General features: G+C 38.7%; 5 protein-coding genes across 8 annotated transcripts; 2 read left to right on the top strand and 3 right to left on the bottom strand.

Annotated features, from left to right (window-relative positions):
• Positions 1 to 15,203: 15,203 nt before the first annotated feature.
• LOC133654157 (ataxin-7-like protein 2) lies at positions 15,204 to 72,456 on the bottom strand. 4 transcript variants are annotated; one of them, XR_009826840.1, is made up of 12 exons: positions 72,320 to 72,456; positions 69,264 to 69,323; positions 59,634 to 59,943; positions 59,291 to 59,514; positions 58,565 to 58,644; positions 58,001 to 58,170; positions 57,604 to 57,784; positions 57,322 to 57,443; positions 54,354 to 54,835; positions 54,211 to 54,269; positions 44,151 to 44,238; positions 15,204 to 15,433 (listed from the first exon to the last, which is right to left on the bottom strand). XR_009826840.1 is itself a non-coding variant. In XM_062054244.1 (11 exons), the coding sequence occupies exons 1-11, from the start codon at positions 72,453 to 72,455 to the stop codon at positions 53,941 to 53,943; spliced, it is 1,842 nt and encodes a 613-aa protein (XP_061910228.1). In that variant the 5' UTR covers position 72,456; the 3' UTR covers positions 53,714 to 53,940. The 4 variants fall into 4 exon arrangements, 2 of the variants coding, with proteins under 2 accessions (XP_061910228.1, XP_061910227.1); XR_009826839.1 differs by having other exon boundaries at positions 54,211 to 54,835; XM_062054244.1 differs by lacking the exons at positions 15,204 to 15,433; positions 44,151 to 44,238 and adding an exon at positions 53,714 to 53,958.
• amigo1 (adhesion molecule with Ig-like domain 1) lies at positions 43,307 to 56,659 on the top strand. The gene is made up of 2 exons (XM_062054245.1): positions 43,307 to 43,662; positions 47,565 to 56,659. Exon 2 carries the CDS (start codon positions 47,652 to 47,654, stop codon positions 49,188 to 49,190), a length of 1,539 nt encoding a protein of 512 aa, XP_061910229.1. The 5' UTR covers positions 43,307 to 43,662; positions 47,565 to 47,651; the 3' UTR covers positions 49,191 to 56,659.
• Positions 72,457 to 72,932: 476 nt separating the features above from the next.
• Positions 72,933 to 92,221, bottom strand: sypl2b (synaptophysin-like 2b). The gene is made up of 6 exons (XM_062054241.1): positions 92,024 to 92,221; positions 91,845 to 91,922; positions 77,132 to 77,250; positions 76,844 to 77,048; positions 74,166 to 74,357; positions 72,933 to 74,093 (listed from the first exon to the last, which is right to left on the bottom strand). Exons 1-6 carry the CDS (start codon positions 92,039 to 92,041, stop codon positions 73,977 to 73,979), a joined length of 729 nt encoding a protein of 242 aa, XP_061910225.1. The 5' UTR covers positions 92,042 to 92,221; the 3' UTR covers positions 72,933 to 73,976.
• An 11,287-nt stretch (positions 92,222 to 103,508) lies between these two features.
• On the top strand, positions 103,509 to 123,068 carry LOC133654154 (sortilin-like). The gene is made up of 20 exons (XM_062054239.1): positions 103,509 to 104,330; positions 106,117 to 106,176; positions 106,259 to 106,332; positions 106,395 to 106,497; positions 106,587 to 106,748; positions 107,964 to 108,037; positions 108,739 to 108,788; positions 108,942 to 109,069; positions 109,221 to 109,365; positions 110,899 to 111,054; positions 111,398 to 111,504; positions 111,604 to 111,706; positions 111,785 to 111,956; positions 113,110 to 113,300; positions 113,401 to 113,590; positions 116,197 to 116,313; positions 116,637 to 116,745; positions 116,818 to 116,930; positions 119,682 to 119,811; positions 121,270 to 123,068. The coding sequence occupies exons 1-20, from the start codon at positions 104,067 to 104,069 to the stop codon at positions 121,282 to 121,284; spliced, it is 2,463 nt and encodes an 820-aa protein (XP_061910223.1). The 5' UTR covers positions 103,509 to 104,066; the 3' UTR covers positions 121,285 to 123,068.
• Positions 123,069 to 123,885: 817 nt separating this feature from the next.
• ngrn (neugrin, neurite outgrowth associated) lies at positions 123,886 to 129,671 on the bottom strand. The gene is made up of 3 exons (XM_062054240.1): positions 129,279 to 129,671; positions 124,870 to 124,980; positions 123,886 to 124,798 (listed from the first exon to the last, which is right to left on the bottom strand). The coding sequence occupies exons 1-3, from the start codon at positions 129,506 to 129,508 to the stop codon at positions 124,219 to 124,221; spliced, it is 921 nt and encodes a 306-aa protein (XP_061910224.1). The 5' UTR covers positions 129,509 to 129,671; the 3' UTR covers positions 123,886 to 124,218.
• Positions 129,672 to 131,440: the final 1,769 nt, after the last annotated feature.

Genomic DNA, 131,440 nt, shown 5'->3' with positions numbered 1-131,440 from the left:
TATTTCATCCCCTAGGATTTCTAGTGCCTCATAATGATTCTATATTCTCTGCTTGAGTTTTAAATGAGATCTCAAATATAGCCAGCAGGGGGAGCCCTCACATTTGTGTTCAGTTTTTAGCTATCGGGGAAACACAAAACACAAAATGTACTGTTTGTAAAATCACATATAATTACATTTATGGATCTGGTGAAATCAAAAACTGCACGAATACATTTTAAAGTTTGAAATAATCTACTATCACCATCAGAGATAAAGATGGAAAATATAATTTGGGAGGTACCCGTAAATCAAATCTCAAGCAACTTCTAATACGACTATTAAAAGTCTGCGCATGTCAGCTTGCGGGGTGGAATCAATTAGACGAGGACATCAAACAATGCAATGACAACATTCAGTTTAAAAAGAACTATAAAACATGTGTTTGATGGGTACAACAAAAGCAGCAAAACATAATATCTACAAGGTGTAATGTATTTAGACAAATTACATTTGATGAAATTATGAGTTGGTTTATTATTTTGAGCCTACTGTATATTATGTAATGATATAATATATATGCATCTTGTAACAATATACTAAGTGATTATGTTGATCTTTTATGCAGCTGTGCTTTTTCCTGCTCCTTTTTGGACTCACATGTTCTTTTGTTTTTTTCAAAATTACTATTGTAATTTACAAATTAATACTGTATTGTAGGTTGTATTTTTTTTTCTTTGAATTGCGAAGTTGAGGTTTCTTTTTTTTAGTTTTGTCCAAAAAAAAAAAAAAATATATATATATATATATATATATATATATATATATATATATATATATATATATATATATATATATATATATATATATATATATATATATATATATATATATATATATATATATATATATATATTATACATAAATAAAAAAGAACTCTCAGTTGCTCTATTTGTATGTTTTGTGTGAGACCTGATATGCATATACACAATATTGCCAAAAGTATTTGGCCACCTGCCTTGACTCACATATGAACTTGAAGTGCCATCCCATTCCTAACCCATAGGGTTCAATATGATGTCGGTCCACCTTTTGCAGCTATTACAGCTTCAACTCTTCTGGGAAGGCTGTCCACAAGGTTGCGGAGTGTATCCTGGTTACTGGGGTTCAATCCCCACCTTCTACCATCCTAGTCACGTCCGTTGTGTCCTTGGGCAAGACACTTCACCCTTGCTCCTGATGGGTGCTGGTAGCGCCTTGCATGGCAGCTCCCTCCGTCAGTGTGTGAATGTGTGTGTGAATGGGTGAATGTGGTAATACTGTCAAAGCGCTTTGAGTACCTTGAAGGTAAAAAAGCGCTATACAAGTATAACCCATTTATCATTTATCATTATTTATAGGAATTTTCGACCATTCTTCCAAAAGCGCATTGGTGAGGTCACACACTGATGTTGGTTGAGAAGGCCTGGCTCTCAGTCTCCGTTCTAATTCATCCCAAGGGTGTTCTATCGGGTTCAGGTCAGGACTCTGTGCAGGTCAGTCAAGTTCATCCACACCAGACTCTGTCATCCATGTCTTTATGGACCTTACTTTGTGCACAATCATGTTGGAAGAGGAAGGGGCCTGCTCCAAACTGTTCCCACAAGGTTGGGAGCATGGAATTGTCCAAAATGTGTTGGTATCCTGGATCATTCAAAGTTCCTTTCACTGGAACTAAGGGGCCAAGCCCAACTCCTGAAAAACAACCCCACACCATAATTCCTCCTCCATCAAATTTCACACTCGGCACAATGCAGTCCGAAATGTGCCGTTCTTCTGGCAACCTCCAAACCCAGACTCGTCCATCATATTGCCAGATGGAAAAGCGTGATTCATCACTCCAGAGAAGGCGTCTCCACTGCTCTAGAGTCCAGAGGCGACATGCTTTACACCACTGAATCCGACGCTTTGCATTGGACTTGGTGATGCATTACTTAGATGCAGCTGCTCGGCCAGTGGAAGCCATTCCATGAAGCTCTCTGCGTACTGTGCGTGGGCTAATTGGAAGGTCACATTAAGTTTGCACTATGCGCTTCAGCATCCGCTGACCTCTCTCTGTCAGTTTGCGTGGCCTACCACTTCGTGGCCGAGTTGCTGTTGTTCCCAAACTCTTCCATTTTCTTATAATAAATCCGACAGTTGACTTTGGAATATTTAGGAGCGAGGAAATGTATTCTTTCACAAATGTTTGTAGAAACAGTCTCCATGCCTAAGTGCTTGATGTATACACCTGTGGCTGGGCCAAGTGATTAGGACACCTAATTCTGATCATTTGGATGGGTGGCCAAATACTTTTGGCAATACAGTGTACATTAGTAGAGCATTTCACACACTTGTGTATTTGCATTTGTGTGACCTTTTCATCAGGAACCACTAAGTTACTGACTGAATATACAAAATGATTTTCACATTGTTTATTTCCTGCATGTTGCATTACCCTCTTTGTAGAGTTGCAGTCGATACCTTTCTCAAACATGTGGGTAGCCGATATCTGACAGAGTTGTATCACATTTGCTGCACTTTTATCCACCCACACCCTTCCCCCACCTCAGGTGCACGATGATGGTGCTGAGGTAGAAGGTTGTGCTTTGTTACAATTCAATGGCACCAATGGTAAATGCATTTGTATTACAATAGTGGAGCAACACATGTCCAAAAAAAGAGCTCTGTGGCTCCTCCCACTTGTGTGTCATTTTCGTTTAAAGGTCACTAAAGTACATACATGTTCAGCAGCAGATGGTGACAAGTTAAGTAATAAAATAAAACATTCTGAGCAACATTCCCTGTAAATCTTCCTGTTAGTAATCATAATTATTTAATGTTTGCTTTGTTTGATCACCTTCGTACAAAGTGTTGCCATGGTAATGACATTATTCTCCGTGTTACTTGTAATTGTAAAGGTCAGATCATACATTTTATTGTCATTCGACAACATGTCAAACCAACTCTGGAAGTGGGTATAAGAATATATATAATATATAAGCGTCTTAAGATCACGGAACCTGATGAGTCTTTCAGTGTCACACCTTGTTAAAGGTGTGAGAATAACATGACTCCTCGTCCAGTTTTGGCCCTTTATCCACGTTCACCACTGTGAGTAATTCTGTTTGCCTCCTAAAACCATCTGCAGTAACTTTAGTATAGTCACATTTCCATTTCCAAGCTGAATATTGGGATTCCTAACGCTCAGGGGTATTTTCTTCAACCCTGAAATGATTGTTGTTTCTGCCCTGACAATCCAAAGGTGGAATCAGGCGTAAATATACAGTGATGGATAATGAAACACGTTGAAAATGTCATTGAGTTTTTAGTCACAAACTTAAAAAAAAAGGCTGCAAGAGAAAAACGGTATTTTGTGTTATTCAGCTCAGAACAATAAATAAATTAGACAGATGGGATTACTGTCACTACGCACATGCTGGTGCTGTGTGTGATGATCATTATTCATCGTTTTTTTCATTTGTTTTTAAGTTAATATTCCTGTGAGTAGAACTACAAAACAATTATTTAAAATAGCTTTTAGGAGACATAATTAGGGTTTTTTGAGAGGTGTGTTTGGGGGTGGGGGATGTCTACCGGGTGGGGTTGTACGGTATACCGGTATAAGTATAGTACCGTGATACTAATTAATCATATTTGGTACTATACCGACTCTGAAAAGTACCGGTCTCCCATGCCCCCGCGCCCCCGTCGTCGCCACGTCGTGACATTGCTGGTTTACGAGCAGAGGAGCATGTTCGATAGCGCACAACAGGCATGTGCACACATAGGGCCCTATGGGTGCTTGAGCCCCTGCCCTTTTTTGCCTCGTCTTAAAAAGTGCCCTCTGCCTGTGTGTGTGTGTTTTGTTTTGTTTTTTTTTGTTGTTTTTTTTAAACAACATTAATAAATTCCTGTCAGGGATGTAAAAAAAAAACAAACAAAAAAAACAGCGGTACAAAAACTTCACGTTTTCTTGTAATACCGGGTTGTTTGAGCCTGCCGCTTCCGCCAGAGAGAGAGAGAGAGGGCGAGTGAGTGAGTAAGTAAGAGGCCAGAGGAGAGAGAGCCAACTGCGCCTCTGAGGAGACGTGACAGTGGAGCAACTTGAACCTGTGAGTTATGGTCTAGTCGCCGTCCACTTATTCAGCATCTAATATGGGTAATATTTCAGAAAAACGCTGTATTATTCTATTATTCAATGTGTAAGCTTCTGTTTTTGCCGGACGTCGGAGCACGGCGCATCAATTGAGCACGGCACATCAATTCCGCACAGAGTAGAGCGGATCGTGCGGGACAGGAAGTAGTGTACAAAATACAAAATAAAACACCGGGTTAATTTTCAAAATAAAATGCACTGTGTTTACAGCGGACCACATTTCTCTCACAGTAGAGGTTTAGATATAAAGTTTATTGTGACTTTGCTATTACTGTGTGGGTTGACAAAATAATAATAATAATAATGATAATAATTATAATAATAACAATAATAATAAGAATAATAATGATAATAATAATAATAATAATAATAATAATTCAGTTGTTTAGTCTGAGCATTAAGTGAGAAAGAACATAAGTTACAACTTGATGGTGTTTTCATCTAGTTAAGGGAAGAAGGACAGATTTTCACATTGAAGTTTTTTCCATTTAGGTATTGATTGATTGATTGATTAATTTTTTTATTTTTTTTCAAAGTTCATGTTGCACTGTTCAATGTTCAATATTAAAGTGATTATCTTTAACAATAAATAGCCTAATAATAAACCAGTGTTTTGTTGCTTTTCATGTCTTCCAAGCCTTTGATAATGTGAATTAACTCATTATGATAATCATTTGTTGACACAAAAAGAAATGGCAATCACTTTCACCTACAAAGGACACACAGCTAAGTAGTTAGCTTCCTATTAGCAAATTAAATTTTACATTAATTTCCATATTGTGTAAAGGACCAAAAAAAATGTCCTGCCCTTTTCTGACTTTGAGCCCCTGCCCCTCTATAATCATGTGCACGTCCCTGGCGCACAATCACGGAGTACTTACAAACAGACACAGTGTGTAGACAGAAAAGACACAAAAATTGAATGTATTCCATTTTTTGAATAAACGTGGAAAAAGTGAAGCGCTGTGAATACCTTCCGGATGCCCTGTATATCCCTAATTATATATATATAATTATACTAAATAGACAATGGTGTCAGCTAAACAAAGGAAGTACACTTTTCAGTGACAAAACATAAACAAACGTGTCAGCATGCTGGTGAATGACTGATTAATAAAATACATGAATGGAGAAATCGTATGATTAAATATATAATCTGCTTCTTTCTTCCCTTTTTTGGACATGTTGAACTGTGCTAGTGTAATAAACATGTGATGTTGCTCATTGTAACATGTTTATTATGTCTAAAATAAATAACCTCTGACCATCTTGTCATCTCTTACTTAAAGTTACTCATCTCAAAAATACAAATGCACTTTAAACTACAATTTACATCAAATGTTGCTATATATTTCTTCAGTGACCATTTGTCTAAAACAATTGTCTTTTTTACCAAATGTATGGCGATAATGAAGGTGATGATCATTATTTTAGTCTTTTGGAAAACGGATGACTTAGAGCAGGGGTGTCAAACGTAAGGCCCGCGGGCCGCATCAGGCCCACAAACATGTTTTGTCCGGCCCGCGGGATGAGTTCGCTAAGTAAAGAAATGAGCCGAAATTTTTGAATAAAAGAAACTGCCGTTCTAAATGTGTGCACAAGATGTCGCAATAGCAATTATTTTTATATTTGTAGATTATGCTAAATATGTAAAAAAAAAAAAAAAAAAACACATGTTAGTGCACCAGTTGAGGAAAATGAGCAAACTACATAAATGACAACCTGTAATTTGATTTTGATGTTATTTTTTTATCTTGATATATTGAAAATTAACACCAATGAGTTGACTGATAAACATTGTCACATAATTTATTCTGAAAGTATAAATAACGACAAATAAAGATATAATACTATTAACCGCATCATGTAAGTGTAAAAAACAACAACATTAATTTTCAAACAAAGAAAACAATCTGAAGTTGTCTTTATTTTTAAGTTATCGTGCCGTGATTTTACCAGTCCGGCCCACTTGGGAGTAGATTTCTCTCCATGTGGCCACCGATTTAAAATTAGTTTGACACCCGTGACTTAGAGTCACTTGACTATGCGGGCATGTTTTTCAAATGTCCTCAAAAGAGTTTATCAAATTTAGGCAACGTGCAAATTAATACTTTGTGGTTTACTTCTGAGAAATCTGTGAGACTGCTTTTGTGTAATTTTCTCATCAATTTACTGTCAACAATTTTTTTAGCATTTGTTTTGAAGAGAATAACATGGGGGAAAGTTCTGATGGCCATGAATCCAGGAAGTGAGTGGCATGGAAAAAAAGAGTTGCTAAGTAACACCATGAGTAAGCATTATTCGCATAAACTGTCACAAACAGAACACAGCGTGACAGAAATTGTCAGGGCATGCATATTAATGAAGATAAAAAATGGCAGCGGTCTGACAAAGTCGAATGTGTCAAAACAACTGTCCAATAATTTGTTTGCACACTCCACACACAAGTCAGAGAAGAGTGCTGTTGTTCAACAATATAGAGTCATTTACTATATCAGATCAGAAAGACTTTATTTATCCCCGGGGGGAAATTCAGGAACATATACAGTAGATCTCAGCTATTTGCGGGGGTTATGTTTTGTGATACACACAAGTAATTGAGATGCCCATAAAAATGTCTATTTTTGATTTTCAATCAAGTCTGGACGACAATGCATCCGGAAAGTATTCACAGCACTTTTCTTTTTTCCAAATTTTGTCATGTTACATCCATCCATCCATCCATCTTCAACCGCTTATCTGGAATCGGGTCGCGGGGACAACAGCTCCAGCAGAGACCCCCAGACTTCCCTCTCCAGAGCAACATTAGCGACTTCCTCCTGGGGAATCCCGAAGCGTTCCCAGGCCAGAGAGGAGATGTAATCCCCCCATCTGGTCCTTGGCCTGCCGCGGGGTCTCCTCCCAGTGGGACGTGCAACGAGGACCTCCCTAGGGAGACGCTCGTGAGGCATCCGCACGAGATGCCCGAACCACCTAAGCTGGCTCCTTTCCAAGCGAAGGAGCAGCGGCTCTACTCCGAGTCTCTCTCGGGTGACTGAACTTCTCACCCTATCTCTAAGGGAGATGCCAGCCACCCTTCTGAGGAAACTCATTTCGGCCGCTTGTATCCGCGATCTTATTCTTTCGGTCATTACCCACACTTCATGACCATAGGTGAGAGTAGGAATGTAGATAGCTCGGTAGACCGAGAGCTTTGCCTTCTGGCTCAGCTCTTGTTTCGTCACAACAGTGCGGCAGAGAGACTGCAATACTGCCCCAGCTGCTCCGATTCTCCGGCTGATTTCCTTCTCCATCTTTCCCTCACTCGTGAACAAGACCCCAAGATACTTAAACTCCTCCACCTGGGACAGAGTCTCGTCTTCTACCTGGACTGTACAATCCATCCTCATTCCAGCCGCTGAACACTCGGCTGCGAACCGATCCAGTGAGAGCTGCCATGTTACAGCCTTATTTCAAAATGGAATACATACATTTTTGTCGTCAAACTTCTGCACACAATACACCATAATGGCAATATGGGCTTTGTGGCTTTACTGCAGAAGTCGCTGGACAGAAAGTTGCTGACTTTTCACTGCGTCCTGCACCAAGAGGCACTGTGTGCTCAAACATTTCCTCCGGAATGCACAGGCGTAATGAATGTTGTCCTTCAGATTGTCAATAAAATAATGGCAAAAGGTTTAAATCACTGTCAGTTTCGTTCGTTACTGGATGAGCTGGAAAGGACATATTCTGATCTCCTGTTGCACAACAAAGTCTGGTGGCTGTCCAGAGGCGAGGTGCTGAAACGCTTTGCAGCGTGTCTGGAAGAGGTGAAAACCTTTCTGGGCAGCAAAGGGCTCACATATCCTGTGTTGGAACAGCCAGAGTGGCTGGAAAAGCTACACTTCATGGTAGACATGACAGCGCACCTGAACACGCTAAACACAGCTCTTCAGGGGAAAGGACACACAGCCCTGCACAAGTTGGAGGAGGTTTTGGCATTTGAGCGCAAGTTGACAGTGCTTTCCAGAGATTTACAGAAAGGTACACTGTCACACTTCCCCAGTTTGAGTGAGTTAAAAAAAAGCTCACATTGTGAATTTAGAGTATTTACATTCTGCAGTCATTGCAATGCAAACATCGTTTGGGAAACGATTCAGTGAGTTCAGAGAGGAAAAAAACACATTATCCTTCCCTGTCACTCACCTCAGCCTCGATCCATCCCTGTTGAATATGACAGCATTTCCAGGTGTGAGTCCACCTGATCTTGAGATGGAACTGGCTGACATAGCCGACAAGGACATGTGGGTGTCCAAGTTAAAGCGCCTGACAGCGGACCTTGAAGATGTTTCACGCCAGAAGGCCATTCTTGCTCAGAATCACAAATGGCGTGATATTGAAAACCTCCTCAAACCCGACAAACTTGTGTTCAAAACTTGGAACGCTATCCCCGACTTTTATGTGAACATGAAAAAGTATGCACTTGGGAGTCCTGTCGATCTTTGGATCCACATATGTATGTGAGCAGGTATTCTCCAACATGAACTTTATTAAAAACAAACATCGCACACGCCTCACAGATGAGAGCTTACAATCCTGTGTGAAGATAAAGGTGACGTCATACAGCCCTGACGTGGAGACGCTGTGCGCTGCAGTTCAGGAGCAGAAATCACATTGACCAAGTATGATAAATATTTTAATTTCCTATAATTTTGCATATATTCACATTTTTTAATTGTTCAGTGAAATAGACATTTTATTATTCCGGTTGGCAGCTGACTGCACGGCGCCAGTAAAAGGATGACAGCACAGAGAGAGGACGACATTTTTGGTTAATTTAAGTTTGGTGTTTTGTTTTTTCATTACTACAAGGAGGATTTAAATAGACATTAAGTATTTTACTTAAGCTTCAACCCGACGTATTTTTCGGAGATAAAAACGTTTTGTTGCATGCAGAAATGTTATTTCATTTTCTCTGCAGTCGTTCATTGATAATAGTTTGTTTATAAATAGCACAAAGCAAAAAAAACTTTATATGCAGTGTGGGGGGGACTTTGGGTTGTATGTAGAGATGTCCGATAATATCGGCCTGCCGATATTATCGGCCGATATATGCGTTAAAATGTAATATCGGAAATTATCGGTATCGGTTTTTTTTATTATCGGTATCGTTTTTTTGGGGTTTTTTTGTTTGTTTGTTTTTTTTGTTTTTAATTAAATCAACATAAAAAACACAAGATACACTTACAATTAGTGCACCAACCCAAAAAACCTCCCTCCCCCATTTACACTCATTCACACAAAAGGGTTGTTTCTTTCTGTTATTAATATTCTGGTTCCTACATTATATATCAATATATATCAATACAGTCTGCAAGGGATACAGTCCGTAAGCACACATGATTGTGCGTGCTGCTGGTCCACTAATAGTACTAACCTTTAACAGTTAATTTTACTAATTTTCATTCATTACTAGTTTCTATGTAACTGTTTTTATATTGTTGTACTTTCTTTTTTATTCAAGAAAATGTTTTTAATTTATTTATCTTATTTTACTAATTTTTTTAAAAAGTACCTTATCTTCACCATACCTGGTTGTCCAAATTAGGCATAATAATGTGTTAATTCCACGACTGCATATATCGGTTGATATCGGTATCGGTTGATATCGGTATCGGTAATTAAAGAGTTGGACAATATCGGATATCTGCAAAAAGCCATTATCGGACATCCCTAGTTGTATGGTATTTATTGTATTTTTTATTTTTTTTTGTCATAAAAAAATACAATCATGCATGCTTACGGACTGTATCCCTGCAGAATGTATTGATCTATATTGATATATAATGTAGGAACCAGAAATATTAATAACAGAAAGAAACAACCCTTTTGTGCGAATGAGTGTGAATGAGTGTAATGGGGGAGGGAGTTTTTTTGGGTTGGTGCACTAATTGTAAGTATCTTGTGTTTTTTATGTTGATTTAATAAAAAATAAAAATAAAAATTAAATTTCTTGTGCGGTATCAATCGATCCACGGACTGGTACCGGGCCGCGGCCCGGTGGTTGGGGACCACTGCTGTACATCATCGTCCAAGTTACCCTATATCAGGGGTCACCAACCTTTTTGAAACCAAGGGCTACTTCTTGGGTACTGATTACTGCGAAGGGCTACCAGTTAGATACACACTTAAATAAATTGCCAGAAGTAGCCAATTTACTCAATTTACCTTTAACTCTGTTATTATTAATAATTCATGATATTTATCTTTGTGGAAACACTGATCATCTTAATGATTTCTCACAATAAATATATATAGAAACAGATAAATATCAATATGCAACACTTTATTTTTATATTTTCTCTAAGTGCACATTTTTCAAATTGAACATTTTCAAATGATCACTTCTAAGACAGTCTTGTGAAATCACAATATCCCATTTTAACTAGCTAGCCACTAACATTTTTTAACAAATCATGAATTACTTTGCGCCATGTTTGTACAAATAATAACTCATGTAAAATACAAAAGTAAACTCTCCAATTTTTAAATCATGTCACACTTTGAACTGGACACCAAATCTGTTATCTGTTTCTTTGTCAGTTAGTGGGAAGCCTGGCATTGCATGCTGTTAACTAGTGTGTTGTACTCTGGTGTGTAACTTGACACTGCAACTCTGAGTGAGTCTCGCAGATGTGCATCAGTGAGGCGTGTTCTGTGTTTGAAAGGTTTTGTACAAAGAGTATGAATATGGGGGCCTGAAACTTCTCAACCTTGAAGCTATGTGTCTGTCTTTAAAAGCATCAATTGTTCCAAAGATGTATTTAAACATTGAGTGGTACACAAATGTCCTGTTGGACAAAAAACATGTACTGTATCAAAAGAAATTGTATCCTTTTTTACAAGTGATCCCCTCCCAGAGAGTCTGCTGGGAAACATGGCGGGGTTCATAAAGGAAACAATCCACTCATAGTGGTGTTTTCAATTTTATGTGCCAGAAAAAAGAGATGATATTTTGCAGCAGTTAATATGGATGAACTCTAATATTGTAATAGATGGAAAGCCTTTCTTTTGGAAAAATATGTTTGAAAGAGGAATCATTTTTGTCAATGATATTATCAATGAGAATGGTAAAATTAGGAAGTATGATGAATTTAGAGCTATGTATGGTGATGCTTGCTCAAGCTTTTCATTTTTTCAACTAACTGGAGTAATTGGGAAAAGATGGAAACAAATAATTAAATATGGAACTACTAAATTATTAGTTTGTGAACCTCTAATAAGAAATTCTAGTTGGCAAAAAGGAACTAAAATAAATAGAAAAATATATAATTTTTATTTAATAAAGAAATCTTTGAAGGCTGCCTCATACAACACAAATGGAAAATGGGAGGACTTTTTTGACTGCCCGTTGCCATGGGATGCCATATTCAAACTAATCTATAAAACCACTATCGATGTGCAAAATTGTTATTTTCAAATTAAAATTATTTATAACTTCTTACCCACAGGGAAAATGTTAAAATTATGGAATATGACAGAGTCAGATGATTGCCGATTTTGTTGTCAGGAGCCTGAATCCACCCTGCATTTGTTTTGGTATTGTCATATTGTGTCTTTGTTTTGGGTGGAAGTTGAAAAAATGTGTTTAAGGATTGGTTTGTTTATGAAGCTTAATGTGGTTTCTGTTATTTTAGGAGAGTTCATTGACAATCATGATTTAGTCAATTTAATTATAGTACTCTGTAAAATGTTTATTGTTAAGGCCAAAAACAGATATTCACTTAGTATTACTTTCTTTAAAACATTTATTCAGTATTTTCTAACTTTAGAAAGTTACATGGTTGAAAACGATAATGATGCCAAAAAACATTTACAAAAAGATGAGAAGTCCTCAAAGGCTTATTTTGAAAGTATAATTATGTTTATAGATTATATGATATCTGTTGTTGTGTTTCCTAATTTGAGTGACCTGGACATAATCTGGACTGTACATAAATGCTTATTTTGAAAATGTAATTTTGTTTATAAATTATATGCAATCTGTTGTGTTCCCTAATTTTTTTCTGTGTACATGAATGAAGGTGTGTGTTGCTGAGTCCGACTTGGACATTATCTGGACTGGGCCTGGTTTAAAAAACCCTTTAAACAAATCTAATTTCATTGACAACCTGGTCTGTTGAAGATAAGGCCCTTTTTTAAAAAATAAAATAAAATAAGAAATAAATAAAAAACATTTTCTTGGATAAAAAAGAAAGTAAAACAATATATAAATAATTACATAAAAAATAGTAATTAATGAAAATGTTAGTGGACCAGCAGCCTATACAATCATGTGTGCTTCAGGGACTGTGTCCCTTGCAGATGTGTTGTCTATGTTGTGGGAACCAGAATATTGGTAGCAGAAAGAAATAACCCCTTTTGTGTGAGTGGATGAGTGTGCATGGGGGAGGTTGTTTGGGTTGATGCACTGATTGAAAGTGTATCTTGTGTTTTTTCTATGTAGATTTAATTTTTTAAAAAAATTATATTTTTATTTTTTTATTTTTTATTTTTTTAGAACAGGCCCGCGGGCGACTCATCTGGTCCTTACGGGCGACCTGGTGCCCGCGGGCACCGCGTTGGTGACCCCTGCCCTATATTGTCCTCTTAATGCTATTTCCTCAAAGTGACAGAAAAACATAATATAACCTGCCCTATCATGTGATTCTACAATGTTGGCAAAATACAAACACACAATACATATCAATATCCATCCATCCATTTTCTACCGCTTGTCCCTTATGGGGATGCTGGAGCCTATCCCAGCTGCACATGGGCGGAAGGCGGGGTACACCCTGGACAAGTCGCACCTCATCACAGGGCCAACACAGACAGACAGACAACATTCACACTCACATTCACACACTAGGGCCAATTTAGTGTTGCCAATCAACCTATCCCCAGGTGCATGTTTTTGGAGGTGGGAGGAAGCCGGAGGAACCCACACAGTCGCGAGCCCATGACCTTCATATTGTGAGGCAGACGTACTAACCCCTGTATCAGCTTGCTGCACATAACACATAAAAGTATTTTGTCACACAGTTGTTGTAATTCATTGTCATTTCCAAGAGCCACAACAGACGCAGCAATTCAGTGCATCCGTGTTTGTAATTATACATTTGGCCAGCAGGTGGTGTTTTGAGCCGAAGCATGCATTGAAGCTTCGAGAAATTCTCGAACCAATTGGCTCAAGTGGTTCACCTTGCCTGTGAATGTGGGTGTAAATGTTGTCTGTTTATGTGTGTTAGCCCTGTGATGAGATGGCGACTTGTCCAGGGTGTACCCCGCCTTCCGCCCGTGTGCAGCTGAGATAGGCTCGGGCATCCCCCGTGACCCCGTAAGGGACAAGCGGTAGAAAATGGATCGATGGATGGGTTCACCTTGCAGGGAAGTTTTGAGGGCGGATTGTGATCAAGTTGACTGTAGAGCAGGGGTCACCAACCTTTTTGAAACAAAGAGCTACTTCTTGGGTACTGATTAATGCGAAGCGCTACCAGTTTGATACACACTTAAATAAATTGCCAGAAATAGCCAATTTGCTCAATTTACCTTTAACTCTATGTTATTATTAATAATTATTGATATTTACACTTAATTGAACGGTTTAAAAGAGGAGAAAACACAAAAAAAATGACAATTACATTTTGAAACATAGTTTATCTTCAATTTCGACTCTTTAAAATTCAAAATTCAACCGAAAAAAAGAAGAGAAAAACTAGCTAATTTGAATCTTTTTGAAAAAATTAAAAAAATAATTTATGGAACATCATTAGTAATTTTTCCTGATTACGATTGATTTTAGAATTTTGATGACATGTTTTAAATAGGTTAAAATCCAATCTGCACTTTGTTAGAATATATAACAAATTGGACCAAGCTATATTTCTAACAAAGACAAATCATTATTTTTTCTAGATTTTCCAGAACAAAAATTTTAAAAGAAATTCAAAACACTTTGAAATAAGATTTTAATTTTATTCTACAGATTTTCTAAATTTGCCAGAATAATTTTTTTGAATTTTAATCATAATAAGTTTGAATAAATATTTCACAAATATTCTTCGTCGAAAAAACTGAAGCTAAAACGAATAATTAAATTACAATTTATTTATTATTCTTTACAATAAAAAAAATAAATTTACTTGAAAATTGATTTAAATTGTCAGGAAAGAAGAGGAAGGAATTTAAAAGGTAAAAAGGTATATGTGTTTAAAACTCCTAAAATCATTTTTAAGGTTGTATTTTTTCTCTAAAATTGTCTTTCTGAAAGTTATAAAAAGCAAAGTAAAAAAATTAATGAATTTATTTAAACAAGTGAAGACCAAGTCTTTAAAATATTTTCTTGGATTTTCAAATTCTATTTGAGTTTTGTCTCTCTTAGAATTAAAAATGTCGAGCAAAGTGAGACCAGCTTGCTAGTAAATAAATACAATTTAAAAAATAGAGGCAGCGCACTGGAAAGTGCTGCTATTTGAGCTATTTTTAGAACAGGCCAGCGGGCTACTCATCTGGTCCTTACGGGCTACCTGGTGCCCGCGGGCACCACGTTGGTGACCCCTGCTGTAGAGGGTATTACTAAAGTAGCACCAAAGGGTGCCGCCATCTTGCACTGACGTCACGTTGTTAGGTCGTACTATTACGCTTGGCATTTTTGGCTTTATTGTCACATATTTATAAATTAATGGTATGGGGAACATATTTTAAGTAACAAACACTTAATTTAGAGTTATTTGGACACTAGGGGAACATATTGTAAGTAACAAAGACTTAAGGGTTAGGGTTAGGGTTATCGTAGTTTTGTGTTTTGTTATGTAAGAACAGACCATATTCATTAAGTGGTATTAAAGGGAACATGCCGAATAGGGCATTAATAAGTACTTAATAATGAGTAATTAAGAGCCAATATGTTACTAATTTGCATGTCAATCAGCAACTTATTAATGGTGAATATGTTCCCCATACTAAAGTGTTACCAAAATAATTACTGGCGTAGGGTAAATGACCAAAAATATTTTATTTTGGGAGAAAAAGTTTTAAAAATACGCCAAAAAATTTGCGGGGACACGAAAGCTGAATCGTGATTTATATGCAGGAATCCACTGTAACTGAACACACATCCACTCCAACCTTGCACGCATCTTCTCTGCTGAGCACAGCCATCATGCCGAGCTGCAGGCAGGCAGCACAGAGGAGGGGCTGATGTTGTCAAGTCCAAACAGATGCTGCATGCTCAATGATGCACGCCAGCTGTCAGCGCTATGCAAAGTGAGAACATCAAGGTGAGACTGACAGCCTTCATGCTAGACTTAAAACAAAACACAGCAACAGAGAGCGAACTAATATTGCATGCTTCCACAGGGGGTGGAGGTTAAATAGTGCCTAGGGAGGTATAAGTAAATCTACAAGATGCTGTCGTACAGATGGGGGGGACTCATGTGTGGACAAATGCTACAATGCTACAATTGCTGGTACTTTTGTGGGGTTTCTCTTCTTCAGTTCGATATATATTGTAGATTGTTTGATCGCTGTATCGCAGGGCTGGGCAATTATTTTGACTCAGGGGGGCCAAATTTAAAGAAAAAAATGTGTCTGGGGGCCGGTATATCTATTTTTAGGAACACTAATACAAAACCTCACTATAATGTCTGATCGAATGCTAAAAACGTTATGATAAAAACGGAATGAAATTTTTAATTTTTTTACTGAATGAGACACCCAGAATGTACATGAAAATAAAGAATGTGGGATTTACAATATTAACTATGAACGATAAAACACTGAATATTGATAACATATGAACGTCACAGCCCCTCTTGATCTACATAATTTACAAACAAGCGAAACGCAACAAAAATGCAACAAACAGTGAAATATGAACGCGAAGAGTAAAAAAGAAACCCACTACAATCTGATATATCACTAAGCTTTAGAACTTTGTTGTAAAAATCTCCTTCCGCATCTGTCTCTGACACCCGTATTTCAGGCTGGCCGCTCTGGAAACACTCTGTGGAAACGCTCCCCGCCCACACTGCTTGGTGCCTCGTCTGTGCTGCTGTGACTTGGATTACCATAGTAACTTGTATATCAATCAATCAATGTTTATTTATATAGCCCTAAATCACAAGTGTCTCAAAGGGCTGTATCATGCAAAAGCGCAGAGTCCAATCATTGAAATACTTTGTATATTTCAAGACTTACGGTAATTTGAAAACATCACTGCACATCATAATGGCAGCGACAGTTTCCATCTTAAAGATCTAAAAAAATTATTTGGGAATGTCCGGCGGGCCCGATTGAAAAGCCTAGCGGGTCGCATGCGGCCCCCATGCCTTAATTTGCCCAGGTCTGTTGTATCGTCACATTATTGTTGGCAAAATAATCACGAGTTACTGTGAACCAAACATTAGGACAACATTGAGAGATTGAATTAGGTCCTGACGTTGAGCAACTGAAACTTAATGTTTTCCAAGACATTTAATCAATGTCGGGTTTTGACGTTGATTTGACCATTTAATTTTGGTCATTTTTCAACCAATATCTTACAACACAAATACAACGTTGAAACAACATACTTTTTAACAACGTTTATTCAATGTCAGGTTGTGACGTTGATTCGATCATTGAAATTTGGTCATTTCCCAACCAACACTTTGTTCATACGTTAGACACCAACGTTGTCTCAATTTACAAATACTATTTTTTTCCAACGTTGTTTAGAAGTCAGTTTTAAAAGACATTTGCGTATAATCAATGTTGTATCAATGTCTTGTGCCTGCTGGGAATCCCCTCATTGTACAGCAGTATGCACCATAACAATTGCTCATCAAAAAAGCAGGCTCTTATTCAAGGCCACCCCTAGGAAAATCGGGACCCTAAGCGGAACTTTATTTGGAGACACTCAGTCCTCTTTTACCCTCAATCACAACGTTTTAATTTGTCGGAAATTATTTTTATACTATTAGACTCCACATGGATTTTATTTAATACACATGTTTGGCAAAATAAATTGTTCAACAGTGTCTTTTTAGTCCAAAACAACAAATTAAACATAATTAAAACATAAATAGCAATTCTTCCTTCTCGGTTGGTACAGTGGCCGTGCCAGCAACTCGAGGGTTCCAGGTTTGATTCCCGCTTCCGCCATCCTAGTCACTGCCGTTGTGTCCTTGGGCAAGCTACTTTAACCACCTGCTCCCAGTGCCACCCACACTGGTTTAAATGTAACTAAGATAATGGGTTTCACTATGTAAAGCGCTTTGAGTCACTAGAGAAAAGCGCTATATAAATATAATTCTGATTGATTGATTGATTGATTGAGACTTTTATTAGTAGGTTGCACAGTGAAGTACATATTCCGTACAATTGACCACCAAATGGTAACACCCGAATAAGTTTTTCAACTTGTTTAAGTCGGGGTCCACTTAAATTGATTCATGATACAGATATATACTATCATATATACTATCATCATAATACAGTCATCACACAAGATAATCACAATGAATTATTTACATTATTTACAATCAGGGGTGTGGAGGGGGGGGGGGGTTAGGATATGGACATCAAGTAGTGGACATAGAGAGAGAGAGAGAGAGAGAGAGAGAGAGAGAGAGAGAGAGAGAGAGAGAGAGAGAGAGAGAGACCAGAAGGCATAAGAAAAAGTATCTGCATTTGATTGTTTACATTTGATTGTTAGCAATCCGGGAGGGTGTTAGTTTAGGGTTGTAGCTGCCTGGAGGTGAACTTTTATTGCGGTTTTGAAGGAGGATAGAGATGCCCTTTCTTTTATACCTGTTGGGAGCGCATTCCACATTGATGTGGCATAGAAAGAGAATGAGTTAAGACCTTTGTTAGTTCGGAATTTGGGTTTAACGTGGTTAGTGGAGCTCCCCGTGGTGTTGTGGTTATGGCGGTCATTTACGTTAAGGAAGTAGTTTGACATGTACTTCGGTATCAGGGAGGTGTAGCGGATTTTATAGACTAGGCTCAGTGCTAGTTGTTTAACTCTGTCCTCCACCTTGAGCCAGCCCACTTTAGAGAAGTGGGTAGGAGTGAGGTGGGATCTGGGGTGGAGGTCTAGCAGTAACCTGACTAGCTTGTTCTGAGATGTTTGGAGTTTAGATTTGAGGGTTTTGGAGGTGCTAGGGTACCAGGAGGTGCATGCGTAATCGAAAAAGGGTTGAACGAGAGTTCCCGCCAGAATCCTCAAGGTGCTTTTGTTGACCAGAGAGGAGATTCTGTAGAGAAATCTCGTTCGTTGGTTAACCTTTTTGATTACCTTGGTTGCCATTTTATCACAGGAAAGGTTAGCCTCTAGAATGGAACCTAGGTAGGTGACCTCATCTTTCCTGGTGATAACAATGTCACCCACTTTTATGGTGAAGTCATTGACTTTCTTGAGGTTGATGTGGGACCCAAACAGGATGGATTCTGTTTTACCCAAGTGTATGGATAGCTTGTTGTCAGCGAGCCAGGTGCAAGTTCTACAGAGCTCAGCACTGAGGATTTTCTCCACCTGTGACTTGTCCTTGCCGGATACCAGCAAGGCAGAGTCATCCGCAAACAAAAACAATTCACAGTCGCATGCCGATGACATGTCGTTAATGTATATTAGGAACAGTAAAGGTCCCAATATACTGCCTTGAGGGACTCCACAGCTCACCGAGAGTTGGGGGGGACACGGTGCCGTTCACCTCTACCACCTGCTCCCTCCCCTCCAAGTAAGATTGCATCCAGCTCCATGAGTTTTTGTTAAATCCGATTGCTCTGAGCTTATCCAACAGTATAGTGTGGTTAACGGTGTCAAAGGCCTTCACTATACTGTACAGAAAATAGATGGGATGGATGGATTTTTCTATTATTTTCTTAACACGGGGCAGGAAGGGACTAGGAATAGGTTTGCTTTTAAATTTCATATGAAACACCCTGTTATTCATTAATGGACATTTTGCATGCGCTTTGTCATGCGACCGAGCCCCAAACGAATCGCGGGGCTCTAGGCACAGCATGTGATCTGTTTATATTGTCTCTGTAAATGCGAAGATGTGAGCATAAAAAAAAGAAAGTGAGACATTCACATGTGAAATAACCAAAAATATCAAAGGAACAGGGGACATTCTGATCTAAATATACACAGGAACTAATTATGTATCCACAATGAAACACAAAAAACACTGAAGAGGAGAAAAAACACCCAAGAGAATACTTTGTACTGCAACATAACAGAGCCACTGTTGCTAGAATTGTGCCAGTACTTTTCCCACAATGGCAAGTCCAAAATAAAACGGCTTGTGTAGCTAAATGTCATACCGTGTGCAGGACTTTAGAGGCGTTTGCACGGTACCGTACAACGCCCGAGGAGCTCTTTCACCTCGGATCCTTGAATCTGCGTACCTGCTGTTGACGCCCTCATGGGAGGGCACCCAGTACAAAGTTACACTTGAATAATTGATACATCTTCCAGCAACTAAAGTAACTGACTCATTCATTTCCCTCAACATATCGCCATGGGCAACAGCAGCCGTTATATAACAGCTGCAAAGCAAAGGACAGTTCTAGCTAAACATACGGCTTCGTCAGTGTGCTAACTTTTGAAAAAAACAAAAAATATATATATACATCCCTTGAGTGTATCATGGAACGGAATAAAGCACATTCTTCTGGGGACAAAGCCAAGAACGGGATTGATTGAATAGGATAATGTCCCAAATCTGCCTGGAAAATCCACTCACTCGTATTGCAGTGAGCTCATGACTGCAGTCTGGTGCAATCCAGCCTGTCGGGTCATGTTTTGGCTGACTGTAAAGGTCAAAGTTTAAAAGGATGAAGAGCTACCCATGGGGATGAACTCATCCTCGTATCTGATTATAGTGTCTGAGGGCTTTTAGAGCAATGACCGCGCTGCAGAACTCTTTGACTGAGCCATAATCAAAAACCTCTACATGGGGGATCACAAAAACATTTACTGTATTGCCACACACATCACCTGAACCAAAAACATTGACCCTCACTGCCTCATCTCGGAAATTCAAATGTAGAAACACAATGTTTTTGAATTGATACCGCTCTTAAAGTGTCAGATTGAGAATTATCGACTTATGTAAAAGTACCATTTTCTAAATACAAGAAACCTCCCCAGTCTGGTCGCTATTATCTAAGGTTGCTTGCTCCTAGGTTGAATAATAATTTAAAAAAAGAGGCACACAGCGAGTCCAGTGATGAAAAGAACCCAAGGACATTCAGTCCACCCTCCCTTGCCTTTCAGCAGTGCTTCTCCTCTTCTTTGCCTTTCCCCGTTGCGGCCTTCATCGCCAGTCTTTTGCTTTATGATGCTGAGAAATCATCATCGTTCAGCATTTTACATTAAAGGAGCAGCAGATTTATGTTTTCAAGGTCCTCAATCTCATCTGCTTTATGGCTATGGACAGTCATCCTATAAATGACTCCACAACCTGATTCCATATTCGTCTTGAACATTTCTGAAAAATACACACTGTAGAATATAGGTAGACTATTATCATTCATCAATGTACATGCAGTGAGAGTTCTGTAAGTTATCTAAGAACATGAATTCCAGATTTGAAGACATTTTCCAGGAAACGCCTAAAACCTACCCATGTTCTCTATTCCAATTCTTTGGACAGATGAAACCAAGATTAGCTTTGAATGACAGTAAGAGAATGGAGAAGGCTCCAAACATTTTATTTTATGGACAAATAGAATTATGGTACATTCTGTGACTAGTTTGAAAATGTACAATAAATGCTACATTTTTGGACATTAGTTGTATTTTGCCTGTATCCTGTCAGGGTGTGTAGGTGACGAACCCCAAGATGCAGAGATGGCGGCAGGCATTGAGCGGGAAAACATGATTTAATGTTCAATATAAAGCAAAAAACACAAACCAGGAACTAGGAGGACAAACTGGAAACAGGAAACAGGGATCCAGCAAACAGAGACTAGAGGAACAAAAAAACAGTAAGCTACAAACAGCTACAGAATATAGCTTACCACTACCGCATACAGCTACACTGACATCGACACGACAGGTAGGTACGACAATAATCCAACACTGACTGGAGGGGAAGGCAGGTTCAAATAGCATCTGGCTGATTGACACCAGGTGTGGCCCGGTACCAATCAGCCACAGCTGAGGGGGAAAAGCACTCAGGGGATACAAGCAGGAAATGAAGACAAAATAAAAGCACTGACAGGAAACCAAGACAAACGCAAACAAACTGTCAGGGGCAACCCTGACAATATTCAGCCTTATGTATTATCCCTTCTTCTGCATGACTAGTGAATGAGGTGCACTTTCATAATTGTTTCCCCATATCTCGAAACAATAATTCTGATAATGTTAACACCAGCAAACAATACAGAGTATGGAGTGATTTTTGAGTCTACATTTATTTTGCCTTATTTGATATTGATATGTTTCTTGCCATTTTATGTTGTATGTGCTAAATATGTGGTTTCCAGCTCATTCTATTATCTATTATTGTTCAGTCAAATTCAACATATTTGGAAAAAGTAAACATCACAATGATTCTTACAATGAAAGACGCTATGGATACATCTATCATGACAATGAAACCAATATGAGGAAAATAATAATGACTGTACTTGATAAAGCGTCTTCTACGATCTTCTCTGTCTCTTCAAGTGCAAACTGACAAAAGTCCTAAATAACTTATGATTTATGATAAAGGGCCAACTCAAAGACTTACTTTCCCACCTAAATTTCCTTGTACCGTGTCAATATCTACACCATTTATTAGTATTTGTGTTTATCTACTTTTGTATTTCCAAATGAAATTGTTTAGTTTTTTTCTTAAATTCTAGGATAATCTGTTTTTATCAAACCATCTTTTTTAGTTTATTCATGGTTTTCATTACTTCCTATTAGATTTTCTCTGAGCAGAAACCCGTGGTGTTTCAGGTGCTTTGGCGGCTTTACAAATGTCATTGATAAATAAATTGAATGATTTTTGGCCCTCGAGCTGACCCCTGGAGTACACCACAAGACGAATCTATAAGCACTCGGATGTGTGATCTCCTGGTCTCACATTTGCTTTCAGCTTTTCACCCAGTTCAAAATCACTCTCTTAATTTGCCAAATTGTTTTCCCAAATAGGGATATTGTGACTGATTGCATCAAATGCTTTTGATAGCTCCATAGTGGCCATGTATGAACTCTGACCTTATCTAAATTCATGTTTATTTTTATTTTTTTTATTTTCTACATTTTTTTATTTTCTAAATTCATGTGGACCTACATAACTGTACACTATTGAGACAAAGGCCAAACCTCTTAATCATTTACTTAATAAACCAAGAGATGAGCTAAACCAGCTATTTTTAAAGCGTAAATCAGAAGACTTATTTTTTTTACTTTAAATAAAAAAACAAATGATTGAAGTCATCCAAAAACACATTCATAGTAACACATTTCAATTGACAAATATTGATATTGATTTCATGCTGCTTTCATCGCCAAGTGCTTGCTCTTGTAGGGTTAAGTGGGTTCTGTTTAAAATTTGAAGAGCCTGGTGTATACCTGCTCCATACGTGTGTAAAGTGCCTTGAGATAACTTTTGTTGTGAATTGGCACTGTATAAATAAAATTGTCTTGATGTGTAGTTTGTATTCCAGCATCCAATTATATACACTAAATTGCCAAAAGTATTTGACCACCTGCCTTGAGTTGAGTTTGAGTTTGAGTTTGAGTTTATTTCGAACATGCAAGCATACAACATGATACATCACAATTTCCAGTTTCTCTTTTCAACATGTTCGAAAAGGAGTAGGAAGAAGCAGAGCTTATTTAATCCTACCCCTTTTCTTTACATAACAGTTGCAAAACTTTTTGTTCACTTCCTGTTCACAATTTATTCACAATAAACTCCATAAGTAATCACAATAAAAATAAATAAATAAATAAATAATAGTAAGAATTTAATAATAATAATTGGTGAAGTAAGTCATATTTCATATGATGAGATAAGTAAGATTACTTTAGGAATGAATGAATGGATGGATGAAATAAATTGAGAATGTTTGTCATGGTTCTTCTTCTTTGTACTTTGTAAACACTTTAAGTTTGAAGAGTTTCTTGAAGTGTATCATATTAGTACATTGTTTGATTGCTTTGCTTAATCCATTCCATAATTTAATTCCACATACTGATATACTGAAGGTCTTAAGTGTTGTACGTGCAAACAAATGTTTTAAATTATGTTTTTCTCTAAGATTATATTTCTCCTCTTTTTTTGAGAAGAATTGTTGTATATTCTTGGGTAGCAGGTTATAGTTTGCTTTGTGCATAATTTTAGCTGTTTGCAAATTCACTATGTCGTGGAATTTCAGTATTTTTGATTCAATAAATAAAGGGTTTGCATGTTCTCTATATCCAACATTATGTATTATTCTAACTGATCTTTTTTGTAACACCGTTAATGAATGAAGTGTACTTTTGTAATTATTTCCCCATATTTCTACACAGTAGCTCAGATATGGTAACACTAGTGAGCAGTAGAGAATATGAAGGGATTTTTGGTCTAGAACATGTTTTGCTTTATTCATTATTGACGTGTTTCTTGCAACTTTATGTTGTATATTTTTTATGTAAGATTTCCAGTTCAATTTATCATCAATCATTATACCTAGAAATTTGGTTTCATTTACTCTTTCAATTTCTATTCCGTCTATTTGTATTTGTGTTTGACTTTCTCTTCTACTGTTACCAAATAGCATTATTTTAGTTTTACTGAGATTCAACGATAATCTGTTTTTGTCAAACCATCTTTTTAATTTGTTAATTTCTTCTGTTATTATTTGTATTATCTCCTGTGTGTTCTCTCCTGAACAAAACGCTGTTGTATCATCCGCAAATAATACTAACTTTAAATCTTCTGTAACTTTACAAATGTAATTTATATAGAGATTGAATAATTTAGGTCCTAATATTGATCCCTGAGGTACACCACAGGATATATTTAGCGTTGTAGACGTGTGTTCGCCTAGCTTCACGTATTGTTTCCTGTTCGTTAGATAACTTCTTATCCAGTTTAAGACTAACCCTCTGATGCCGTATCGTTCTAGTTTTTTGATTAAAATATTGTGATTAATTGTGTCAAATACTTTAGTTAGATCCATAAAAACCGCTGCCGCACATTTTTTACTGTCTATTGCATTGGTAATTTCTTCTGTAATTTCAATTAAAGCCATTGAAGTTGAAACATTAGCTCTGTATCCATATTGGTTCTCCTTGAGTATTCTAATTTTATTTATGAAACTTTCTAATCTGTTATTGAACAGTTTTTCAATGATTTTAGAAAATTGTGGAAGTAGAGAAACAGGTCTATAATTTGTAAATTGATGTTTGTCTCCAGTCTTATAAATTGGTGCAACTTTAGCTATTTTCATTTTGTTTGGAAATATATCTGTTTGAAATGATAGGTTACTAATATACATTAATGGTCCTGAGATCTATAAATAAATAAATGGGTTGTACTTGTATAGCGCTTTTCTACCTTCAAGGTACTCAAAGCGCTTTGACAGTATTTCCACATTTACCCATTCACACACACATTCACACACTGATGGCGGGAGCTGCCATCTTCAATAACCTTTTTTATCGTTTCCATATCAATTCCGTTACAATCAGTTAAAGTCTTAGATTTACATTTTTTCGCGATTGTAAGTATTTTCTCCTGTGTCACATTACTGAGGAACATGGAGTTGGGATTTCGCTCTATGGTATCATTATAGTCCTCAATTGGAACTGGGTCTGGTATCCTTTCTTCCAATTTTGGTCCAATATTTACAAAATAATTATTGAAGCTTTCAACTACTTCCTTTATGTTGAAGTGAAGTGAAGTGAATTACATTTATATAGCGCTTTTTCTCAAGTGACTCAAAGCGCTTTACATAGTGAAACCCAATATCTAAGTTACATTCAAACCAGCGTGGGTGGCACTGGGAGCAGGTGTGTAAAGTGTCTTGCCCAAGGACACAACGGCAGTGACTAGGATGGCGGAAGCGGGGATCGAACCTGCAACCCTCAAGTTGCTGGCACGGCCGCTCTACCAACCGAGCTATACCGCCCCACTGTTGTCATTTTTTTTATTTCCGTCTAAGAAGTATTGAGGGTAATCCCTCTTAGTTCCATTTTTAATAATGCTATTGAGGATGCCCCATGTTGCTCTCATATTATTTTTGTTCCTGTCCAATAATTCACTGTAATATTCTTTTCTACATGATCGTAGTATGTCTGTTAACTTGTTTTTATACTTTTTGTACTTAATTTCTGCCTCTATAGTTCTTTGTGCTATAAATTCTCTATATAGTATATTCTTCTTCTTACAAGCATTTTTTAATCCTTTTGTCATCCATGGTTGATTATTCTTTCTCTGCTTGTTACTGAGTTGTATCCATGGACAATGTTTGTCATAAAGTATTATGAACTTGTTTAAGAAATGTTCATATGCTTCATCAACCTCTTTTTCATTATACACATTGTCCCAATCTTGCTTTTGTAGCTCAATTTTGAAGGCAATCATCCTCTTCTCTGTGCATAGTTTTCGAAATGTCCTTTTGTCTTCCATGTTCTTCTTGTAGTTTCCATCATATATTGCAAAAACTGGCAGATGATCACTAACGTCGGTTATAAGTAGACCACTTGTAGTGTTATTATCAAAATCATTGGTAAAAATATTATCAATAAGCGTGGCACAGTGTCCTGTGATTCTGCTTGGCTTTGTGATTTTAGGATATAGACTGATGCTGTACATTGTATCAATGAAGTCATCAATAGACTTTTGCTTGTTGGGGTTCAATAAGTCAATATTAAAGTCACCACATAAGATCATTATTCTTTGACCATTGTCCATGTAAGTTGCCTTAATCCATTCTTCAAATGTTTCTATACTTGACTTAGGTGATCTATATATACAACTGATGAAAATGTTTTTGCTTTTTTCCTGACATATTTCAATGGTTATACATTCTAAGATATTATCTATAGCAAATGACATGTTTTTTACCACTTTGTAGTTCAGGTTCTTCATCACGTACACAGCTACTCCTTCTCCATTTTTGTTGGTTCTGTTGATGTAGTTTAGTTCATATCCCTCCAGATCAAAATCTATTCCTTTTTTATCATCAATCCATGTTTCTGTGACAGCAATCACTTTGAAGGGTTTGTTGATGTGTTCCAAAAAGTTCTTAATGTTGTTGTAATTTGCATACAAGCTTCTACTATTAAAATGAATAATTGACAATTTGTTATCACATTCAATGTTGCTATTATATTGATCATCTGTATAATAAAAACAACTATTACTGATGTGGGAGAAAACATTTGTATCTGGATCTATATCATTTTCCAAATCCTGGTTTTTGTGATGTTTGTTGCAGAAATGTTTTAGTTCCATATTTTCTTGTTCAACAATCTTTGATGTTGTTTCAATAATCTCTATAAGTGTAGGTGGATGCAATCCTGAATGTAGGTCCTCTTGTTTAGTCGTCCCTTGGAACATAGTAGTGTCGATGCTGAATTTAGGTGCTTGTTTTCTGTCAGAGTCCATTATCATCGTTGTTTTGGTAGCTGTGTAAACTTTAAAAAATTGTCCAGGTCCTTGATGTCATTGACAACAATTACTCTTGCTTCTGGACTTCCATTCAGCTTGATGTAGATTTTACAGTTGGCACTCCAAGTTCCCTGGATTTTTCCCTGCTTTCTCAAGTCGCATGCTTTCTTGGCGATTCCAGCATTACGTTTTGTGAGATGCTCATTCATGTACACATTTGTTCCCTTCAGCTTCTTTCCCTGTCTCAGCAATGCCATTTTAGATTTTCTGTTTACGAGTTTCATGAGCACGACTGGAGTGGCGTTGTTGTTTCTTCCGTTCAGTGGGATGCATGTTTCGATGGTATTAATGTCAATTTCAATTTCTTTTGATTGCAGATCGCTTATTGATAATATTTTTACCAATGATTTTGATAATAACACTACAAGTGGTCTACTTATAAGCGACATTAGTGATCATCTGCCAGTTTTTACAATATATGATGGAAACTACAAGAAGAACATGGAAGACAAAAGGACATTTCGAAGACTGTGCACAGAGAAGAGGATGATTGCCTTCAAAATTGAGCTACAAAAGCAAGATTGGGACAATGTGTATAATGAAAAAGAGGTTGATGAAGCATATGAACATTTTTTAAACAAGTTCATAATACTTTATGACAAACATTGTCCATGGATACAACTCAGTAACAAGCAGAGAAAGAATAATCAACCATGGATGACAAAAGGATTAAAAAATGCTTGTAAGAAGAAGAATACACTATATAGAAAATGTATAGCACAAAGAACTATAGAGGCAGAAATTAAGTACAAAAAGTATAAAAACAAGTTAACAGACATACTACGATCATGTAGAAAAGAATATTACAGTGAATTATTGGACAGGAACAAAAATAATATGAGAGCAACATGGGGCATCCTCAATAGCATTATTAAAAATGGAACTAAGAGGGACTACCCTCAATACTTCTTAGATGAAAATTTAAAAAATTACAACATAAAGGAAGTAGTTGAAAGCTTCAATAATTATTTTGTAAATATTGGACCAAAATTGGAAGAAAGGATTCCAGACCCAGTTCCAATTGAGGACTATAATGATACCATAGAGCGAAATCCCAACTCCATGTTCCTCAGTAATGTGACACAGGAGGAAATAGTTACAATTGCAAAAAAATGTAAATCTAAGACTTCAACTGATTGTAATGGAATTGATATGGAAACGATAAAAAAGGTTATTGAAGAGATCTCAGGACCATTAATGTATATTAGTAACCTATCATTTCAAACAGGTACATTTCCAAACAAAATGAAAATAGCTAAAGTTGCACCAATTTATAAGACTGGAGACAAACATCAATTTAAAAATTATAGACCTGTTTCTCTACTTCCACAATTTTCTAAAATCATTGAAAACTGTTCAATAACAGATTAGAAAGTTTCATAAATAAAAATAGAATACTCGAAGAGAACCAATATATATTAAAATATTGTGATTAATTGTGTCAAATGCTTTATTTAGATCCATAAAAACCGCTGCCGCACATTTTTTACTATCTATTGCATTGGTAATTTCTTCTGTAATTTCAATTAAAGCCACTTCAATGGCTTTAATTGAAATTACAGAAGAAATTACCAATGCAATAGATAGTAAAAAATGTGCGGCAGCGGTTTTTATGGATCTAAATAAAGCATTTGACACAATTAATCACAATATTTTAATCAAAAAACTACAACGATATGGCATCAGAGGGTTAGTCTTAAACTGGATAAGAAGTTATCTAACGAACAGGAAACAATACGTGAAGCTAGGCGAACACACGTCTACAACGCTAAATAGATCCTGTGGTGTACCTCAGGGATCAATACTAGGACCTAAATTATTCAATCTCTATATAAATGACATTTGTAAAGTTACAAAAGATTTAAAGTTAGTAGTATTTGCGGATGATACAAAAGCGTTTTGTTTAGGAGAGAACACACAGGAGATAATACAAATAATAACAGAAGAAATTAACAAATTAAAAAGATGGTTTGACAAAAACAGACTATCGTTGAATCTTAGTAAAACTAAAATAATGCTATTTGGTAACAGTAGAAGAGAAAGTAAAACACAAATAAAAATAGATGGAATAGAAATTGAAAGAGTAAATGAAACCAAATTTCTAGGTATAATGATTGATGATAAATTGAACTGGAAATCTCACGTAAAAAATATACAACATAAAGTTGCAAGAAACACGTCAATAATGAATAAAGCAAAACATGTTCTAGACCAAAAATCCCTTCATATTCTCTACTGCTCACTAGTGTTACCATATCTGAGCTACTGTGTAGAAATATGGGGAAATAATTACAAAAGTACACTTCATTCATTAACGGTGTTACAAAAAAGATGTTAGAATAATACATAATGTTGGATATAAAGAACATACAAACCCTTTATTTATTGAATCAAAAATACTGAAATTCCACGACATAGTGAATTTGCAAACAGCTAAAATTATGCACAAAGCAAACTATAACCTGCTACCCAAGAATATACAACAATTCTTCTCAAAAAAAGAGGAAAAATATAATCTTAGAGAAAAACGTAATTTAAAACATTTGTTTGCACGTACAACACTTAAGACCTTCAGTATATCAGTATGTGGAATTAAATTATGGAATGGATTAAGCAAAGCAATCAAACAATGTACTAATATGATACACTTCAAGAAACTCTTCAAACTTAGTGTTTACAAAGTACAAAGAAGAAGAACCATGACAAACATTCTCAATTTATTTCATCCATCCATTCATTCATTCTTAAAGTAATCTTACTTATCTCATCAAATGAAATATGACTTACTTCACCAATTATTATTATTAAATTCTTACTATTATTTATTTATTTATTTTAGTTGTGATTACTTATGGAGTTTATTGTGAAAAAATTGTGAAGAGGAAGTGAACAAAAAGTTTTGCAACTGTTATGTAAAGAAAAGGGGTAGGATTAAATAAGCTCTGCTTCTTCCTACTCCTTTTTGAACATGTTGAAAAGAGAAACTGGAAATTGTGATGTATCATGTTGTATGCTTGCATGTTCGAAATAAACTCAAACTCAAACTCAAACTCAAACTCAAAGTTGACCACTTGCTGTTCTGCTGAGACCATATCCATTTCATCTGGTTCACCTTCATTATTCACAGCTTTCGCATAGGATCTTGGTTTAATTCGGTGCCCTGTCACGATGATATCATTCATTCGTTTATCCTGATCCATTTCATCTATGATGTTCCTCAGCATGTTGTTGTCTTCTTGAAGGGTCTTCATTTGTTTGCTCATTTCAGTGGCTTCTTTATTTCTGGAGTTGTTCTCTTTTTTCATTTCTTTCATTTCTTTCATATCTTCTTTCCATCCATCCATCATTTCTTCCCATTTTTCTATCATTTCTTCTTTAAATTCCTGGAATTGTTTTTGTAGTATCCCTTCTTGATTCCCATCATGTCCTGTGCCCAGCTTCAAATCAGCCTTTCCAGTCAATCCTTTAACTTTTGGCATCGCGGCAGTCACTGACGTCAGTGCCTCTTATGTCTTAAGGGCAGTTACTTCTTTAGCGACTTGCGGCACTTTTAACTTGTTTTTTCAACAATTTCGTACCTTGCGCCGTTCAGAGATCAATTTGAGGTGTCAGCCTGTCAACTTATATCACTCTGCGACGTCGGGATCACTTTAAAACAGCTGTTAATTTCGCCGTAGCTTATGGTTGCTAGGCAACCGCTTTGAACTGCGGCAGGCGCCTTTGGCTTGAGGCTAACGGCTCTTCCAACTCGCCTTATTTCAGCGTATCAGTGCCTCTCAACTGACCAAAATCAGATCGAAGATGCCAGGTGACTCTCCTGTGGCTGTGATCGCAAATCAGTGGTCAAAATCTTCAGATTAAACAAAAACTCCGGTAGCAGGAGCGGAGCCTTTTTTCTTTGCGTCCTTTCTCATTGACAGGAAGTGAGTCACATATGAACTTGAAGTGCCATCCCATTCCTAACCCATAGGGTTCAATATGATGTCGGTCCACCATTTGCAGCTATTACAGCTTCAACTCTTATGGGAAGGCTGTCCACAAGGTTGCGGAGTGTGTTTATAGGAATTTTCGACCCTTCTTCCAAAAGCGCACTGGTGAGGTCACACACTGATGTTGGTCGAGAAGGCCTGGCTCCCAGTCTACGTTCTAATTCATCCCAAGGGTGTTCTATCGGGTTCAGGTCAGGACTCTGTGCAGGCCAGTCAAGTTCATCCACACCAGACTCTGTCATCCATGTCTTTATGGACCTTGCTTTGTGCACTGGTGCACAGTCATGTTGGAAGAGGAAGGGCTCGCTCCAAACTGTTCCCACAAGGTTGGGAGCATTGAATTGTCCAAAATGTTTTGGTATCCTGGAGCATTCAAAGTTCCTTTCACTGGAACTAAGGGGCCAAGCCCAACTCCTGAAAAATAACCCCACACCATAGTTCCTCCTCCACCAAATTTCACACTCGGCACAATGCAGTCCGAAATGTACCGTTCTCCCGGCAACCTCCAGACCCAGACTCGTCCGTCAGATTGCCAGATGGAAAAGCGTGATTCATCACCCCAGAGAACGTGTCTCCGCTGCTCTAGAGTCCAGTGGCGACGTGCTTTACACCACTGCATCAGACGCTTTGCATTGGACTTGGTGATGTATGGCTTGGATGCAGCTGCTCGGCCATGGAAACCCATTCTATGAAGCTCTCTGCGTACTGTACGTGGGCTAATTGGAAGGTCACATGAAGTTTGGAGCTCTGTAGCAACTGACTGTGCAGAAAGTCGGCGACCTCTTTGCACTATGCGCTTCAGCACCGCTGACCGCTCTGTCAGTTTACGTGGCCTACCACTTCGTGGCTGAGTTGCTGTTGTTCCCAAGCTTTTCCATTTTCTTATAATAAAGCCAACAGTTGACTTTGGAATATTTAGGAGCGAGGACATTTCACAATTGGATTTGTTGCACAAGTGGCATCCTATGACAGTTCCACACTGGAAATCACTGAGCTCCTGAGAGCGGCCCATTCTTTCACAAATCTTTGTAAAAACAGTCTCCATGCCTAAGTGCTTGATTTTATACACCTGTGGCGAGACCAAGTGATTAGGACACCTGATTCTGATCATTTGGATGGGTGGCCAAATTCTTTTGGCAATATAGTGTATGCAAGTGTATCATAATCCATTCCATTCTACTATTATATAGCTCAGTGCAAAATATAATAAATATCCTGCTTCTGGCTTTAAACATAGATATGTATTGGAAGGGCAATGCAGTTCATCCTTTCACTACAATTGTGTGCATGCTTTTCTCTCTGCCTCATTACAAGCACTCCACTACAAAAATCCAAACAATTTTATGTCTCCTCTGGAGCACAATCATTGCCGTTTGAATAGAGAGCTGCTATAGTGAGGACCTCTTCATCCATTGCTTGATGTGCTATAATGGTCACGAAAGCAACGTCAGAGGACTGAAAAGTGAGCTGGAAAGGCCAAGTACTCGGTAAAGAAGGACCGTGGCTGCGGGTCAGGATTTCAACTCATTCACTCTGAAATGATGTGCTTTTCGCAAAGACAACAAATGGTCTTTTGTGCCGTTTCAGCCATAAAGATATTACATGCTATGTTTTGCTTTCTGCAAGCCAATACATTGTTAAAAAACAAAAAAGCTTGATTTAATAGTTTCTAGATTGAAACCAGATGACTTTCCTGTCTTCATAAAACCACATCAAATTGGTGGTTGCTGCGATTCATATTGCTAAAACCGAGATGATCCTTATTTTCCTACATCGCTCATTAAAAGCGAATCATCCGTTTCCTCTGGGAGATGCCAGTATGCATAAATTACTTTATATTTGCCTTCAGGAATGGATTATCATGAGCCATGGCTTGTCTATCACACATGTATATTAGAACCTCTTCAGACTTTGAATTGCAGGTGTGCATGTCCTGACTGACAGGTAGGAAAAAATCTGATGTGTATACCACACCTGTCACCCCAATGTCAGCTTCATATTTCCTAACATGTGATCGGGTCCTTAGCGGGACAGCGTCTCCTGACAGAGTTAATTATGGCGCAGCAAATCTTGGCACTGCATTTCTGACAGTGTTAATTAGAGAGCGATAGAAATATGCTGCCCAGCCTCCTCAATGCCATTAATAAACCCTGCATTTTACTCCAGCCTTGTCCCCATTATTTTGCATTGCTAAATGTTTTCTTTAAATATTATTATGGATTATGGTTTGAGTTTATTTCGAACATGCATACAATTACAACATCATACATCCCAATTTCTAGGTTTTTTTTTCAACATGTTCGAAAAGAAGTAGGAAGAAGCAGATCAGGCACACATTTTACATGAATGGTAAATGGGCTTTCACGTTTCTACCATCAAGGTAGGCTACTCAAAGCTCTTTGATAATGTCAGCTCCTTCATCTACTTTTGACGCAGCATCAGGAGCCACACAGGATTCAGTATCTTGCTGAAGGATACTTTGACATGGCCATGAAGATTTTATTTCATGTAGTTTTTTTACTGCACAGTGTCCTGTGTTACTCCAAGGCATATGTATTTTTATTATAGGATCGAAGAACTAATCTTGGGAGAAGAACGCTACCACTTGAACTTTGAAGACTACTGATACATTATTATTCCAAATTGAGCAGATTTTCAATACAACTATTATAATGGACACACATATGTACAAAAAAGAGACAGTGGTACCTTAACCAAGTTAAAGTTAAAGTTAAAAGTTAAAGTACCAATGATTGTCACACACACACTAGGATGTGGTGAAATTTGTCCTCTGCATTTGACCCATCCCCTTGTTTACCCCCTGGGAGGTGAGGGGAGCAGTGAGCAGCAGCGGTGGCCACACTCGGGAATAATTTTGATGATTTAACCCCCAATTCCAACCCTTGATGCTGAGTGCCAAGCAGGGAGGTAATGGGTCCCATTTTTATATTCTTTGGTATGACTCGGCCAGGGTTTGAACTCACGACTTACCGATCTCAGGGCGGACACTGAGCAGGTGGTCACCAAAGGTGACCTATTACGCAAAACCAACTTTTCTTACATATTGGTACCTGCTTTTGTGTATTTGAGATCTGCATAAATCCCAGAAATTTGAAATCAGTAATGCAGAAATATTTATAAAATAATCTTGCCTTCCTTTATACTTCCTTAAAAACAAGCTGTTTGGAATTTGCTCTGTCCTGTGACGTTGGCGGACCTGTGACGTCTAGGGATATCTTCATAAGGTAGAAATTTGCATCCCCGGGCAAAAATTAGATAAAGGCAGGGGGAGCGTACGAGCTGGGTTACACATGCATCCTCCGCAGTAGGATGCATGTGTAGCATATAGTTCAAACTTAAGTCTATAGATTTATTTACACAACTCCCGCTGTCTCAACAGAGCAAAAAGCATCACCAAGGACAGCACACACCCTGGCTTCCACCTGTTCGACCTGCTACCATCGGCCAGGCACTACAGGTGCATCAAAGCCAGAACAAACAGACTCAGAGACAGCTTCTTTCCCAGAGCTGTCACCATCTTGAACGCTAACTTATAATAATAATTCACCCCTATACAATATCCTACCCTAATACCCTACAGTGCAATATTACCCTTCGAGTGCAATACGTCCGACACTGATTGCTATTTATTACTCCGGTACTCTTGTCCTGTTCTGTATATTGTACAGTATTTTGTATTTCTACAGTGTTTTGTATATTGTACAGGATTGCTTATTATTTGTATCGGATAGTAGTCTGTTTATTTCAATTGTTAGTTTTTTCTTTATTACCTGTTGTGTAATTTATTTTTACCCCATATTTGTTCCCACTACCGCACCTTAATCTCGTTATATGCAAATATAATGACAATAAAGTCCATTCTATTCTATTCTTCTTCTATCAGTAGATTTGGTATGTAAGAGCTCAAAACTACAACAGGGAGAAGATGCAGTCAAAGTGGAGGCACGTTATTAACGCCACAAAACGGCGCATCCTGAAGAGACGGTCAGAAAGCGGCTTGAAGGTGGTCTGTAAAACGTAATTGATTTTAAATTTTGACCAAAGAACCACCATTACATGTGTTGTAGACCGCAAGGAAGTGTTATAAATGTAGATTTAAAAAAATCATAATATGACCCTTTTAAGAGTGCCCCAGCTTAATAATGTTTTGAAGAGCGGTCTCTAAGCAAATTAATATGCTTTGAGTTACAAGCAGAAACTAGAGTTACAAGCATTCTCGCCATTAGTTAGCATAGCAAATGTCACATTAACCCCCCAAACATCTGGTCTTACACGCTAGTGTTGGCTTATAGTTGAAGATGTACATAACTTTGTTTTCCAACCTTGGGAAGGAAGAAAGTTAGTGTGAAAGACAGTGCTGAGAAGAAGCGGATGATATTCATTGAAATAAAGTAAGGAATTATCAAAACAAAGACAGGCGTGTCACAAACTTTGCAAAGCAATTGGTGCGTATGACTGCTAGTTTGCGCCATACTGAAGCAGAATGAGACTAACGTCAGCCAAGAATTTTAAAATAATACGACGGACATTTATCCATGAAAATATGGAAATGGTGGGCTTGACGGAGAAGCAGCTGCAAGGAGATACCGTACAAGTCCAATCTCCAAGGTAAATACTGTGATGTACATTATTATTTCATTACTTCATAAAACTAATGTAGTTGTTAGTACTAAATGTTATTGTATTTTTTTAAAATAAAAAATATATCTAAAAGTTAGTTTTTTGTTTTTTTTAAGGAATGTCAAATTGCGCCTTCAGCCCGATTGTAGCTGAGATAGGCTCCAGCACCCCCGCGACCCCGAAGGGAATAAGCGGTAGAAAATGGATGAATTGTAATTGTGCTGTTTTGGGGGTGTGGGGGGTGGGGGGGGGGCAAACACCAATGCAATGATTTCAATGGGAGACGTTAATTTGAGATACAAGTGTCTCTCATAGGGATTGTAAACGATAAGCAAATTTCCCCCAAAAAGTGCAGTTCCCTTTTAAGATTATAGACTTTCGATAGTAAATACGATTATGCTAGGTTGTGAAACAGCAGCAGATGTGTACAGTGTGTATCGAGATGGAGTTTACGCAGCCATGCATGTTGTTTAAAGTAGCCAGCTGGGGACAAATGTTTACTTTGTCACCGGAGCAGCCAGCTGGAGCACAGAAAGAAATGCTGAACGAATTCAGCCTGATTCTGACCGAATGCAGTCATCATGTCAATAGCAAATTTTATAGCACATTCTGTCTCAATTCCATGTGACATCATTGGTAAAATACGATTCTATTGGGTAAACAGCTCTTTAAGTGTTTATGAGCTATAGTCACTTAAGGCTGCTACTTCCACCTGATGATTATTTAGCGCCCAGGGATTGGACTGACACCATTGTGGAGAAAGACCGACGTTTTGCCCCATTTTCCGGTGACAAATAATAGAGCACTGCCTCTGTGCTAGAATCCCGTTTGAGCAGTTGTGCTGGCGCCTGGCAGCAAGGAGCGACAGCAAGGCCACCTCAGATTTGCCACAGAGCCAAAACAGCCCATGAAAGGCCACAGGCAGTTGCCTGGCAACACTATTGCCATCACAGCAGGAAGTAGAGTCAAACACAGCATTAATCACTCTCAGCTCCATCTCACACGAAGCACACAGCTACAATGATTTGCGGCACCAGGTCTCAATACAGCACTGAGACACCTAAATGTTCTTCTGTCATCAGGGAAAAATACATCTTTAATTGACCTTGGTTCTATTTTCAGCCTTATCACCATGTACAGTTACACATTAGATGACTGCCAAAGCAAAGAAGTTTGGTGAATGTTTTGAATCTAAATAAGCAAATCATCTTCCACTTTGGTTGAGCGTCAGTCTGCTGGGCAACTCCCATCTTATTAAGGTACGTTCTGTCGAACACCTACTCACATGAATTTCAACTATTAAACATGAATGGACTCCTATTCCAGTACAGTAATCCCTTGTTTATCGCTTTTAAATGGTTCTGGACATAAGTAAGTCTAATATTTTCGTAGGTGTTTACTACCTTCTAGATGGAGAAAACTCTACTGCTAAAATCACAGCACAATAATTTAAAAATAAAGACAACTTCAGATTGTTTTCTTTGTTTAAAAATAGAACAAGCACATGCTGGAAATTTAAAAATCATATTGTTGTTGGGTTTTTGTTACACTTACATGTTGTGGTTAATAGTATTCTATCTTTATTTGTCATTATTTATACTTTATGAATAAATTATGTGAACAGTCAACTCATTGGTGTTAATTTTCAATCTATCATGAAAAAAAATAATATCAAAATCAAATTATAGGATGTTATTTATGTAGTTTGGTCATTTTCCTCGACTGGTGCACTAACATCATGTGTTTTTGTTGTTGTTTTTTTTACATATGTAGCATAATCTACAAAGATACAAAGAATTGCTATTGCGACATCCAGTGGACACATTTAGAACAGCGGTTTCTTTCATTAAAAAATTTCGGCCTATTTTTATACTTAGAAAACTCATCCCGCGGGCCTGAACAGGTTTTATCCGGCCCGCCCGTACATTTGATACCCTTGTTCTAGGCACTGTATTTTCTGGACTAAAAGCCACTACTTTTCCCCCGAGCTTTGAACCCTGCTGTTTTTACAAAGTTGCGGTTAATCTTTGGATTTTTCTTTACTAACGGCTAAATTATGACTGGATTAAGCAAAGAAATCGAACACTGTAGTAAAATGATCAACTTTAAGAAACCGTTCAAACTTAGTGTTTACAAAGTACAAGGAAGAAGAAACATCTGCTAAACATCTTGAGCCTTATTAAAAAAAAGGAGACAATCTTATTCATCTAATAAAAGATGAACAAAGACATTGACTTTTCTGTTTTGTTTGATCAGCCGTTTTACTATACTGCCGTGTTACAGGCATCATTTGGAAACAATTAAGGTATGTAAATAAACATTTTACACATCTTTCTATGTAAATATCTCATTTCACAACATATCGGTAAATATCTGCGGCTAATATATGTAGAAAAATATATTTCTTCTCAAATATAGAGGGTGCAATTTATATACCGGTTCGGCTTATAGTCTGGAAAATACAGTAAATTTTGTAACATGATGAGATCCCTCTAAAAATTAAATAACACCATTTATTGACATTTGCACCCTTTCAATCCAATGTACTAATTCTGCCTTGAGGCTGAGCCAATCAGTGGCAACAATACCAAACACAGTGATCTGACTGGTCTGGTCTCATCTCGTGGCCAGTACTATTGTAGTGTTGTAGTATTCATTTAATCATGTTATTCTTGAAATACTCAATTTAGGGCAAAAATGTTGTAGAATATGTTTAAAAAAAAAAAAAAAAAAATAGGGGTGATGACTGTATTGAGGTCACATTTTGCATAATAACCCACATTTTGCATAATAACCATCGCTAGTGGCAAGAACTTACAGTGGGCGTTGCACCTCATATCACATCGAGCACTGTAATTAACAGTCCTGCAGGAGCTTTTTCTGACACACCTTAGAATTTATTTGCATTTGTTGACAATGGGTTAAAGTATGTGCAAATTAATATTTAAGCACAGTGTGTTAACAGTATGTCTCGAAATGAACACAACTAATGTCTGATGAAAAAAATATTAAATAGACTTGTTAAATAAAACCCCTGCCCTGTTTTTAATGAATACTTCGGGCTATTACGCTACTGTATTTTTAATGTTGGTCGGGGGTGGTACTTGGAGAGCCAAGTTTTTTTCTGAGGTGGTACTTGGTGAAAAAAGTTTAAGAACCACTGTTCTAATCAACCAATTTACAAACTAGAGTCCACTAAAGTAGACAAGGTATGAAAGAGACACCTGTCTCCTTGTTACAAATGGTAAATGGTAAATGGGTTGTACTTGTATAGCGCTGTTCTACCTTTTTTAAGGAACTCAAAGCGCTTTGACACTATTTCCCCATTCACCCATTCACACACACACATTCACACACTGATGGCGGGAGCTGCCAGCTAACCAGGCCCATCAGGAGCAAGGGTGAAGTGTCTTGCTCAAGGACACAACGGACGTGCTGGCACGGCCACTCTCCGAACTTTGCCACGCCGTCCCCAAGACTGTATTACACCCGCTAGTTTAGAGTTAAATTACTACATGATTTCCTATGCAATCCCTGAGTAGGTGGCTGCATGGATGCATCAGCTTCATGGCAAACAGTCCCTGCTCTGCCAAATGTAGCATATCTGTGAATTAAAGAATATCTCCAAAAGAAGAAGGTGGGTGGATTCCATTGAGTAATAATGGGGGTTTCCCTCACTTTAGCTGGCACTTAATCACATCACTAAATCTACAGTTATAAACACTTGATAACATTTTTGGGAAGCTTGACAAATTGATGCTAGATAAATTATAGATAGATTTCCATTGATATTCAAATTAATTGAGATTAACCTGCAGATAGATCGAGATGGTTAAATGTTAAATTGCTCCAATATGAAAGATAAGGGGTTTTCAAAGTGTGACACAGTGAGATTATATACCATCAGAGAACATAATACAGTTGGGGCATCCTCTACTCCAGGGGTCCCCAAACTTTTTGACTCGGAGGCCGCATTGGGTTAAAACAATTTGGCCAGGGGCCGGGCTGTATATATATATATATATATATATATATATATATATATATATATATATATATATATATATATATATATATATATATATATATACAGTATATATATATATATATATATATATATATATATATATATATATATATATATATATATATATATATATATATATATATAGCGCACTTTCCGAGCGCGCGATGATGTCACGTTATCGATGAGAAAATGCATTTTTAGACAATATGATTTGCCTGAGCGGCTAAGAGACACCGTGAGTAGCAAGCGGTACAAAGTAGATAAGAAAAAAAATAATAATAAAAAATAAATAAATAAATAAATACATTTTTATTTTTTTATTTTTTTAATACTTGGGACTTCCCGCGGGCCTGATTTAGGACGCTGGCGGGCCGGATACGGTTGTAGTTTGGGGACCCCTGCTCTACTCCATGAAAAACTGATTTTCTGGAGCATTAGGTATAACATCCTATCTATCTATCTATCTAAAAAAACATTAATTTTGCCTTTGACATAACTGAAATAAACCTTGAACTTGGACACAGCTATCAACAAAAGCACACAATAATAGCAGCCACTGATCAAATGATGAGCCAATTGGGATAGTTATATGTGCATCAAGCTATAGTCAATCTCAGCATCCTGTGTGCAAATATGGTTGCCAACTCCCTGAAAAATAAATAAGCCTGACATCTTGTTGGCAGAGCTGGCTATTCAATGGTCTTCACACAACTAGTGTGTTGGTTTTTTTTGTGAAATATTTTTAATACTATTCGATGCAAAGCTGATTTGTTTGGATTACTTATACAAACACACGATGAACAAATTGTTCAAATATATTTATTGTGTAAAACTAACAAAATGAACAATGAAGTAAAATGACTGTGTGCTTAACCCCACTTGTTTTTTTATCTGACTTTAAAAACAGGCATTACTCATTTTTAAAAAGACGGGAAACTTAACTCCGAGGAGATGCACTAATAATAGTATAATCATAATAATAATGATGTATTGTAGGGATGTAATAATGCTAACTGTGGTAAAACTCCCGAAGGTTAGTATTACTGTTTTAAATTAAAATTAGCAAAAAAACGTGTTTGATAACTGTACTTGATCAAATTGCAGACTGGCCGCCGCCACCTCGCTATCTTAACATGAAAACAAGACGTCTTTCCCCAATAAGAAGCGATACACCCCAATCTAAACTCCATGTCTGAGCAACTAAGCTATTCAATTGTGCACACTGAACCTACCAGTTGTGCTTTAAGCCCAGAATGATTATTTATTACTCAGAAGAATTCTAAACGTAAGTGTTTTTACGGTGTGTTCAAGGACCACTAAGCAGAATAGGATGCCACAACGTCTGCCAGGAATAATAAATAAAAATAATATATTTATTTGTAATTAATTTTTCATTAAAATAAATATTGAAGGGCTACAGTGCAAACCAATATCTAAATAATAAAAGCTTAGGCATTAAAAGATATGATACTTAGACTAAAACAATATCAGTGAAGCATAAGAAATGCAATAGTGGGTTTTCTAACAGTGTGTCTATTTTATTAATTTAAAAACTAACTTAGTCAACAGATTGCAATGTGTTTATAAGTACTCTTTGAGTACATTCAACAATAATGATAACTTTTATGTCAAATTTTCATATTTTTAATAACTTAATGTATTATGATACACTACCGTTCAAAAGTTTGGGATCACCCAAACAATTTTGTGGAATAGCCTTCATTTCTAAGAACAAGAATAGACTGTCAAGTTTTAGATGAAAGTTCTCTTTTTCTGGCCATTGTGAGCGTTTAATTGACCCCACAAATGTGATGCTCCAGAAACTCAATCTGCTCAAAGGAAGGTCAGTTTTGTAGCTTCAGTAACGAGCTAAACTGTTTTCAGATGTGTGAACATGATTGCACAAGGGTTTTCTAATCATCAATTAGCCTTCTGAGCCAATGAGCAAACACATTCTACCATTAGAACACTGGAGTGATAGTTGCTGGGAATGGGCCTCTATACACCTATGTAGATATTGCACCAAAAACCAGACATTTGCAGCTAGAATAGTCATTTACCACATTAGCAATGTATAGAGTGTATTTCTTTAAAGTTAAGACTAGTTTAAAGTTATCCTTATTGAAAAGTACAGTGCTTTTCCTTCAAAAATAAGGACATTTCAATGTGACCCCAAACTTTTGAACGGTAGTGTACATATTGTCCACTGATAATAATCCTGTGTGTGGACCAGTAAATCTCTATGTAACACTCTATGTACAGGAACATTTGACAGATGTATAATTATTTTCAAGCAAATTACGACAGGTTATATTAGCGTTTAAATTCATATTTTGGCCATTTGTATTCAATTTGTTGGCTTTTTTTTGGTAAAAAATAAATAAATAAAAAAACAACTAACTTCTTTTAAAAACAAAACCAAATTGTCTTGGGGGGTTTATTGAAATATATTATAGATATGTTAATCCAATTTTATAAAGTCAAAACCCTCATTAAGGTTTTTAGGCGTGTTTTAAAAAGCTGGTTTCAACCAATCCCATGCAACAATTAGTTTTTTAGTGTATGTAAACATACCAAGTGTGTGTGTGTGTGTGTGTGTGTGTGTATGGCGCGGCAACATTGAGTTTAGGGTAGGGTTGGGGGCCCATTAGAAATCTTGTTAATGGGGCCCCCGAATTTGGTGCTACTTCCATGGCCGCCTTAATGCACGGGCTTACCTGGGAAAAAGTCGAGCGAGGCGCAAACCCAAGTCACCGGTGTGAGAGGCCAGCGTCCTGACTACTGAGCTAAAACCACAGGCAATCTCCCAGACTACCAGCACTATCCTTGAAGTTGACAGGCCTCTGATACACTCGCACAGACGTAAATGGGCCCGTTGCAAAATTATTTTTTTAAATTGGATGGTATTTTTGCATTGTTGCTGTTCTGTTGAGTAAAATTTCAAACTGTGTTTTCAGCACGGGAGGGGGGTCATTGAGGTTTGGTGAAGTGGGGCGGCCAAAACCCCCTCAGCCCCGGGGTCCCCCCTTAAGTTAAGGCGGCCCTGGTTGCGCCACTTCGCTAACTTTCTTTCATAGTCAATACATAGTCATCATTTACTTTAAAGATTTTTAGACAAAATTCCTTAAATTGTGTCTGAGCCCATTCACCGATCCATTTTCTACCGCTTGTCCCTTTTGGGATCGTGGGGGGTGCTGGAGCCTATCGCAGCTGCATTCGGGCGGTAGGCGGAGGACACCCTGGACAAGTCGGCACCTCATCACAGGGCCAACACAGATAGACAGACACCATTCACACTCACATTCACACACGAGGACCAATTTAGTGTTGCCAATCAACCTATCCCCAGGTGCATGTCTTTGGAGGTGGGAGGAAGCCGGAGTCACGGGGAGAACATGCAAACTCCACACAGAAAGACCCCGAGCCCGGTGATCGAACCCATGACCTTCGTATTGTGAGGCACATGTCCAAACCCCTTCACCACCGTGCTGCCCGAGCCAATGCTGGCAATTCAGCCTGTGGAGTGGGCGTGGCTAGCACGGGACGTTTTTTCATTGGACATTGGCAGTTAGTGATGATTCAGTCCTTGACTCCTTGTTGTGAACTCTGCCTAGCAACAAGTGACCGAGTAAACATGTGACGTCGGTTTTTAAAATTGTCTAATTGTAAAATATATTTTTTTAACATGTCTCTATATCGAAATTGTAATTTATGCCAACGTCAGTTTGCAATGAAAACCTCTCCCGGCTAGTTTACACAACGTCGTCTAGACTGCGCATCCTCCGTGCGGCCACTGGCGGTACCAACAGCGCTTTGTGGCGCTGAGCGTACTTCCTTTGGCGCAAGCACGGCAGCCGCAGAATAGCAGCAGGCTGGAGAGGAGGAGGCTTGTCACATTTCCCTCCACCGCTGCTCAAGATACTCACAGGAGGCAGGAAAATGCACCGTGCGTGCAAAGTTGTGTGTTTAAAACGGCGGATGACAACACGTCATCGCTTCAAGGAGCCTTTCCTTGCGTAATTTCGCATCGGGTTTATTCGTGCGCCGATATCCCCGTTTTGCATCTTGTGTCCTCCTCGTCATCCCATCATCATCATCATCATTAGAGAGAAAGGGGGAACATCTGCATGCTGCAGGAGTGAGAACATTTGCTTCTATGCTACATCTCGGGTGAAGGTAAGTGTTTCACTCGGACCTCAATCTTTCGCCTCATGTTTTTCCCATGAATGCGCTCATGTTTTCTTTGCATAAGGATATATATATATATATATATATATATATATATATATATATATATATATATATATATATATATATATATATATATATATATATATATATATATTTTAGTATAAATGCATTGTGCTTCTCAGAGGTAGAGCAACATAATGAATGCATGCCTGTAAGAATGTTCACAACGTAATGCTGCAAGGACAGACAAGTGCATGTTTGTCAATGGGTTTTAAAGGGAACGAATGGGAGCAAGTGCGTGCATATTGTGTGTCAATGTCAAATGAGAACTGTATGTTTTATCAATGCACAGGCGAACTTTTACTTGCAAAACAAACAAGACAATACCAGATTATATGTATTACTGAGAGATTGAGTATTTGACAGAATGCTCTTTTATATTTAGAACAAGTTAACATGTTATCCTCTCTTACCTCAGATTATTTAACCTTTCATCTTCTAGCATTGATGCACAAGTGTAGTCCAAAACCCTCCAAGGCGATGTGTGTTTGGTTACTTTAGCTGTAAGAAAACACATATTTACATTAGGGACAAACGTGTTGTGACGCACCTCATTTTCAGTCAGTTCTTTTTTACTGCTTATCTTGGTCAGGGTCCTGGGAGAGCTGGAGCCTATCCCAGCTCACTTTTGGGTCAGAGGCGGGGTTAATCATCAAGAGAATCACAAGACTCTATGGACAATTGAATCTAACATACACTACCGTTCAAAAGTTTGGGGTCACCCAAACAATATTGTGGAATAGCCTTCATTTCTAAGAACAAGAATAGACTGTCAAGTTTCAGATGAAAGTTCTCTTTTTCTGGCCATTTTGAGCGTTTAATTGACCCCACAAATGTGATGCTCCAGAAACTCAATCTGCTCAAAGGAAGGTCAGTTTTGTAGCTTCTGTAACGAAACGAAACTCACAAGCTAGTGAGAACATGCTAACGCGACACGAAAAGTTTCAAGCCGGATTTGAACCAAAGCCTACCTGGCTGTGAGGCAGACGTGACCACATCTTCACTGTTTTGCCAAAATTAAATTATTCAGGCATTTAATAGCAAAACAAAAGTACACAGAAGGAAAGGAGCAGCCCGTGACCCAAAGCGTACCACATATGTAATTTATGATAAAGGAAGTGACATGAGATGTACGGCGTGGCGAAGTTGGTAGAGTGGCTGTGCCAGCAATCGGAGTGTTGCTGGTTACTGGGGTTCAATTCCCACCTTCTACCTTCCTAGTCACGTCCGTTGTGTCCTTGGGCAAGACACTTCACCCTTTGCCTCTGATGGCTGCTGGTTAGCGCCTTGCATGGCAGCTCCCGCCATCAGTGTGTGAATGGGTAAATGTGGAAATACTGTCAAAGCGCTTTGAGTACCTTGAAGGTAGAAAAGCGCTATACAAGTATAACCCATTTATTTATTTATCATTTATGTAGAAAAATCATGTCCAAATACTTCTTATTTCGGACCTAACAGTACACGACTTGGCAGTCCCATCTAAGTCAATTAACTAGATAACTAGATAATTAATGTTTGGGTCAGACCCCTTACTTTCCCCTGAATCTTAATTCTTCATTTTACCAACTGTATCATTCCAACTTTATGGGAGCAATTTGAGGAAGAGCCTTTTCTGTTCCAAGCTTCATAAAAACTTGAAAGCACTGACCTCAACCCCATTATAAATATTTGAGATTTACAAGAGCAGGTCCAACTTATGATGTCATAAATCAGGGCTATTCAACTAATTTCAACTAACATTTACAGAACGCTAAGGACCGGGGAGCTGGACTTCCGCCTTCAATATTATTCTTGTTTTGAGACCACATACTGTATCTTCTACAGTGCATGGAGTTTTGTTTGGTTTTTGGTTTATTTCTTTTTATCATTATATTTTTTTTAGAGATGTCCGATAATATCGGCCTGCTTTAAAATGTAATATCGGAAATTATCAGTATCGGTTTCAAAAAGTAAAATTAATTACTTTTTAAAACGCCGCTGTACGGAGCGGTACATATTCGGTAAAACACGGACGTAAGGAGAAGTACAGAGCAGTTGCGTCTCCCAGTCAGCAGCCCCTCTCCCCTCTCCTCTCCCTTTTCTCCTCTCCCCTCTTCCACACACAACACAGGAGTTGACAACTGCAGCATGAGAGGTTTACTGGTGACGCTTGATGACCTCATCAAACCGCCCCAAGCGGAGCATAACAACAACAAGAGTGTGTTGTTGCCGGTGCTGTAGCCGTGGCTAACAAGCCAGCGAGCTCGATGACCGACTAACGACAGCATGTCTATGGTTTGGGATTATTTTAAAGTATGTCTGACGGATAAAAAACTGTCAATTTGCAATGACTGCAAAAAGTTGGTTATGCGAGGAGGAACCAAAACGTCTTCCTTTAACAAGAGCAATTTGATCTCCCACCTCTTCAAGAATCATAAGGAGATACACGATGAATACAAGCGGAAGATGGGTGAAAAGCAAACAGCGAAAAAAAGTAGTACCACACCGTTGCCGCTTAAAGACTCCGCCGAGAAAAAACAAAAATACAACAAAAACCACCCCAAGGCGAAAGCCCACGCAATATGGCAAAAGCTACGGTGGAGTTTGGTGTGGCTAGTCTGCCCTGCATGGCGCACACTTTGCAGCTTGCAGTGAGCAGAGCTGCCCTGTCTCAACGCAGCATTTCAGAAGCTCTGACTGACTGGTAGGCCACTTCAAGCACTCACCACTCGCTTGCAGCACATTTTTGTTACTCATACGAATGCGTTAGAGCAGGGAAGATTGGGCACAGTTTATAATTTCCTGTTTTACAGTATACCAGGCAGTCTTGCACTAAAGGAGGACTATGTTATTGTGTACTTTATTACTCTAGTATACTCTGGACTGAAGCTGTATGCCTTCATTGTTTTTGTAGCTGTTGTTTTGAGGCATGTTTAAAAAAAATAATAATAATGCTCTTTGTGAAAGTCAAAGTATAGTATTTCCCATAGTTGTAGTGGGTATCAGGATTATCTCAGGGAGAGCATGTCCCAAATTCCAAGCTGCTGTTTTGAGGCATGTTAAAAAAAATAAAAAACACTTTGTGACTTCAATAATAATAAATATGGCAATAATAAATATGGCAGTGGCATGATGGGACTTTTTCCATAACTTGAGTTGAAGTTGTACTCTTATTTTGGTAAACCTTGTTACATTTTTTAATGCATCCAGCAGGGCATCACAACAAAATTAGGCATAATAATGTGTTAATTCCACGACTATATATATCGGTATCGGTAATTAAGTAAGAGTTGGACAATATCGGAATATCGGATATCGGCAAAAAAGCCATTATCGGACATCTCAAATTGTTTTCTTCTATCAGTGACATATCCCAGAAGAAAATTGACCCTTTATGCAAAATACAAGTGTTCGCTGTAGTGGACGCTGGCGTTTAGGAGTTTGAAATGTCAATGCAAGGATCTTCCAATGTGGTTCCACTCGTTCAAGTTCATCTATACAACAGGAGCACTATAGTGTTTTAGGAAATTGCTGCATAAGGTTTGTCTCACAAGCTTTGAACTGAACTCGGAGGACGCTATATGGTGTCATTTACAAGCTGCTAGTTGAATAGACCTGTCATAAATGCTCTTTTGGAGGAATCGACAAAATTCCAACAGACACACGTCAACATGTAGAAAGTCTTTACAGAAAAACTTTCCACAAGTCCCAATACTTTTGTCCATATTTGTGTCAGTAGCTGGTGCACTTTCACTCTAAAGATCTATTTAAAGCACAAATCTTCAACAGTGTATGAATGTTTTCCATGTGTCCATAAGATTTGTTAACTGTGCTCTCTACATTTTCAGCCACCACAAAGCAATGCCCTGGACTTCTTCACCTCCTGGGAATTGAGCTCACGGTACAGTTCTCTGGGATATAGATAGACTGCCAGCATGTTGCAGCCCTCCAGAAGAGCAGGTGGCAGCCTGTTAAAAACATCACCTCCTTGGAGTAAGGGTTTGGAATGGGCCCTCTTCCTCGCCCTGTGCATAGGTCTCCACTGGCCTCCGGGGACATCAGGGTCAGCGCTAGACTGTCACAAGACTTGTATCTGCGCCTCCAACATCATAAGCTGCTCTAAAATGAACCTGACCAACATTCCGACGGGGCTGCCGCTCTACGCCACCGTTCTGGATCTCAGCTACAATGAGATCACAAAGTTGAGGTCAGAGTGGACTCCAGTGAAGCTCCCAAAGCTTCGCAACCTGCTGCTCAGTCACAATGGCCTCCTCTTCCTGTCATTAGAGGCATTCATTAATGTGAAATACCTGCGCTACCTGGACCTGTCCTCCAACAGCTTGCAGGAGCTAGATGAGTTTGTCTTTGAGCCTTTGGTCAACATAGAGGTTCTCTTGTTGTACAATAACAAAATTTACCAGATTGACCGCTCAGCTTTTATCACCATGATCAATCTCCAGAAGCTCTACCTGAGCCAAAACCAAATTTCCCGATTCCCCGTGGAGCTTGTCAAGGAAAAATCCCGTCTAGAAAAACTTAGCTTGCTGGATGTGTCATCAAACAAGATTAAAATGTTGCCCATTGATGAGCTTCAAGTCCTGCCATCCTGGATTAAAAACGGCCTCTATTTCCACAACAACCCTCTGCTCTGTCACTGTGACCTCTACACACTTCTTGCACACTGGTACATCCGAAAGCTCAACTCAGCCCTGGACTTCAAAGATGACTTCACATGTGTTCTGCCGGGCCCACAGAAGACCCAGGTGAATGCTTTCGATTTGAGCGGCGACAGCATGAACTGCAGTACTTTCAAGGAGGCAGAACAAGAAGCTTTTCTTGAGCAGTCGTTGCTCCTCGGTTGCGACACCAAACACAGGAATGTGTTAAAGACTTGGACACTTCCTGGTAATGTGGCTGTGATACCAACAAGCAACCAGACTGCTAAAGTCTTGCCAGGTGGCAGTCTTCAAGTTAGTCCAGTGAGATTGGACGACTCTGGAACCTACACCTGTTTTGCCACCAGCGCGACCTTCAATGAAACCATCTATGTGGTACTGAAGGTCCACAACTTTACCATGCATGGCAATGGAGAGACCCTGAACACCGCGTACACCACATTAGTCGGCTGCCTGGCCAGCGTGGTTCTGGTAATCATATACCTTTACCTGACACCGTGCCGCTGCTTCTGCTGTCCCAATAGGGGTAAAAATCGGGGGGACGACAGCATCCACTCATCCATGTTGAGCGTGACGCCGACACACGGGGACCCAGTGCTCAAGGCGGAGCTCAACAGGCATGTGGCTTTCATAGACTCTAAGGAGGCACAGGGACAAAATGGCAAGCTGAACCCTAACGGGGATGAGGACAATGATGACATAGACGTTGAGGCCAGTTCACTTATGAAGGGAAAGAGGAAGAAGTCAGTAGCAGACTCCATTAGCTCGGTCTTCTCAGACACTCCTATGATGGTTTGAGAAGAAAGCTGACAGGATAGCAGCAGCTTTTTTCAAAGGGAATTGGGAGAAAACAAGTTGAAATAAGAGCCTTTACGAAAGTGAACTGTCTTGTTCTCAACAATTAGCCGGACTTTTCCAGCATTCTAATGTGTAGCACTTAATTTAATGCATTTACTGTGAAGGAAGTGGGATGTGGAGAACGGAAACTACTGACGTCTTGAGCATTCACCCTGTGATAGATGATATTGCGCTAATGTGGGGGGAAAAAATGGGGGGCGGGATTCTCATATCATGATAAGTGTTACAAATACTAGAATAAATTGCTTCTTATCAAGAACATATAGTAGCATAGGAGACAGATGGGCATCAGCAGAACATGAATGCATCTGCCATCAACCTTGAGTCATCCATAGGGGAAGCAGGATGCTATGATGCTGCATTATATTAGATAAAGTTAGCTTCATCAGACATTTTCCAAGAAAATGTAGCATAAACATGTGCTCAGAAGTACTTCATTGAACTATTTGTATGCGTAGAGGTATAAGTATATTTTCCATTGCTGTATCGTGGAACATGTCATACTACTGCATTTAATAGAAAATAACCAGGTAGACGCAAGTAATTCCACATGTGTATCAGAATAATTGCCTCACATCTACTTGAACTTATGAAGCCTTACGTGATAAAACAAAACAAAACACTGGTAACCTCCAGCAAACAAATATTCAGTGGCAGGACACAGTCTTGATATTAACCATATTGTTACAAGTAATCCACACATATAGTTCAACTTGCTTTCACCTCAATATAAGGTGGATGACTTTGAATCTGTCACACACTTGTATACGTACAGCATTCTAAATGTTATCAACATCTACGTAAGTGAGCTTGGATCCCCTTTCCTGGAAATTAAACACTAATCCACCACTAAATAACATTTGATCCAAACTCTATAAATGCAGGTATTTACTTTTCAGCCTGATTGGCAGGAAATTAACCATTGTTAAGTAAACATACAGGTATGGTCGTATACCTGCATTATCTGGAAATGTGCACTAGTGAGCGCACACGAAAATCATTTGATGGTGTTAACTTTTAAAAGCTGCAACTGAATTTAGTCATTTAATGGGATAGGATGTTTAATTTGTTTCGGATACGCTTAATAAATTATTCAGGAACGATCATCTAATGACTACAATTAGACAGTGTCTAAAAAGAAGTAGGAAGAAGCAGAGTTTATTTAATCATACCCATTTTTCAAAACTTTATAAACAACGGTTTATATTTTACAGGTTGACACTTACAATATAGCATTCGTTTACATTTTGTCATTTATAATTTGTTCATTTCCTGTGTTTATGTGGCACCATTTTCTAATTAAAGTGACACCAAGAGAGAATGGGTTGGATAGACATCTTATAAAGGAAATAATAAGGAAAAGACAACACGGTACTAATAAGCAAATATGAGTATACGAATTAAAAAACTGACTGCATACATCTTGTGCTACGAAAAAGAAAGAATTTAAGACGTTAACAAAAAGATTTAAAAAATGGAAATGTAATACACGTAAAAGAAAATAATTACTGCTGTCAAATGATTACTTATTTTAATCAGATTAATCACACTTTTTTATTTGGATTAATCGCAGGTTATTACTAACTTGCATATCTTAAAGCAACTAAAGTTGCTTTAAACAGAAATGCAATTTTTACTGTCAGAATGTCATACAGGAACATTTAAAACGTTTTACTTGGATGCTCGACATTTATTTGCCCATGACATGGCAACAGTTTCATTTTAAAGTCACGTCAGTATTTATTTTGAACACACCAGTCATAGTCTTCTCGCTCATTTTCGCACTGGCGTATGCATTGACCTAATAATCACTGACTGTAAAAACCAGTGCTGCCTTTTAAGTAACCATCCATTAGGCTGAAGGAGCATGTTCAGTGAAAATAAATTGCATGATTAATCTGCTTATATACATGAGTACCGTAATGTATTTATTTTATTTATTATTTGTATTAATTTATTTTTTTGTATAAGGTGGCGACTTGTCCAGGGTGTACCCCGCCTTCCGCCCGAATGCAGCTGAGATAGGCTCCAGCACCCCCCGCGATCCCAAAAGGGACAAGCGGTAAAAAATGGATGGATGGATGGTATTAATCACATGAGTTAACTCATTATTTGACAGCCCTAAAAATAACAAAGTTAATGAATATAACATTTCACAAGTTAGAATAAGCAAATATATCAAGCGTTTACTGGAGTAAAAATATTGACAAAAAAAATATCTAAATAAATGGCCAATATAGACTGAGCAGTCATGAAAGGGAGTATACTGTAGGTAAATAAATAATGCTGAAAAACACGTTCTCGACATGAATAGGGGCACAATGTAATCAAACCGTGGCATATGTGAGTGATAATACAAGGCTAAGATGAACGGTTCTCAGATGGGTTTCATTCCCCCTCTGCTGTGTATGCCTTTGTGTCTCATGAGTCACACAACACAAAAGCTATTGTCTCAGGCTCAATTCAGTTCTTAGTATGTGTGTGTTTGTGTGTGTGCAGCCCTCAAACAGCAATCAGTCATCCAGGAAATTAATGTGATGCCCTTTTGGGAGTATGTGATATGCCCACAGCGTTTATTGAATGTTTGTTCTTTAAATGAATATTAATTGCGGGGAAGAATATGGTAATGTCAAAATGAATGACACACATGTTGAACTGAAATCAGTGTAGCCCTTTAAAAGGTGCTTTGGGGGAAATGGATGAAATGTTCTCAGCATTTCCAATGTGCGTGTGAAGAGGAAGTCACACTTGTCAGAGAGGTGGTGCGTGCATCATGCCTTCCTACATATTGCCATATAGTATATGTATTACCACTATCTGTGTTCAGTATTGATTAGTTGTACAGCTATGTTGTACCAGTGTACTGACTGTATTGTTGTATAATCTTACCTTATTGCTCATTTGGTCTGCTGCTGTGCTACTTGTCTTGATTTACACGTTTATTTTTCAAATGGGTTGGGGTTCAGTTTTCTATGGAAAGATGGTGTATTTTACATTTGTTGAATCAGAAAAAACATTTGGACATTTATGAAAAAGGCCTGACATCCTGACAGGCAGTGAGTATGTAGCCGCAAGTTATTTTTAGCAGACAAGGTCAAAGAGAACGTACCGTGCTCTGGCAGTGATCAGGCCATGTCTGATGAGCCGTGAATAATATAATTTGGCCCTTTAGAATCACATCTTTTGTAGATAACACTATTTTTGTCAAAAAAGCAGCACACATTATTTACTACAATGATTTTGGATGGATCTAAAATAAGAAAGAAGGCGATACAAAAACGGCTGCATCCATTCATGAAAATATTTGGCAATAATCACGGATAAGTGGCATTAGTGTGGTCTCTGACATTCAATATCTATATTTTTCAAACTTTAAAGTAGCAAGTATGCAAACATTCCTGAAGTGATGTGGTTGAAAGCCTTTCCCCCACATTCGCCAGTCCTCCATATAAATATTTTAAAAGCAGCAGAGTTAATTGACCACCATCGCAAAGATAAGTTGGCTGGCCAAATGTAGAATGGCTTTGCATGGTATGCTTTACAGCAAGGGTCTCCAACAAGTAGGAACGTTAAATATATCAAACTTTCATTTGCTACAATTTTGATGATCATGGTTTACAGTTTTTGCAAACCCAAAATGTTCAATTGGTTTTCAAAAGCTGTAAGCCACAGTCACCAAAATTATATCAAAAGAAGTCTTGAAATATCTTTAGTTGCATGTTGTGAGCCTAAGTCATTATTTTCACCTTGGAAATTTAATTGTTAGAATAACTGAACTTTTTTAAGTTACCACTGTAAAACACTTAAATAAAAACAATACAATTTAAACGTTGCTTGGCATAAACATATCCTCTTTTTTTGCCAAAGTAGCTCTAAGAGGGATGAAAGTTGGAGACCCCTGTTTTAGCACTTCTTTGGCTGCAGGCATTAGAGGTATTACTTGATGAAATAAACGACTGACCTTGACACACTGTGCTGCCTCTATATTTTACTGCTTGTAATAAATAAATGATAAATGGGTTATACTTGTATAGCGCTTTTCTACCTTCAAGGTACTCAAAGCGCTTTGACAGTATTTCCACATTCACCCATTCACACATTCACACACTGATGGCGGGAGCTGCCATGCAAGGCGCTAACCAGCACCCATCAGGAGCAAGGGTGAAGTGTCTTGCCCAAGGACACAACGGACATGACTAGGATGGTAGAAGGTGGGGATTGAACCCCAGTAACCAGCAACCCTCCGATTGCTGGCACGGCCACTCTACCAACTTCGCCACGCCGTCCCCACGTCTTGTGTGGGAACCTTTACCATTTAGATTAAGCTGACTCAACATTCACCTGACATAGTAAATGTAGTTTAGTGCAGTAGTTGTTTTCATTTAACAAATGGTAAAATTGTATGATAAGTAAATTCTAAGACTGGACGCCACCTAGTGGTAGAATGATATCAGTCACCAGAGTTGTGAATTGTTTTGCCATAAAATGTTGTTTACTTTCAGCAGCTTTTAAATATTGAGGTATTCTTTCACGGTAATACACATGAAGACATGAAGAAAAGCAAACATTTCATAACAATAGGCTGGCATAGTAATGTGCTGGGGAAACTCACTCACTCCATACTTCAGACATAGTAACTACACATTCATGCCACCACAGACAACGTTGGCAGCAGCTGCAGGCGTCTTCTTCAAGATGTCTTTTTCTCCTGAATAAAGAACACATTGTCACTGCATATTTATATTTTGATTGTAAGGGAGGCATACTCTACTGTTATTCACGCCTGAGCATGACACACAGCATGCATATGCAGGAAGAAAGTATTCATTAGGATGGACGATGCAGTCCTGATCCGAATTAAGTATGTGCTTGTGTATATACTAATGAAGTGTCTCATGGGTACACAATAATTTGTGGCATTTAAAAAATCAGTCACATGCAAGCACACAGGTATACTTACTATTTGGGATGCTGGTCTTTTCTCAGGGCTTCTTGACTGCACTTCCCCAATGCTCTCTCCTTTCCAAGAGATGGGGCAGTTTAGGGAGGACAAACGCTGACACTTGAGAGGCTGGGATTCACTGCAACTTTTTCTCTTTTTACCTAGAGGTCTTTGGTTAGAGCCTGATATTTTGTGCTTAACATGCGGTGTCGCCGCTTTATCAGGGGACAATAAAGCAGACTGCCGCACTAAAGCTGACACAGGTCTCTTTGAGGGCTGTAAAGGAAGAGGATGGCATGTCTTTTTTCCATGTGAGAGGTGACCATTAACTGGTCCTTGGGAGGATGTCACCTGAGGTTGGCGCTTGTCTGTGCTACATCTTGAGGCTGTTTCCTCACTACTGCACGACAGCTCATTTTGCGATAAATTGGAGCCGGGTAACCCGATAGGGTTTCGTAGTCTGGCGGGTCGTTTTGCAGAGGTATTGGATGGTAGTTTAGTGCTCCGTGACTTTTTTTCAAGTTGTCCCAGTGAGGCACAGGCAAGGCTGAGGGTGCCAGCGGTATGGGAACGTCCAGACACATTCTTGGCAGACTCTGTGACGTGATGAGACCTGAGACCTGATGATGCTTGAGGTATTTTCCTGCAAATTAAAGGGTCAACATGATTAGGCTGCCATTTGTAACTCATGTAAATGAAAGCAAAACTTAACCTCCGATCCAACAACTGAATTTAACTGAAGAACTGGTTTCACTGACACGTACAATCTAAAGTGTCTAGAATTGAAGTTAAAGCTGAAGAACTATGAATTTGCTGGCGGTTCAATTCTCAGCAACGTCAGTTTCCGAATGAGTTTATCACTGTAAGCATTAAGTTTAATAAGGTAACATATGCTGTAGTTATTCTCTATTAAACGGCCACCAGAAAACAATAGCTGTGTGATAGAGTTGTCAAAAAAAAGAGAATTCCTTAAAAGTAGAAATAAAAAAATGAACTAAATCTCTGATCTGTTACATTGTTTTGTCATCTTCCTCTTTAAGCTGAAATGCCATTTCCCTAAGGTGACAGAAAAATATACAACCTGCCATATCATAAATACTAGCATGTTGGCAAAACACAAACACACAATACAATAAAACACATTATACATGTGTAAATTTAACTAGCAAAACTGGTCAAACATTTATTATGATTGTTATTTCCAAGAGCCATACCAGATGCAAGAATTGCTGTTTGTAATTATACATTTGGCCAGCAGGTGGTTTCTTGTGCCGAAGCATGCCATCCATCCATCCATTATCTAAAGCAGTGGTTCTCAACCTTTTTTCAGTGATGTACCCCGTGTGAATTTTTTTTTAATTCAAGTACCCCCTAATCAGAGCAAAGCATTTTTGGTTGAAAAAAAGAGATAAAGAAGTAAAATACAGCACTATGTCATCAGTTTCTGATTTATTCAATTGTATAACCGTGCAAAATATTGCTCATTTGTTGTGGTCTTTCTTGAACTATTTGGAAAAAAAGATATAAAAATAACTAAAAACTTGTTGAAAAATAAACAAGTGATTCAATTATAAATAAAGATTTCTACACATAGAAGTAATCATCAACTTGGGGATTGTAATAGAGATCCATCTGGATTCATGAACTTAATTCAAACATTTATTCACAAAAAAAGAAATCTTTAACATCAATATTTATGGAACATGTCCACAAAAAATCTAGCTGTCAACACTGAATATTGCATTGTTGCATTTCTTTTCACAGTTCTTTTTGACAGACATTTTTAAAAAATGTCACGTACCCCTTGGCATACCTTCAAGTACCCCCAGGGGTACGCGTACCCCCATTTGAGAACCACTGATCTAAAGCATGCATGAAGCTTAAAACATTCTCAAACTAACTGCTTCAATGCCTCATAAGGCTTCATCTGACCATTACTAAATATTGATAACAAGTGCAAAAATTTGATTTTAGCTTGTGTACCTACTGTCCCCGTGGAGACACTCATTTCCCTCCACATTTATGGCATCATATGGCCCAACCTTTGGCGTTTCATTATGTTGTTGACGCGCAGAACACAAATATTAGATATATAGACATTTTCTAGGCTATATTGAAGCGCGGCCCAGACAATAAAATCTACTTTATGGAGGTTGGAGGTGCGCTCTGACAGGCGCTGTGGTGTTGCGATGGTGCATTTGGAATCATCCAGACATTAAAAAAAGGCATATTGCAGGAAGTTCTTTCATACAGGAAAATACACGGTGACACCCCTCATTGTACGAACATTTCGATTTACGAACAACAGACCAAATAAAAATATGCTTTAAGTCTTGTGTACAAGTGTTTTATCCACCCATTTGTGTGCCTGCAGCGCAGCAATTTTGTGCCCGGCAGCACATTCATTGTGGGCAGCCTGATCGATCTCCGGTGCTCACGGCTTATCCAGTCAGCAAAGTGCTGCTGTTAGATATTGTCCTTCCTTGTGTGCTTTTAAAGTGTTTTTAACCTTTTCACAACTTGTTCCTAGTTTTGCTAGTTCAATATGAGTCTAAAGAAAGCAATGGACAAGCAATGTGTGGCTTGAAACATTCAGGAAGTAACCACAGTGTTGTCGACACTGCCTCCCCACCTTCCACTGCACACAAAGAAGATTAACAGCGGCCGCAGAACAGTGTCAATCTTGATAAATCAGATTGCGAGTGCTAACTAAATGCCTCTATTTGCATCTCCCCCTCCCTGTATTGTGGGTGTTCTGATAATCCGCATATATTCTGCATATTCATGAAGACAAGACACACTAAATGGATTACACTCTCTATTTTGCTCATTTAAAAGCAAATCTATGCACGAGTTTAGTAGATCATCTTTAAATGTGCTATCAAGTTTGCACGTTTTTAATACACACACACATTTAGTTGATAAGGCCCATACTGCGTTATGGAGCTGTCTGATGTACTGCCAATAGCTGAACACCTGCAGTGGAAACCAACCTAATCAAGCATTTAATATTACTTTTATTTGTTTATGGTAATTGGATAACAAACTTAGTGACTGATTGAGGCTCATCAGAGTGGAAGCCACTATTCAAGGACAAACGTTAGATAATGTTGTTACAGTACTACTCACTTCCAGCGGTGGGTGCTAACATGATGCTCCAACATGGCAGTGAGGGCAAACCGCAGGTGGTGCAGGCGCCTGTCAAAGGTGAAGATGTTGCATGCCAGAGAGCGACATCCAAAAGTGCAAAGCTATGGAAACAATGAAAAAAGTGGATGTTCTTATTCCGGATGGAAATAACTTTAAACTAAAATAGGACTCAAAGCAAACCTTCATGCCTTCTCCTTGTTATAAAACAAGCCGCATTCGGCCTTTCACTAAATGGAAAGTGTTTGTTTTTGTGGCACTCACACCAAGAGGTTTGGGGTGCCAAGATGTGGCAGGCAGATCAGTAGCTTCCTCTTGCTCATCATCGTCACTCTCCTCGCCGGAGAGCAGGTGCTGATTGAAGGGGTACGGAGTTTGGACCTCCACTTTCACGGTGCCGTCAGCCTCCTCTTCTGGAAAGCTCTGCGATGCAGTTCTAGACCGACTTGCCGCACACAAATGAGAACAATATGAGATAAACAAAAAAAATTACATTTGGGTTAGCTTTAGTGTATGTTTCTGATGACAAATAATATGTCACAATAATGCTGCTGGAATGTGTGAAACACATTTAGAAGACAAATTATCAGCACTACAAAGAACGACTGCTTTATTGCTTAGCCTTCACAAATCGCAGTCAAAAATGTGAAACAATTCATACCTGAGAATGTGACAATTGCTGCTCCGGCTGTTTTTCAGGTTTGTTATTTTCTTATTTAAAGCTTCTAAATGCTGCTCTTTAGGTTCGTCAGGAAGCGGCTCCATATTACGACATGCTTCGCTCTGCTTCGCCAACACCTGCGACCTCTGCTGCTGGAGGATGCCTTCAGCCTGTGCGACAATAGAGATCTTCACATCAGTTTCCCACTGGAACTTATTAAAAAAAAAAGATATTCTTGTAATTATGTAAATTCTAACTATGTAAATTCTAACTATTTATTACTATGACGATTGTTGTATTTTGAATTCATTTATGTAAATTGTATTAAAAATTCAGAACATGAAGTGAACCAATGTGTTTGTTTCTCTGAAGTGGAAAGGGACTAGGATTAAATAAGCTTTGCTTCTTCCAACTCCTTTACAGACATGTTGTTAAGACAAATGAAAAATATGTTAAATATGTGATGTATCATGTTGAAATGGTGTACATGTTGGAAATAAACTTCAACCAATGATAAAAAATAATTACAATGACAAAAGTGTAGGGCTATAATTTTGTACTCACATTGCATATTAGCTTGCAAGGTGGCTTCTGTTTTGCTTGATCCATCTCACTGCTTTGTTTCTTCAGGTCACATTTTTGCTCTATGAAAAACAGTTTGCATTACAGAAGGACTACCACTGGTTCCTGGACATTTTGAACAAGACCTGCTAACAAGCAACCCACAATTTACCTGCAATATTGTCACATACACATTACGCAAACTCTAGTCTATTTATAGGCTATATAAAGTAGGAAAGTCAGTATTACACCATGTCACTACAGAGTAGTTTTAATACAATATTCTTTTTACTTTTACTTTAGTATTTTCGTGAAGAAGAAACGCAACTTTTACTCCGTTATATTGAGATTAATTCCGTTCGCCACATTTATTTACATTAACACTATATTTATTTATAATCTATTGATTATTTTTTGCAAAGACATGTTTATTTAGCCCGTTAGAGAGACTTCTACCAGCGGGCGCTGTCGCATGACTCTGTTTCACCACTCCTGTAGTAACGTTTGACTCCATTTCATCAAATGGAGCCTGGCAGTCACATGACCTAACTCATACTACACAATGACATGATGCCAGACAAGGCAGCACAACTCTTTAATGTTTACCTTACAAATTAGGAAAAGAACAGCTATGTAAATGCACTGTCATCTGTGTCAGTAGAAATGTTCACATTTTAGCCTACAAGAATTGATTTTGTTTTAATAAGACTAGGATAACTACAAACTTACTGTGAGCTTTTGTGCAAATCCTGGAAGATTCTTTTCCCCGTAGATGAGTGGGAGACTCACTGATATGTTTAGATGTTGGCATCGGGGGTCTCTTTGAGGGAGAGGTAGACGATGAGGAAGAGCAGAGGCCCGAAGGCAGCACACTTGGTTGAAACTGAGAAACATAAGTTCTGCGTGTGGCAGCAGCATTGTGAGGAAGATGAGGGTTCTCCACTGAAGATAAACTGCAAAAATGGAGTTTACAAGTTAAAAATCAAGTTATGAGATTTATGCAATACAATTTTATTGTAAGTTAAAGCAAAATCATTTGTCGGTATCTCTTAAATAGCACCATTTACTTTACCTCACACCTTCCTTTCGAGCCTTCGTGGGCCTATTATGGTGGCCAGGTGATTCTGCTGTCGTTATGCTCGCTTCGAGACATCTGCTGTCTTTCTGCCTCTCTCTGGAGAGGGAAAGGTTGACAGAGCGGCCGGGGCGAGGTCTTTGCTGCGGCGCTAACGTAGATGACTGTCCGCACATCTTCAGAACGAGATCGTGTCGCCTCTCGCAGTGTTTCTCAAAGGCTTGCGGCTTCACCACCAGGCCACAGTGGCTGCACACCACCAGGTAGAAGTCATCGTGGGAAGGACACTCACCAAATATGTGCTTATCTGTAGGGGAGAATGTTCAACAATAAATATAAGTCCACCAGAATTTAAGCATTGTCAGTGTTTTCTTATGCATTCCATATCAAATACGTGCTTATATGTAGGGGAGAATATACAACTATAAGTACAGGTCCACCACAATGTAAACATTGGCAGTGTTTTCTCATGCACTCCATTATAAAAAGAAAATCCGATATAGCCACTAAATTGGAATTGAGAAATAAGACCTGCTGTCCAAATTCAGCCTCATACTGTATGTCAGGGTTGTCTTTTTCCACTGAGGGCCACGTACTGAAAAAATTAAAGCATCCAGGGGCCATTCTAATATTTTTCTTTTTCGAAACCAATACAATACATAGATTTGGTTTCGACCTTTAGGGCTCCTCTCAAGTTTGGTACTGGGGACACAGAAGGTAAAAATCAGGCATATATATTTATATTATTTTATATAATGTAATGTTAAAGGGGCTGTTTGCAACATTTACACAGATACCTAGAGGGCACCAACTTTCCAATGTATTTTACACAGTATATCCCGCACTCTCACAGCTTTTCGTACGTAATTACTGTATGTACGTACATACGTAACATATGCTGTGCATTAGCTTTATGCAGTGGTGTGCCGTCAGGGCCAGCAAGGCCTTCTCTGCTGGCCTAACACAACCAGAAATCATAATCATAATTAAAAATAAAAATATTTTTTTATTTACTTTCCCTAAATATCTCAAAGTATTCATACTCTCTTCATGTCGTATTGTGCTCCTTCCAGCGCTGTTGTTTAAGGTTATATAGTTTTTATCCAATCAGAATTTAGCTAGCTTATGTTGCCATGCTGTTTGAAATCTGCCGGAGGCCTTCAGATTCAGCAATGCAGGCGTCCGTGCGCTGTAAGCGAACTGGGACATACAGTGATAGACAGTTGCGATAGCCAATCAGATCACGGGTTGTTGTCAGTAAGGCCTTCTAGATGGCCTAAGGCAGATATATAGTGATGTTATGAGCTAGGTAACATAAGAACCTCCTCTCTGAGATGCCACCTTACCGTGGTAGAGGAGTTTGCGTGTCTCAATGATCCTAGGAGCTATGTTGTCCGGGGGCTTCCATGCCCCCTGGTAGGGTCTCCCAAGACAAACAGGTCCTAGGTGAGGGATCAGACAAAGAGCAGCTCGAAGACGTCTATGGAAATACAAGAACCGAGACTCAGATTTCCCTCGCCCGGACGCGGGTCACCGGGGCCCCCCTCTGGAGCCAGGCCCAGAGTTGGGGCACGACGGCGAGCGCCTGGTGGCCGGGCCTGTCCCCATGGGGCCCGGCCGGGCACAGCCCGAAGAGGCAACGTGGGTCCCCCCTCCAATGGGCTCACCACCCATAGCAGGGGCCATAGAAGTCGGGTGCAATGTGAGCTGGGCGGCAGCCGAAGGCAGGGCACTTGGCGGTCCGATCCTCGGCTACAGAAGCTAGCTCTTGGGACGTGGAACGTCACCTCGCTGGGGGGGAAGGAGCCTGAGCTAGTGCGCGAGGTGGAGAAGTTCCGGCTAGACATAGTCGGACTCACTTCGACGCACAGCAAGGGCTCTGGAACCAGTTCTCTCGAGAGGGGATGGACTCTCTTCCACTCTGGCGTTGCCGGCAGTGAGAGGCGACGGGCTGGGGTGGCAATTCTTGTTGCCCCCCGGCTCAGAACCTGCATGTTGGAGTTCAACCCGGTGGATGAGAGGGTAGCTTCCCTCCGCCTTCGGGTGGGGGGACGGGTCCTGACTGTTGTTTGCGCTTACGCGCCAAGCAGCAGCTCAGGGTACCCACCCTTTTTGGATTCACTCGAGGGAGTACTTGAGGGTGCTCCCCCGGGTGATTCCCTCGTTCTACTGGGGGACTTCAACGCTCATATTGGCAACGACAGTGAAACCTGGAGAGGCGTGATTGGTAAGAATGGCCGCCCGGATCTGAACCCGAGTGGTGTGTTGTTATTGGACTTTTGTGCCCGTCACGGATTGTCCCTAACGAACACCATGTTCAAGCATAAGGGTGTCCATATGTGCACTTGGCACCAGGACACCCTGGGCCGCAGTTCCATGATCGACTTTGTAGTTGTGTCATCGGATTTGCGGCCTCATGTTTTGGACACTCGGGTGAAGAGAGGGGCGGAGCTTTCTACCGATCACCACCTGGTGGTGAGTTGGCTGCGATGGTGGGGGAGGATGCCGGACAGACCTGGCAGGCCCAAACGCATTTTGAGGGTTTGCTGGGAACGTCTGGCAGAGTCTCCTGTCAGAGAGAGTTTCAATTCCCACCTCCGGAAGAACTTTGAACATGTCGCGAGGGAGGTGCTGGACATTGAGTCCGAGTGGACCATGTTCCGCACCTCTATTGTCGAGGCGGCTGATTGGAGCTGTGGCCGCAAAGTAGTTGGTGCCTGTCGTGGCGGTAATCCTAGAACCCGTTGGTGGACACCGGCGGTGAGGGATGCCGTCAAGCTGAAGAAGGAGTCCTATCGGGTTCTTTTGGCTCATAGGACTCCTGAGGCAGCGGACAGGTACCGACAGGCCAAGCGGTGTGCGGCTTCAGCGGTCGCGGAGGCAAAAACTCGGACATGGGAGGAGTTCGGGGAAGCCATGGAAAACGACTTCCGGACGGCTTCGAAGCGATTCTGGACCACCATCCGCCGCCTCAGGAAGGGGAAGCAGTGCACTATCAACACCGTGTATAGTGAGGATGGTGTTCTGCTGACCTCGACTGCGGATGTTGTGGATCGGTGGGGGGAATACTTCGAAGACCTCCTCAATCCCACCAACACGTCTTCCTATGAGGAAGCAGTGCCTGGGGAATCTGTGGTGGGCTCTCCTATTTCTGGGGCTGAGGTTGCTGAGGTAGTTAAAAAGCTCCTCTGTGGCAGGGCCCCGGGGGTGGATGAGATCCGCCCGGAGTTCCTTAAGGCTCTGGATGCTGTGGGGCTGTCTTGGTTGACAAGACTCTGCAGCATCGCGTGGACATCAGGGGCGGTACCTCTGGATTGGCAGACCGGGGTGGTGGTTCCTCTCTTTAAAAAGGGGAACCGGAGGGTGTGTTCTAACTATCGGGGGATCACACTCCTCAGCCTTCCCGGTAAGGTCTATTCAGGTGTACTGGAGAGGAGGCTACGCCGGATAGTCGAACCTCGGATTCAGGAGGAACAGTGTGGTTTTCGTCCTGGTCGTGGAACTGTGGACCAGCTCTATACTCTCGGCAGGGTCCTTGAGGGTGCATGGGAGTTTGCCCAACCAGTCTACATGTGCTTTGTGGACTTGGAAAAGGCATTCGACCGTGTCCCTCGGGAAGTCCTGTGGGGAGTGCTCAGAGAGTATGGGGTATCGGACTGTCTGATTGTGGCGGTCCGCTCCCTGTATGATCAGTGTCAGAGCTTGGTCCGCATTGCCGGCAGTAAGTCGGACACGTTTCCAGTGAGGGTTGGACTCCGCCAAGGCTGCCCTTTGTCACCGATTCTGTTCATAACTTTTATGGACAGAATTTCTAGGCGCAGTCAAGGCGTTGAGGGGATCCGGTTTGGTGGCTGCGGGATTAGGTCTCTGCTTTTTGCAGGTGATGTGGTCCTGATGGCTTCATCTGGCCAGGATCTTCAGCTCTCACTGGATCGGTTCGCAGCTGAGTGTGAAGCGACTGGGATGAGAATCAGCACCTCCAAGTCCGAGTCCATGGTTCTCGCCCGGAAAAGGGTGGAGTGCCATCTCCGGGTTGGGGAGGAGATCTTGCCCCAAGTGGAGGAGTTCAAGTACCTCGGAGTCTTGTTCACGAGTGAGGGAAGAGTGGTTCGTGAGATCGACAGGCGGATCGGTGCGGCGTCTTCAGTAATGCGGGCACTGTATCGGTCCGTTGTGGTGAAGAAGGAGCTGAGCCGCAAGGCAAAGCTCTCAATTTACCGGTCGATCTACGTTCCCATCCTCACCTATGGTCATGAGCTTTGGGTTATGACCGAAAGGACAAGATCACGGGTACAAGCGGCCGAAATGAGTTTCCTCCGCCGGGTGGCGGGTCTCTCCCTTAGAGATAGGGTGAGAAGCTCTGCCATCCAGGAGGAGCTCAAAGTAAAGCCACTGCTCCTCCACATCGAGAGGAGCCAGATGAGGTGGTTCGGGCATCTGGTCAGGATGCCACCCGAACGCCTCCCTAGGGAGGTGTTTAGGGCACGTCCGACCGGTAGGAGGCCACGGGGAAGACCCAGGACACGTTGGGAAGACTATGTCTCCCGGCTGGCCTGGGAACGCCTCGGGATCCCCCGAGAAGAGCTAGACGAAGTGGCTGGGGAGAGGGAAGTCTGGGCTTCCCTGCTTAGGCTGCTGCCCCCGCGACCCGACCTCGGATAAGCGGAAGAAGATGGATGGATGGATGGATGGATGGAACATAAGAACTCCATTACCAAGCATTCCACATTAGTGAAGGGCATGCGCAGTAGCTAGATCCACTCGATGTCCATTGCACCAGTCACCCAGGGGGGAGGGTCCAAACATCTGTGGTCCCCTCCAAGGTTTCTCATTGTTATCCCATTGGGTTGAGTTTTTTCTTGCCCTGATGTGGGATCTGAGCCGAGGATGTCGTTGTGGCTTGTGCAGCCCTTTGAGACACTCGTGATTTAGGGCTATATAAGTAAACATTGATTGATGATTGATAGCCCCGTTTAGGTAGACACGATGTTAACGATGAGCACGCTGTGGAGTAAACTTTAAGAACTCAGCCAACACGCCTCGTCGACATTTTTTATGATTAGACAAGACAACATATATATTTGCAAGGCCATTTTCAAGAATTATATTTAAAGAGAAACTACATCTTGTGAGACCATGTCGGCCAACCCCGGAAGAGAGCTCAGCTGTCCCAGCGATGAAATGTGAGTTCAGAAATTTAAATTCTTTATTTTTTCACGTTTAATATGTTTTTTGCAATTTGAATTTTGACAGTACCACATAAGATATGTTTTAATTGCTGATGCGGGTTTTTATTGATATTTAAATGCGCCAGAAAATAACCCGTTTTGTACAATGCTCAGTAGTGCGTAAATGTGTTTCTGTATAGTATTTCTCCAGCAATGATCATGTGGTGACATAAATTATGTTATTTTGAGAGGTAATAATTGAAGTCGGACATCACTGAAGGCCTCGGTGGAAAACGCACGGCCCGCCACTGGCTTTATGTGATGTTAGCTAATAATACCAATTTGGATAGCTAGCAGCGTTAGCTGTCATTGAATGTATATTCTACCATAACAACAACATGACTGCAAATAGTTCATTGCTTGTCTTGGACTGATTTTGTATGTCTGCATGCGCTCCCTGCGCGTATGTGTTGACGATATGAATGACAGCAGTAAACACCAATCATTTTATTCGGGACGGTGAACCTTTTTGTTACATAAACTTTGTAGTTGTGAAAAATACAGACAATTGTCAAACAAATGTGTTCTGTTACATCACTAATGGTAACATAAGCTAACTGGTGGTGTTCCTGTGATATCTTTTGCTTTGAAACATGTTACTGTGAGGAAGTTGCGAACAGCACCTTTAAAGGCCTACTGAAAGCCACTACTACCGACCACGCAGTCTGATAGTTTATATATCAATGATGAAATCTTAACATTGCAACACATGCCAATATGGCCGGGTTAACTTATGAAGTGCAATTTTAAATTTCCCGCTAAACTTCCGGTTCGAAACGCCTCTGAGGATGACGTATGCGCGTGACGTCAATCATTGAAACGGAAGTATTCGGACACCATTGAAGTCAATACGAAATAGCTCTGTTTTCATGTCATTATTCCACAGTATTCTGGACATCTGTGTTGGTGAATCTGTTGCAATTTGTTCATTGCATTATGGAGAAAGAAGCTGAGCAAGCAAAGAAGAAAGTTGTCGGTGCGAAACGGACGTATTTTTCGAACGAAGTCAGCAACAACAGTACACAGCCGGCGCGTCTTTGTTTACATTCCCGAAAGATGCAGTCAAGATGGAAGAACTCGGATAACAGAGACTCTAACCAGGAGGACTTTTGACTTCGATACACAGACGCCTGTAGAGAACTGGGACAACACAGACTCTTACCAGGATTACTTTGATTTGGATGACAAAGACGCAGACGTGCTACCCTGAGTATGCAGCTTTGGCTTCCAAACATTTGATCGCTTGACCGTACGTGCGCGTCACGTGCGTAACTTTGTTTAAATATATAAGCTTTATGAACCTTGGGTTAGGTGAACGGTCTTTTGGGATGAGTGATTGTGTGTGTTGATCAGGTGTTTGAATTGTATTGGCGTGTTCTATGGAGCTAGGAGCTAGCATAACAAACACGTAGGTGTTTTTATGCAGGATTAATTTGTGGCATATTAAATATAAGCCTGGTTGTGTTGTGGCTAATAGAGTATATATATGTCTTGTGTTTATTTACTGTTGTAGTCATTCGCAGCTGAATATCAGGTCACCCCTGGCTCTCACAGCATCTTCCCTATCTGAATAGCTTCAACTCCCCACTAGTCCTTCACTTGCACTTTACTCATCCACAAATGTTTCATCCTCGCTCAAATTAATGGGGAAATTGTCGCTTTCTCGGTCCGAATCTCTCTCACTTCATGCGGCCATCATTGTAAACAATAGGGAACTTTGCGTATATGTTCAATTGACTACGTCACGCTACTTCCGGTAGGGGCAAGCCTTTTTTTTTATCAGATATCAAAAGTTGCGATCTTTATCGTCGTTGTTCTATACTAAATCCTTTCAGCAAAAATATGGCAATATCGCGAAATGATCAAGTATGACACATAGAATATATCTGCTATCCCCGTTTAAATAAAAAAAATTCATTTCAGTAGGCCTTTAAGTCTCTAGATCAGTGGTTACCAACCTTTTCGAGCCCAAGATTCCTGGTCTCAGCCGAAAACTAAAGCAATATCTACCAAAGCGTCACCTATTTATATATGTAATTTATTTATATACATAAAACATTCTTTATTTGGTTTTTTTAAAAGACAAAGCTTAGTGGTTTTATTATTGGCTGACGTCAACATTTAGTTTTTTTGTCATTGTGCTTCTTGCTGTTTTCCCAATTTTTTGCAGGTGTTTATTTTTGTGTGCTTATAAGGCCAATGACAAAGCACCCCTGCTGTAGAAGCTGTTTATGGCTACTATAGTCTTAGCGCTGTACTACATTTGTCCATCTTATGTCACATATGGGACGCGAGTCAGGTTACGTTAGCACCAAAGTAGTAAAATCAGCTGTTCATCCGTGTTTTTCCTGTGTGATAAAGAGAGGATAAACTGGGAGGTCCTTCTTTAGCTGCCGCACTTTTTTCATACATACATACATAGAAAAGTAAACATTGACATTTGTCAATGTTTACTTTTGTATATAAATCAACACAAAATCCATACTTTGGAGCAAATATTCACGGACGCTAGTGTTTGGCTTGTTAGCTTCCTGTTGCAGGCAAGCGATGACGACGACGACAGTGGGTTCCGTGACAGACGGAGGGGTCTCGGCCCGACAGCGGTGGGCTCCCAACAGGCCGGTGGCCTTTACGTAACCTTAAAGTTTGTGGAAGACGTGGCGGAACTTTCAGCAGAGCACCGCATTGCTGGAGAGTGGAAGCTGGTTGGTTGCTGCCCTTTCTAATGATGCGTCCCCAAAATGCAAGTCTTCGCATGCAGGAAGATGCTAGAAAATCAGCCTTAATGCGTTGTTGCAGCAGGATGATTTATGAGCACGTCATAAAATGCGCGTTTGAGACGAGCGGGTAAAGTGTGCCGCCATGCTCGGCCGGTGTGGCAGCAGTGTCAAGAAAGGGGGATTTGAGGCTGGAGAGAGGCGTGAGATGCGTGCGGGCATGTTCAGGGGTTGAAATGCGTGCCTGTTTTGCGGTTCTGTTATTCCCCGGGTGGGGGTGTCACTGATGTCATATTAATACATTATTGTTTTTCTAATATTCGGCCAGTAGGTTCCCAAAGATCGCGATCGACGGGTTGGCAACCCCTGCTCTAGATCAACTTCAGATTAATTTTTTTATTCAAGGGAAAAAAAAATTCTAAAGTGGAAAATTCAATGTGAAGTAATCAAGGTTCAAGGTCCAAGGGTTTTATTCGTCACATGCAGAGTACACCACAGTGAAATGCTTTTTTCCATGCTCTTCAGATATTGTGTCCAGTGGGATCCAAACACTAGTTGCTGAATCTAATACACTAAATACAAAAACTACAACAATTTGAATAGCTCTGATGTACATTAATTACAAGACAATAAGTTGCACAATAAGTCCCAGTAGTTATGGTAGAAGTATCAGTACAAGTAAAAGTACAGTAGTCACACACAGTACCAGTGCAATATCAAATAGTATAACAGTATATACAGCATACACAGTATAGGAAGTAATAAATATTAAGGTGTCTACAGTTCTTTTGGCAGTTGAGTAGTGACAGTAGTATGAACAAAGGTAATGGAACAGTATGACTTATTTATACTCTTGTTTTTACATTATTTACAGTCATTGAATGAAGAGTATTGTAGTCCGGTAATTACAGTGGTAAGTAAAGTGATTCTTGTGCGTGCGGTTTTGTGCAATTGTGATAAGTGTTAATCAGCGGTGCAGTTGAGCAGTCTGATGGCTTGGGGATAGAAGCTCCTCCTGAGTCTCTCCGTGTTGGCCATGAGACTCCGGTAGTGCTTGCCTGACTGCAGCAGTGAGAAGAGGCAGTTGCTTGGGTGGTTAGAGTCCCTCACTATCCTCTTGGCCTTGGATCTACACCGCCTGGTGTAGATGTTGCAGATGGTTGGGAGCACACCTCCGATGGTGCGCTCGGCTGATCTGGCCACTCTCTGCAGTCTGTTGCGGTCGTGTGCGGTGCTATTCCCAAACCAGGAGGTGATGTTTCCAGTCATGACACTCTCTGTTGTGCATGAGTATTTTAGTTTGAACTTCTTGAGTCTCCTGAGGAAGTAGAGACGCGGTCGTGCCTTTTTCACCACGTTGTCTATGTGTGTGGTCCAGGACAGGTCTTCTGATATCGTCACTCCGAGGTATTTGAAGTTGGTCACTCTCTCGAGGTGTTATCCATTACAACATTGATTTGGATACTTTTTGAGAATGACGGCTTTAAAGAAAAAACAGCTTGCATGGCAGATTTGTGTTATGTAAGTCAACATTGCAACTTTGTCTCGTAAAATTTAACCCGTTTGGTCTTTTATTCCACTTTTTTATGTATTTAAATGTTTTCAATAGTATTTTTAGAATGCGCCCCGGGCCTCACTTTGCACACCTCTGCAGTATGTGATGATGCTGGGTTTCCAGTTACCTTCTTTGCTGAGGGTCATGGTCTCACTGATGACACTTTCATATTCGGCACACAGACCAGCTGCATTTGGAAGTGAAAATAGGCAGTATGAAATGGTTGGAAGCATATTGGTTAACACTGTCAAGAACGTATTAATTTAAAAACATGTTTATTAGAGTGCTTGTAGGACTTAACTGTTCATATTAAGTTCAGTTCAGTTTCAGTTTATTTCGAACATGCATACGATACAATGTAATTCATCACACATTTCATTACAGCACGTCCAAAAAGGAGTAGGAAGAAGCAGAGCTTATATTAATCCTACCCCTTTTCATATTATAACTATTGTATCTAATGTCCTTGTTCTCTGTAACAGAACAATGAACAATTACATATTAAATAAATAATATACCATAGTAAGCAAACTAATATTAAATACATAAATAATCTTTGTCTCAATTTTTTTTAAAAAGGAAAAAAAAAAGGTTCAAGATGTTCATCATAATTCTTGTTCTGTGTACTTTGTGAACACTTGTAGTTTGAACAGTCTCTTAAACTGAATCATATGCTTTGTTTGATTTCTTTGGTTAATCCATTCCATAAATATTGTTCCTCTTTTGTTGAGAAGAATTGTTGTACATTCTTGGGTAGCAGGTTATAGTTTGCTTTATACATAATTTTAACTGTTTGCAAATGCACCAAATCGTTGAATTGCAATATTTGTGATTCAATAAATAAAGGATTTGTATGTTCTCTATGTCCAACATTATGTATTATTCTAATTGATCTTTTTTGTAACACAGTTAGTGAATGAAGCGCACATTTGTAGTTTTTTCCCCAATTTTCTACACAGTAACTCAGATATGGTAACACTAGCGAGCAGTAGAGAATATGAAGTGATTTTTGGTCTAGAACATGTTTTGCTTTATTCAATATTGACGTGTTTCTTGCTACTTTATGTTGTATATTTTGTACATGAGATTTCCAGTTCATTTTATCATCTATTATTACACCCCAAAATGTGTTTTGGTTTACCCTTTCAATATCTACTCCATCTATTTGTAATTGCTAACTGTTTCTAGTGCAGTATTTTATTATTTTTGCTTCACTTTTTAACTATGATCCAGGCAACCACGATACTTATGGAAATACATGCAAAATTCAGCAGAAGGATTACAATCTAATTTAGTTAAACATGGTCATTACTTGAAAATACTTAAAATCTCATGTGTTAGCATGATCTGTATTGTTGTGCTAGCAGAGTGGACACATCTACAGCAGTGTTTTTCAACCTCATTGAGCCAAGGCGCATTTTTTTCATTGAAAAAATCCAGAGGCGCACCACCAGCATAAATCAGTAAAAAATGAAACTCAGTAGACAATAAAAAGTCCTTGTTGCAATTGTTGGATATGAATTCAAACCATAACCAACCATGCATCACTATAGCTCTTGTCTCAAAGTAGGTGTACTGTCACGACCTGTCACATCACACCGTGACCTATTTGGAGTTTTATGCTGTTTTCCCGTGCGCAGTGTTTTAGTTCTTGTCTTGCGCTCCTATTTTGGTGGCTTTTCCTGTTTTGTTGGTATTTTCCTGTTGCAGTTTCATGTCTTCCTTTGAGCGCTTGTGTGTGACAATCATTGGTACTTTAATCTAATTTAATCTATTACCCGCACCTGCTTTGTTTTAGCAATCAAGAATATTTATGTTGTTGCCATCTTTTTTTGCGTGGACATTGTTGTCATGTCATGTACGGATGTACTTTGTGGACGCCGTCTATGCTCCACACGCCGTAAGTCTTTGCTGTCGTCCAGCATTCTGTTTTTGTTTACTTTGTAGCCAGTTCAGTTTTAGTTTCGTTCTGCATAGCCATCCCTAAGCTCCCATGCCTTTTTTTAGGGGCACTCGCTTTGTTTATTTCTGGTTTAAGCATTAGATACCTTTTTACCTGCACACTCCTTCTCGCGGTCGTCTTCATATTGTGATCATGACAAACCATGTTCCCGACGTCTACAAAGCAATTAATTACCTGCTGCCACCTACTGATATGGAAGAGTATTACACGGTTACTCTGCCGCCGCTCTAGACAATCAAGAATATTTGTGTTGTTGCTATCTTTTTTTTGTGTGGACATTGTTGATTGTCATGACATCTACGGATGTACTTTGTGGACGCCGTAAGTCTTTGCTGTCGTCCAGCATTCTGTTTTTGTTTACTTTGTAGACAGTTCAGTTTAGGTTTCGTTCTGCATGGCCATCCCTAAGCTTTTTTGATTGATTGAAACTTTTATTAGTAGATTGCACAGTACAGTACATATTCCGTACAATTGACCACTAAATGGTAACACCCGAATAAGTTTTTCAACTTGTTTAAATCGGGGTCCACGTTAATCAATTCAAGCTTTAATGCCTTTTCTTAGGGGCACTCACCTTCTGTTTATTTTTGGTTGAAGCATTAGATACCTTTTTACCTTCAGACTGCCCCCCGCTGTCGCGCCTGCATATTGAGATCACGACAAAAATCCTCGTCTCACACGACCTGTTCCGACATCTACAAAGCAATTAGCTACCGGCTGCCACCTACTGATATGGTATGGTATAACACGGTTACTCTGCCATACTCTAAGACAGCACCGACACTCAACGGCACATTATTTGCGGATTATAATTACTGATTTGCAAAATATATTTTTAACCCAAATAGGTGAAACTACATAATCTCCCACGGCACACCAGACAGTATCTCACGGCACACTGGTTAACACAGTGGGCGAGTTTGTAGTGGGCACCAGCAGGGAGACTACACAAGATGTAAACACATTTATGTCCACTGCTAAGTTATTTACTATTTATACATGCAAATACTTACGTTTTAGAGTGTGTGTTCTCAACCGAAAATACATTTAAGGCGATAGTTTTGTAGTTGAAACTATGCTCCTGCACTAGGACCCAGCGGGTCTTTTGTTTGGGTTGCTTCAAATGCCCCCTTTAGTGTTTAAAGAACACACAAATACAACCAGGAAGTCGACATTATGATCGAATGACAGTCGGGTTTTGGATAGGGTGTGCGACTCACCGTCAGATGTGAATATATTCACCCTATCTACCCAACAACTCCAATTTAATCCGACAAAATCGTCGAGATTAGGATTTCGGCCTTCCACGGCGGCCATTGCTGTTGTCGCGCGTTCGCGAAGGGACACGCGCATCATAATTACGTCATTATGCGCGTGCTGGCGCAATCATGGGCGTCACACAACATGATTGACAGGTGAAGTAGAAATTGCATTGTTTGTTGCTGATAAATTATTAAATGTTGTTGGATACAATATTGAAATATGAGTGGTTTTAATTCAGTATAATGTTGAAGAAGTATTTGTTTAAAAGCTCATTGTGACATGTCAAACAATGAGATGTACTTATGCACCCCAGGATATAGAATTTCGGAAATATTTAAATAAAAATGAATAAGGCAAATTAAAAAGTTTTAAAACTTCAGTTCTCAGATAGGAAGCACTCGCTGCTGCAACAACTCTGCCACCTAGTGTGTTTTTAGTGGCATTAAATATTCTCATTTACCATAAACTTGTGGCAGGCTGCCCCCACTCACTGTACAATATTTACCAAAAATATATATATGATGCACGCTACCAATGAAACAACTCCATGTAATTATTCTTTTAACGACAAATTACTTTTTCAGCCACAGTAATAAATGAATGGACGATGTTAGAGGCACATTGTACTGTACTTGAGTATGACAACAGTGGATCATGATGATGCTCAATGTAAAATGAGCAAGGCTTTATTTGTTAATTTAGGAAAAGTTTACAATGAACACCGCATTGTCTTGTAACAGAATATAGGTAGAAGCCAGTACAAAGCAAGATGTCAAAATATGCAGTCAATTAGTAACAAAACACATTAGTCCAAAAATAATAAACAGCAATTGACTAGAAATGATGTACAAATATTTTGTAGCTGAGACTTTGCTGGGCCTGTATGAAATAACTCATATTAATATGGAAATAGAAAAAAGACCTGCAAGATGAGTCAAACAACTGCAATAGTTAAATTTGCAGTTTGGAAAGAATATAACCTTCTGTAAACATAAATGTGCTGTTTTTTGTCAAAATGCTAGATATTAAATAAACAGCACTTATTTGATTAGTCAAGTGATGTAAAGAAAAAGAAAAACACTAGAAAATAAAATTGCATTTGCACTTTATAAATAATCTGACGTTGGCAACCACTTTTTCAAAAATGTTTTCCTTCTAAGTAATTGTTCTAGTTACTGAAATGTCAACTTATTCTTCTTATCACATTCAAGACAAGTATTTAGAAAACCTATACACGCTTCTTGACTTTTGTAGCACAGATAAAGAATTAGTTTTGTAGCGCTATAAGTGCAGTATGGTTGGTATTTTACACAGACAAAACTAAACAGTCCAGGTACAAAACCATATGAATAAAGGCCACAATTAAGTTTGCTGTTGGGGTTTAAATATTAGTTTTTAGGACACAAACTAACCTTTTATTGAAAAGGAGTAAATATCTGACTGCTATCATTTCTAGTTTTGGTGTAAATGTAAGACCTATCTATAGGCAATGCAAATGACTCACATTTAACAGTCAGTTTTAAACCCACACACCATGTTATCTGCAGTGGTTTCTCAATCTACATAACAACAACCACACTGGTTAGACTGTTATAGCATGAGGAAGCTGGGTAGTTACGACGGTCTGCCTCCAGCCTCTGCAGGCTGGTTGGGTGATTTGTGGAAGGGAGTTTCCTTGTAAATGAACCAGCAGTTGCCGCCCCACAAGATGAAGTTAAGAAAACCAAAGATCTGTCGGAATAAATAAAATAATGTCATGGTCGTGCAAACTACACTTGGGGTTATGTCGTGCAGAGAACCTACCACAGAGGCGTTTAGTCGACCCATGTGAGGCATTGCACCAGGGGCGCACGTGATGGCGATGTCCTTGCACACAGTGAGAAAAGTCAAAATGGTTGCAGGACTGGTTGCCCACTTCACGTCGGACAAACCTTTGGCCCAAGCACAGGCAGATGCCAGCCACATGAATGCAAAGGCTGCAGTAACCAGCAGGTCCTGAGAAAGAACATATTTTTATATATTTTTTCCAACAGGAAGTTAAGTTTATCCTTCTGGTATTGCAATTGCCACACACACTAACACACACTATAGATGTTAGAGTCAGGGTGCTGCACATGAACAGCAAATACAAGCAAGAAGAATTTCCTAGTAGTATTTGCAAAAGGATCGTCCCAGTTGGAACTTACAAAGTCTGACATCAGAGCGTTTTAGTTGAAAATAAACAAAAAACATGGCTGACGATAATTGGGTCATTTAGCTTTATAAAGCACATCAAATGCGGTCATCATCAGCGACGTTCCCTTGGACGTTTGAAAAGATTGAAAACAAGAAAACGACTAGTGTAAGTTTCACATCAATTGTGTTCCTTTTAATACAACTTGTTTTAAATTCACACTGTTACTGCACATCCATAATGTGTAACCATCCCCATGTCTCGCCAACTGTCGTACATACCAAGGTCACGTCGATTATGAAAATTATTTTCCAACTCACATTTAAGAGTTAAAGTATTTTTTCCCCAATTAGAAACAGATGGGTTGGGTGTTTTTTTTTGTGTTGCCATCACTTTCCAACAAATTGGACCTACTTACTGGCTATGTGTCAATGGACTCCTCTTGCCCATTCGCTTGAAGCTGAAATAATAATAATAATAATAATAATAGATTTTATTTGTAAAAAGCACTTTACATTGAGTAAACAACCCCAAAGTGCTACAGTGTATTAAAATAAAATGATAAATGATAAATGGGTTATACTTGTATAGCGCTTTTCTACCTTCAAGGTACTCAAAGCGCCTTGACAGTATTTCCACATTCACCCATTCACACACACATTCACACACTGATGGAGGGAGCTGCCATGCAAGGCGCTACCAGCACCCATCAGGGGCAAGGGTGAAGTGTCTTGCCCAAGGACACAACGAAGATAATAAAAAATTTAAAAAAAATAAAAACTAGAACAGCCAAATAGCTAAAACTAGTATACATATATCTAAAAAAGGCTTTTTTTAAAAAAGAAGGGTTTTTAAGCCTTTTTTAAAAGCATCCACAGTCTGTGGTGCCCTCAGGTGGTCAGGGAAAACGTTCCACAGACTTGGAGCGGCGGAGCAGGAAGTCCGGTCTCCCATTGTTAGTAGCTTTGTCCTCGGAGGTTGGAGGAGGTTAGCCTGTCCGGAGCGGAGGTGTCGTGTGGAGGATTTGGGGGTGAGTAATTCTTTGAGGTAGAGGGGCGCATTTCCATGGAGGTACTGGTGGGTTAGTAGGGAGACATTGAATTCAAGCCTGAGTGGAACAGGAAGCCAGTGAAGGGATCTGAGAGTTGGTATGATATGGTCATATTTCCGCACTCTCATCAGGATCCTAGCAGCACTATTCTGTATGTATTGCAGCTTTTGGATGTTTTTGCTGGGGATCCCGACAAGAAGTGCGTTGCAGTAGTCTAGCCTGGAGGAGACAAAGGCGTGGACGAGCCTCTCGGCATCAGAGAGAGTGAGTGAGGGGCGGAGTTTAGCAATGTTCCTGAGGTGGTAGAAGGAGGTCTTGCACAGTTGTTTTATTTGAGCCTCAAGGGTCAAGTGAGGGTCCATTCTAACACCCAGATTAGTGACTGAGGATGAGAGGTGAATGTCGTGGCCGGAGAAGGTGATGCTGGTGATGGTGTATGCCTGAGTCTGATGTGGGGTGCCGACTAGAATGGCTTCGGTTTTGGAGTTGTTCAGTTGAAGAAAATTGTGCTTCATCCACGCCTTTATCTCCTCCAGGCAGTTGGTAATATTCCCACACCGGACATTTGGCTTTGCAATCATCGTTTTTCTCTTACTTTTTGTTACCTTGCTGTGCTCCCTACTAATGAGTAGTGACTAGCAAGGCGCTGTCTGTGCATCCTGTAGGTGTAAACTAGCTTCCCCGCCTGGACCAACTGAGACAAAGGTTATGGATGACTGACAAGAAGATTCACTCCATTCATTTAATTATATTATTGAATAAACACGCTCAGGTGCTGAGAGCGATGTCCGACATGGCAATTTATCGATGACGGCAAAATTATTGAGTTAATTTCAATTTATTGTTTGGTTAGTTGATTTATTGACTATCGGCCCAGGCCTACTAATAGTGTAGTTTTTTCCTTGTCACCTATAACACAAAGCTGTTCTTTACCTATATTGTATTGGTGTTAGCATGTTTTAAGAATTTAAATGGTACCAGGGTATTTTATATTTTTCTTTACAGCCCTCAGTGTACAACGTTTGGACACCCTTTATCAGTCATACCAGGTCTTACAGACAGAATTACAACCCCATTGAGTTTAAGAGCAGCATCCTGCATACTGCTGCTACCTGCCACAATGTTTTTTTTTGTTTTTTACACCAGCCTGTTAGATGCACTCTTTGACCCGCTGTAAGCCTGTTACAAGAAGGCATTTTACACTCCAAACACGTGCAATACATTCATGCTTTTTTTCAGCGAAAAGGAAAAACATACCACAACTGGGCCACGGCTGGTCTCTCTATACATCTGCTGGAAGCCCAAGTAGATAACCAGGCAGGCAGTACTGTAGAGAAACGCCAACACGCCGATGCAGACGTAAAACTGTGCAGCTGACGAGTGGTCTCCGGTCAGGTAGTAAACGGTAGTGGTAGTTTGATTGACCACACATGTCGGGACATTATACGGATGCGCCATCAACCTGTGCAAACCAACATATTGCACGCCAACACACTTTATAGTAGGATCATGTAGGCGTTAACAGGGGTGGCACGGTGTGCTCACCTAAATGGATAGTTGAAATCCGCTGGTATTTCTTGATTCTTGCCCCCAGGACACTGGACATTAACACTGGTTGTGCCGCTGTAGCCTCCGGTTGTGGCAAAAGCAAATATTGTGAACACCTGCAACAATGCACACAGATGAGAGCTGCACTCACACTTCTTTTTATTTAATCAACATACTCATGGCAGGACATTCTTGTCACAGTCACCCTAAGGAATGTTTGGCTACACTGTCATACTTACTGGTTGACCAACTCATAATAAAATGTCTCCAACTGTACAATGTGGACTTAAACAATAATAACAGTAACAATATGTGTCTCATATTGTTTATACCCACCAAACATGACAAAAAACTATCATCTACCTTACTTGTTTGTGCCACTCTTTAAAAGAAGAGGCGCTCAAACAGTTACTTTTCAAGTCCCGGGTGTTCATGGTGTTTAAAAACTCCTTCCTCAATTACTTACCACCACCTCAGCTACATAAAACCACCCAGTGTACATGCCCACCACATCAGCTTTTTTTTAAGTAGGTTTTGCTACACATCTTAAAATAAAGCCTGAGGCTCTACCATCTATTTGTCAGTCAGCCACAGATGTGGGAGTTGTATGTTTAATCATTTTGGTTTTCTACAGCAAATAGGCTAACCTAGCATGATGTTGATATTAAAATGTGTATTCAGTGTTAGCACTGTCTCTCAAATAGCTGGTGTTGCTAACGTTTGCGTCTTCCTGTTCCACTTCCTGTTCCACCTTGTAACATTTATAGCACAGTTACTGTGCTCAAAATGTATTCACCACAAATAACTATAATAAAGTGACATACAATATACTTTCTTGGCAAAAGAAACATTAAATATTGTTGTAGATTCTTAAGAGCCATATTTTTGAGTCTACTTTTTCTAATTTGATTTGTCCATCCGTTTTTATTGATAAAGGCAAATTGACTGTTCACTTTGCTTTACATCTGGTTTATGTGACATCACGCAAGTTTACTTTTTGTTGTACACAGCTTTATTAATGAATTTGTAAAAAAAAAAAAAAACTTAATAAATAAAACATTGCCATGCCTCTAAGTATACATCGATCACTCTTTTCCAAGAGAGCACAGAATTGAATATCTTAATTGTTCAGACAGTAATGTGTTTAAATACTTTTAGATTGGTGTGTGTTGTTTCTTAAAGTGGAAGGACGTTTATGACTCTTGTGTTCATGTTAGCATTTAAGATAGCTAGTTCTAGTCCAGGGGTCACCAACGCGGTGCCCGCGGTCACCAGGTCGCCCGTAAGGACCAGATGAGTCGCCCGCGGGCCTGTTCTAAAAAAATAAAAATAAAATTTAATTTTTATTTTTTTATTTTTTATTTTTTTTTAATTAAATCTACATAGAAAAAACACAAGATACACTTTCAATCAGTGCATCAACCCAAACAACCTCCCCCATGCACACTCATCCACACCCACTCACACAAAAGGGGTTATTTCTTTCTGCTACCAATATTCTGGTTCCCATAACATAGACAACACATCTGCAAGGGACACAGTCCCTGAAGCACACATGATTGTATAGCAGGGGTGGGCAATTAATTTTCACCGGGGGCCGCATAAGCAACCCGAGCACTGCTGGAGGGCCACACGACAATATTTCAATTACATTTTGCTCAATATTATTTTTGATATACCGTAAGATAAATAATAATGATGATAATAATAATAATAATTAATAATAATAATAATTTAATTTAACCTAACTTAACTTTATACAAAAGCAGATTGCTTTTGATGGTCACTTTATCCTGCATTATCCAACATTTTTCCCCATCAGATTTGGACAACCATCTGTTGTTAAAAATAGTTTTTAATCATATTTATTTTATATTGTTTTTTATATTGGTTTTATATGTAATTGTTTTTTCTTTTTATTCAGTCATTGGTGGAGCTAAGGATAATATTTGAATATTGTTTTTAATATTGTTGTGCAGCACTTTGGAAACATTTTGTTGTTTAAATGTGCTATATAAATAAAGTGGATTGGATTGTCACACCTGCCAGCGTGTCCCAACACGCATTTACCTCTGTGAACAAGTCATTACCTGTGGTTGTCTCTTTAATTGACTGCATCAGAGCTCTCATCCAAAGTTAGCGAAAAACAGTCCAAGTCTCCGGGCATTATCAGCGCAACAAAGTCCAATAAGCACTCCTTAATAAACTCTCCATCAGAAAACGCCTTACTTTTTCTGGCGCTTTTGTGAGAAATGACGAAACTTGTCCTGACGGCTGCATCTCTGGGGGTGTGAAATATGGCACAAAGTCCTTGTTGGGTTTGCAGTTTTACCATCAACGCATCAGCCTCCCTTGCGCGCGCTTCATCAGACACATTCCGGTATTTTCCCTCGTGTTTCTTCGTGTAGTGGCGATTAAAAATGATATTTAAACACAGCAACCTGTGTACCACACATTAAGCACACGGCTTTACCATTAATTTATGTAAAGAAATACTTGGCAGTCCATCTCTTGTTGGAAACACGCCATTCCTCATCAACTTTTCTTTTTTTAGCGTCTCATCACTTGTCTCTATGCACCTTCAGTCACAGGTTCCCCCCGGACATACGGCATAAATAACACATTTCAAAATAAAAGCAGCACAGTTGTATTGCGCGCACGACATAGATGTTTTTTAAACTTTATTTTGTAATTTGTAATTGCGCCGTTCAATTCACTCACAATCGCACACGCGCATACGTCCACACGGAAGTAATACAAATAACGCTTTTCAAAACAAAAGCAGCACCGTTGTATTGCACACTCGACATAGATACTTTTTTAAATTTATTTTGTAATTTATGATTGGCCTCACGCGGGCCGGACAGGGATGCGCAAAGGGCCGGATGCGGCCCGCGGGCCGTACAATGCCCAGGTCTGTTGTATAGGCTGCTGGTCCACTAACATTTTCATTCATTACTATTTTTTTATGTAATAATTTTTATATTGTTTTACTTTCTTTTTTATCCAAGAAAATGTTTTTTATTTATTTATCTTATTTTATTTTATTTTTTTTTAAAAAGGGCCTTATCTTCAACAGACCAGGGGCCGTACTTATCAAGCTTCTTAGAGTGCCATTTTACACTTAAGTCCTGAAAATTTGCAAAATTTAGTCCTACTCTCAAACTTAAGAATAAAAGCTTTTTATCAACGTTCTTCAGTCTAAGAATCACTCCTACTCTCCACGATATTTAAGAGACCTTCAGAGGTGTCTTAAGTGGTTAGGAGTTGCCAGCAGGGGATGGCACCGAGGCGAGAGATGTGCGCGAACGTTCATCTTTGTTTGATGACGAGCAGCTGATCAAACGGTATCGTTTAGACAGAGCAGGTATTATTTTTGTCAGATTTAATAATTTTCGATTCCTTGTTGATTTCTGTATGTGGCTGCAGTGGACTAGTATATATAGAGCCACCCACACCAGTTTCAAATTAGTTGCCTAATTAATGAATTGGAAAGAAAATGTTATGAGAGTAGCGTATGTGTGTGGCACACACATACGCTAGGTTACAGCATGTGAGGTGAGTGACGTCAGTGAGTGTGTGGGCGAGAGAAGAGAGGGAGCGGTATTGTGAGTGCGAGCCGGGACTCAAGATTTGCAACTAATCGCCGGACTCATCATTCACTCTAAAGTCGTCCGCTGTGGAGACCCACTGCCGGGTAAAGTGAAGGGTGTTGCCCCGAGCATACATCCTGGAGAAGTGTCTCCCCTGCCTCTTTGTTACGGTCTGGGAGCAGGAAGCAGGAAAGGTGCAACAAAAAGGAAACATTTATTTTTGATTCATTGCCAATATTGTTTGTTTGTTTTGTATTATTTTGTAGTTTATTGTCAAAATATACACTCCCATTGTCCACTTAAATATTTCTAAGATATTTCTTTATTCTTAGACAAGGGATTCCCTTCCGTGATTGGTCATTTCTATGGACACAGAAATGACGTCACCTAAAATTCCGTTTACGGCACATAGTAATGTCGTAATTCAGCTCTGAGTGTGACACTTAAGATTCAGTCCTACACTTCGCTGAAAGTGTGAGTAAGACGCTTGATAACTAACTTTTAAGTGCAGCTTTCAGCGAATAATTTATTTACTCTTAAGTCAACTCTTAGCAGACTTCTTAGGAGTAATTCTAAGAAGCTTGATAAGTACGGCCCCAGGTTGTCAATGAAATTAGATTTGTTTAAAGGGTTTTTAAAACCAGGCCCAGTGCAGATAATGTCCAAGTCGGACTCAGGAACACACACCTTCATTCATGTACACAAAAAAAAATTAGGGAACACAACAGATTGCATATAATTTATAAACAAAATTACATTTTCAAAATAAGCATTTATGTACAGTCCAGATTATGTCCAGGTCACTCAAATTAGGGAACACAACAACAGATATCATATAATCTATTAACATAATTATACTTTCAAAATAAGCCTTTGAGGACTTCTCATCTTTTTTTTAATGTTTTTTGGCATCATTATCGTTTTCAACCATGTAACTTTCTAAAGTTAGAAAATACTGAATAAATGTTTTAAAGAAAGTAATACTAAGTGAATATCTGTTTTTGGCCTTAAAAATAAACTTTTTACCGAGTACTATAATTAAATTGACTAAATCATGATTGTCAATGAACTCTCCTAAAATAACAGAAACCACATTAAGCTTCATAAACAAACCAATCCTTAAACACATTTTTTCAACTTCCACCCAAAACAAAGACACAATATGACAATACCAAAACAAATGCAGGGTGGATTCAGGCTCCTGACAACAAAATCGGCAATCATCTGACTCTGTCATATTCCATAATTTTAACATTTTCCCTGTGGGTAAGAAGTTATAAATCATTTTAATTTGAAAATAACGATTTTGCACATCGATAGTAGTTTTATAGATTAGTTTGAATATGGCATCCCATGGCAACGGGCAGTCAAAAAAGTCCTCCCATTTTCCATATGTGTTGTATGGGACAGCCTTTAAAGATTTCTTTATTAAATAAAAATTATATATTTTTCTATTTATTTTAGTTCCTTTTTGCCAACTAGAATTACTTATTAGAGGTTTACAAACTAATAATTTAGTAGTTCCATAATTAATTATTTGTTTCCATCTTTTCCCAATTACTCCAGTTAGTTGATAAAATGAAAAGCTCGAGCAAGCATCACCATACATAGTTCTAAATTCATCATACTTCATAATTTTACCATTCTCATTGATAAAACCTTTATTTAACCAGATAAGAAAACCCATTGAGATTGAGATCTCTTTCACAAGGGTGACCTTGATAATATCATTGACAAAAATGATTCCTCTTTCAAACATATTTTTCCAACAGAAAGGCTTTCCATCTATTACAATATTAGAGTTCATCCATATTATCTGCTGCAAAATATCGTCTCTTTTTTCTGGCACATAAAATTGAAAACACCACTATGAGTGGATTGTTTCTTTTATGAACCCCGCCATGTTTCCCAGCAGACTCTCTACATAAGAAAAATGGGAGGGGATCACTTGTAAAAAAGGATACAATTTCTTTTCATACAGTACATGTTTTTTGTCCAACAGGACATTTGTGTACCACTCAATGTTTAAATACATCTTTGGAACAATTGATGCTTTTAAAGACAGACACATAGCTTCAAGGTTGAGAAGTTTCAGGCCCCCATATTCATACTCATTGTACAAAACCTTTCTTTTAATCTTTTCTGGTTTGCCGTTCCAGACAAAATCGAAGACCCTCCGCTCATAAATCTTAAAAAAGTTTTGTGATGGAGCTGGTAATGACAAAAACAAATAAATAAATTAAGGAATAATTAACGAGTTGGCAATAGACATTTTACCATACAAGGTTAGGGATTTCCCTTTCCATAATTGCATAATTTTGTCCAGCTTTCTTAGTCGATTATCATAATTTACTGAGCCTAGATCTTCCAGATTTTCTGGGACAACAACACCAAGTATGTTAACTGGTCCATCTGTCCACAAAACAGGCACTTTGCATTCCATTCGAAAGGACGTTCCCTTTAGATTTCCGATCCTTAACATTTTACATTTATCATAATTAAGCTTAAGGCCAGATTGCTGTGAAAATATGTCCAAAAGATTAAGAAGGTTCCGCAAACAATGAGAAAAAATCTTATCTTTGTGAATCAGCCTTTTCTGACATGAACTTCATCAAGAACAAACACAGAACACGCCTCACTGATGCACATATGCAAGACTCACTCAGAGTTGCAGTGTCAAGTTACACACCAGAGTACAACACACTAGTTAACAGCATGCAATGCCAGGCTTCCCACTAACTGACAAAGAAACAGATAACAGATTAGGTGTCCAGTTCAAAGTGTGACATGATTTAAAAATTTGAGAGTTTACTTTTGTATTTTACATGAGTTATTATTTGTACAAACATGGTGCAAAGTAATTCATGATTTGTTAAAAAATGTTAGTGGCTAGCTAGTTAAAATGGGATATTGTGATTTCACAAGACTGTCTTAGAAGTGATCATTTGAAAATGTTCAATTTGAAAAATGTGCACTTGGAGAAAATATAAAAATAAAGTGTTGCATATTGATATTTATCTGTTTCTATATATATTTATTGTGAAATCATTAAGATAATCAGTGTTTCCACAAAGATACATATAATTAATTATTAATAATAACAGAGTTAAAGGTAAATTGAGTAAATTGGCTATTTCTGGCAATTTATTTAAGTGTGTATCAAACTGGTAGCCCTTCGCATTAACCAGTACCCAAGAAGTAGCTCTTGGTTTCAAAAAGGTTGGTGACCCCTGTTCTAGTCTGTCCGTGAATTTATCAAAGTGCGGCTATAAATCACGTTTTTTTCTATACATTTTAACACCTGAGAGTCAGCCTCCTCTGCAGTGGAAATTTGTGTTTTTTGCATAGCAGTGACACTAACCCCTAGAAGAACTTAGTTGAACAACCCTGCCTTAAAGTTACAGGGGTGTTTTGTAGAACACATGGAGGAAATTTCAAGTCAATTTGACATATGGGGTCAAACTTTAGGGTTAAATAACAGCGCTGTCATGTGGTGTATTTGTCCAATTAAAATAATGGCACAGGCAACACAGAAGGGGAGCATGTTTTGACAAATAAAGTTAAAGTACCAACGATTGTCACACACACACTAGGTGTGGTGAAATTTGTCCTCTGCATGTGACCCATCCCCATGTTCACTCCCTGGGAGGTGAGGGGAGGTGAGGCGAGCAGTGAGCAGCAGCGTGCGCCGCGCTTGTGAATCATTTGGTGATTTAACCCCGAATTCCAACTCTTGAGGCTGAGTGCCAAGCAGGGAGGCAATGGGTCCCATTTTTTGTAGTCTTTGGTATGACTCGGCCGGGGTTTGAACTCACGACCTCCCAGTCTCAGGACACTCTAACCACAGGGCCACTGGGCTGGTATCGCTTATGTGTGCGGTAGTACAGGAGTAGAAGAGTTACATCAGTGAGTTTCCTGATTTTTTCACATGGCTGTATATCTGTTTGTTATCCTTTACCTAACGCACAGATTACAAATGTTGGCTTTACAATTGGAAAGCTATTTTTTCTTCATTGTGTACTTTTATTTTACATTTTCAGCTTCCAAATAGTTCTAATTAGGTCTAAACCAGGTGTGTCAAACTCGTTATTATTGAGGGCCATGTCGCAATTATGGCTGCGCTCAGAGAGCCGCATGTAACAGTGAATATATATGAATATAAATGTATAAGAGCCTCAAAACAAAATTTGCATAGAAAACTCTTTTTGATTACCGTATTTTTCGGACTATAAGTCGCAGTTTTTTTTCATAGTTTCATAGGGACGGCGTGGCGAAGTTGGTAGAGTGGCCGTGCCAGCAATTGGAGGGTTGCAGGTTACTGGGGTTCAATCCCCACCTACTACCATCCTAGTCACGTCCGTTGTGTCCTTGGGCAAGACACTTCACCCTTGCTCCTGATGGCTGCTGGTTAGTGCCTTGCATGGCAGCTCCCGCCATCAGTGTGTGAATGTGTGTGTGAATGGGTGAATGTGGAAATACTGTCAAAGCGCTTTGAGTACCTTGAAGGTAGAAAAGCGCTATACAAGTATAACCCATTCATCATTTATATATTTATTTATCATTTATAGTTTGGGGGTGCGACTTGTGCTCAGGAGCGACTTATGTGTGAAATTATTAACACATTACCGTAAAATATCAAATAATATTATTTAGCTCATTCACGTAAGAGACTAGACGTATAAGATTTCCTTGGATTTAGCGATTAGGAGTGACAGATTGTTTGGTAAACGTATAGCATGTTATATATGTTATAGTTATTTGAATAACTCTTACCATAATATGTTACGTTAACATACCAGGCACGTTCTCAGTTGGTTATTTATGCGTCATATAACATACACTTATTCAGCCTGTTGTTCACTATTCTTTATTTATTTTAAATTGCCTTTTAAATGTCTATTCTTGGTGTTGGGTTTTATCAAATCAATTTCCCCAAAAAATGCGACTTATACTCCAGTGCGACTTATATATGTTTTTTTCCTTGTTTATTATGCATTTTCGGCCGGTGCGACTTATACTCCGAAAAATACGGTACTATAATTCTTACTAACAGATTGATGGACAATTAGCTTTCCTTGTTGCAGGATCAGATAATACGGGGCGCGAATTTAACCACGGCAATTACGGCATAAGCCGCGACCGCCCTCGTCACTTGCCGTAATGCTCTAAAAGATTGACCAACGTTGACGGCAAGAACATGCCGTGACCGCCCTCGTCACTTGCCGTAAAGCCCTAAAAAATGTACCAACATCGACGGCAAGAACATGCCGTGACCGCCCTTGACTTTTTACTTGTTAATGGACGAGGGATGTAACGGTAAACAGTTTAATGATAATTTGCGGTAAGACTCCCGACGGTTAGAAATAGCGCAGGACTCAAATTTAACCACGGCAACCGCAGCAATTGCTGCAACAGCCCTTGTCTCTTGCCGTAATGCCCTAAAAAATTGACCAGCATCCACTGCAACAACATGCCGCGACCGCCCTTGACTTTTTACTTGTTAATGGACTAGGGATGTAACGATAAATTCCAGACGATTAGTAATACTGTTTACATTTTTAATTACCGAATTATTAATGCATTTTAGGCAACTGCTTACTTCCTGAATATGGCATCTGCACATGCTCACTAGAGCCGTTAGGTTTGGGAAACATGGCGGCGACTTCATGGACTTTGCTTTGAAAAAATGTTCCCTCCGACCTAATGGAGCCGATCGCTTCGTTTCACTTCATTTCAATCGCTTCTACTTCTGTGGAGTCTTGTGTGCGGTTAAGAGCGCAATGCTGTTGGAGGAGAACAATATTTGATGTTGCAGTTTCATTTTGAACATGCAACTAGCGTCCTTCCATCAGCTGCTGTGAATGAGAGTTACGATGCAGCAGGCGATGTGTCTGGAACGTTGCCACAACTTGTTAATAAAGTCTTTAGTTTGTTTACTGAGATGCTCACTCCTCCTTTATTTAACTGCAAACTTTGTTAGTGTTCCAATAACATCAATACTAGCTCAAATGTTTTGCCATTTCATCGAATTGAATGCTGGCTGAGTTGCAGTGAGGCACAAAGATTGTGTGTTAGATGTGCGAGGTATCACTCTTTATTTTTGTTTGCCAAACTGTTGCACCGAAGTACAAACCCCTTCCATATGAGTTGGGAAATGGTGTTAGATGTAAATGTAAACGGAATACAGTGATTTGCAAATCATTTTCAACCCATATTCAGTTGAATGTGCCACAAAGACAACATATTTGATGTTCAAACTGATAAACTTTTTTTTTTTTGCAAATAATCATTAACTTTAGAATTTGATGCCAGCAACACGTGACAAAGAAGTTGGGAAAGGTGGCAATAAATACCGATAAAGTTGAGGAATGCTCATCAAACACTTATTTGGAACATACCACAGGTGTGCAGGCTAATTGGGAACAGGTGGGTGCCATGATTGGGTATAAAAACAGCTTCCCAAAAAATGCTCAGTCTTTCACAAGAAAGGATGGGGCGAGGTACACCCCTTTGTCCACAACTGCGTGAGCAAATAGTCAAACAGTTTAAGAACAACGTTTCTCAAAGTGCAATTGCAAGAAATTTAGGGATTTCAACATCTACGGTCCATAATATCATCAAAAGGTTCAGAGAATCTGGAGAAATCACTCCACGTAAGCGGCATGGCCGGAAACCAACATTGAATGACCGTGACCTTCCATCCCTCAGACGGCACTGTATCAAAAACCAACATCAATCTCTAAAGGATATCACCACATGGGCTCAGGAACACTTCAGAAAACCACTGTCACTAAATACAGTTGGCCGCTACATCTGTAATTGCAAGTTAAAGGCCTACTGAAACCCACTACTACCGACCACGCAGTCTGATAGTTTATATATCAATGATGAAATCTTAACATTATAACACATGCCAATACGGCCGGGTTAACTTATAAAGTGACATTTTAAATTTGCCGCTAAACTTCCGGTTCGAAACGCCTCTGCGGATGACGTATGCGCGTGACGTAGCCCGGCGAACACGGGTATGCCTTCCACATTGAAGCCGATATGAAAAAGCTCTGTTTTCATTTCATAATTCCACAGTATTCTGGACATCTGTGTTCGTGAATCTGTTTCAATCATGTTCATTGCATTATGGAGAAGGAAGCCAAGCAAGCAAAGAAGAAAGTTGTCGGTGCGAAATGGACGTATTTTTCGAACGTAGTCAGCCACAACAGTACACAGCCGGCGCTTCTTTGTTTACATTCCCGAAAGATGCAGTCAAGATGGAAGAACTCGGATAACAGAGACTCTAACCAGGAGGACTTTTGATTTGGATACACAGACGCCTGTAGAGAACTGGGACAACACAGACTCTTACCAGGATTACTTTGATTTGGATGACAAAGACGCAGACGTGCTACTGTGAGTATGCAGCTTTGGCTTTTTTTTGCGTATGTACGTAACTTTTTTAAAATATATAAGCTTTATGAACCTTGGGTTAGGTGAACGGTCTTTTGGGCTGAGTGATTGTGTGTGTTGATCATGTGTTTGAATTGTATTGGCGTGTTCTATGGAGCTAGGAGCTAGCAGAGGAGCTAGGAGCTAGCATAACACGTACCGTACCGTACGTGCGCGTCACGTACTAACTTTTTAAAAATATATAAGCTTTATGAACCTTGGGTTAGGTGAACGGTCTTTTGGGCTGAGTGATTGTGTGTGTTGATCAGGTGTTTGAATTGTATTGGCGTGTTCTATGGAGCTAGGAGCTAGCAGAGGAGCTAGGAGCTAGCATAACAAACACGCAGGTGTTATTATGCAGGATTAATTTGTGGCATATTAAATATAAGCCTGGTTGTGTTGTGGCTAATAGAGTATATATATGTCTTGTGTTTATTTACTGTTGTAGTCATTCCCAGCTGAATATCAGGTACCGTGAGTATGCAGCCTTGGCTGCTAAACATTCGATAACTTGACCGTATGTGCGCGTCACGTACGTAACTTTTTAAAAATATATAAGCTTTATGAACCTTGGGTTAGGTAAACGGTCTTTTGGGCTGAGTGATTGTGTGTGTTGATCAGGTGTTTGAATTGTATTGGCGTGTTCTATGGAGCTAGGAGCTAGCAGAGGAGCTAGGAGCTAGCATAACAAACACGCAGGTGTTTTTATGCAGGATTAATTTGTGGCATATTAAATATAAGCCTGGTTGTGTTGTGGCTAATAGAGTATATATATGTCTTGTGTTTATTTACTGTTGTAGTCATTCCCAGCTGAATATCAGGTCACCCTCGGCTCTCACAGCATCTTCCCTATCTGAATAGCTTCAACTCCCCACTAGTCCTTCACTTGCACTTTACTCATCCACAAATCTTTCATCCTCGCTCAAATTAATGGGGAAATTGTCGCTTTCTCGGTCCGAATCTCTCTCACTTCATGCGGCCATCATTGTAAACAATAGGGAACTTTGCGTATATGTTCAACTGACTACGTCACGCTACTTCCGGTAGGTGCAAGCCTTTTTTTTATCAGATACCAAAAGTTGCAATCTTTATCGTCGTTGTTCTATACTAAATCCTTTCAGCAAAAATATGGCAATATCGCGAAATGATCAAGTATGACACATAGAATAGATCTGCTATCCCCGTTTAAATAAAAAAAATTCATTTCAGTAGGCCTTTAAAGCTCCACTATGCAAAGCGAAAGCCATTTATCAACAACATCCAGAAACGCTGCCGGCTTCTCTGGGCCCGAGATCATCTAAGATGGACTAATGCAAAGTGGAAAAGTGTTCTGTGGCCTGACGAGTCCACATTTCAAATTGTTTTTGGAAATATTCGACATCGTGTCATCCGGACCAAAGGGGAAGCGAACCATCCAGACTGTTATCGACGCAAAGTTCAAAAGCCAGCATCTGTGATGGTATGGGGGTGCATTAGTGCCCAAGGCATGGGTAACTTACACATCTGTGAAGGCACCATTAATGCTGAAAGGTACATACAGGTTTTGGAACAACATATGCTGCCATCTAAGCACCGTCTTTTTCATGGACGCCCCTGCTTATTTCAGCAAGACAATACCAAGCCACATTCAGCATGTGTTACAACAGCGTGGCTTCGTAAAAAAAGAGTGCGGGTACTTTCCTGGCCCGCCTGCAGTCCATACCTGTCTCCCATCGAAAATGTGTGGCGCATTATGAAGTGTAAAATACGACAGCGGAGACCCCGGACTGTTGAACGACTGAAGCTCTACATAAAACAAGAATGGGAAAGAATTCCACTTTCAAAGCTTCAACAATTAGTTTCCTCAGTTCCCAATTGTTTGAGTGTTGTTCAAAGAAAAGGTGATGTAACACAGTGTTGAACATGCCCTTTCCCAACTACTTTGGCACATGTTGCAGCCATGAAATTCTAAGTTAATTATTATTTGCAAAAAAAAAAAAAAAAATTATGAGTTTGAACATCGAATATCTTGTCTTTGTAGTGCATTCAATTGAATATGGGTTGAAAAGGATTTGCAAATCAATTTATTCCGTTTATATTTACATCTAACACAATTTCCCAACTCATATGGAAACGGGGTTTGTACATGAAGGTATAGCATTAGCAATTTCAATGAAATCTTTGATATCCTTTTCTAGCGACAAAAGTCCTTCGCTTTTGGGTGTTTGTAAGGGGTCATCAGACTGTAATTGGCAGAGACAGCATAAGTCCCAATTGATGCTGCTGCTGCTGCTGCTATTACTATCAGATGATGTGGACGCCATATTGTTTGATAATAGCTACACTGAAAAATGCATTACATGAAAATAAAGTTGATGATTTTCACAGTGTTAGATTAGGCAGTAGAATGACCGTACATAGATAAGCTCTTCTGTATGATTTTCACATCAGGAGAAGTCAGGAGACACAACAGTAGCCTGTCGGGGGACCAAACTATTATCACACTGTGTGGATAACAGCGTCGGAGCCTTCTCTGTAAGATACGTTTCTGTTTCTGTTGAAACAGAAACCTATATTACAGGGGGGGGTACTGACTTTCTCTACTTTTACTAATGTAACAATGAAATATATCTGTAGCTTTACATTCTATCTGTGTTGAAATATATGTACAATACATTTTATAGATAATGGCTATGTTGTTAATATGGAAATTAAAGTGCTCTAATAAATAAATGATCATACATCTGATCATTCCAGTATGTTTCTGATGCTCAAAAAACCTAAAATAGTTTGCCAAAAGTATCAAAAGTTAAGGTACACCTAATTTTTACATAGACACCATCTTGGAAATATGCTAATTAGGTGTCCAGACACACCCAATCATAAAGATGATTTTCCATCATATTTCTAATTGTCAAAAAACATGAAATAGACACCAAGTTTGGATTTGTAGCTCATCTTGTTCAAATGTAGAGGCAAAAGCGCATTCAGGTGGTGGCCATATTGGATCAGCCGCTGTGGCGACCCCAAAGGTCAGGGGCGGGGGGGTTAAAAAAATAGAAAAATAAAGTTTTTCTTTATTTTTTTTGGTCATTAAAAAATTAGTGTGTGCTTACGGACTGTATCCCTGCAGACTGTATTGATCTATATTGATATATAATGTAGGAACCAGAAATATTAACAGAAAGAAACAAGCCTTTTGTGCGAATGAGTGTGAATGAGTGTAAATGGGGGAGGTAGGTTTTTTGGGTTGGTGCACTAATTGTAAGTGTATCTTGTGTTTTTTATGTTAATTTAATTCTTTTTTAAATTTAAAAAAATAAATAAAATTGTTTTTTTTTATTTTTGTCGATCCACGGACCAGTACCGGGCCGCGGCCCGGTGGTTGGGGACCACTGATCTAAACTATTTTAGTATGCTAACACCTTAGCATGCTATACATCGCTTTAGCTATAGCTAATAGCGCTAGAAGTTGACAGGCAAATTCCGTGGAAGGAGAAATATATAACCAGCACAACGTAATTCTATATAAAAGTGTTTTTAACGCAAATAGTGTTCGTTGGTCACAAGACACGCAGCGTGGACCAAATTAAGAGGTATGTCAGCGTCGATTGCGAGGATGCAATAATCATGAGACACAGCAGCACCCGCAAAGCTCCCATTTGGACACAGCGTTTTTTAAAGTTCAAACTTACCCATTCGAGCAAACGAATAAATGCCAACGGCTCTTTAAGAGGACCCAAATCGAAAGTAAATCCAGAAGTGAGCACTTTCTGTGGTAAAGGAGGCAAAGTAAAGAGGAAAATGAAGCATTTCTACATTGGTTACAGGCGTGTTTACATAAAAGTGCTCGATCGATATGTGCTGTTGTTACCTGCGCAATAGACTCCATTGTTTCACCACAAGGGGGGGGAAAAGCAAAAAAAAAAACTAAAGTTGTGAGTCCTCTTTGGCGGATGTTACTACACGTTCGATTGTCTCCAAGCTTGTCAAAAGTTTTCTACAACTTCAGCTCGGGTCCGTGTGGGTGTCACGTGACTCGCGGTGCTAGGACGTCGGCAGGGGACGCCACTGAGGCATACTTGCAAGGACCAAGTGGACTCTTGAGCATATGAAGGCTATATGGTCTTCATGTCTCAGTGTGTTCCGACTCTTTCAAGCTCGAAGGCACGGGTGTCCAAACTCGTTTTTCATTGTGGGACGGCTGCTCTCCGAGGGCCATTTGGTACAGTGAATATGAATATTCACGTGTAATCCCTTCGTGATATATCACACAATATTCCCAATGCTTTTGATTATTAGTTTTTATGTAGATAACGTACTTGGTTTTGAAATCATAAGTCAGGGGAACAAGCAGTTTATTCTAACAAAAAAGGAGCTGGAATTTATGGTAATGCTGGGGGGACAAGCGGTAAGAAATTGATGGATGGATGGAGGGGTACATAAACTTTTTCACCAAGGGCAGCATGGTAAAAAGCCAACTTATTTTGTAAAAAAAAATGTTTAAGCAGTGAATATATATATACCTGTATATATACACTACCGTTCAAAAGTTTGGGGTCACCCAAACAACTTTGTGGAATAACCTTCATTTCTAAGAACAAGAATAGACTGTCGAGTTTCAGATGAAAGTTCTCTTTTTCTGGCCATTTTGAGCGTTTAACTGACCCCACAAATGTGATGCTCCAGAAACTCAATCTGCTCAAAGGAAGGTCAGTTTTGTAGCTTCTGTAACGAGCTAAACTGTTTTCAGATGTGTGAACATGATTGCACAAGGGTTTTCTAATCATCAATTAGCCTTCTGAGCCAATGAGCAAACACATTGTACCATTAGAACACTGGAGTGATAGTTTCTGGAAATGGGCCTCTATACACCTATGTAGATATTGCACCAAAAACCAGACATTTGCAGCTAGAATAGTCATTTACCACATTAGCAATGTATAGAGTGTATTTCTTTAAAGTTAAGACTAGTTTAAATTTATCTTCATTGAAAAGTACAGTGCTTTTCCTTCAAAAATAAGGACATTTCAATGTGACCCCAAACTTTTGAACGGTAGTGTATATATGTGTGTTTGTGTGTGTGTGTGTGTGTATATATATATATATATATATATATATATATATATATATATATATATATATATATATATATATATATATATATATATATATATATATATATATATATATATATATATATATATATATGATAAATGATAAATGGGTTATACTTGTATAGCGCTTTTCTACCTTCAAGGTACTCAAAGCGCTTTGACAGTATTTCCACATTCACCCATTCACACACACATTCACACACTGATGGAGGGAGCTGCCATGCAAGGCGCTACCAGCACCCATCAGGAGCAAGGGTGAAGTGTCTTGCCCAAGGACACAACGGACGTGACTTGGATGGTAGAAGGTGGGGATTGAACACATATATATATGTTTATATATACATATATATATATATATATATATATATATATATATATATATATATATATATATATATATATATATATATATATATATATTTATATGTTTAAATTTTCCTGAGGGAACTCTCCTGAAGGAATCAATAAAGTACTATCTATCTATCTATCCATCTATCTATCTATCTATAACACAAAGCTGATACTAAGTTGTGTCTTTAAATAAATATATATATGAATGAACACATGTGGAGTTATGTACTTAACAAAAAAAGGTGAAATATACTGAAAACATGTTTTGTATTCTAGTTTCTTCAAAATAGCCACCCTTTGCTCTGATTACTGCTTTGCACACTCTTGGCATTCTCTCGATGAGCTTCAAAGGGTAGTCACCTGAAATGGTTTTCACTTCACATGTGTCATAGTTTTGATGCCTTCAGTGACAATCTACAATGTAAATAGCCATGAAAATAAAGAAAACGCATTGAAATGAGAAGGTGTGACAAACTTAAAAGCTGAACTTTTGGTACTAATAACTAATAATAATATACTTTGTCACTTATAACTAGGGATGATGTTTGATAAGAAATTATCGAGTTCGAGTCTATTATCGAATCCTCTTATCGAACCGATTCCTTATCGATTCTCTTATCGAGTCCAGATAGGTTGTTGTATATGGAAAAAAACACACAATATTTGGTTTAACAAAAGCTCACTTTTATTATATAAGAAAACAATTTAATCTAATAAATAAATAAATATTGACTGTTACCCCCCTAAAAAAAAAAAAAAAAAAAAAAAAACATTGACTGTTGTTACCCAAAGTATATTAAGTGGGATTTTTCAGAAAAACAAATATATACAGTAACACAAAAACAACCTGTCTCTGTGATCACTATAGGTGTATAAATAATAATATAGTGTTAAATAAAATCAGTCCCTTGGGCACAAAACTGGAAATAATACATCTCTCCAAAAAGTGCAATTCTGCTGCTATTTGACATAACTGTTTGTTATGATGCTTTGACATTTTTGCACTTTAAAGAAAGAAAGAAAATTCTATGAAGAGAAAAGTTGTTTGCAAATGTGGTTACAATGCTAAAAAATGAAAAGTTAAAGCTAAAAAAAGAAATACACTTTATTGAGTTAACATTATTTCTTTATAGGGTGAAAGATGTTATGAGCTAGGGAATATAACAACGACACTACCCATCATGCAACGGGAGTGACGAGCATGCGCGGTAGCCCCGAAAAGTGTTGTTGCATGTCGTCACCCGTGAAAGTAAACGTCAAGAACTCAGCCAACACGCCTCGTCTGCATTATTTATAATTAGACAGACAACACATATACAGTGTGAAAAACAAAAGTTAAAAAAGGGAGATGTGTTGTATATATATGTATGTGCTGCGGTTGCTTTAAGAATGTTGCGCCAGCTGCCGTAAAGGAGGTGCGTTGCTAGCCTGGTTGCTATGTTTCCGGTGGGTCGTAAAAGTGTTCTTCATGAGTTTGTACCCTGCTCAAATCTCTCAGTAAAGTTATTTATTGGATTATACCTTTTGTTTTTAACTTTATTACACCTTGGAGCGCTTTTTCCCGTCCATTGTTTTCCTGCTTTCGCTATCTGCGCCTAATGACTGAGCTACATGACTGATTTATTGTGATGTCACACGGAGCATTTCTGGTCGGGACAGGATTCGTTCCGAGGGATTCAAATAAAGAACCAACTCTTTTCTTTACTATAGTGGTCTCGATAACGGGTACCGGTTCTCAAAAAGGGATTCGAGTCTGAGGACTCTGTTCTTTTCTTATCGAACAACCGGGAAAACCGGTTTCGAGTATCATCCCTACTTATAACACCAAGCTGACCCTAATGTTTGTCTTTAAATATAAATGTCTGGTTTTATATTTTCCCCCCCAAAATGGCCCTACATACTTAAATTTTCCCTGCGATGAGTTGGCGACTTGTCCAGGGTGTACCCCGCCTTCTGTCCGAGTGCAGCTGGGATAGGCTCCAGCACCCCCCGCGACCCGGAAAGGGACAAGTGGTAGAAAATGGATGGATGGATGGATGGACTCTTGGTGGGAAAAGTTTTTTTTGTTTCGTTTTGTCAACTTTTTTCTCATTGCATCACAAAAGTTTGCTCTTTTTGTTACATTCTTACTGTTGTTTTTTATCCCAAAAATTTGTTGCGGCCTACCAAAATTATAGCTGTGGGCTGCAATTTGGACACCCCTGTGTTAACACAATGTTCTTTGCATGGTCAGATAATTCTCAAGTGTAAAATACATGCAATTGTATGAAGTACATGCAATCTTTCGGTCAAAATTTAAAGAACAATGGAAATATGTTTTGTAAGAAAGATTAAGTGCTTTATTGTCGCACATTATTTCAAGGCTTTCGCAGGCCACATAAAATGATGTGGCGGGCCAGATCTGGCCCCTGGGCCTTCAGTTTGTGTATCGTGTTCTAAGCCTTAGCCAGGGATTATCAAACTGTGGCACGTGTATCACTAGTGGTACGCGGACTCCATATAGTGGTACGCCAAAGAATCACTTGATTAAAGTACAGTGTTTTAATTTCCAGTGTTACTGTTCAAACTGTGTGTAATGTTACAATAGCCAAAAATTTTAAACATACTCGTTAAATAAAACCTCTGTCTTGACTCTCAGATTATTAACCGTACCCACTTGGCATTCATTGCACCGGTCATCCTAAATTAAATTTTTTCTTGCCTTGATATGGGATCAGATCCGAGGATGTCGTTGTGGTTTGTGAAGCCCTTTGAGGCATTTGTTATTAAGGGCTATATAAATAAACTTTGATTGATAGATTGATTGATAATACTTAGGCCTACTACACTATTGTATTTTAATGTTGGTCACTATGGTGGTACTTGGGGTGCCAAGTTTTTTTCTGAAGTGGTACTTGGTGAAAAAAGTTTGAGAACCATGGTTAGTTTGATTAATATTGCACAATAGTTTCATTAAAAAAATCTTAAAAACAGCAAGATTTTATCCATCCATCCATTTTCTTCCACTTATGCGGGTCGGTGTCCTGGGTGGAGCAGTCTCAGAAAGGAAGCCCAGACATCCCAGTCTCCAGCTACCTCTTCCACTTCTACCGGAGAAACACAGAGGCGTTCCCAGGCCAGCTGCAAGACATAATCCCTCATATTTCCGAGATGATGTCTTTTATTTGACCAATTCCAGATATCTTTGACAATAAGTACAGAATCCCTTGTATATCATTAATAATTAGTTCCAGACATGACCACAATAAATTAATTGCTGCAAAGTAGGAATCATTATAAATAAATCAAATATTTTCATAGTGAGAGCATAAAAAACTGTTTGCTATACCTTCTAAATATGCTTTTCAACATTTTGAGAGCTAGACATGAAATAACACCCTTTTGTCACATTTACACTCTTTTAATCCGATATAGAATCAGAATCAGAATCAGAATAATTTTTATTGCCATTGTTTGAGAACGGGTTCACAAACTAGGAATTTAAAACTTGGTCCAATCGTGCAACATAAAACACATATAACACAGAATAGAATAACATGAGCTGTAACTGAGCTATCAGATCTTGTTATTGTTCATGTGCCTGATGGCCGAGGGGAAAAAACTGTTCAGGTGGCGGGAGGTGTGGGTCTGGTTTGTGTCCAGGGTGAGACGAATCAGCTGTGATCCGACCCACACGCCTCCTGGTCCTGGAGGAGAACAGGTCCTGGAGGGATGGGAGTTTGCAGCCAATAATAATGCTGTCTGAGGCTGAGCCAATCAGTGGCCACAATACTATTTTTTTAGCGCAGTCTGATTGGTTTGGTCTCATCTAGCCAATACTACTGTGGTATTGATATTTTTGGTTCATTTAGCCATTTTGTTAAAATTCTTGATTCAGGGCATGCGAAAATGTTGTAGAATATGCTTAAAAAAACACCAACAATTCTGCAATAGGGCAAGGTACTTTGTACTTTGGCTTGCTCTGATCCCACATTTAATTTCATGTACATTTTACAGTTTGCACTCCTTGAAATGCCTTGAATTCTTTCCTGCTTCCTTACGTTGCATGCTTTCTTGTCAATGTCAGTGTTGCATTTTGTCAGAAGTTCAGTTATGTAGATGTTTTTGTCTTTGTTGCAGCAATGCCAACTTGTTTTGTTTTTGTTAGTACACTTTCTAAATATAACAGGTGTAGTGTTATTTCTGCCAGAAATGTATCGATGTTGTTGACATCCACATCCTCATTCCTTATTCATCATCCTCATCATTTCTTTTTATTCCTTTCATGAAAATGCATATATACAAGCCACGTACAGTTCACTCTTTCAGTTTTTTTGTTTCTTATACATTTCCATGATCAGAAAGGAGCAAATGGAAGAATAATATTCTTATATTTATCTGCCCCTTTTTTCAACACAAATTATTTTAGATGACGTAATCACTGTTCCCTCCACCAACACCTGAACTCCGACATACATTTTCATTTTCGTTTAAGCATTTTCACAATGACACTTCCAATCAAAATCAAAAATCAGTTTGATCAGACGTGAACGCGAATAACTTTTGTAAGTCCTTCGGAAGAACTTTATTTCTAGCTTTGAACCGTCCTCACTAATAGAGTATGCAATTCTACAATGTCTTTTAGTTTCAATAATCCTGACCTAATGAAGAGTGGATTTGTGTGGTCTCTATATAATACTTTAAAAATAATACAAACTGCTCTTTTCTATAAAAGAAATAAAAGCATTATGTTGCTGTGATATGTATTTTCCCATATTTCTGCACAATAATTGAAATAAGGTAGAATAATTGAGCAATATATCATTCTCATTGTATTATACGGGAAACTGTATTTAACCTTGATCAAAATAAATAAGCTTTTAGATACCTTATTTTTCACATACAATATATGAGCTTTCCATGTCAACTTTTCATCTAGGATGACCCAATGAAATCTGATTTCAGACACCTTCTCAATTTTCACATTATTTATGGATAAACTAACTTTTACCTTCCTTTTATTACTGAATACCATAAAATTAGTATTTTCCAAATTTAAAGATAATTTATTTACATCAAACCACAATTTTAGTTGAACTATTTACTCTTCAATATTATCAGCTAAGATTTTCAAGTCATCTCCTGAACAGTATAAATTAGTATTGTCTGCGAATAATACGTACTGTAAAATGTTCGAAACCTCACAAATATCATTTATATATAAAATAAAAAGTTTGGGTCCTAAAATCGAACCTTATGGAATTTCACATTCAATATTCATACATTCTGACCTATAATCATCAATCTCTAGATATTCATATTTGACTGCAGGAAGTTGCTCACCTTTTGCTTTGTTCAAGCAACATAATCTGGTTATCCTGTGTTATGGCAGCTGCCCTGGCATACAGCCTGTGTGTAATGTGAAGCCCAGTCACAATCACATTGTTCATGTAGCCTACATGTACATAATCAAACTTACACATCATTTGCGATACAATGCAATCCCTTTTATCATTTTGCTGCTTACGTGGATTTTCTCCAAGTACCTGTGGCTTCCATCCACATCCCAAAATCATGCATGTCATGCTAATTGGACAATCTAACTGTCAGTGTGAATGGTCGATATGTGTGATTGATTGATGGCCAGTCCAGCTGGCCCAATGTCAGCTGGGGTTGTCTTCAGCTCAACTGTGACCAGGGGCGTCAAAATGGCGGGGAAAATGGAGATGTTGCACCGGGGCTCCAAGCACAGGGGGCCCTTGGGCTTTTGTCACGTTTGTAAAGCATAGCAGAAAGTTATGAAAGTTTCACTTTTACATTTCATTGCCTATAACCGTGTTGCATTCAAGGAACCCTGATTAAAGTTACAAACGGAGGCTTCACTAGTTCTTAAAGACAAAGGGAGGCTTAATCCCCAGGAGATGCATGCATAACTATATTATCAAAATTATAATATTGTATAATTAAGTCGATACACACAAATCAGCTAATCTTTACTTTACACTCAGTAAAGGGAAACCTTAGATATGTATAATCATATTTAAGTGAATAATGGTTTATTCCAAACATGCATAAAGCTACAACATGATACATTACCATTTTCAGTTTCTCTTTTAAACATGTTCAAAAAGGAGTAGGAAGAGGCAGAGTTTATATAATTATACCCCTCTTCCATTTCATAGCAATAACTAACACATTTGATTCACTTCCTGTTCTCATCTTCTAACACAATTTACTCCGTAAGTAATACAGTTCTTAAAATAAATAAATAACTATAAATTGTAATTCACATAGTGAGATGAATAAGATTATTTAATTTTCAATAGGGTTCAAAAGGTTTATAAAAGTTATAATTCTTTGTACTTTGCTAAACACTGTGAGTTTGAACTGTTTCTTCGACTGGATCAAAATAAAACTTTGATTTATTTGCTTAATCCATTTCATATTTCAATTCCACAAACTGGTATGTTGAAGAGATTGACAACCCTGTATCGATCCGTCGTGGGGAAGAAGAAGCTGAGCCGGAAGACAAAGCTCTCAATTTACCGGTCAATCAACGTTTCTATCCTCACCTATGGTCATGAGCTGTGGGTTGTGACCGAAAGGACAAGATCACGGGTACAAGCGGCAGAAATTAGTTTCCTCCGACGGGTGGCGGGGCTCTCCCTTAGAGATAGGGGGAAAACCTCTGTCATTCGGGAGGAGCTCAGAGTCACATTGAGAGGAGCCAGATGAGGTGGTTTGGACATCTGGTCAGGATGCCCCTCAAACTTCTCCCTGGGCAGGTGCTTAGGGCATGTCCGCCCGGTAGGAGGCCACGGAGAAGACCCAGAACACTTTGGGGGGACTATGTTACCCTGCTGGCCTGGAATCGCCTCGGGATCCCCCGTGAGGAGCTAGACAAAGTGGCTGGGGAGAGGGAAGTCTGGGCTCCCCTGCTTAGGTTGTTGCCCCCGTGGCCCGACCTCGAATAAGCGGAAAAAGAATGATGGATGGATGGATGATATGTTAAAGGTTTTAAGTGTTGTATGAGCATCAAGATGTTTTAAATTACATCTTTCTCTGAGGTTAAATTTCTCCTGTTTTATTGAGAAGAATTGTTGTACATTTTTGGGAGCAGGTTATAGTTTTCTTTGTGCATAATTTTAGCTGTTTGCCAATTCACTAAATTGTTTAATTTCAATATTTCTGATTCAATAAATAAAGGATTTGAGTGTTCTCGATATCCAAAATTCTGTATTATTCTATCTGACGTCTTTTGTAACACAGTTTAGTGAATAAAGTGTACTTTTGTAGTAATTTCCCCATATTTCTACACAATAACTCAGATATGGTAACAATCGCAAGCAGTAAAGACAATGGCGTGATTATTTTTGTCCATTATATATTTGTCTTTATTCATTATTGATGTATTTCTTGCCACCTTATGTTGTTTATTTTTTACATGAGATTTCCAGTTATTTTGTCACGTATTATTCCATCCATCCATCCATTTCCTACTGCGTGTACCTCTCTGGGTTGCAGGGGGTGCTGGAGCCTATCCCAGCTGCATTCGGGCGGAAGGCTGGGTACACCCTGGACAAGTCACCCCAATTTTTGTAGTTTTAAAAAAAAAGTAATATTCTGGCCACTTTATATTGAATTTTTTGTTATTTTTTTGTAAAAAAAACTAAACCAAAACTTTTTTTTAAATTTAAAAACACAACCTAATAATTTTAGGGGGTTTGTCTAGATATGTTCTAGATATGTTAATCACATTTTTTACAGTTAAAATCTAGTTTTTTATGGACCTTATTGTATTGCACCAATATGCTCTGCATCTGAGTTTATGTATTTTTTTGTATTTTGTATTGGTGCCAGTCTTACTTTTCTGTTTTTAATGGACCTTGTTGTATATTATCAACTAGGGCTGCAACTAACGATTAATTTAATAATCGATTAATCTGTCGATTATTACTTCGATTAATCGACTAATAGTCGGATAAAAGAGACAAACTACATTTCTATCCTTTCCAGTATTTTATTGGAAAAAAAACAGCATACTGGCACCATACTTATTTTGAATTATTGTTTCTCAGCTGTTTGTACATGTTGCAGTTTATAAATAAAGGTTTATAAAAAAATAAAAATAAAATTACAAAAAAATACAAATAAATTGCCTCTGCGCATGCGCATAGCATAGAGCCAACGAATCGATGACTGAATTAGTCGCCAACTATTTTTATAATCGATTGTAATCGATTTAATCGATTAGTTGTTGCAGCCCTACTATCAGCCTGTCGGAGACTACAGATGGAAACTAGCCTTTGGCTATAATCTGGCACATTTACATTTTATCTGTTCATTAATGCGCATTGTCCTATGTAACAAATAAAGTATCAGTAAGTTGAGGTACTTTTGTCTACTGTCATTTACTTTCAAAACAAAAAAATGTTGTTAAGGTTTTTACATGTGTTTTAAAAAGCTGGTTTCCACAAAATTCATGCAATTATTTGTTTTTAGTGCATGTGAACATACCAAGAGTGTGTATGGGGGTGTTGTGTTTAGGGTGGGATGGAGGGCCCTTCAGGAGTTTTGTGTATGGTGGCTCACAATTCGGTGCTATACCCGATAACCATGGAGAACATGTAGAAATGACTGGTTGGATACGACTCAATGAAGAGATAAATGTGACTTTACAATAGACACAAATAACGCTTCATTCCTCACTATAGGTTTTTATTTAATTACTTTTCTTTAGGTCTATATCGTTGATTGTTCAGCTCAGGTGTTCTTCAGGGATTCAGGGGCGGAGTAACCTTTTTGACCAGTCAGGTGACTATACCAGAATGGTTATTTGATAGTTGAAGCCAGACCCTAAAGGCAAAAGCAAATTCACCACACATAGTTCAAAACAAAGTCTCTCCTTTTGAGATTGGCAAGCAAAGACATTCTGTTACAAGCTGCTCCATCCTCCACATTTGCCCGGTGCTGCCAAACAAGGAAGTTTGGGCTCTTTGTTGAGAGGCACAGCTTGCACGGCAACATATCTCGAAGAATAAAAGTGGCTTTGTTTCGCCGCCATTCAATAGTTGATTGGTCTGTCAAAGTAAGGTTGTCAACACTCTTATACGGTCCACCACTCTCCACATTAGAGTCAAGATATAAATAAATATATTCCTGTTTAATAAGGCAGTGGTTTGGGAGCTCTAAATAGTTTCAAACTTGTTCTACAACTTTTTTGTTTTAGCAACCAAGGGGAGAAAGCTTTTTGTGGCTGCATAATTGCAACATGTCAGACTGGTTTGGCCACCAGAGAGAGCGTCAACAGGAACATAATCAAATAACTCAGCACATGACCTGATCCTCCCTTCTTTGACAAACAGTTTCATTTATCCTTACCAAGTTGCATACGAGATGTATGAGACACTTCAAGATTCCTTTTATTTGTGGCAGAGGTTATGAAGAATTTGGCCCACAACACATGACCAATAGTCATGAGTTTACTGGGAGCCACCACTGTCCCATCACATGTACTAATTTAATAACACACAAAAATTAACAAATATAATTTGGGACTACAGCGAGACTAAAAAGTATTTTCAAGATTATGAGCCAATAAATTCAATCAATTTAGCTTTTTTTGATAGTTAGTGCCGATATAAGACAATCACAAAACTGACAATTTTAATATATATGACGTTTGCATCATTAGTTCTATTGCATGAAAGACATTTAAAAAAAATGTATAGCTTTTATCTCTCTTGCTTTTAAAAAATCGCGTTTCAGCTCTGAAGATTTTAAGGCGGTGATGATGTGGTTTATACGTGTCCTTTATACTTTATTATTGTCATGGGCTGCCTGAGGGTATAAGTACCTTGGATGTAATTCAGTAGCTGCATTGAAGCGACAAATTCCTACCGGGTACGCAGATCAATTCTCTTTTGGAAGAACTTGTTTCCGCTTAGTGAATAATCGAAATGATCTTATATTGATTTTACTGTACATGGTAGTTTTGTTCAACCTACCTTGACAATCTCGACAATCTTCGTAGTGGGCGCCACCCATTCAGAATTCAACCAATCAAATTGAAGGGTAGGTGGACTCCGCTGGTAAAACAACCAATCACATCATCGCTTGTCAGTGCGGAGTGGCAGAGACCCAAAGACACAATTTGCCTGCTGGTACAGTGCATCATGTTGGCTAGGTGTTCACAAGGCTGCTAATTGGCGTTGAGATATCATCGGGAATTTCATATTTTCTAATAATATTTTCGACTTTATTTCGCTGCTTCGCCGGGGACACATTAGTGGATTATTGAGGCCTCTCCGTGTGTTTCACACGCTGAAATGATCGTTGTCTGAAGGACTACTTTTTGTTGATGTCATCCGTACAGGAGATCGTATAGCGACCTTCAATTGACTTGAATAAACAATTTTTTTTTTTTTTACATCCAGATTTAAAATTTTCCAGTGACATTTAGCGTTGAGGATGGGACTTTCGCTGCCTGCTTTCTTGCTGCTATGCTGCTTAACCCTGACAACCGGTTCAGATTTTCTGTCGGGGTCCGACCCGTCCGGACGGGCGGCTTTTGTCAGGGGTTCAAACCGAGCTTCGAGAATCACAAAGCGGTCTTTGCCCGCTTGGCTGCTTTCTCCACAAAAACACAACATAAGGAAGAGAAGCGCCCCTTCAGACGCCTCCTGTGACGCTCTTCAAGGATATGAAACCAAGTTAGACAACAACACTCACCGTGTAAGTTACCAACCCTGGGTTCCAGTTACACTTTACAGCTTCACAAAATGTGTTTTTTCCACCTCATCATTTCTATTTGATTTATTTATTTATGCCTTTCATGAACATGCATATATACAAGCCACGTACAGTTCACTCTTTCATTGTTTTGTTGTTTCTTACACATTTCCATGATCAGAATGGAGCAGATGGAAGAATAATATTATTATATTTATCTGCCCCCTTTTTTAACACAAATTATTTTAGATGACTATAACCACCAACACCCGAACTCCAACATACTTTTTAATTGTTGTTAAAGCATTTTCACAATGACACGTCCAATCTAAAGCAAAAATCAGTTTGATATAATGCCTGTTGTCTCTTTTTGTAACTCTTTTTAAATTCAAAAATATTCTAGCAACTTTTTAAGTCTTTCTTTAGAGAATCCCCTGCTTTCACACCAGCAACAGACAAGCACATTCTTCCATGACCATGCAATTTTGCATCAAATATCTTTTATGACACTCTTAAGTCATACCAGACGTGTACAGTGTTCATACAATCACACCCCATACGCTCCCTTATTATCCACATGTTGCCAGTATTACTGCTACCATTTACCCAAATCCATAAATTTTGATATGTTCAGAATGGTAAAGAACACAACATGGGTAAATGTACGTGCTTTTCTATTTCAAATAGTACACTAATGCTATGTCAGGTGTCGGGAACCTTTTTGGCGGAGAGAGCCATGAAAGCCAAATATTTTAAAATGTATTTCCATGAGAGCCATATAATATTTTTTTTAACACTGAATACAACTAAATGCGTGCATTTTTACGTGAGACCAACATTTTTAGAGTATAATAAGTTTCTTATTCTTTTTAATAACATTGTTATTCTGAAGCTAACCAATAATAAATAAAATACTTCTTACCATTAATGCCACTTCTTGAACAGGTGCGGTAGAAAATGGATGGATGGATTAAAATGCATGAGAATGTTTTATATTTTTGAAAGTTATTTTTAACACTGATTACCGGCTTAATTATTCATTACAATGTCAGTTAAGATTTATCTGAGAGCCAGATGCAGTCATCAAAAGAGCCACATCTGGCTCTAGAGGCATAGGTTCCCTACCCCTGTTCTATGTTTTGTTAAATCCTGACGATGTGCCTGTAGTTTGTATTTGCTCATAAGAGTCTGTTTTCTAAAACAAAATGAACACTCGGAGGGGGACCTTGTGACTGGCAGTGTGGAAGTTATTAGTTTGTATTTTTTAAGACATCAACAGGTCTTGTTTATACTTGCTTACTGCTCAGATTTCAAAGGAGAGAGTGACAGCTCAAAATGTTAATGTTGTGCTTTTTATTGCTCTAACTCATGTGATCAAACTCCCAACTACTGGGTCTTAAGAATCTGAAGTCAATTCATAAAAGGCTCAGCACCATCATTTCCCCCCTAGAGGTTACTGCCACAGGGTCCCACCAGCGATTGTGCTCAACAACATGAGCTGCAGAAAGGAACATGTAATCAGTTAACAGAACAAAGGATTGGCGTTGAAAATAAGGGACAATAATATGATTCAACAAGAAAGTGAAAGCATATCTGGACTGGAGATCCTGTCTGGTTGAGATTTTGTGAAATATGATGCAACAAGAAAGTGAAAGCATATCTGGACTGGAGATCCTGTCTGGTTGATATTTTGTGACCTTCAATTGGAAAGTCCAATAAGGAATCTAGAGTTATAGTCTGTCTCCTAAATGATTTGTTTCTAATAACATCGTGTTTTGTGTGTGTTTAGCATACCTTCAATGACCTCAGTGGATCCGTGTCACTGGCTTGGGTTGGAGATGGCACAGGGGTGAATGTTCTCTACTCGTTTTCTTTTACTCATGATAAACGCAGCGGTATGAACACAAATGATCAAAGCTTTGTTTTGACAGGTCATGCTGGCTTTAACAACTTTTCAGGTTCCCTTCTTCATGATTAGACTTGGACAGTCCAAACTCTATCGAAGGTAAGTGTAACTATATGGTCATTTATTAGCATTCGATTTGACTCCAACTTCATGTCTACCAGTGAGGACTATGGCAAGACCTTCTTGGATGTCACAGATCTCATCAACAACACCTTCATCATGTCGGAGTTCGGCATTGCTATCGGGCCTGAGAATTCAGGGAAAGTAAGAGAAGTCCAGAACCTTCCAGAACCCTGTGTATGAACCTTTTTATAGGACATTTTACTTCATCAGTCTGGGTTTTGTCCTTCTAGGTGATCTTGACAGGAGAGGTGTCTGGAGATCACAGTTCACGGATCTTTGTGTCTAGCGACTTTGGGAAGAGTTTTACCCACCAAGAACTGCCCTTCAACCCACTCGTCCCGATAATGTACAACCCCGAGAATTCCAATGTGCTACTGGGCCTGGGTAACAAAGTAAGTCTTTAATGTTTGCAAAGGTAATTTTGTTTGTGTAATGAGTTAAGTAGCCATAACTATACACTCAGACAATCCTTCACTATAGACAGCAGTGAGCATTGCTCAAAAACTGAACAGTTGAATTAATTGAACTGAGAATATTATATTCCTCTTAGTTATGTCGACCTCAAATCGAGGATGCAAACACAAAGCGGAATTGCAATTCAAATTCGACTGAAAGTAGTAAAATTGAAATTCCAATGAATAATTTTGGTGTATTCCAGAATCATGCTTATTGTTTTACATCTTTCATAGAAATTGTATTACTGTGAAACCTCTTGGACACAATATATTTTAATTAAAGCACATGTTTTCATCAACAATTAAGAACAAAAGCATTTTTTATAATACAGATACCGGTACTTGTATTTTGTTTCAACTTTAAAATTATGGAAAACGGTGGAAAAATGCTTAATCTCCCAGATTCCATTGTATTACCCGAGTATCAAATTGAAGGGATTGTTTTGTAAAGCCAAAACCTTTGTTAAATGTGACAAATGATTTTTTTGCTCTAGGGGATTTGTCTGAATTGTAATACTGTACATTTAATTTTACTTCCTATAATTTCTAGTCAAATTCCGATTTTTCAAATAATATAAATTAAGATTGTGAATTTGGAATTTTGCACAAGCCTGCTGGACCAAATTTTGAATTTAGTGTGTATACCATTATTATCATCTAGCAACTTTTTAATCCTCTTGGGCATGGAATTTTGCAAAGCTAAAACAAACTGGTTGTTACTGGATTCCTCTCCAGCCCTTTGTGTAATGTTGCCAAAATGTGAGGGGTGTGTTTGTAGACTTTCTTACGTAAAAGTATTTGTATCCTATCTAGGAATTAATTCTATCTTGTGATAGAATGACTTACATTTCTTTGGTTTTCTTTGGTGTTTTGGCAACAGCATGCCTTAACGTTCCCAAGCAAATTTGAAGGGAATTGCAATTTCTAGGTCATGTCTGAAGGAATTATTTCCTTGTTCTCTTTCAAAACGCAACACATGACTTTGCCCAAAAGGCCTTCCTATTCGTTTTTTATAGCTGCAAGTCTGTCAATAATTATTCAAGTGTTTACCTAGGGTGCATTTATTGTCGTTTGCTCTGTTCAACATGCGAAGATAACTTTGTGACTGCAGTTGACTGAACTTGTTAAACTGAATTTAATTTTTGTTCTCAGGATGAGCTTTGGCTGACTGAAGATTTTGGGGTTAACTGGAAAAAGATCCATGACATGGTGTGTCTGGTGAAATGGTGAGAGCCTAGACTGTCACGCCATTTAAGTTACATCACACCTCAATGTCAATCTGTATGCTCAAATACATTTTTAATACTACTTATATTATTTTCTGTTCCGTTAGATTAGGCAGAAGTGAAAGAAGCCGACTTTATTGTAGTTTAATTCATTTCATGCATATCTGTATGTTGGAATACACATCGATGACTCTTAATACCAGCCAAGACAGACAAACAAAGGCAAACAAGTTCACAACAATTCTCCTGTGACTTTTATTGCTGCACCTCAAGTAAACCTGCTCGGCAGCAGAGTTTACAGCCAGCTTGTTTTGCAGCAGCACTTCCTTGTATACCTGCCTTAGTAACCCAGTTAGTTGTCAAGGTTATTAAGGTGGGTTTTAAGGTACGCATCTTAATGCTACTGTTTTCTTAATAACTATGTCCAAAACAACATATTCTCTGGTGTTGTGATACTTTTATCATCTCTCCTCAAGATGTGTGAAAGCAGCTGAAAAGTGGGTCATGTTCCACCACAATCCAAAACAAATATTTAGCAAGGGCAGGACTGTCTGTCTGTATGCTGGTTGCTTGATTAGTCATTTGCACATTCATAAATAAGCCTGAAATGGTTGCTTCCTTCCTAATGCTTGCAACACATTTTTAATCATGCTTAATTAACTGTGCACCTGGAAAACTTGACCATTTGACTCTAATTCCAGGGGGAGAAAAAATGCCATCTTCTTTTCAACCAATCGCAATGGATCCTGTAGTAAGTGTTCCCTCAAACAACCACTGCCATCTTGTTTTCGGACTGTGGTGATTTTCAATAACATTGTCAGTGATCATGCTTTAATACCAAGTGTTACTATTGCATTTGCAGCTCACAATTTCCATTCCTAATTTGCCCCGTTGTGCTATTTAGATGACCGGGGAGTGCTTGAGCTTAGGAGGACAACTGATAATGGGAAAACCATCGCAACTGTCGCCACAAAAATCTACTCCTTTGGCCTGGGTGGACGCTTCCTCTTTGCTTCTGTGATGATGGGCAAGGTCAGTTTAAAGTAGCTTCAAATCAAAATAGAAACATGATTGATTTTGACATGTGCTAGAATTACAGTGTCAACTACCTCCACTCTACCCACTCTGTACACTTACTGTAAGTTAGTTTTCCTTTCTGTTATTAGTTTATGTTTCTCTTCAGGGCACTCTGCGTAAGATCCACGTGTCAGTGGACCAGGGAGAGACTTGGAACATGGCTCAATTGCCTGCTGTTGGCCATGAGCAGTTCTACTCTATCCTGGCAGCAAGTGATGAAATGGTCTTCATGCATGTCGATGATCCGGGAGGTCAGTCCGTACAGAAACCCATTTTTCTTTACACTGCTTCTCACGTGTGTGTGTGTGTGTGTGTATTCTTATTTCCAGCTAAAAGAGAAGTTAGCGTTCCCGTTCTGTCAAGTCATATTACTGTTGTTTATCATTTATGAATGTTATTTTTCTGATTCATAATGATAAATAAGGCATACTTGCCAACCTTGAGACCTCCAATATCGGGAGGTGGGGGGTAGGGGGTATGGGGTTGGTTGGGGGCGTGGTTATTTACAGCTAGAATTCACCAACTCGAGTATTTCATATATATTTCATACATATATATATATATATATATATATATATATATATATATATATATATATATATATATATATATATATATATATATATAATGTATGAAATACTTGACTTTCAGTGAATTCTAGCTATATATATATATATATATATATATATATATATATATATATATATATATATATATAATATATATATATATTTTATTTACATAGAAAAAAAATAAAAATACTTGAATTTCAGTGTTCCGTTGGCTATCCATTAGATGGCAGTATTGTCCTGTTTAACTTCTCCGTTCATTGGGCAGGCAAGCTGTTTATATTGTGGGAAAGCAGACGTGTGGGCTGTCCCCACTCAGTCTCAGGTCGCATTGAGCTGGAGGGGGCGTGGCCTCCAGCTCTGGCTGAATACCGGGAGTTTGTCGGGAGAAAATCTCTGCCGGGAGGTTGTCGGGAGAGGCGCTGAATACCGGGATTCTCCCGCTAAAAACGGGAGGGTTGGCAAGTATGAAATAAGGGGCCTCTGCAAAAATGAGATGCAGGAGGCTGAGTTTAACCAGGTAGGATACAACAATCAACCGGTTTTAGTATTAAACGTGAGTAAAAACATCAGTTATTTAATCGCGAAGGCTCTACTACACAGTGTTTTCAGTCCTTCTCTCTTGGTATAATCTTCTTGTTGTGTTGAATAAACTATAGACATCAAAAGTTAATAAAACATGTGTAAAACACTAACATAACAGAATTATATTTTACAGAGCAGAGGGTACTTTTATTTATTTGCAAGAGAGAGAGAGAGACTGTTTTGTTTATATCTATTGTTTTGTTCTGTTATTATAATGTTATTGTATTATTGTTATGTGATTTTATATATTTTTTGTTGTGAAAGTAATTAATGCATAACAATTGTGATAATCGTGAAACCGTGATTATTAGTCTGACTATAATCGTACAGTCAAAATCTATAATCATTGCATCCCCATTGTGGTGGACAAAATAACCACCTAATCAATTATATTTCTGTTCCAGCAAAGCAAGATCCATCCATTCTTGCTTGCATAACGTTAGTGTGGAAGAGCTTGAGACCTTTGAACTCAACTTCTTCGAATTAAATTTGGTCCATTTTTTGAACCTCAAATATTATTTAATGCCAGGTGACCTGCAGTTCTTTTAGCAAGCAACACTATGAGGAAATTTTCAGTATTACCACTACACTGCTCCCTTATCAGACTCTCGTTTATGTTTTTCTCCTCAGATACTGGCTTTGGCACTGTTTATGTGTCAGATGACCGAGGCACTGTTTACTCCAAGTCATTAGCACGCCACCTTTACACCACCACTGGCGGTGAAACGGACTTCACTAACGTCACCTCCCTGCGAGGAGTTTTCATCACCAGCATATTGGCTGAAGGTACCTGTGCCTACATCAAGGCTTGCCCACACAGCTCTCGTCATATTACCTCAGAAAAACATCTCTATTAGGTGCCATAGTCAGGGTGTTCGCTAAATGTTTAATTAGCTGTTTAGTTTTTATGGAGTGTCTTGTTTTAAATGTTTGCATACAGTCAGTAATATCCAGTTGTTTTATTTGTACTATTTAATATCCACACGTTGTGGTTGCTTGATAATTAGTAGTGCTGTATGGGTCATCCTTGGAGTATTTTAACCTATGTATGCATAATATGTGCTGGATTGTTCAATAGGAGGAGCACTAGCTGACCGTGCATGTACTGTATGCTCTTGTTATATTCCAGATAACTCTGTGCAGTCTGTGGTGTCTTATGACCAGGGAGGGGAGTGGTCTCCTATTCAGAAACCTGCCAACAGCCAGTGTGACGCTACAGCTAAAGACCCAGAAAAGGTGAACTGAGGAAAAAGAAAGAACCATTTGGTTATAACAGGAACATGATGTAATGGTGATACTATAGTCACTAAATGCTGGGTGTATTTGTTTCAACAGTGCAGTCTTCATATTCACGCTGCCTACAGTACTGCTATGAGGCTCAATGTCCCCATGCTGCCTCTGAGTGAACCAAATGCTCTGGGTCTAATATTAGCTCACGGTAATAATCAAATGTCAAAAATAAAAAAGAAGGTATCTTGAACGTTTTGTTATCTGATAATTGTGACTATATTCTCAGCAAGTGTTGGTGATGCGATATCAGTGATGAACCCCGATGTGTACGTGTCTGATGATGGAGGCTACACCTGGATCAAGGCTCTTGATGGACCCCATCATTATGCTATTTTGGACTCTGGTGGCCTGCTGGTGGCTGTGGAACACAATCCCAATGAACCAATTGACAAGATCAAGTAAGTACTGTAATAATATGTAGAAGGGTTTGGTTGGGGCATATTGTTTGTTTTGGTACTATATTTCTATTCTACATAATAGTTTTTTACTACTTTTTCTTTATTTAAAGCTTCCCAACCAGCTCGCATGGGGTTTAAGACTTCTAATACATCCTTTTTCTATACCACTTATAGGCTTTGTGAACCACTACTATACATGATGCAATGCAAAAACTTGTTAATTTAAATACAAATTTGGCATGGATTTGCTTCTATACCTTCAAATTAAATGTTTTATCGGGTTGCAGAAATACAATACCATAATACATAAAACGGATTATAATAATTTAATGATGATACTAATAAGGGTTTATAATACTTGCATCACATTGGAAATTTAGCACTTTCTTGGCAACAAACAACAACAACCTCTTTAAATAAGTTGTGTGTTTTGACATAGCTTTCAAGCAGGGTTTCCTAACCTTTCTGCCCACTATGGAGGGGCTCGGGGCCCACTCAAATATTAACGCTGAATTAGTAATCTTACTTCTGATTTGAATCATATTCAATGTTTGTATCTGACCCTACTTACAGTTTACAACCTTGTCAATTGATATGAAACCATGTGTTAATTACAAACACATTAACTTCAGGCTTAAATCTGGCTGATTAAAAAAATAAATGTAACCCAAATATACTGCAAAAGAAGGGACTCATTACTGAATAGAAGTGCATTTACAAACAATTATGTTGTGGTGCAATAAATCAACTAATTCAGAAATAAATATTATTTTTAACTAAACTGTCAATACAATTGAAATGCAAATGAAAATACAGCTTCACCACTTTAGTCATAATTGTTGCACATAAAAAACTTCTCTATGACTTTAGCTCCGTCCGTACTTCCTTTGTTTGGTCCATACGGACCATAGCTGCAAAACAGACAAGACTTTTTTGGTGGCCCAAAATTAGACCGGCCCTATGGTTAAGAAACAATGCAAAGGACACAATTAGGATATTCTCTCACTTGGTCTTTTTATAATATAGTTGGAGTTCTTTGAAGTTAATCTGTAGACTGCAAAGCTTGCAGAATATGAGTCGTTTTTTAAACTCATTGAATACTCCATAACTCATTATGTTTCATAAATTTAAGCACTCCTTGATGTCATTCTAGGTTTTCTACTGACGAAGGGCAGTGCTGGCATTCGTATACCTTCACCGAGGAGCCCATCTACTTCACAGGGCTTGCATCAGAGCCTGGTGCTCGCTCGATGAATGTCAGCATTTGGGGCTACAAAAACAGTTTGCTCAGCCAGTACTGGATCTCCACCACCATTGACTTCAGGGATCTGCTCACTAGAGACTGTGAGTGAGATTGATCATGTTTTTAATTCAGTTATCAGAGCTTAATATTTTAGTTATGTTTGTTTAGCACAATTATAATAAAAGGAAAACATTTTTTTAGGTGTGGACAGTGATTATGTTCAGTGGTTGGGTCACTCTGATGACATCAGTTACCCCAACGATGGCTGCATGCTGGGCTATAAAGAAAAGTTTCTGCGTCTCAAGAAAGACTCTGTTTGCTGGAATGGTCGAGATTATATGATCACCACTCAGCCAACGCCTTGTCAGTGCACACTGGATGACTTTCTGTGGTAAGACTTGTATAACACGCCATGTGATAGATGTCTTCATGTTCAATAATAATCATGAGATACCTTTTGTAATAATGGTGATGTACGAGCTGGCTGAAACTTACTAAACCTTAATTTTTTTAATATTAGTGGGTTGAACTATTACAACATTCTTGTTTGATTTCCCTATTGCAAGTTTTATATAATTTGTTATTATGCAGATGGTGCTGAATGCATTTTAGCCTAGTTTAGCATAAGAAGACAGGAAGTGGAAGTTTTGTCGAAAGAAAAATAACCCACTTTCAATGCATGGACAATATTTAACACAGCGTGTTTATTAGTGTATATGTCAAGTACCCGGCACGTAAAACATTAAACACAAGGTAAAGAGACTCTTTACTAGGTTATCATGTTTTTGCTCATTTCCATCTGTAATCCCTGCAGCAGGAAAAATAAATAATTCACACTATAAAAACACACACACACTCAAAGCATGGATTACAAAAACCAGGACAGAAACACAATAAAACATCCATGTGGAAACACTAAAGTTTCCTAAAATCTATGTTTTTGTTTCTTTAAAACGTCTCTAAAATGTGTATTTTTCTTGAGTTCGGAGGGAATTGTGTTCCATTCAGTTATTGCTTCATAGAAAAAGGCTGATTGTCCAAAAATAGTTTTATAGTGAGGGATCCGACACTGCCATCTATTGGAAGTCCGCATTAATGTTGTTCGTTTCAATGGGGAATGAGTGAGTGAGTTCTTCATGTTTTTAAAATTTGCAGTGTTGTATATCATGGTGCGGCTCATCTGTTTTATGTTTTTTAAAGCTAAGCGTGGTATCTAATGTAAAAGTAAGATACCTAAACTGACATTATCAATATATGTTCCATCCAATGTTAAGTATTAGGATAATGTTGTAATGTAATTGTGTTTTGGTTTGATGGAAAAATACTTTGTTGCCGTTTTCTTGATGTCCAGGGTGATGTAGGATTCATTAAGCCTTTTTCCAACTTTCTCCATTATTCAGCTTGTCTGTCAATTGTTTATGATCTTTTCCATGTGTTTTGATCAGTGGTTCTCGAACGTTGTTCACCAAGTACAACCTCTGAAAACACTTGGCTTTCCAAGTACCATCATAATGACTGACAGCCTAGTAGTTCCAAGTACCACCATAATGAAACATAAAAAATTGAGTCGCGTAGTAGGCCTAAATATTCATTAAAAACAAGGCAGAGGTTTTATTTAACAAGTAGATTTAATGTAACATTACACACAGTTTGAACAGTAACCCTGTGTTTGAATATGTACACAAGTGATTTTTTTGGCGTACCACTAGAAGGAGCCCGCGTACCACCAGTGGTACACGTACCCCGGTTTGAGAATCACTGGTTTAGATGACTGTTGTCGGCATAAATCTAAATGGTTACATGTGCATTACAAACTGATTTTCATTAATATTCAATGGAACCTTGTTCCTCATCAATGTTAAGAGCTTTAAGAGATGATCGTTTGTTGTGAATGCGCACACACTAAGTACGACTTGATAAGTATAACTCCTAGCCAATTTAGGGTATTTGTAAATAGTTTGTATCTTGTAAGCTTGGTGAGAAGGATCAAATGATGGACTGTGTCAAAGCTTTATTTAAATCTAGAAAAAAATAGATGGCAACATGCTGTCTCAGTTAAACGGTTAAATGGTAACTAAACTGCATGGCATGTGACATAATTTCAGTTTCAAGTTGATCTACTAATTGGTCTGCCATTGCTTTTTTCTAATCTAGAGTTTTTGACAAAGCAGGAATAATACTGATTGGTCTGTAGTAACTAATTTCCTCTCTGTCTACAGCTTTATAATATATATATTTAGTTACAATAGCAGATATTTAGGCAGTATGGAAGGGATTTTTTAAAGGAGGTTGATTTATCTAGTCTACAATTAGGGTATCTTTTTGCTTTTTTTAGGAATACACTGTAGTCCGTGGATGTCTTTATTAGCTCTGAAGATTACTAAGGATGAAAACATTGTGCTAATCTGTTCCTCATTTACAGGCTTTAAGTATATGTTTAAATCTGCTCCATGGTTTAGAAACATGTTTCTGGAGTTAACTAGTAGGTAAAAGAAAATACTTTGGGCGAAGTGTCCCATTCAATTTGAGTTGTGTCACTTCATTCTTCTTCTGTCCCTTTCCTGTAAGTGTGTTAACACATTCCCATAGTATTTTATTGTTCCCATTTTAAATTGTTTGCTTTAGCTTTGCTTAGCTCCATGGTAACTATATTTATTTTGAAAAACAGTCTGTCTGTATTCGAACCTGAATTCAAACCTGTGTTCAAATCTGTTTGGTTTATTATAAAAAAAAACTAAGTCCAAAAAAGTTTATTTAATGTTTTGACATGTTTTTATGTGCAGAATTATTTTTTGTAATTTTCGGTAACTTCACAGGAATTATGGCCCTTTCAATAAAAAAAAGTGTTGAATAAAATGAATAATTGATTTAAAAGAGAGATGGTAAAGAGTATTTAACTTGCAAAAAAACATGTAATTGTGATAATGTTATTCATTATTTTGTCTTCTTTCTTTCTTTTTTTCACTTTACTGATGCCATGCCACTGACTTATTGCAGTGACTTTGGATATTACCGCAAAGAGAAAAGTTCAGAGTGCATGGAGGAGCCTGACCTGATGGGCAAGGTGCTGGAGTTCTGTCTGCATGGCAAAGAAGAACAACTGGTGACTCATGGGTACAGCTCCAAATTCTGCCTTCCTGTTTTTAAGTACTCTGATGACTTGATTCTCTGATTGTCAAGACAAAAACAATAATGTCGATGTGTGACAGCTGGCACCTTCTATAGCAGAAGTTATTCTACTTCTACTCATCAAAGCAGAAACAGTGGAATGAGCAAGTATTTTATTTAATGTACAAAGACAACTTTTCAATTTGAAATTAGAAAGCAAAACTAAAGTACTGTACAACAGACAGTTTTGATTTTTCAAAAAAGTGCTCCTTCACTGACAACATATAGTAAGCCATCATTAGGTCACCAATGTATTTCTGCGTCCATAGCTACAGGAAAATCCCCGGAGATAAGTGTGAGGGGGGAGATATTCCTGAGCGAAAAGAGATTGACCTCAGTCAGAGGTGTGTCAGTGACTTGTTGGGCCCTGAATTCCAGGTCGGTATTTATGCCTGCCTCTGTCATGGAGCTTTTTATTCATGGTCATACCTAATATGTTTTTTTTTACAGAAAAAAGGCTCTTCCTCTAAATCTGTACCCATTGTGATAACAATTGTCATCATCATGCTATTGAGTACCGTCGCTGGAGTCTTCTTTGTCAAGAAATACGTCTGCGGTGGCAGGTTCGAGTCCTTTTCCTCACATAATTTAGACTGTTTTATTACTCCACCGACAGTACTGCTGTCACCTGTTGGTGTGGGTTTTACACCTGGATAGTTATGTGTTAATTGCCCCTTGGTGGTTAGTTCAGTTGGTTAGCAGAATTAACAAGCCTCAACCACTGAGAACATGTTAAATGTTGCTGCAAACCTGGATAAAGTTGCAGATACATACTTGTGCCTTAAATCTACAGTGGTGCTTTTACATATGATTTGTCAAATACATTTTACTCCATTAAAATGAATTTAGATGGCATTTATCAATTCTGGGCTTCCAAAAAACACCACGTCTTTGAATAGGAAAACTACTTAAAGGACCCATCAAAATTTCTCTAACAGTTCTCTGTATGTATATTTTTGCTCCTAAAATTTAATCTAGAATTAATTTCCCATATAATCAATTAGTTTTTGAGTAATTGGTAGTTAACTAACTGAATTTGAAACACCCTTTTTGCACCGCCAGACCCGATATGCCGCCCCCGCTCAGTGGGACGTCATCTACAGAATTGGAGCCCATTTCCCCGCATAGCCAGTATATACATACCGTATTTTCCGCACTATAAGGCGCACCTAAAAACCACCAATTTTCTCAAAAGCTGACAGTGCGCCTTATAATCCGGTGCGCCTTATATATGGACCAATATTGAGCCTCCAACAGGTAAAAGTTTCAATCAATCAATCAATTGCAACTACGGTAAGCAGCCGCCGACTTCATTTTCCCCCGTCTTCATTTTCCACCGTAGAAGAAGTTTTTCTTCTACGGTAAGCAGCCGCCCCCGTAGAAGAAGAAGAAGCGCACGGTGCATGCTGGGATATATGACTGCGCGAGGCGTGCCGTTTTGATTTCCATTTGTTTATGTAAAGACCCCAAAATGGCTCCTATTAAGAGACCCGCTTACGACGCAGAGTTTAAACTTAAGACGATCAGTCACGCAGTAGAACACGGGAATAGAGCAGCAGCGACACTGACTCGATTAATGACGACATTAATCGAGTGACATTAACGTTTGAGCAACGTTGAGCTATTGATATATTGTTATTGCTCTGCACTATTTCGAGTGTTACTATATTGTGATTGCACTAACGTTGGATTTACCGTAACAGTATCACTGTTTTTTACGTGTTTATTGAATCAGGGAAAAGTTCCCCTCCACTATGTGATATAAATGTTGCACTACATGTTATACCTTGCTGTTGTTAAAAGATAAAGAAAACACCACGTCACTGACTTTACCTCGGGGAAAATAATAAAACAGCTGTTTATTCATTTTGGGAGTGAACAGAGTTGTCAGAACGCTGGTTTGTAATCTATTAATAAAGTTTGACCTATCTGACTGTTATGTTGACATTCCTTTTAGCGCAGCTCCATCTAATGGATGCATAGGTGCGCCTTATAATCTGGTGCGCCTTATATATGAACAAAGTTTTGAAATATGCCATTCATTGAAGGTGCGCCTTATAATCCGGTGCGCCTTATAGTGCGGAAAATACGGTACATGTTAAACTAATATTTTGCTCACTTAATTTCCATTTTCCGTCACCATATTCCATTATACTTTAAAACTGATATGGTTAACATTATGACCAAAAATTAAATGTGAAAAATTGCCATTTCCGGACTTCCCTCCTCTTCTATCTCCTCTTCCAATGACACCATAGCCTGTGTTTCCTCATTCTCTTTAAGCATTTCCTCAAGCATCCAAACTCTGACCAAAATTCTTCTTCCAAGTCAGATTCATTAAAATAGTCGCTGTAAATTACCCTCCTCTTGCTCGGTCCATCCCTTTTTGCGGCAGTCAATTTGATTGGTGAGGTCCATATTTCCTCCTATTCCCATCATTTGGAAATGTATGCAGGCGGACCCCTCCTTTAGTTATATTGCGGAAACTTGAAACAATCCATCTTGCAGACTATTCCTTCAAATTCAGTGTGAATATATTGTGATTCGGGAAAAAGATTCTACCATGACACATATTACATGAATGAAATTGCCTCCGATCTTCTGTAGGTAACGTCAGCAGGCTGATACAGGCCTGCCCACAAGTGGGCAATCCAAAATATGATTAAACTCATTAGAAAACAAACCAAAAATCACTGTGAAATACGTGCTAATGTTGTCAGTATTAGAGGGGCCTGTTAAAGATAACAAGATAACATATATAAAAAACAACTCAATAGAGTATGCTGCAATATACTGGTTTTATTTGGTATAATGTACAGTATTTACCTTGGCTTCTTGACGATACAGCCTCTGTCGCTATATCTCTGTTGCTTCATCAACCAATCAGCAGCTTCCGTGTATTTTAATGGACAGATGTCCGCGGCTTAGAAATTGTTTTAACGCCCCTGGCTGGTGTTGTAACCTTTATTGACTCATTTTGCTTTATTACGGTGCAGATCGAAGAAGTGCTACGCTACGCTCGTACTCCTTCTCCACATTGACTACCACTACTGCGGTAGTGATGTAATGTCATGATTTTTTAATTATTTTTTTGTTTAAAGGCTGAAATGCACATCATCCGCTCTTTATTCTTAGATTGTCCTTCGCACACACGTAAAGATTGTCTGCTATCGAGTGAGCCACTGGATGCATGGTGGATGTTACGGTTTTCCCTGGCATTCACTTGTGCTCTTCTGGAAGCCACTTAAGTTTGTTACTTATGTGTCCTACAGTTGTATCGAACAACCTAACAGTGTTACGATGTTTGCTTACAGGTTCTTAGTTCACAGATACTCGGTACTGCAGCAACACGCGGAAGACAACGCTGCTGACATCACGGACGACCCACTCGACAACGACCACGCTCCAAATGGAAAGATCGAGTTCCATGACGACTCTGATGAGGTAGGCTAACCCCTGTTTCTCCTGATTGGCTCATTTAGGAAGTTTTAAGTCAGGGGTGTTCAAATGTTTTCTATAAAGGGCTATATACAACAAAAGTGAAGGTTGCAGAGGAACACACTGATAGGAATGACAGATGCCAGCCTTTAGTAGTTTAGTTTAATATCTATCCATGCCAGTCAAAAGATTTGGTCAACATAATCGACAACATTGTTTATAACAAATAAATTGACAAAAGATTTGTTATTGTAGACTTGTTGCTTAATAAAATTAATTGTTCATGTTGACACTTTTATTCTTTAGTGTAAATAATTGGAGCTAAATAACGCTAACGGTACTGGATACAAATACTTTTTACTGGACATCTTGCACTTAAAAATTCTTGATTTTTCACTGTGATTATATATTATATACAACAGGGGTGTCCAAAGTGCGGCCCGGGGGCCATTTGCGGCCCGCAGGTAATTTTTTAACGGCCCCACAGCACATTCTAAAAATAAGATGAAAAAAAAATAAAAAACATAAAAAGTGGTATAAAAGAGCAAACAGGTGAAATGTAACAAGAAAAGGTTGCATTATTTACTCTAATACCACAAAGCTGCCATGCAGGCTGTTTCTTTCTTTAAAAAATAATAATGAATCAAAATCAATGTCATTATGAATTATTGAGCTATTGAAGGCTCCATTTACTTCACATTAAATATTCCACTTTGAGATATTTTGGGGGGAAAATGTTGCATATTTTTTGGTTGCCATTTAAAAAACAAAAGTTTTTTAAAGAAGGACCTAAAACGAACAAACAAAAAACATAAACAACTATAAAACTTATAATTGGCGGATAGATCTGAAGTTGATCTTGAGACTATTGTGGTAAAAGTTTAAAAAAATGTTGGGTTTATTTTTTTAAACTTTACTGAGCTATACCCTTTTGGATCACCAATAATTTTAGAGGGACTTTTTTTTTTTTTTAAGTAAAAGTATTTTATGTTTGTTACAGTTAAATTGACTCTAATGATATGTACAATGTTTTTTAAAATGAAGCAAAACCAAGTCAATTTCAAACTCATACATGTACAGAAGATTATAAGCAATAATTGTTTCGTCGACTAATCAAAATAATAAGCGCTGACTACCAGTGGACTATTAAAATAATCGTTAGTTGCAGCCATACAATAGATTGAACATTTCATCTCATTTGAGGTTTTATTATTTTTATAACTGCTGAACTGTTTTTTTCCATTTAGGGCTTTACAAGTTCTTTCTAAACATTTTTAAAGCCACTGAGGATCCATTTAAATGTGAACTTGTTGGATGAGCGTGAAGTCTTTAAAAAAAAACTTTGTTTTGAAAAACATGCTTCACCTAAATGTCACGGCTTTGAGATGACAGGACAGGATAATTATTGTGAATTATATCTTTGAGATGTTCTTTTAAGATGTTTCCGTTTCACTCTCTGCACAGGACCTGTTGGAATAGCAGGTAGAGCCTGTAAATCCATCTCAACGGGATTCTCGCCTACCTGGTGACTGGAGACTTGTTCCTGTCACACACATTTGTCTCCAGCTACTTCTTCCTTTCATAGAGTAATGATCTTTGACCTCAGCTGCCAGACCCAAGGTCTGTGTCACTTTGCTGTCCTTTATGAAGTAACATGAATGTACGCTGGCTGCCTGGACATGGAAATATGTTTATGGTATTGTCGAGACTTGGGTGTAAATCGCAGCAAGTGTATTTATTATCATGTGGATGCAAGACGTGTCAGGACAGGAGAAATGAGTTTGGAGGTGATTGTGGTTATGTAAATGCTTCCTGGGGCCGGCCTCTGCTATCCATTGGCGAGCGCTCCTAAAAATATTGTCACATCTTTTGAAGATGCATGTTCTTTCTCTGCACTTGTATGTATATAGTAGTCTCATAAAATGTGATATTAGCTTGGTAGGTGATTGCTGGATAATGACCAATTACTTACTACCATAACTAATTTTTATGAGGTTTTTGATTGTCCATGAGGCCAGAATCTGACAATTTTGGGCCTCAGTTTAAATGTTGTTTGATGGGCACTTTGTGTGTATTGGGAAAATTACAGTAGCCTGCAAATGTGTGTCTTTCATCAACATTAAGTTTAATGGTTGAAGTAAGAAGCACAACTAGAAGCTTCCATTTGATTGGCTATCAGTAGCAATAATGTCTAAATTTGCTGTATTTGCATTTATGGGAAAATCTTCCATTAGCACAATATCTGTAATCTCGCCAGCTGTTTTTTGATGAATGAAGGTTGCAAAACTGTTTAAAGGCAATATTATGTGCAGTTGAACTGCTAAAAGCACAATGTGTGTATGCTCAAAAGTGTCATATTTTACCCAAATGTGCTCAAGCTACAAAACATTTGTCTGCAATAATCTGGGTACTCGTTAGTCTTGTCTATAATGACGGTTCCAACAGATTTGTACTAAAGCTTGTGTGTTATGCGGTTCATAGCGGATACATAGTTTCATAGCAAATATCACTTTATTTTTCAAGACAGTTTTGGAATTTGCTATAAACACACAGGAGCAAATAAGTGATGTAAGTATTGTAAGACATACAAGATGACAGAAGCAGGTATGTAAATAACAAGGCTGTGAGGTTGTTGACGTTTTATTTGACTTGAAGCAAATCCAACAATAAATTATACCATCAAATCTTAGAACTACTGACATGTCTCAAAGCTTTGTCCTCCCCCTGAGACATTTTCACTGTTGTTTTTCTGGTGTTTATATTACAATGATGGCATACAGGTTTTATTTATTTGTCATTAGCAGGTTCAGAGTGCAGTAAATGTTGTGTAGTTTGGATGTGGTTATTTAAGTGCCGCGTGCAAGGATATGATGTGTGACCGACCTGTATACTTTTAATTATATCAGATGTTTAATAACCAGTTTCAGTTTGACACCTCCCACGCTGCACTTTTCCATAAGATAAAAACAATGAATGATACAATATGTTTCACATGAGCTCCTATTGAAGTGCATGTAACCCCTTACAGTAGTCTTACAGTTTTTCACGCCTCAACATAACCTATGTAGAGGAGTTGCTTAGACATTGAGGGATGTTCTTATTTGATCAATAAAAGTTATGCTATCTCATGTTTCCTACAATCTGATATAAAATGTAGAAAGAAGGTTTTGTAAATATAATCAAATGTTACATCTTTGTATCTGCTGTTTTCATTTTAGGATTTTTTTCTTTGGGTTTGCCAATAAATTAATAATGTTTATCTACTTGTGGCTTTTTTTTTTTAACTGCATTGACATTTTAGCATATTGGGATTTTCAATGTTTGAGCCAACCTTATATGTAAGTGCACAGAACATCGGTGTAATTGGTTTGTAAAACAAGACATAGTTTTACATACATACAAACTTATAAATCATTTATTTTTGTAATAAACCCTAAAAAGAGCCATTTTTATTGTTCCAACTAAAAAGTTTGCAGATGTTTTCCTGTTGCCATACAAAATTAAGAGATTAAGATTGTAGCTGAGATTGGCTCTCTCCCCCCCCCCGCAACCTTGAAAGGGATAAGCGGTAGAAAATGGATGGATGGATACAAAATTAATCCCATGTATACATGTTTCAGTTTCATTCAATTTGGCAAAAATGTTAAGCTGCCTTTTGAACAAACACAATCACATTTTTTTAATCTTGCTTGTATATCGCAGGGCTATTCAACTGACCTTATGTGATTTACGTAACTAGGGTGTTGATGTAGCTTCGTTCAGATGCAGTCAGTCATTTGTTCAACTTTTTTTAGTTATAAGTGTCTCCCTCCCGCCACCTGAACAGTTTTTTCCCCTCTGCCATCAGGCAAATGAACAAGAACTCCTAACAGCAGCTCCTTGAATTCCTTGAATCCCTTCTAAGTCTGTCTGATAGCTCAGTTACAGCTCTTTTTATACCAAATATGTGTTTTATGTCGCACGTTTGCACCAAGAAAAATTCCTAGTTTGTGAACCCGTTCTCAAACAATGGCAATAAAACTATTCTGATTCTGATTCATCCAGGTTCCATTTTAGGTCCTCTCTTTTTCGTAATTTTTCCTATTCAACTGGTTTGTTGGCGTTTGTAGCTTGCAAGTTTAGTTTAAAAAAAACCTTGAGTAATTTTGCAGCAGATTCTTAAAAACACTGTAGTGCTGTCATAGATTTGACCTTTCACTAGCTTTTTTGCAAAATGTCCTTAAAAACAACACGCCCCTGAAACTGACAAAATAAAATCAAATGTCTACTGTGGAGGAGACTGGTTCTCTGAAATGAACAAAACAACTTTTTAGGAAGTCCTAATTTACTTTTATTAACTATTTCAAAAGAAAATATCTGCAGCAGGTCAGTATATCCTCATCACAACACAACGGCATTGCTGAACACTAGTGCTCATATTCTGTACAAAAAATTGCCCTCGCCATCAAAGAAATCCTTCCCGACTTGCACCACAGGTGCAGGCTTCTTCATTTCCCAAACCTGCTCAATCTGTTCCTCAGACAACACCTCTCCGTCCCAATTCTCTTCCTCCTCCTCCGCTGGATGTGAACTGTTGTCCCCGGCTGTCGTCCTCTCTGTGGCGTCTATGTTGCTCGCAGAAGTAAAACGAGATGCCGGAGCTGTAACAGGTGCAGAAGCTACAGCCAGGGATTTATTGTCTGAGTTTGTGTTGACACCTATTAAAGTATGGGCAGCGACAGGAACCAAACTATTTTCTTGACTTCCTGAGGGGAGGAGTGCATCTGCTGTGCGGCCTCTGTGCAGCTTCAGTCTGCTCTGCTGTGCCCCAGACCCTGAAGGCAACACCTGAGGATTGAGCCGAGTCATAACTTTAGCATTCTGCTTGAGTTTTCTGGCTGGGTCCGGGATAAATTTGCTTTTGAGCACTCTGACAATCACATCAGGGCTGACAGAGAAGCCTTCAGCCAGATGCTTGACTGACCACTCATCTGGCTGCTCCTGTCTTAGATATCTGAAACGAAAAAAAAATGCAATTGCACTGGGGAGGAAGCAAGAAAGAGTCAAAACAACAAAGCTCCTCACTTTATCTGTTCAATTGCCTGCCAGCTTAACTTCCTTTCTGGAGCTCCTGGTGGCCTCATTTTCCTTTTGATGATGTTATACTTGATAGCGTTTCGATTCTTCTCTCTCTCTCTAAAAAAAACATGAAATGATAGCAACATTTAAAATGCATGCTGTGGAGGCCATAAGTAGCTTCTTTAGTAAGACTGCTACATTCACAGTGCAGGGAGGAGTGCGACACAACATTTACCTACAGCTATAAGACTTAAAGGCCTACTGAATTGAGATTTTCTTATTTAAACGGGAATAGCAGATCCATTCTATGTGTCATACTTGATCATTTCGCGATATTGCCATATTTTTGCTGAAAGGATTTAGTAGAGAAAATCGAAGAAAGTTCACAACTTTTGGTCGCTGATAAAAAAGCCCTGCCTGTACTGGAAGTAGCGTGACGTCACAGGTTGTGGAGCTCCTCACATCTGCACATTGTTTACAATCATGGCGACAAGCAGCGAGAGCGATTCGGACCGAGAAAGCGACGATTACCCCATTCATTTGAGCGAGGATGAAAGATTCGTGGGTGAGGAAAGTGAGAGTGAAGGACTAGAGGCCAGTGGAAGTGATTCAGATAGGGAAGATGCTGTGAGAGGCGGGTGGGACCTGATATTCAGCTGGGAATGACTAAAACAGTAAATAAACACAAGACATATATATACTCTATTAGCCACAACACAACCAGGCTTATATTTAATATGCCACAAATTAATCTTGCATAACAAACACCTCCCCCCTCCCGTCCATATAACCCGCCAATAAAAATCCAACACCCGCACAACACACTCAATCCCACAGCCCAAAGTACCGTTCACCTCCCCAAAGTTCATACAGCACATATATTTCACCAAAGTTACGTACGTGACATGCACATAGCGGCACGCACATACGGGCAAGCGATCAAATGTTTGGAAGCCGCAGCTGCGTACTCACGGTAGCGCGTATCCAACTCAAAGTCCTCCTGGTAAGAGTCTCTGTTGTCCCATCTCCACAAGCATGCGTATCCAACTCAAAGTCCTCTGTTGTCCCAGTTCTCCACAGGCCAATGGTAAAGCTTGACTGTCATTGTTCGGAAATGTAAACAATGAAACACCGGCTACGACGTAGCCGCTACGTGTTTGTGTTGCTGCAGCCGGCCACTAATACACCGCTTCCCACCTACAGCTTTCTTCTTTGCTGTCTCCATTGTTCATTAAACAAATTGCAAAAGATTCACCAACACAGATGTCCAGAATACTGTGGAATTTTGCGATGAAAACAGACGACTTAATAGCTGGCCACAATGCTGTCCCAAAATGTCCGCTACAATCCGTGACGTCACGCGCAGACGTCATCATACCGAGACGTTTTCAGCAGGATATTTCGCTGGAAATTTAAAATTGCATTTTATAAGTTAACCCGGCCGTATTGGCATGTGTTGCAATGTTAAGATTTCATCATTGATATATAAACGATCAGACTGCGTGGTCGGTAGTAGTGGGTTTCAGTAGGCCTTTAAGGGGGAACTGCACTTTTTTGGAATTTTGCCCATAACTCACAATAGACAAGGACAAATATGTCTTTTTTTAATGCATTCTAACTCGTAAATACAAGTTTGCTTACAATGGAGTGAAAAGGAGCCCTGAAGTCATTGCGTATATTCCGACCATAAAACCCAATAAATAACCATCCAAAAAGCGCCAACAATACTCCACTTACATTTCGGCACCTGAATATCAACCAAGTATTAGCCATATTGCATGTATTAGCGCTAACTTTAATAACCTATTTTTAGTGGCGCATTGTCACAGAGGGGTAACTTCCTTATGCGGCTGTATTGACATCAGCTGGTGAGCCGCTCACTCGCCTTGGAGCTTGTGAAAGTTTATTGTAGGTTACAAATCATACCTCTCACCTAGATATTAAAATGATGTGGACATGAACTGAGAAGTTGGTACACTTTGACAGCCAACTGAGACCCGGAAATGGCGAAAAAGACCAGAAGAGAGATTTCGTTCCACACCCCTTTTTTTCTTTGCGAGGGTTATGAATCATTCTTCATCTAAACGAGAATATATCAACATCCTGACAGTCAGCATCCCAGTGAGAGCAGACATTGTACAGTAAGTGATGATTTATTATGTTTGTTTGCTCCACTGATGTCTGCAGTACGTAGTAATCAGTGATAGAGTGTCCGCCCTGAGATCGGTAGGTTGTGAGTTCAAACCCCGGCCGAGTCATACCAAAGACTATAAAAACGGGACCCATTACCTCCCTGCTTGGCACTCAGCATCCAGGGTTGGAATTGGGGGTTAAATCACCAAAATGATTCCCGGGCGCGGCCACCGTTGCTGCTCACTGCTCCCCTCACCTCCCAGGGGGTGAACAAGGGCATGGGTCAAATGCAGAGAATAATTTCACCACACCTAGTGCGTGTGTGACAATTATTGGTACTTTAACTTTAATGTTGTCAGAGGAAAAAGTGAACCTTGTCATACGTTTGTGAAAATAATGCGCCACCGTATTCTTAAAATGAGCTACATACTTAACTATCACATGCCATTATGAGTGTGCTTATACTACATTACATACAGTATATACTTGACAGGAAAAATTCCCTCCAAAAGTGCAGTTCCCCTTCAAGACTTTACAACACAATAATGTAAATAGTGTGATGCAATATTTTTGCTCAGTGTGCAATATGAATGTCAAGCACCTCCAAAACCCTCAAATCTAAACTCCAAACATCCCAGAACAAGCTAGTCAGATTACTTCTAGACCTCCACCCCAGATCACACCTCACTCCTACCCACTTTAGTGGGCTAACTCAGGGTGGAGGACAGAGTAAAACAACTTGCACTGAGCCTAGTCTATAAAATCCGCTACACCTCCCTGATACCGAAGTACATGTCAAACTACTTCCTTAACGTAAATGACCGCCATAACCACAACACCAGGGGGATCTCCACTAACCACGTTAAACCCAGATTCCGATCTAACAAAGGTCTTAACTCATTCTCTTTCTATGCCACATCAATGTGGAATGCGCTCCCAACAGGTGTAAAAGAAAGGGCATCTCTATCCTCCTTCAAAACTGCAATAAATGTACACCTCCAGGCAACTTCAACCCTAAACTAACACCCTCCCCGGATTGTTAATAATCAAATGTAAATAATCAAATGTAGATACTTTTTCTTATGCTTTCTGATCTGTCTCTCTCTGTGTCCACTACTTGCTGTACATATCCTACCAAGTCAGTCCTACACTGTTTCAATGTCCATTTCTCTGTTCTCAATTGTTGATGACTGAAGTGATGATAACAACCAAACCTAACCCCCCGCCCCCTCCACATCCCACACCCCGGATTGTAAAATAATATAAATAATTCGATGTATATACCCTGATGATTATCTTGTGTGATGACTGTATTATGATGCTAGTATATATCTGATAGTATATATCTGTATCATGAATCAATTTAAGTGGACCCCGACTTAAACAAGTTGAAAAACTTATTCGGGTGTTACCATTTAGTGGTCAATAGTACGGAATATATACTTCACTGTGCAATATACTAATAAAAGTCTCAATCAATCAAGATGGTGTTTTTGTTGTATTATTTGTAGGCTACATAGTGCAATCATTAAGTGTGCATACTGTATGTGCTAGGTCCTATTATGACTTATTTTGGTTTTTCATTGTTTTTACTACGTTTAACTTTTGTTACTGTATGTCAAATCTGCACCGCAGCCACAGAACTGCCCCACTGTGGGATAAATAAATGCTATCCTATCCTATATTATAGTAGTTTAGTCTTTATTTGAAGGGACAATGCACAGAAACATTAAGCTCAAAGACAGATAAAGTAAAGAAGTTAAACATTGTACTGATATGATCCAATTTAAGAGGTTGTTCAAAATAATAGTGCTTACAAAGTACAAAGAAGAAGAATTATGAGAAATACTTTCAACCTTATTGAAAGTAAGATATTCTTCATCTCAGTATGATAATAATGACTGAATTAATTAATTATATATTACAAAACTGTTATGTATACTAATTCACAGATGTTATTGTATCATATAAAAAGGTCAGTAAATGATTGTATATAATTGTAAACGCTCTGAAGTGGGAAAGGGGTAGGATTAAATAAGCTTTGCTTCTTCCTACTCCTTTTCGGGACATGATGTAAAGTGAAATAATATGAAATTGTGTGATGTATTATACTGTTAGTGTGTTCATGTTCGAAATAAACTAAAAGAAAGAAAAAAAAGATATGTTCTGTACCAGATTATAGATAAATAGCTAATTTCCATCTGCAGTCCCTGGCTACCTAAATTAAAGGGATACACAAATCATGCAATAAGTACACTTACAAGTACAATGAGTACACTTACTCCAGCAAAGCTTCCAGCTTGTCCTCCACATCCTCCATCATACAGTCTCTGCCATCTTCTTGGTAGAACTGCGTGTGTCCACCGCTCTGCTCTGTCCATGTTTTCCCGCCACCTCTGCTGCTAAATCGGCCAAACATCAAGGGAACCCTATGGTGGCCGACTGATGGCGACGCCACTGTTCGAACCCCGAGCGAAGCGAGCATGGATAACACTGGAAGACGTCCAGCCATGATTATATGAATAAATAGTATCCGGCAGATTCACAAATGATGCGCTCTTAAATGTTAGGGTTAGTTAATCGCAGATGTACGCAACTATATTAAATACCCTTCACGTGTCCACTTCCTGGTTGCAACGCGTCTCCGTAAAGCACTTCCGTAAACACGACGGCCGTGCTACTGCCATCTATCGGTGTGGAGATTGTTTTATTTTTATTTTTTATATTTTTTTTTTTATTGAACAACAAACATACATTTATAATTCACACAAAAGTCGAGGCACTTTCAACGCCAAGGAAATAAAACAAAAGCAAATACAGATAGAGTAATAATGCTAAAATATATGGGGGAAAAAAGACAAAAGGGGCTACCTTAATCTCTATAAATATGTACATTATATACCTCAGCTAACTAAACTATGGAAATGTATAATATAATTCATATAGTAATACGGTCTCACTGCACAGCAGGCCAGCAGTTAGCCGAGTCATTGCGCAATCCATGGTGAGGCTCAACTGGCTGCTGACTCACCGCAAGTCTCTTCTCAGTATTTGAACGGCAAATGTGAAAATTCAGCGATTTTGAATAAAAATAATCTAAAACTGGTGAAGTTAAATAAAAAATACATTCATAGTATAATCAATTTAACAATTTAATTAATTGTTTTTCTTTTTACATTTTTTTTCTTTCCATGATGGCACGTGAGGCCCCGCCTCACCTGCCTCCCCTGACTGCACGTCACTGTTAAATCTGTTTAATAATTAAGGATTTCGATTTAAGGGCTTTTGTACTGTTAATCATTCTCCAAGATTTGATTGATACTTGTTGTAGTGAATGTCCCTTATGGGCATCCGTAGTTGTGTATGTATATTTGGAGCATTGATTGAGATTGATTGATTGAGAAGTTTATTGACATCTTAAAGAATTGAATCCATGTAATGCTTTAAAAGGCAAATGGATGGCACAAAAAGCCAAAAGGCTCGTTTCCATTGTGGTCCATTGAATATTCATCACATTTGATACATTCAATAATAAAATATTTATAACCTGTAACATGTACATAAAAAATTACGTTAAAAAAATTGATAAATTATGTACATATACACAGTATACATGTCAGGTGATTTGAAAAACAATATATTTAAAAAATGGGGGGTGGGGGGGGGGGGTATATATATATACACTATGTACATGACACTATGTACATGACTATGCACATGTTGACTCCAAGAGTGTGCAAAACAGAATGAGAAAATATATATATACTATAACCACATATAAACCTGTTTGATGCTTCAAAGAGTTGCTGATTGATTGATTGATTGAGACTTTTATTAGTAGATTGCACAGTACAGTACATATTCCGTACAATTGACCACTAAATGGTAACACCCGAATAAGTTTTTCAACTTGTTTAAGTTGGGGTCCACGTTAGTCAATTCATGGTAGCATGCGCAGTTGGTTCAGTAAAGTCTGGCAGCTCTTCCTGTCTGGGCCACCCCCTTTTGCATAGCTCTCTATAGCCGTCTGCATATGGAGTCCTGCTCTTGTGCTTCTCTAATCTGTTGTAGTTTTGCTTTAGATGCTGGTAGGCACTGTCGCACTGATCCCACTTCTGACACCATGTAGAAATCAGTGGTGTATTGTGTGGAGTGAAATTGTGTTTAAAAAATAATTTCCAGTAGAGTAGGGTCTGTTGGTGAAAATCAGACAGTTTGACTGGTAATGAGTTGACATGAAAGTCACAATGCAACAGAAAATGTATTACTCCCAATCTCTGGAATATGACATTTGGAATTATATACCATATTGAACACGAGTTCGCAAGATACTTTTTTTTAACCATTTTATCTTTAAGACTATATTCATGACTTTAAAGTCAATCAAATTTAAACCACCCTTTTCAGTCTGTGTACCTTCCGTTCATTCTATTCCAAATTCTTA

This window comes from Entelurus aequoreus, linkage group LG07 (assembly GCF_033978785.1).
Source record: "Entelurus aequoreus isolate RoL-2023_Sb linkage group LG07, RoL_Eaeq_v1.1, whole genome shotgun sequence".
Classification (NCBI taxonomy): Eukaryota; Metazoa; Chordata; class Actinopteri; order Syngnathiformes; family Syngnathidae; genus Entelurus; species Entelurus aequoreus.
Note: the sequence above shows the minus strand (reverse complement) of the source record. Positions and strands in the feature narration are given on the sequence as shown.

What these genes read in the sequence shown, in the direction of transcription:
- ngrn (XM_062054240.1), bottom strand. Translation starts at nt 129,508, where the DNA reads ATGGCTGGACGTCTTCCAGTGTTATCCATGCTCGCTTCGCTCGGGGTT. An exon ending in AAGCTGGAAGCTTTGCTGGA is followed by an intron (nt 124,981 to 129,278) that starts GTAAGTGTACTC and finishes TGTTTTTTTTAG; the next exon opens with AGAGAGAGAGAAGAATCGAA. An exon ending in CAGGCAATTGAACAGATAAA is followed by an intron (nt 124,799 to 124,869) that starts GTGAGGAGCTTT and finishes TTTTCGTTTCAG; the next exon opens with ATATCTAAGACAGGAGCAGC.
- sypl2b (XM_062054241.1), bottom strand. An exon ending in GATTTCAACTATCCATTTAG is followed by an intron (nt 77,049 to 77,131) that starts GTGAGCACACCG and finishes TGGTTTGCACAG; the next exon opens with GTTGATGGCGCATCCGTATA. An exon ending in GTCGACTAAACGCCTCTGTG is followed by an intron (nt 74,094 to 74,165) that starts GTAGGTTCTCTG and finishes TTATTCCGACAG; the next exon opens with ATCTTTGGTTTTCTTAACTT.
- LOC133654157 (XM_062054243.1), bottom strand. Translation starts at nt 72,455, where the DNA reads ATGATGCGCGTGTCCCTTCGCGAACGCGCGACAACAGCAATGGCCGCC. An exon ending in GAATATATTCACATCTGACG is followed by an intron (nt 69,324 to 72,319) that starts GTGAGTCGCACA and finishes TTCCAAATGCAG; the next exon opens with CTGGTCTGTGTGCCGAATAT. An exon ending in GTTAGCACCCACCGCTGGAA is followed by an intron (nt 54,836 to 57,321) that starts GTGAGTAGTACT and finishes TTTAATTTGCAG; the next exon opens with GAAAATACCTCAAGCATCAT.
- amigo1 (XM_062054245.1), top strand. Translation starts at nt 47,652, where the DNA reads ATGTTGCAGCCCTCCAGAAGAGCAGGTGGCAGCCTGTTAAAAACATCA.
- LOC133654154 (XM_062054239.1), top strand. Translation starts at nt 104,067, where the DNA reads ATGGGACTTTCGCTGCCTGCTTTCTTGCTGCTATGCTGCTTAACCCTG. An exon ending in ATGGTGTGTCTGGTGAAATG is followed by an intron (nt 108,038 to 108,738) that starts GTGAGAGCCTAG and finishes CTCTAATTCCAG; the next exon opens with GGGGAGAAAAAATGCCATCT. An exon ending in CACCAGCATATTGGCTGAAG is followed by an intron (nt 111,055 to 111,397) that starts GTACCTGTGCCT and finishes GTTATATTCCAG; the next exon opens with ATAACTCTGTGCAGTCTGTG.